This window comes from Rhopilema esculentum, chromosome 15 (assembly GCF_057945365.1).
Source record: "Rhopilema esculentum isolate cy_ngs chromosome 15, ASM5794536v1, whole genome shotgun sequence".
NCBI classification, from domain to species: Eukaryota; Metazoa; Cnidaria; class Scyphozoa; order Rhizostomeae; family Rhizostomatidae; genus Rhopilema; species Rhopilema esculentum.
The window spans coordinates 8,995,524-9,102,103 of NC_142829.1; the positions used below are offsets into that span (position 1 = coordinate 8,995,524).

General features: G+C 35.7%; 3 protein-coding genes and 1 long non-coding RNA gene across 10 annotated transcripts; 1 reads left to right on the top strand and 3 right to left on the bottom strand.

Annotated features, from left to right (window-relative positions):
* Window positions 1-550: 550 nt before the first annotated feature.
* On the top strand, window positions 551-3,472 carry LOC135685543 (5-hydroxytryptamine receptor 1B-like). The gene has a single exon (XM_065201521.2). The coding sequence runs from the start codon at window positions 1,884-1,886 to the stop codon at window positions 2,766-2,768; it is 885 nt and encodes a 294-aa protein (XP_065057593.2). The 5' UTR covers window positions 551-1,883; the 3' UTR covers window positions 2,769-3,472.
* Window positions 3,473-7,287: 3,815 nt separating this feature from the next.
* LOC135685345 (uncharacterized) lies at window positions 7,288-8,469 on the bottom strand. The gene is made up of 3 exons (XR_010515980.2): window positions 8,167-8,469; window positions 7,685-7,742; window positions 7,288-7,346 (listed from the first exon to the last, which is right to left on the bottom strand). It is a non-coding gene; the product is annotated as an uncharacterized LOC135685345 (long non-coding RNA).
* A 4,434-nt stretch (window positions 8,470-12,903) lies between these two features.
* LOC135685810 (unconventional myosin-IXb) lies at window positions 12,904-74,313 on the bottom strand. Of its 4 annotated transcripts, none has more exons than XM_065201885.2 (46): window positions 74,114-74,313; window positions 69,963-70,909; window positions 68,967-69,061; window positions 66,322-66,384; window positions 64,870-64,969; window positions 62,795-62,895; window positions 60,738-60,792; window positions 59,425-59,496; window positions 58,456-58,545; window positions 57,629-57,697; window positions 55,355-55,405; window positions 54,764-54,898; window positions 53,914-54,035; window positions 52,920-53,061; window positions 51,882-52,068; window positions 50,953-50,990; window positions 50,787-50,812; window positions 49,900-49,983; window positions 49,249-49,269; window positions 47,524-47,542; window positions 46,065-46,184; window positions 45,482-45,562; window positions 44,356-44,466; window positions 24,948-25,070; window positions 23,840-23,989; window positions 23,062-23,225; window positions 22,804-22,851; window positions 21,798-22,148; window positions 20,999-21,180; window positions 20,290-20,772; window positions 20,048-20,154; window positions 19,237-19,353; window positions 18,624-18,775; window positions 18,438-18,468; window positions 18,175-18,234; window positions 17,590-17,689; window positions 17,234-17,322; window positions 16,919-17,009; window positions 16,637-16,717; window positions 16,273-16,401; window positions 15,807-15,912; window positions 15,397-15,528; window positions 15,122-15,239; window positions 14,884-14,954; window positions 14,616-14,758; window positions 12,904-14,476 (listed from the first exon to the last, which is right to left on the bottom strand). In XM_065201885.2, the coding sequence occupies exons 2-46, from the start codon at window positions 70,824-70,826 to the stop codon at window positions 14,319-14,321; spliced, it is 5,832 nt and encodes a 1,943-aa protein (XP_065057957.2). In that variant the 5' UTR covers window positions 70,827-70,909; window positions 74,114-74,313; the 3' UTR covers window positions 12,904-14,318. The 4 variants fall into 4 exon arrangements, with proteins under 4 accessions (XP_065057957.2, XP_065057956.2, XP_065057958.2 ...); XM_065201884.2 differs by having other exon boundaries at window positions 73,956-74,312; XM_065201886.2 differs by lacking the exon at window positions 49,249-49,269 and having other exon boundaries at window positions 73,956-74,313.
* A 1,005-nt stretch (window positions 74,314-75,318) lies between these two features.
* LOC135685607 (uncharacterized) lies at window positions 75,319-92,123 on the bottom strand. 4 transcript variants are annotated; one of them, XM_089112863.1, is made up of 10 exons: window positions 91,965-92,123; window positions 91,599-91,796; window positions 90,801-90,851; window positions 89,420-89,470; window positions 87,690-87,737; window positions 84,234-84,290; window positions 82,768-83,347; window positions 82,082-82,181; window positions 79,758-79,996; window positions 75,319-76,614 (listed from the first exon to the last, which is right to left on the bottom strand). In XM_089112863.1, the coding sequence occupies exons 1-10, from the start codon at window positions 92,040-92,042 to the stop codon at window positions 75,758-75,760; spliced, it is 2,259 nt and encodes a 752-aa protein (XP_088968989.1). In that variant the 5' UTR covers window positions 92,043-92,123; the 3' UTR covers window positions 75,319-75,757. The 4 variants fall into 4 exon arrangements, with proteins under 4 accessions (XP_088968989.1, XP_088968988.1, XP_088968991.1 ...); XM_089112862.1 differs by having other exon boundaries at window positions 84,234-84,302; XM_089112865.1 differs by lacking the exon at window positions 90,801-90,851.
* Between the last annotated feature and the right edge of the window lie 14,457 nt (window positions 92,124-106,580).

The window sequence follows — 106,580 nt, forward strand, 5'->3', positions numbered from 1 at the left end:
CTCTATTTTGCTTAGTGTACTAAACGCAAACTGCTTTCGTATTTGCAAACTTTGTGACGTCACGGATAACGCTCGCTTTGTCACGATCGAAAACCTGAAAATGGGATATTCAACCTAGATTTTTAGACGGTTCCGCAAGAAAAAATCACCTCAACATTTATCATTGAAATCAGCAAATTTTGCTCATTAAATGTGTGCCATTATATAAACTTGTCAAATTTCTGTTCATAGGCACTTTAAAAAAGGAAGGGGCCACATCTGTAAATATTGCTCTTTTCTTTGCTACAGCATGTTGACTGTTTCCACTGTTTAAACCTTTTTTGGGGGGAGTGGCAGCATTGTAATGTAACTGTTATCTCACCCCTCTTATTCCTCATAACCCCCATTGTAACAAAAGACTAGCTAACAATATTTACTTCAGGATTTTGGCTCAACATAATTTTTGTTATATTTACAGATTATTTAATATGAAAATTTGGATTAATTTTTATCTTTTATCTAGCGAAAAATTCGTGACCCCCTGTCCCCTGTAATGCGGGCGGTACGACAAATGAATTTTCTTCAGTAACCCTAAAAAGACCGAAAATCGAAAGGCTCAAAGATTTGCTAAGATCCGGTTGCATAAACTTGCAAGCTTAAGTAGTCCAAGCATTATCGTTTGGTGTCTCCAATCTCACAGTAAAAAGGTAAATCTTACAAAAAGCTCTTACTGGCCCTTCTGCGGCAATCCTCTCTGACCATGACAAACCAGTTTATATCCAGAAATTAAATGGTCTTTTTAAATCTGCCAAATTTTATGATCTCTTTATTTCTACGCAATACTTGAAAGTTTTCAGTTACAGAAACTTGCAAAACTTTTTGAGCTAGAGTTATAATTCTGTGACGCATTGCAATGCAAGATTTCGAAAAGCCATGCTGCCATCTGCCACTTATGGTGACTGTTGATTGACTGACTGATTGATTGATTGATTGATTGATTGATTGATTGATTGATTGATTGATTGATTGATTGATTGATTGATTGATTGACTGACTGATTGATTGATTGATTGACTGATTGATTGATTGATAAGATAAATGCTTCTGTGAATTCACACTGCACTGTCATCCCGCACCTGTCACCAAATATCAGTGGTGAGGAACATGTGCCTAGGCCCTAAGGCTTTAGCTGCAAAATATTATACCTTAATGCAAAAAACCAATATAAAATGCAAAAAACACTTTGCCAGGATTCACCCAACGCGATAAAGCAGCAAATAATAAAAAAGATGAATGCTAACATGTTACACTCACTTTTTTGTTAATAAAATAGCTTAAAGTCTCAATTTAAACTGTCCAAGCAATCTTGGCAGGTGACAGCGGTGTCTACAGCGAAATTCAATAGTTTCCACTTTTTGCAGGAACATCTTCGGAAGTAGCTCGCAATTTCTACTGGCTTTGCAAAGTGTCATGGTCTGAATTTCAAGAATCATAATATAAAAAGCAGATGTTTAGTTGATTCAATAACAGCGATCAAAAACTGAGAGAGACGTCTATTCTCAATTCTCACGTGCCCAGTTGCTTGATAACGAATAAACCATCGTCTCTGTGTGCCATAGCTTTGGTTTTTTACGTTCAGCAAATCACTTTTTCTCAAAGACTTTTTTGAACGACCAGCATAGATTGGGCGTGTCATCTAGAAAAGGCAAATGTAAATAATTTTGCAGCCTTATAACAAAAACCAGAGTTTAAGCAGGTAACTGTCTGTTGACTGCTGAGTAGATCCGTTTAGAATGATGCATCGCTCAGACGTCTCAAACATGAGAGGCATTTCTTATCATTTTTCTCTCGCTGCCATCACAAAGCATTAATGAAAGCGGCATCCAGCGACGGCTGTATAGAAGATGTGCTCACATTTGAAACTGCAATTAGACAAGACCTCCAAAGACAACGTTATTGCACTGCTTGTACTGGACGTTGTTCCGGGGATTTTGACAGTCATTGGAAACCTGCTCTTCTTGACAACTCTTATAAAAACAACATCGCTTCACAAACCGTCCAATGTTATCATTGCTGGACTGTGCGTGAGTGATTTGCTAGTTGGTTTCGTAGTCAGGCCTCTTTATGCATCATTTCTATATTTGCTTTTAAAGGGCAAAGAACATGAAACTTTAAAGTTTGCTTTCAACAAGGCACTGTTCTTTTGCGCTGGCCTGTCGTTTTGCTTTGCAACACTTCTCAGCCTAGAAAGATACGTAGCTGTTTGTAACCCATTCACATACAGACGGAAAGTTACTTTCAAAAGGCAGTTGTACACAACTATATTTCTTGGATTCATATGGCTAGTCTATGCATCACTCAATATGTACCCGCCGATTTCTGTAAGTGCCCTTTATAACATCATGACCATTTGCTGTTTGATCGTCTGTGTTTTAGTGGTACTTCTTACGTATTTTGAAATTTACTGCCAAATCTCAAATCAACGGAAGCAACGAGCAGCCCTTGGAATAACCAGCATCAACAAAGCTGTTCGACAAAGACGGGAAAGATCAACAACTTTCATGATTGGAATGGTATTGGCTTGCTTCCTGCTCTGTTACACCCCATTGCTTGTAATGTTGGGGTACTTTGCTCAAAAAGAGAACTCCTGCTGGAACGACGATGTAAATTTTCAGTTTAGCCTGTGGGTGAACTTTCTTCTGCTTACTAATAGCTGCATAAATCCTATAATCTACTGTACGAAAAGTTCAGATATACGCCGAGCTGCAACAAACTTGATTTTTCGATAGAAAGATACTAATACGAGAAATGATTTGTGGTCGTAACCTGCAAAGCAGAAGAAATTTCAACAAAGACATATTTATTGCAATATTGGCCAAAAGAATCGCAAAAGATCAGATTATCACAAGTCATAGCCTTTCATTGCTGCTGGATTCATTTTAGGCCTGTTAGGGACCCTGCTAGCATGTTTTGTGGGTATAACTTTTGACAGTACGAGGAGCAAGCTCCAGGAATAATGATTTTAAAATGAAGCAGTAGAGCTTTAAGAAATTCCTGAAAATCTTCAATTTTTTCTGATTAGATTTGTTTTGAAATCGTTATTTTAAGAAACATATTTTGAGAAAAATAGTAGAAACTACTCGGAATACTTTCATGTTGATAAGATTTTCCAACACATGCAAAATAAAAAGTGTTATTCATTACTGGTTTCTGCAATGCAATGAAATAACATGTTTAATCAAGTTTCTAACTTACGATTAGATCTGGAAATTGATTTGTTAGAGTAAATAATATAATGATATATTTGCAGAATAAAGCAAATTGCCTCAATATTAAGGGCTGTTTCATTCAAAGGTGTTCACTATTTGATGACAGGTGTTAAAATTGTTTTTATTGCCAATTTTACGGAAATGCTCTTGAAGATTTAGGATATAGACAATAAAGGAACTAATATTTGCATGAACCTTAGATTAGTATTTTTTACCAATAGGACGTGCTACAATACTTTTGATGTGCACCTGGATATAAGTTTACTGCTTATGGACATTACCCGACGTTTATAGTCTGACGAGTGTTGGACGAAAACTACTTTCGTATTATATGTTTCCGCTCTGTGCTATTATCATATTTTTATTAAGTACTTCCTATAGTCCTATCAAGCCTGGTTTCCATATCGTCGTGAGCAACGGGGACGTGTACCAGCAGAGCTCGGCGATGCTGCTGGGACGCTTACGATGATATAGTTTCCATATCGTCATAAGCGACGGGGACGTGTCCCAGTCATATCGTCGGAGAGCTGTATTTTCGCGCGCTTTTGACCATTCGGGCAAACAATCATGGTAGCTGTACACACAGTTATTCAAAATGATCCCCAACTGTATCAATATGTAGCTGATCCCCAACTAACTTCCATGCATTCTGCTTCATTCGTTGATCCTTGTAATCTTTGCTTCTTTTGCTATATATGCACGGAAAGTTTTGAATAACTTCCATCAATTGCTCGTCGCTAGTGGAGCTTCGAGTAGCCATTTTGCTAGAGTCTCCAATGCACTATTATCAATCTCGAAGTGAATAATTGAGCTAGCCCGACGTCGCCGATCACAAGTGTGTGGTTTCCATTTGGAAAACTCTCCCCCCATCGACGGGGACACGACGGCGATGCATCGTGATGTTCTCAAAAGTTGAACATAGTTCAACATTTTTTATCTCTACGGGGACGTCGGAGACATCACTATAAAACACGTTTCCATATCATCGTAAGCGTCCAAGCAGCATCGCCGATCCTCTGCTGGGACACGTCCCCGTCGCTTACGACCATATGGAAACCAGGCTTTAAAAGGACTATAGATATGAATACACCGCATTAAAAACAGTCCTAACATTTTTGATCAGCACAGCTACCCAGTTTTTAGTGCGAATTTGCTTCGAAAATCGGCAATTGCTTGCATAGGAAATTTAAGAAGGCTGTTCAAAAAAGAAAAGTCCCGATGCTTAAAAAGAGCAACGCCCACTAATAACTCAAAGACCAATTGCAAGAATAGTGGGAAGAGTCTTTACTGGAAAATTAACAGGTAGGGCAAGATGTATAAATCTTCCCACAAAAATCAAGTTAGCCTTTTCTTCTAAAACGTTGAACAAAATAAAACAACATCAGTACTGAAAAAAACAGGAGAAAAAGTCTCATTGATTACTCAAAGTGTCATAAATCCTACTATCAACATATATTCTGGTTTTCTCCTCTAAAAAAGGCATTTATAATCAAGGTGATTATCTAAAGAAACTATTTAAATTGAATAAATAACCGAGCTTGTTTGACGACCATTTTCGTTTGACATCATTTAAGAACGCAAATTTCCAATTTAGAATTGCTTTTAAATCAAACTACCGGTATTAATGGAAGGAACATTGAAATTTCATTTTTATTAACAACAAGCTAAAGTTAATTTTTGCTTTTCAATTGAACAGCTTATTGACGCTAAGAGGCCGGCAATTTTTTCCTTAAAATTTAACTTTGAATCAGATTCATCTTAAACACATAGGTTAATGACTAAGAGACCGACAACTGTGACGCAGTTTGGCCTGATAAAAGTGTAATTTTTTGCTAGCAATCAACATGGTATAGAAATGGAAAAAATTTTAATAGAACGATAGAGTAGCTCATGATATCATTCGAGATTCTTGTGAAAATTTACTCAAAAGAACAGATAACAATTTGTGATAAAAGGAAGCTTTTGGAAGAAGATTTTCCTTTCAAGATTTTCCTAGATTTCCTGTTTCAGTCATGGCATGGAAAACTTTTGCATAAGAACAATGAATTGTAGGAAGGGCAAAAGTTAAAGATAGGTCAGTTGTAAGAGATAATATTTCTTAGACCTGTTTGGTATACTTGAGTTGAAACTTGCGCTCCGAGAAAGAATGAAAAAATTGGCGGAGCACATTTTGGGTACTTCTTTGATGACGAATGCACTCCACAGTTAAGAGAAATCGTTACTTAGTGTTGTTAAAAGACTTATAGTACAGGGAGTATAATACCTGATGTAGATCATTTTGATATTCGTTTCGATAAATTTTAGGATCTCGTTTGATATTCGGTCTTCTAGGGTCAAAAAATTGCCCCAAGGTTATTAAGATTGATATCTTCTTCCTTACGTTGCTTTGTTACGTATATTCATTGATATCAATCTCTTTGCTATGAAATTTAGCTTCTAAAACCAAACTGCTCATTCATGGTCTCATAAAGTCATTATTTTTTTATATGTCATAAACATGAAGCTGATCTTATTGCAATATCTTCTCAACATTTTTGAATTCCAACAAAAAGTTTTTAGACAGAAGAGGATAGATCAGAAACATTGAGAGAGTTTTGAAGTAATATACAAACCTATAGTGTTAATCATGTGATGAACAAGTTCCATATTATCATATTCTCATTATCATTATCATAAAATACAGGATAATAGCAGATCAATTAAAAACTTAGTTTTACTTTTCAAAAAAGATAAATTACATCTTTATTTCCTATTTCATCATGTAAAAAAACTAATAGATCCAAACTGAAGCAAATTTTTCCTCGTAAATGTTCCTCTTAACTTAACATTATGATGTTAAAGTAATGTTACACATTGAAAGAGAGATAATTTCTACTGAAATGGTATTGTTAGTATCTCATCACTTTACGGTGTGAACTTAATATACATTGATACGAAATTAACAATGAATTAGAAACTTTACTTTGAACTAAACGAGTTTCCTTTTAAATTTTGATTCTGATAGCAATAATCATGTTTGTTATTTTTTTATCATCAACGATAATAAGCATGTTTGCAAGTTGATATCACCAATGACAGTTACATCGAATTGTATCACCATATATTATATACCATAAAAACTGACAAATATACGAGAATTTTAATCAAAAACCATCGATTTTTAGCCTTAACTCATTATAGCAAAGAAGCTTTAACGTCGTGCTTGAAATTGCGTTATTCTGTTGAAGGCTAGGTGACAAAGGGGTAACTTAATGGCAAAAAGGTATCCTGAAATATCATCACTGAGCCCAGTAAATGCAGCTCTTGCGTGTAATCACTGCTTCCCTTTCTAAACGACTGACTTTTTAGCTGTTTCTGAAAGTTGAGTGGGATCAGTAATGTAGTTTTTCAATTTTTTTTGTCATCCTAGAGATTAATTTATTGTAGAAGATTTATTGTAAAAACACAAGCATCGCCTACAAAATGTTAATATTTGGGTATACCACTCCTTCAGTCGATAAAACAGGAGTCGTGGCTCTACTTTTGTAGAGAGTCACTGTATATCATTAAAGCAACATGTCATTCACTGTAGAAATATGAAGTGCCTATTATGCTACAGAAGCATCTACACTGGGCAAGCAGTAGGTCGTAAGTGTCTTTGCAAACTGCCGTAGCGACCTGGGTCTCTATCTTGAGGCAGAAATCGTACAGGATTGAAATACCTAGTTCTTCTCGGTTTCTCCTGTTTTGGTAGAGATCTTATCTTCAGCGTCAACATCATAATCATCATCTTCAGAATCAGAGTCTGCATCTGAGACGAATTCTAATGTGGCTTGTACAGGAAAATCACGAAGAAGCTTTTCACCTTCAGAGTACATATAATCGTACGTCTTCTTTGGCCAAATAAGTCTGCAAATAAGATAATTCACTTTATTGATTCATCCGAAACCATTTACAAAGATTTGAAATAAATGCGAATTTGAAGTGGTAATTTATTAACTCTTTCTGGCAATGACAAACTCTTTTCTAAACTGAAATGACTTACTTTACAGGGTGTATAAACTGTGGAACAGACTGGACTGCCAGTGAATTAGTTTCGATTTGATTCCATTGACACTCCTATGGTTAGAGAGAAACTTTGTAAAAAGCAAGCAATAACTTTTTTTATTTCCATATAATAAGTAAAGGTGATCTGCCTTACAATTAAGTTAATTGGTATAGCTATGTTCGTACTTCCAGTAACAAATGCTAACACTCATAAGTACAGTTTTGAAGTAAGTGTTTTAGCAGCTGAAAATTTAAACGTAGAGGCCATATTGTCTATAAGATGAATATCACAATGATTTAGCTATTACATCAAAATGTAAACTATCTTCTACTTTATTCAAAATTGTTGTTTATATTTCACTTTGCTAAAAAAGTATCATTGCTTTAGAAAAGCAAGTCTTTGAACCAACCTTGTTGTCATGTCTCTTTTTTTCATCGTATGGTCTACATCTCCATGCAGAACTGTTGCTAAGGTAGAAGAACGCATTGAAAATGGTATCGTGTACCCCAAAATACGAATATAATCTAATGGGTCGGGCTTTGAGGATCTTAAAAAGACATTGCCAAAGCATTGCATATAATTTGTAAGTGGTAGGAGAGTGCAAGGGACTTTTGCATGATGACATAGGATTGCTAAATTGTGTTCTTCTCTACTTTGTACAATAACAGCTTGTTGCAAAAATACACGAGAACTTGACGCAGAAAAGCGTTTTTTAAATTTGTTAACTACTAAGTCGTATCACAATATTTCAGTTTGTAATTATTTGAATTTTTTGTAAGATATAATTCTGCTTTTAAATTGAAAGGAAAGAGATTATCAGTTTGTGCCAGGTTAATCGCTTAAGCAATATTACAGAATTTTAGTCAGTAAGAATCGAGGTGAGATACATACTGATTTCTTGGAATTCTTCTGCTGCTATCCCCGTACTTGTCATGTTGCCGATATCGTGTTTGGTACGAGCGTTTGTAGCACAGTTTTTCTATGCACTCACAACAGAAGCAGCTCTATCAGAAAAAACATGTTGATAGTTACAAAAGTGCTATATTTTAGACAATACTTTTCTAAATGTTTAGTTAATTTTCGTTGAAATTCATGCCAATGTCTATTATAAGACTTTCAGATTATCAAGAGCGTTATATTATGCACCAGGGACATAAAACGTAGATGAAAATATCGATGTGGGGACCTCAAAGAAGAAAACACAAGTTTCAGTGTTGAAGAAGAAAGATATATTATTCGAAGAATAAGCCATTTTCAACAGAAAATATTATTATCTATCTGATTATGCAATGTCAATGTCATTTTAATTGAAAAGCGGCTCGTGACGAGTTACCTAAATTGCTCAGATCAGGTACGCCGGAGAGGAGAGTGTCGGGGGGGGGGGGCAACAGCCCCTCTTGCCCTTTGAAAGGAGGCAAATATACCCTTTTCATGTAGTGCCCATAACATTAGCCTTTTGTAATTACCAAAGAGGATCATATTTATTTCTGACTGTAGATCCCTATTCATGACAAAATTTCTCAAAAGTTTCAAAATTATTACTGATACCTACGGAAAATAAAAAAAATGACAGTTACAAAAGATTTAGTAGAAGCTAGAAGCCTTTTTTATAATGCCTGCCCCCCCCCCCTTGCCCCGTGTGATGCATGATACAGTAGCCATCTAAAAATTTCTTAAGAATTTGATTTCGTACTGCGCAAGCGCCAATGAAGTATGGCCAATCAGACTTGACTTGAACTTTGTCTTAAACATCGTTATATCCCCAACAAAATCAGGAAATGTAACTGAAATATTCAACGTAAAAAAAATTGAATGGTTTTAAAGTAAATAAAACGTTGTGAAAGGGTTTTTCAATTTATTGAGGGGTGATCCCTATACATTTTTAGGCCGAATATGTGTGAAATGCACTAACAATTGCAAAACTAATTAACTGATATAAAAATTTTCAATTTCTGCCTTTCGACCCAAAAGCAATACCCGGATAAGTAAAGGGGCTGCATTTGAGGATGTATTTATCATATGATGGTATAAAATACATTGCAAAATTGAATTCCAATAAAATTGTTGTTCCAAAGCCAAGTGCATCACAAAATGGTTCTTGCCTTTGAAGTTGGAAGAAAGAATAGTGTTTTACCTTTGCGAATTTATAGGCATCCATCTTTCGACTTTAGTGTTGATAGACTGACTTCTAAACAGATCATATAAACCACCAAGAGGTTTGGTTGATGAAAAAGTTTTTCTCTGTATCCACGAGTTAATTTATCCTACCAAAAACTTTGTTTGCGAAGGCTGAGCTGAGCTAGGTTGATTTGTACTTTCTAGCTCTGAAGGAACTCAACCGTTTATATAGGAGGTGTTCTTTGTTCGCAGAATGTACAAGATAGTGTTAATAATAAAGAAAAGATACGTGTGAAAACAGAATGAGTAGTTTGTACTTTATGTTGTTACCGGTCGTCCAAGGTGTGAAAGTGGCGACCGTATTTGAAATTGTACTTCAGCCTATCAGGTGCTACACGGTGCTTTTGAAGTTGGTCATCGTCACCTCTACAGGTGTGTCAAAAATGGAGGCCACTGAAAGTTGTGCTTTTCTGTCAAAGCATACAAATACAGACTTAAAAAACATTTGTTCAGGATATAAAAACCAATAGCTTTCGCAATAACAACCTTGCAATAATTATCTTTAGATATGGGGTCTGTCCAAAGGTTTAATTGGGGTTACTTTTATGAAATTGGAGGATGTATAGAATTTGAATAAAGTTTTAGTATATGGTGCATAGAATAGTAATAGATTTGATTTAGACGGTACAGCAAAGCGTAAAAGAGATTTTTCAGAATTTTTCAAGATTAAACAAAGAACGTCTTTGCTCCAATGCAGTTTGGGAAAGCCTTAGAGTAGACGAGGACCATCGAACAAAAAAGACCTTGAAATTGCTTAGTTCAAGCTGCTTTCAACCATCGGACAACAAACAAGATCATCGGGTTTTTTTTTCATCTTGCGATTGTGTTTTTACAAAGGTACTTAACAGATCCCCTAGTGCTCTCTCCTCTAGGCCTCTAGTCTACGCGGGTCTCAAAAACTCAATTGACGATTTTCACTGTTACCTTTTTCATTAAAACTTGTTTGCCGTTAATGTTGATGGTTCTGGTATTTTTTTGCAATCTTACAACATAATAAAAGAGATGCACATCCCTTGAATGATTTTCTTACAAATTCCTTGCACACAATATGTCAATACCTAATTTACTGTATACTCTTGATCATTACATCATTTTTTCATTATAAAATCATTTCTTCTACTCATATTGTCATTTTCTTGAGCGGAAAACTTTGAAAAAGCATAATATCCAAACATTTCATGGACAAATCAACAATTGCCATAATTTTACCCTAGCTGTTTTCTTTTCCTTCTCTTCCTTCATGCAAAAGGCACTATCTATTTAGAAAAATTTAGTCATTAGAATTCAAAATCACATTTTGTTAGCTTTCTTTTTGAAACATGCAGTAACAAAGCCAGTCTGAATTAACGACTGCATTAAGGTTAATTAATTTCCATTATCCCGGTTACCAAGCATTGTATTACTGGTGATAAATAAATGCATCTATTGTTCACATTACTTCTCAGCTTGCAATTGTCGTCTAATTTGAAGTGAAAACTCCCTACAACAGTTGCCATGTAAATAATTCCAGTTGCTATGCGACAAGTTTTAGTGTCAACTTGTCCCCAAGAATCTTCACAACATATCATTGATTCATTCTTTGTGGATAGAATTTTTTTTAGAAAGAGAAGAACTGTTCTCAAGTGGTGACCATTGTCCATTCAATTAACAATGTTGCAGGCTTTAATTTTCTAACGCAATACTTTGAGACTTGATTCTGTAAATAAAACAAATTTGTAAACCGCTTCAAATTATTACAAAAATGTTCTCGGTATCCATCCTGTCAAGCAGGCCACTGTTTCTAAATTAGTCGGAGAGGGCTAGACGAAATCATCGGAAAGGCTTCTATCTCGCCATCACTGACAAACTTGCATTGGAAAGATTCTCTTTTGAATCATTTTTTCCTTGGATTCACTAGCTGTTTTAGCTTTCCTTTACTTCGAGTCTTTTTTCTGCAGCATTTGTTTTACTTGACCTTCTTTAGGCGTGTACTGTCCAACACCAGTTAATATGGTTGCGTAGAGCTTTCCCATTATCTCCACAGCCTCAGTGCCAAAAATTTGGACAAAAAAACGAACAAGATTCTACCATAATACACTAGACTCTAATAATCCTACAAAGTAATGCAGTTTATTTAAGCACATTCCAACCGCGCTTACGAAATATCAAGAACGAGATGTGAAGTCTGACGAATCGAATGACTATCTAAAAAACATTTGCAAAGAGGCTCTTAAATACTGAACTTCATAACACAATATGCCTTTTAATGACGCCATAACACATATTTTGCTAACATTGCACACTTTTATTAAAACTAATAGTGCCAGAAACGGGATGACTTTACACTTAACAGTTAAAGAAACAAACTCCATACCATATAAAGACTATGGCGGAATACAATGTATTAACTTTTGCTAGTACTTTCTCAGCTTGCAATTCTGTTCCCTGTTGCTTGCAGTTGCTACGCGACAAGAAGTGGTGTCAACTTGTGGCCGTGATTGCTCTGTAACATAATTAGTATACTAAGGTTGGGGTGAAACTTTTTACGGCACTATGCCTCGATGAGTTTTGGTGACCACTTCAATCCTAGTTGGGTGAATTATACAATAGGCCATTGTTACATGCTCTAATCGATACCTAAGCTTTCGTTCCTGAATTCTAACGAACAGCATAACTTAAATATAACTTGACAATACTATGACGGGACAAAATGCTCTTGAAGTTTCAACACTTTGAACAACTTCAGGTTCAACCCAGACTAGACGAAAAATCTTGGTGTCTGATAAGCAGCACGTTTATGTTGATAATATTTAACTGTAAAGCAATGTCTGCTTGTTTGTACATAGAACACAATTTTGACTTCAGAGCTCAAATTTGATCACGATGATAAAAAAAGATGCTTAAGGGAAAACATTGGCATTCACATCCAAAGCCAATTACAGAATCTGTCTTCTGTAAGTTCGTGGAAGGCCAAGATTGCACGATAGTTCCTTTGCAGGCCTTGCTTTACGTAGATCAGAACTTTGAAAAAAGAAATGACATCAACAATTGTCTGGATGTAGTGAGAACTTAACACCACCAGAACCAGCGAAAGTCTTGTACTTGGCCAGGAAAAATACTCCATGAGAACAGTTTTTCTTCATCTAACACATGTCCACTTGTTTCTTTTAGCTACATTTTTAATGTGTAACATTTTTTTCCTATTTCAGAAAAAATATCCAGATTCCACAATGTTGACAAAATGCACAGAAAATGTTTGAATGCAGGCCTGGGTGTGCAGGATCGATGTTATTGGGAGGTGCTGGAGGAGGAGGATGGGCTGTGACCGAGACGTATAATCGTGTAAAAGTTTTTTACAGGAATGCAGCACGTGACGCCATACACGGGGCTATGACGTCAGCTGGGCTGGGGGTATAGTAGGATATCATATATTTTTGTCTGAGAATTATAAACAGAGATATCATACAGGCATACTAAACCACTTCATTAACAAAGAACCTTTAAAATTAAACGTAAATTTAAGAGAACATTAAATCTAATTATATGGTTATTACCATTATTTACATTGACAAAAACTTTTTACACCGTCTGACGATTAAACAACAATTCAGTAACAAAATAAATGACATGATTTGCTAGCTGATTTCAACCCAGTTCTAAGAAGCTCATTACGGGATACATATTTTCAATACAATCTCTAATCTAAAAATATCATCCCAACGCTATAAAATTATGACCGATTTGGAGGGAGAACTAATGTTTCTACTAGAGTTCCTAGATAAATAAATAATCAAAAAGTTTTCGTAAGGAATACTCATATTACGAACACAAGTTCTATGCTTCTTTAGCAACCAATTTAAGGTATTTTACGAAACTCCGGGTATATACCCTTATCCAGCCTACTGCAACTTTTCGCAAGCTCCAATCACGTTTTTCACCTCTTATACAGGGAGAGCCTTCCACTTGGCATGAAGAAAATTGCCTTTGACATTACGAAAACAGTAAGGAATTTTCCTTGGCCACAAAGGCATATAGAATATAAATATGTAGTTTTATGACACGTATCGAAAATTGAAGCATAAGCTAGTAGCAGTTTTAATTCGTGTAAAGAATGGAGAGGGAGATGTGTTAGGAAATAAGGTTGTTGAATAGTGGATACAAAAAGTCAACAAAACCCCCTTATCAAGGCTGATAAATTAATTATTGCTTACTTTAAAATTTTCTCCTGTGCATATTTTTATTAAATCTAATCGAATGCCATTTCTAAGTCCTATTTTGTGTTAAAATACGCGGCGTTAGCACCCACGGTAAGAGTAAATCACAGTATAAAATCACAACGATGTGCATAGGATGAAACTGAGGCCATTGCCTAGACAACAAGTGATATGGCGCATGTAACTACAAAAAAGGGACCTACGATGCTAAAACAAGGGATTGTGTATGCAGCAATTTTAGGCAAAACTCTCTTGTATAGGCCGAAATGTTGATTTATGTGCTGTTTTGTTTTTCTAAAAATTATTATTGCTCGTATCTTAATTATCGATTTGCGGACGAAACCATTTCAGAGTCTTACTCTTACAACATTCATGAGATTCGACATAATTCTTGACTAGAAATTTGCAAAATTAATCATTTTGAAAATTTAAAAAAGTTTGGCTCAATTTTCAGATTTTCCTACGATATAGGTCAAGAGTTATGCCAAATATAACCCTTTCTAAGTACGAAAATACTTTGAAAATTCTAACCAATTCACTGCATCAAATTCAGTCCAGCATCACTCTATTTGCTCCGTCGACCCACTACCATTCTACCTCTATAGATAAGTAGTGAAATCACAGAACAAGACGAATAATTAACACTTTATACTAATGATGTTGTTTAAAATGTTACAATGGTATATCACCAAGTTCTCCTGACAAATCTTCGAAAGAGGAATCAGGCGATAGAGTATCATTTCTGGGCGCTAGTTCGTTTGCTCTTTTTCTCATTGCAGGGCTTTTTCGTCGCTTTCCAGGCGGAGGGTTCTGCAGTGGAGTTGTCGTGACTGAAAAAAACAACATTGTTTTGAAAAAACCAGTTTAGGCCTAGTCAATATCCAATCAAAAACTAATTTTCTCAGTATGAATATCCTATAGTCACAGTAAAGGAGATCGCTTTTATAAACAAAATACAGGAAAACCTACCTGATACTTCGAAAGAGATTGACATTGGGTCATCATTATCTGTCAATCCATCATCAGACGTTATGCCGTCATCCGAATCGATCCTCAGATCTCCACGTGAATCTATTCGCTCCAAGTTGGGAAGGTTTTCTGTCAGTCGCTCTCTGCAAAGAAAATGGATTTCTTTGAGCTATTTGTAGGCATCAGGCACTGCTGGAAAATTCTGAACCTGAAAACGGCCGGCATAACCGGACTTTTTAAAAGATATTTTTTTAAAGAGGATGCATACCTCTCCTTGTCCATCTTTTCAATCTGCTCTTTCAAAATTTCTCTACGATTTTCTCCAGAGTCATTGTTGGTCTGAAAGAAAGCAAGTAAGAATTCAGTGGGCCTTGTAAGGCAGAATCTTTAACCACCCGTAAAACAGTTGCAACAGCCGAAGTACGAATCAAACTGGCAGCCAGGATATTTGCTATCATTCAATAAACTGACAACTTTCAACAAAGCCTATGGAAAAAGGAACACACCTCTTGAAAGCTGCTCAAAGCGGATTCTGATGTCAGCTTTCCATGCTCCAGAGCTTCAATATCGGCCAACGTGCGACGGATATTTGCTACTTTTCTTGAGATTAGAATTTCCAAGCATCTACAACAAAGCATATTGAGCAATCCTTAGAACTGGGATGTAAAAAGTGGCGGGCTGTTTGCATTTCCAGGCTACAAATTCTAAACAAACTGCAATCTCTAGGTTTTACGGTTTTTAAAGCCAAACAAGACTGTAGCTGCAACGTAAAATGTCTTACCTAGTTTGTAGCGGAAGTTGTCGCAGGGCATCCATAGGATCCACGTTTTCGCTTGATCGCATGATACAGGGGGCCCAGATGATGGATAGTCCATTTGGTGACATTTTGTTCGATTCTTCTAACATTGCAACTCTAAGAAAGCAAATTCAACGTCATAAAGGGGTGCAATACCTATGTAACTTTCAACCTAGGAATCTTCGTATTCTAGTGCACACTGTCAAAAAGATAAGCAAAAGAAAGAGGCCTTTGGTACTGCAAAACTTCAAAATAGAATGGTAAAACTGAAGTATGGCACCTCAAGGTGATAAGAACACTAGAGTATGTTCAATGGTTCCATATCTTTTTAATAATATAAAGGTATTTTAATGACAAAGAATCTAAAAACAAACAGGTGAAAATAAAGAACATACTGTGCGAGATGGAAAATGAGCCTTGTTATGAGGTCCTGGTTCGGCTTTGGAAACCTGAAGATGACGTCACAAAGGCGTGTCTGGATTTCTGTTTCACTTGGAAGTTCTGATTATGATGAAAAAAATACAACTGGTTACCAGCAGACAGTAGAATATGTTTTCGAAATTAAATTTGACTATTTTTTTAATAAACGAGAATAGCATTTTTAACTTATCAACTGATTCAGCTTTTATTGATTCTTTAATATTGATAATAATGTAAGAGGAAGTTCCTTTCATAGGTTAACTAGAAAGAAAAATTGTCCAACTTCAAGGATCCAATTTCAAAGATGCCAACAATTGCTGAAACAAATGAAGTCCAAGCTCAAGAAAGTCAAGAAAGGTTTTAGTGTTTGACTGAAATTAATGAGGTCCTTTTTGCCCCTGCAACAAAGATCGTCAGTTGAGTTATGTGAGAATATCTTACCTGTTGCTCTAATGAAGTCATCATAGAATTCACTGGGTACGAGCGGTTCAGCCAGCTGACGGAAGAAAAGCTTCAGAACAGATGCAATCACATGTACCCGGTATTGATCAAAATTAACGGTTGAGTAATCTGAAAGGTAATTGATAAAATGATCAGTTAAGACGTTGATTTCATTAAGAGATACACCACTGGTATCATATACAATTTTCATAATAGAAGGATTTTTATGAACTATATAGAAGAGAGGATTCGAAACTTGAGAAGCGCTGACCATGAACGTTATGATTAAAGGGAAAACAAGCCATTGATATATTTGTTATCTGGGCAGGTTGTAAATAATGAGGATAAATTGTGACTGGCTTACCTGGAGGTGAGATAGCGTTCTTTAGTGACTTGACATGTGTTTGGAGGCCAGGTTTTCGGTAAATTCCTTCAGTATATAAACCTTGAAAAAATATCTTCAGTCAGCTATGATTTGTAAGAAGGAGTTCTTATTTAAAATAATGCATTTAACAACATGCCCGTGAAATTCAGTTTTGATCAGGAGTTGAAGTTTCGAGCACTGCTTTAAGACTCTTCTGGACACAAATAATAGGGGAATTCATCAAAATATCTGCTTCAAATGACTATAAATCATTCTCCTTACCGTTTTTCTCAATTTCTTGCATCAAATCTTCTACAGCTTTTGGAATTGGGTTTTCATCCCCGGAAATTTCCGACAGTTTGGCACCAAAAATCTAGTAAATAATAAAACATTGTGGGTGAAATGGCAGTCTGATTAAGCTTTTAAGAAAAATAAAGAAGAGAAAAAGGTTCCCAATTTACATGAATCTTTCTACGACTTGGGAACATCAGAAATATATATAACAATATTGGCAAATGAGGCAACTATAGAAAAGCGTTTTTCACATAAAAAATGAAACGTCCCTATTTCTGAAGTCAGTTAGGAAACAACACTTACCGATTTTGGGACACCATTATCTGGTGATTTACCACGACAAGGAGTGTTGTATCTGCTCGAGCACTTTTTGTGGCAAGTGAACTTGCAACCTTGAATTGGAACAGAGAAGAGGATGAGTGGGGTTATGAGAAGCGTTTGCAATAATTACATACTAGGCAAAGAAACTGGCAGCTCAAGCAAGCAAATGAGGAGGAAGAGGAATAAAAAATACTGAATGTTAATATTATGGTGAAGCCAAAATTTAACGCATCAGCAATATATAATAAATGCTGTCTAGGTGTACTCCTATAGCTTTGTGTACGAGTGTGAAGAAAGATAAGAACGTCAGCTTAATAATCGAAGCAAAAAGTATCTACCTTGACACACAAGTCCTCTGTCCCAAATATAAGAGTTGCAGTATTCACAGAACGTAACGATGCTGAAGCTGGCCAAATAGTATTTGTGGCCGTTGAGGATCTTAATGGAGAGAACAGAAAATATTTAATTTCGCTGGATGTGAAATTTATAAAAGAGCACCCTATAGAGACAGTGAGGATGGGAACATCTGAGGTTACTAACAATGACAATGTCCTGATATCAACTGCTCCTGTTGAAGATCACTGCAGGTCCCAAAGTAAACCTGTAAATTATAACCAACCTAGAACGGGTTTTACCAGTACATAACGTCACAAAAACGCCTAGCGTGGTCACAATGGGATTGTGCCAAAGTACACACAATGCTCAAAGTTACTTTCTTCAAATCATTTATATATTATATTGATGAGTAACTTTTGAAGTGTTGTCAGGACCAGATGACGGCAAGTCTATTCCTGCCAGGAATGGCATAAAACGTTGCATTTTTTCTTGTTTATATCTATTTTCAAAAGCACTATAAAAAGGCTTTACCATGCTGTTATGCTCAGAATTATCAATACCTAATGAAAAGCTTAAACAAAACTTACTGTAAACTCTTCATGATGATGCTTTGCGTGCTTCTTTCCTCCTCCAGTTCGACGCCAAGTCTAAGTTATCAAAATTATTAAAGTTAATGAACGAGCAGAAAAACCTGTAAAATTAAATTATCTAGAATTGGCACTAAGAGCAGGTTCAAAGTCGCTTAAACAGCTATCAATTAGCAGGTAGAAGTTTACAACGAGTAGTTAACAATAAACTACGACAAAATGCAGCGAATAAAATTAGAATCAAGATGAAATTTTACACTCACCTTGTCTTTTTTACTTGAATTTGCACTGGAACTAGAAAAAACACAAATTACTTAAACTACAGCAAGCCAAAAACAGTAATACTATTAAAGTAATTAATCTTTCACATGAAAATAAGCAAAGACTGGGATAGTAGGTTGGTAAAAAACTGAATAACTGAATTAACAAAAGAAATAACTGAGGCTTACTTGTGCTTCACAAAATCATCCACAATGCTCCCAAATAGGTTCATGCCAAGGTCCTTTGGCAGTTTCTCTTTCGATTTCTCGGCTTCAAGCTCAAGGACATTTGCAAACGAGGCTGACATTTCCTCGTACCGAAGGTGAATGGTTTGATCTCTCTGCAACAAACGGAAGTATTTCAATCGAGAATCAAGCGACGTATTTAAAAATATTAATCACATACTACATATTGGAAGAATGCATCACTGGTTTGATGGCTTAGATCCAAACAGAACTGTTTCGAAAGAAAAGCACATGTGTTGCCTTCACTTAAAAGAAAGTTTATAGCTCGAAATGTAGCTGTTATTATTATGATTATTATTATTATTATTATTAGAAGAAGTTCAGGGTATTGGTTGGAACCACTCCTCTTCCCGTTAAGCTACAGCGTTGACAACATGTCCTTAGCTCGATTATACAATGCACTTGCCCATGACAGTTAACGAAATTGTATGTTTATCAATCGCTTAGCTATGGTCACATAATTTGTACATAGAGTTCCTGCATTAATTTGAGAAAAAATAGCTGTGTGAACTCTAGCTCCGAATCATGTCTATGCAAAAGGAGTTGGTCAACTCACATTTTTAACGACTGCATAGGTTTTAAGAAGATTGGAGTGGAACTGGCTTAAAGCCTTTTTGAACATGACAACAGCTACGGTGTCATCTCCCTTGTGCATAGGATCCATATCGGCTATCTAGAAACAAAGAAGAACCATTTTCAAAATACAAGGAATATCACCAATTCCACTGCTGACACAGTTATTACAAATTACAAAAGTGTGTTTGGTTCAGGAAGTTGCCATAGCAACGGGAATACAATTAAGAGGGCTCGATTTAATTGCAGCATTCTCAAGTTAGTTATAATTTCCTTCCATGGCAACAATAAACTCGAGTTTGCTTTTCTCTTACTTTACAGTACAAATAATACCAAAGCAACAAAAATACATATAACAAAGAGAATTGATGATTGTTTTTGGATGTTTTTTATACACTCTCTAGTACAAAAATGTATCAAAAGATTGCATAAGAACCAGTATGTTATATTGTTCAGCTTCTTCCTTTAATCATGCAGTGTCAGTTTGGTGTGAAATGCTAAGATATTTAAAAACTGATTTTTTCACAACAAATACTGAAGCCTTCATGAAATCGTCAATGAACCAAAATTTAAAGTGGAGATTGTTGATATGTTGGATAGATATGAGCTAATCGACCATTGAGTGGTTGAAAGTGTGATACCAACAGTTCTTTCGGTTATTTTCATATCGTGTCTTGTTCCCTTAAGCAATACAAAGACGTTTTTTATGTTACTGAATGATGCCCACTGCAAAGGAATTATAGTTTATATTACATATCAATGAATTTACAGCTATCCACAAGAAGCACACATACCCTTTTGAAGAGAAAATCGTTGAATGCTTTCAAATCAGCATCACCATCGACCACAAACTCTTTGGTTGGTTTCCATTCTTTGCCACCGGAGGACATGGGACTTTGTGCTATAGCAAAGTAAACAGAAAGAAATAATCATAAATTATTATCTATCAATACTTTTTTCTATTAATAAAATACATAGGACTACAAAATCAACCCGTCATTGAGTGTTCTTGATGACAATCACATATTCAACTTACTTCTTGGCTTCGGTTGTGTGCCCCGCTTAATAGTCTTGTTTCTGTTGGTCAGATTTCGTACCATTTTCAGCAAAGAGCTTTTATTCTCGTTTACAGGTAGTGAATCTTTATAGTCCGGCCTCTCTGATACCGAATCACGGGGTGGCACAATGGCAAAACCAACAGATGTCACTGGGCCTAACGAAGACTTTGCTGTAATTGTCTGTTTCTCCCGGAAAAACGACCGTCTACGCTCCACATTTGACTTCACAGCTTCTTTGTTGGCACGATCACGTGAACGTTTTTTTCCTAAGGATGAGTTTGAGCCAGTCGATTCAGTGGACATTGTTCTTTCCTTCGTTGGAAGTTCATCAATTTCGTCGTAAATTCCACTTGATCTTGGTGATGGAGAGACAAACCCATCACCAGTGATAACGTTTAACTTTTCTTGTACATCCATTAAACTTTCATATAGATGAGAGTCTCGAGCAAAGCCCAAATTTCCTGCAATTAAAAATGAAAATATCGGTAAAATAGTCCGCTTGTTTGTCATATAATCCTGCAAGTATATGCTGAACAGAGAAAGAGCATTATGATAAAAACAGCTTTAAAGTTTCCGTGAAAATCCAGATTTTGAGACTGGAGAATTTCATAACGGGAAAAAAATTGACTAAATGGTGTAAGCTACCTCTTTAGTTTCCACCTTTAGCATCATAAATGCTCAACTAACCTGTAGACAAAGCTTTATTTTTCAATGCAACCGGTTCAGGTATTTCTAAATTCCGGATATCGTTTCTCGTTTCGATTGACGGCAGGCTACCGGCCCTGTTTTTGGTTTCTTCTCGTTCCTCTTTGCTAACCTTTGCCAGCTCTTCTTCTCTCTTCTCTTGAGCTTTTTCTTCCGCCTTTTTCCTGCAATAATCAAGCAAATGGTTAAAAGAACTTTCTAGGTGAAGTAGCAGAGCTTGTTTCAATACAAATGAGTCAGCCATGGAGCTTACGAAAAATTAATCTTTTATAAGAGCCCAACTCTTGGCAAAGTAGTTCTTCAATCAACAGTGATACAAAACCCAAATACATAACTTGCTTACGAGTCTTATAGCAATGCATAAATGTTTAAGAAAGAGCTAAACAATGCTTTTTATTAAACTTATCACCAAACTCAGGTTTACCTGTGTTTATTCGAGATTATTAAAGCTCAGTTCGTGTTTATTCAATCAAATAAGGTTTTTTTAATTTTTTACTGCAATTCAGCTTTATGATACCCCCAGTTTTACCATTAAAACATCTACCATTTTATCTAAAATTCAACTCTTAAGGCAAACTGACAAACAGATCAAATTTGTAACTTAATATTTCATGGAAACAAAACTTTAATTTTTTAAAACAAATTTGAAAAAAGATTCACTGGAAGGAAAAGGAAAGTTGTGACTTGAACTCAAATCATTATCAAGGCAAAAATATGAGCTTGAATTTTGGTTTAGTTTTTAAGCGTAAAGGCGAAACAATCAGGATATGACCAATCTTACTTCTTGAAGATTTTTCTCTTTTTAGCGACTTCGTTCCAGAGTCGAAAGGAGTCATTCTTTACGATATCCATTCGCCTTCTCCGATTAATTTCGGCCTGACTTCGTAACGAGCTGCTTCGCATTATATCGACAGTTTTAGGACAAAGCTTTGATTTGTCATTACTGATTCGAAACGAATCGCTTCGAAACGAGCTGTTTCGCTTGACGTACTTCGAGCTAAAAGAGCTATGCCGAACGACATCAACGATGACTTTGAATTTCTTTCTCCTCCGCGTCAGGAGAGGGCATGTGCAGTGTAAACAAGAGGCCTTACTTGAATGCCATGTTGAATCGAAGGATGTGTCACTCTGACTGTAACATTCAAGTTTATAAGTGAATTTACGAGTTAGTTTATAATAAGTATGTACTTAGATTGACTTAGAATCAGTTTTACATGTTTACAATTCATTTATCAATTACTTTAAAAGTACATGTCAACATAGCAATGTTTATAGATCATTTGCACTTAAAAATTATATTAATTGCTTTTTAATTGTTTCTTAATATGTTAAACTACTAAAGATTAACAATCTTTAATCTTACAAAAAATTGACAATTTTAAACCACTTCATTTTCTTGTGCAATACTGTTCAGTTGTTGTCAAATATTTGCCCGTTAACAAGGAATAATCCTGACAAGGCTCATCAAAATTCTTTTGGTTAGGCATCAATTTATCACATTAAATTTAGTTTACATTTGCATTCAGATTGGTACTTTAATAAAAACATTCTTAACAGCTTTTTGATAAGCTTTAAATTATCCATTAACCTATAACCTTTAGTAAACAATACTCGATTAGGCCACACTTCAACTAGTGCTCCTTCTAAGTGATCTCGTGCATCTTGTCATTGCTTGTCTTAAGCATGCGAACGGACAAATAGCACCAATATAGAATTATAATACATTACAACATGTGCAGGAATAAATTACAAGCAATGATAGCTTTGCATACAGTTTTAAAACAAACCTTGTCTCCTCCTTGGACCTGCTTATCTCTTTCTCCAAACTTTTGAACCTTAAGAAACATTGAAATTCAAGTAAAAAACCATCTAACAAGCACGGGAAATTATAAAGCGATCCTGATCCACAAGCGAATCAAGATTTGACATTCCTTGGTGCTAAGATGAAGAAATATCTAAACAATGAACTTTTAACTGCAGAGGAAAAGACGAGCAGGACGGAAAGGAATTGAGGAGTCAACGAAATGACATCTTGTGTGACCTACTTCTTTCGTGCCAGATATCCCCTCCAGTTTGCCTGAATTGTTTTGATGCTTCGCATCTTTCTCGTTCCCAAGTACGCCAGCCATGCTTCTTCGATGCGTTTGACAGCTAGCCTTCTTTGCAGGGCCAGTAGCTTTTTGCTGACAACATAGGAACGCCACTTGGCCTACACAGAAAAGACAAAGTGGTAAAAATAGAAAACTGGGGATTACAATAAGCGAATTACACAAACTTACACGCCAATGTGACAAAATCAGGAGGAATGTCCGTAAACTATTTCTCATAATGGTTTCGTATTCACATTATACATGTTCCCCTTAAGTATTTGTAAATAAAATCAGAGGAAAACTATTGCTACCTTGATGCCTTGTTACATGCGTTTTGCTATTTGTTTAAAGAACTGTGATAAGAACATTAGAAATTATCTGTGGTAGAGAATCATAAGTACTGGTTGGCTGTATGACGTCATAGTCACGGGTTCCTGTTTGTCAAAGTGTTTACAGGAAGCTACTTCGAGTGAATTCCTCAAGTGTTCGTGAAATAGCGAGAAAACAAACTAGAGGGTGTTTCATATTACAGGGAATTCGCCAAATACTTGAAGACATCCGAAAACAAACATATTTGTTAAGGGTTAGAAGACGATTCATTTCTCTTATCACGAAAGTTTCTTGCATGGAAGTAAAGTATAGGGAAAATTGCAACAAAGTCCTTTCCTTTCGTACTGTACACTTTGCTGGCACGAAAGAAACTTCATGCAAAAACACATGATAATAAACGTACCTGAATTGTAATGGCTGCTTTCTTAATCTGTAAAAATCTCTTTCTATCCAGTTTTGCCCGAACCCATCGTTGAATAGTTCTTGCAGCATGGTCCAGTTTGCTTTGTAGCTTTTCACGGAGAATTTTGTACTGGCTCTCCCTCATAAAAACCTAAGAGCAGAGAAAATGATAAGCCTATTGATTGAGAGAGAAAAAAGGAGGCTAGACCAGGGGTGAGCATACGTCAGTGCTCTGCAACCAAGGCGAAGCATTAAGAGCAGAGTTTTAATAAGAGTTTGTACAGAATTTAGAAACAATTGAACAAGGGAAATTCTCTAAGCTAATGTATTTAAAAGATAGAGGCGTTATTCATTTATTGTAAAAAATCCTGTTAATGACCTTGTATGATATTAGCAGTCGTTTTGATGCACTAATTCAAGACTGCTCTCGGCTACATACACAGCTATTTTCGATGAGAATGTGCAAAAAACAAGATGATATCCAAGTCCTCTGATGAATTCAGAATATGGTCGGGGAAAATCGAGTGCCAACTTCGCGGCCTAACTGATAATCAGTTGGAGGGCTATTTGTTAGATTAAACTTATCAATCAAATCATGACGAAAAACCATATGTTCTATTTCTGGTGTCTTCACGTTAGAAGTAAGTGAAATCATTCCAAAATTATGCGCAAATAGAGATCAAACACTTAGCCAGCAATTAGAAATCAGTATTTAGAAAGCCAAGGCCATTTTACAGCTTCTTAACACGAACAAGATCACGTGCCATCTGGTAAGAAAGTATGCAATGATCGTCTTGAGTCGGTCGATTGTGTCTAAACTCCATAAAAAAATGCTATAGAAGGGATGATACTTTTAGATAGTGCTCGTTGTGATGCAATTCTATGATTTTACAGATCTTCCTTCACGTACCAAAAAGGAAGAGATGGGCTTTCCCGACTTGAATAAAAAGCGCTCCTTGCTGATTGAAAGATGTTTTCTAACAATAAACTAAACTTTTATGCTCCCCTTACAGTCATTTCCATACCCTAGAAACACCAAAGCATATGAACAATCAAAAATCGCTATGCTACAGTTTAAAACAACATATCATAAAAATCGTCTAGGTTACCTTGTTTTTGCCCACTTGGTAGTGATTTGGGTCCAAACCAAGACTTTGGAGGCAAAGGGGCACTTCATCGTTTGAAGTAAGATCCCCTTTTGGAAGGAGGTTTCGATACTGCTTTACAAAATCCTGCAAAAAAGGAAAGGGTAGTTGGTAACCAATGAAAACGAGTCCTCGGAGATTGCTTCCACTTGCGATGTACGAAACTCTCTCTCATGCTTAAATAAAATTAAATAGAAAAGATCCAAAACACAATTCCGAGAATGATTTCTTACAATGTTTGGTATCCCACTCATTGAATTATGATTTGGTTAGAAACGTTTCAAAATGCAAGATTTGCAGTTTTACACACAATCATTTATCTTGGAAAACCATAAGATGTTTGTATTTTTGTATTTTTTGTATTGCATTCTATTGCATAATATTGCATTGCATTGTATTGTATTTTATTGCATTGTATTGTGTTATATTGTGTTCAAATTTCCATGACAAATTACAAGATTACAAATTTATATAATTACAAAATTAAAGAAATTACAAAAATGACAAAATTGTGCAATTAGAAAGACAAAGAAAAAATGAGCTTGATAAGTTCTGCAAATATCAAACGGGAAGCAGACACAGGAGACTCGATGGTTGACAAGATTTTAGATACGCCTTTAGAACTCATCCTTAATTGCTTTTTACTTATTTTCCAACATTTTCTAAACAATTTTTGTGAATACAAAATTGATGTTTAGAGAAGGCTGCTGCTACACTGAAGTTTGAAGAGATGAATTTGACGAAAGAAGCGTATCTGATTAAAGGCAATCTGTCACGACGTTGATTGATTATAAGAACAAAGGGATTTTTTATTGTTTCCAGTCCCCCGTTAATTTATCGCATTGTAAAAAATATGGCGGAGCGCTGGAATCGTTTTTAGGCAATTGTTCCAGCTTTTGTTCTCGTTAACCAATCCACAACGAGACAGATTGCCTTTAATCCCAGAGTCATCTTTTGTCGAGTCTGAAACATTTCTATCATCAGGTTTATAAAAGAGGTAATGAATAAGAGGCGGTATCAAAATATTGGTCCATGCGTCAGCTTCGAACTCTGACCGATCGCTTAGGGGATCCTAACCCATTTAAATCGAGAAAAATGATCTTTTCTCATTCGGGGAGAAATAAAAACAGTTCAGGAATAGCGATGACGTAGATGTGGAGATGTGGTCATAGAAAATTTGAATAGACGTCGCGAAAGAAGGATTAATTCAAGTATCTTGATGAAGGGTAATACACTCGATCTATGTTTAAACATTTTGCTTTCTGCAATGCACGCACTCATGCTTGCACAAACTATTCAAACTATGAAACCAATCTCGATATGAGTTTGACATAGTGCCATAATAATACAATCATCGAAAGTTCTTGAGAAATGTTTATTAGTTCGCTGAAGAATGTAAATGGCAAAGCCTTGTCCCATTTTAGAACACGACTCTATTGCTACATAGTTCCACCATAGAGCTGTCTTTGATCACCTTGGCAATAACAAGCGAAACAAGTAACAGTGACAAGAGAGACATGTTTAAGAATTTGGAAACTTTTCAACTACTTTCATTTGTTTACTTTTCAATTAAGAATTACTATATTGCTCTCCATTCAAACAAACTTAATGTAAAAATGTTTGCTTTTCGGATCACTTTGATTTAAAAATGGCTGCATACCAAATGGCGTATTTCTGGTACCTATCTTAAAAGTCAACTTTTGAGTGTGCCAACCTAGGGTTATATTCAGGGTTTGTACGCGACAGGGTGACGCATGCGCTTTGGTCAGAGGCGCAAGTTATCGGGCTGTAGAAGGTCCCCTAAATTATCAAAAGAGGCGAAACCAATTTTCTAAAATAGGCTCTCTCACTCCTTAAAGCAGTTTTTCTCTTGCCATCAGTGATTTTGAAACGTCTAATTGTTAGCATTGAAAGTTAGAGCCACTAGAGGTCATATTTCGTCAAAAATATTTGTTATTTGTAGCCCTAGTCTTGGCTTAAACTTCAAATTTGAAAACAGCAAAACAACATTGTTTGGATACAGAAACTCCTACTTTGCTAGGATACAAAAGACCCAAGCTTTTGCCCCGTTCGGAAAGTTGGAACTGGGATCTTGAAAGAAACTTGCAGAACCCTAGTTAAGTTTATGATGAAAAACAAGTTCTTACTAGACAAGAACCAAATTTATCACGATTCAGAGGCTAATAGTTTTAGCACTTAGCAAGCATTTCATTGACTTGTACCAAAGCCTACGGAATCATTTCTGGGAAACTAACCAGAAAGAGATCTGGGCACTAGTAGGGGCGGAAACACGTCAAAGTGGCGAGACATTCAAAGTGGAAAGAGTCTGGATCCTACATAATGAGATTGGTGGTATCCAAACGAATAACACCACTTTCATTTACAGCAACTTTTGGATATCATGTATAAACATATTTTTGACTAAAAACAGTTCTGTTAATTTTGTACAGAAAAATATCATGTTTTCAATCAAAAGCACAATTTGATTGCTTACTTTCTCTGATTGGAAATTGAAATGTCGATTAATCAATTGAAGTATATTCATGTTATTAGTTTCAGCTGTGATATTAATTTCCAATTAGTTTCACAATAGTCCTTAAGTTACATTAAATAATGTTTTACAGCACAGTATCGACAAGTATCTTCGATTCGTCTCTGATAAGAGAAACATATGTTTATGGAAACGATAAATTGGCTTATAGCTAAATACACGCCATCTTTAAAAGTTAAGTGATGTCATCCAGTTTCTGGTAGGACATTGTAGTATTTCACTTTTTTGGTAGGATCAACCAGCTCAAGTAATATATTGAAGAAATTTTCAATTTAAGTTAAATTTTTAATTTAAGTTGAATTCTGAAAGTTTGAAGCTTCCAAAGATCTTCTTAAAGACTCATTGCTAACAATAGGCCTTTGCGAGCGTGGCGACGGTCCAAACAATGGCAGTAAACTTCTACGGATTAACCAAAATTGATTTCAGACAGTCTAAAAATGCATTATGGGATGCTTGCATAGCGCAATGGTTCATTGTTAGCAATGAGTCTTTGAAAGATGGCCACCATCAAACAGTTTCGTGGCGAGTTGCGTCAGCAAAGAAAGAACACAGCGCATGCGTTATTCAAGATGCCAATCAAAGTTCGGCAGTGAGGACAGCATTTTAGGCGAGTGTCTCTCCTGCAGGGCTCTCACTTTTAAAGAATTTTTCTTCAACCAAGAAATTTCTGATACTTTTAAGGAGTGGAGTCTCCTGTCGCGAAGTATAACTGCAACGACGAATTCTAAGCTGCGCTCTTTAAAACTACGCTGTTTGGTTCAATAATTGACACAAATACAAATGACTATCCCCAAACAGAACAACGCCATACATCTTCCACATCACCCTTTCTTTTTAACATAAACAAGGAAGGATATCGTCAATAAATTTACACAGCTTGACCAAGCAGAGTTCAACAACTTTAATGTAGTAAACTTTATACGTTGTAGCGAAATCTTAATATGCTGTTGGTTTAAAAGCCGATTGCAGAGAGAAAGATGTTTTCAAAGGTAAAAGGGTAGGAAATTCACAGTACGGTTCACGACAGACACAATTACGACAAGACAATTTAATTTCATTAAATAAAACGTTGTGAAATTTAGATGGACAATTCTCAGGTTCATGATTTCCAGTCAAAAGTGCAGATGCGGCCGGGAACTGCACAAACAGGAGGTTTATGATGTAAAAGTGAATATAAAATTTGTGACATCGGCCGGTGTCAGAAAACAAGTCATAAGTAAGACTTTGGAATGCATTTGTTTAATCGTTGTTTCTCTTTTTTCTTGGTAAAGGCTCTGATAATAACGTTCCGAGGTTGGTTGCTAAATAGCTTTAAGTTTGAAGCTCAAAGCCAAGGAGAGGAAAGTAAACGATTATTAAAATCAACAATTAAAAGAATATCTACCATTAAAAGAAAAGTGATTTGACACCATTAATAAGATAGTGCCAACACAGATTGAAAACAACCACTGAATAATCCAAAGTTTACTTCAGCCTAAGGCAAGATGTCTCCCATAACTCATGAATCTAAAGCATCCTAAAACAAGACACCTAGCTACTGCAACGAAATAATTCACCAAAGATTGCATAACAGAGAGCTACAGATTGAATCTGCAAAAGAGATTTGCATATTAAGAGATACCACAAGTTCTTTAAGAGACATCATGAATTCTTTCGCTTCTTGGTGGATATAAACTTTGCAGTAGATTTTCGCTCTTCTAACGTTGTGAATATTTGCAGAATTCAATAGTATTTTCTGCTTTACCAATACCCACAAACATATGCAACTAAAATACTAAAAAGGCAACTAATAAAATCTAACCTTTCTGCCAATCTCATACAAGCTCTTGATAAGAACAACAGCAGTGCTGTAGTAATCAACCCTTGTTGTGCCAGCCCAAGCAATCACCATTGTTGAGGGATGCACAGATGAAAAACGTATTTAACTTAGCACTGACCAAAAACACGAGACTTAACCAAAATAAGCCTGCTGGTGATGACCTCTTACCCTTCCTGTGATGTGAACGTCTTGCAAAAGATACGATTGACTGCTGAAGTCTGCTACGGTAGCCACCATCTACATCGATTCACCATAAACTGAGGCGCATGCACGAGCAGCTCTCTATTTATGTGCCAGAAATCGAAAGCGCAAACAAATCCCTTTGAATTCACAGAATTCTTCTGGAAACACCACTCGGCCAAGGTGATAAAACATGGAACAAAAAATGGCACGGAAAAGCCTGGTTTGACGTCAGCAAGCGCTGGAGAAAAGCGATATAGCAGACATGAAAGAAGTATCATGTGATCTTCTGGTGGCACGTAATGACTTGCAAATCGCCAACGATTTGTCTTCTGAGTGGTTGAGGGAAAACAAGGCGTCAGACTATACACATCTATAGTATCTACAGAAAGGGGAAGCTGCAATTTCATGCTCTGTGCGTAGTTTGCCTCAGCTTAAAAAATCTTCAAATTTTTGGTACGGTACAGTTTGCAACCAAATTCTTCGATAATGTTACTTTGTCATTGGAGCAAATTACATATTCTAAGGAAAGAGCTTTAAAAAATCAGACGTAGCTTGATAAAAAGAAACATAGCTTGAAGTTATTTCGTGGCTTGTAACCCCCTAAAAAGAGCAAGCTTTATAGTGAGATGTAGTGGAACGAGAAGACCTCGATACACTCCTAGTAGCAAGGAGAGGAGAACCTTCTTGACATCTGGCATTTGAGGGCAAAAAATTGATACTTCTGCCGATATTTTAGACTGCATTGTTGAATTCTTGCTTACATAATGGTTAAAGGGAAGAAAACAATTATTCGAAGACAATTATATGACACGAGAGGTCAAAAAAGAAAAGAAATCAGAAAAGATTAATGTCAGAAATGTGAGAGGAGCACTAAAAATGGGCAACAAGCGATTACGTGGTTAAAAATATCCTAGCAGCTTTTTTGAAACCTTACTACAAGTTTTGCGGAATGGGTAGAACAATAAAAACAAGATGGGGACTGAACAGCACTTTTAACACGTGTTTTTGCTAAACGTAAAAGATGTTTGAAGCAACATTCGAGTGCGTGGGGATTCGTTCTAAGAACACGGGACCGTATTCTAACCAAAGATGTTTCTGGCTGCGTCGTGTCTCGAAATCGACATGCTAGAGTACACATAATTTGAAGAGAAGATAATAAGGCTATGCAAGATCAGAATAATTCTGAGTAAAACGAAAACATTTTTCATGATGTTTAGTACAGAACTGTTTGGAGGATGGGAATGTCGAGTTTAGCAGTAGTACAATAAGGCGAGGGTGCCACGCGGAAGAAGAAGGATGAGTTGCTGACGTAAAATGAACAAGCAAAGGGCCTTTGTCGAAACTATTTTGTTCTTCTCACTGTTGCCATGATACTTTCTAACATTTCTTAACAAAATGCGTATGGATAACAAACAAATTTTGCTAGCTTGGTAGTAAAAGGGCCTTTTCCAAACATTATTGACTAAAAAGGCATACAAATTTGCAGATGGATTTGTAGTTTTGAATTCCAGAAACGTTTGGAAATTTTTTTCTGAAACATTGATAACCACGTTATAGACTATTTCTGACTATTTCTGAAACATTCATGAACAAACTAATATATTACAGTTTTAGTATTTAATTGAATACAGAATACCATCGATAATACAAGCCCGTCTCAGAAAGGGTCACGTTTTAAAAATGGAACAGTGATTTAGCGAAAAATCTAATGTCCCAAAATTAATGTTGGTTTTAGCATAAAATCAGCGCACTTGTCATAAAATCAGGGGCCTCATTTTCACTTTAAAACTTGCATCTGTTCCAATAAATTTCTCACTTTCTTTTGAGTTGGTAAATACAACTCAAGGCACTATATTGAGGCTCATTTTAACCAATCATAAATTTAACAATTCAACAACTGAATACTTAAATGTACAAAATACTTCCTTTTATTTTATGAAGAAGCTGCACTAGCAAGAGATAACTGGCAGGTTTTTAATGAAATGTCATTTTGTGACGAGCTGGTACACATTCAAAACAAAAATCATTAATTTTTTGAGATTTTTAAGCGCGTTGTCACTTTAAACAAACAGTAGGTCTCCATTAACGATATCCTCAAGTTTCCACCAGTTTAAGGTGACAACTCAATTCAAGTTACTTTTCATTATTAAAGCGGTCTGATTGAAAATAGCAACCACTAGTCCATTGGTTTGATTGCATTGTATCCAGTGGTAGGCCACTTCTGGCACAAAAGTACAACCAAATACATACTCGAATTATGGAGAAATAAATGCTTGAAATGCAATCACATATCGCACAGATGATCAGTATATGTACAAATTATAAAATATATAAATATAATAAGCCATAACAATTCATCTTATATACTGAAAAAAGATCAATGGATTATATCTTTATCAAATACACCTAATTGTCATAAGAAACCGCCTGTAAAAAGACCCATAAGATTTCAAAATAAAGAAACCGAGTACTAGTCACCCTCAACCCACAACCATTTTGCTTTCTTAAAACTTAAGATTTGCTATTTTTTCTTTCCTTTCTTTTAAAAGGTGTTTGTTAATCACTGATTTATAAAGTTATAAAAGTTAATAAGTGGTTGTGAATCTTGGAACCTTTCTTTTACTAGAACAGTTGTTAACGCTTTTTTCTCTTAAGAGAAAAATGAGACTTAAGAGCTGTTTAAACATTGGTTTTTGTAAAAAGTTGATTATTATAAAAAATTGCAGATCAGAATACTATGATAACTTACCGGGAGAAGGGATTAATGGGAGACGAGAAGAGATTAATATATAATGAATTCAGGAAAACAAGAATTAATTTAATGAACTGCTTAAAATGACTGTTTGGGATAAAATGTATTACATCATTGTTTTCATCCAGGTCCTTGACTTGGAAATGTAAAAGGCCAAAAGATTTGAAAATACTTGTCATTCTCGCGGTTTTACAGGTAAGTTAGCCAGCTCGATTCAGAGTTGTTTCGAAAACAATTCTGATGACACTACTGATGTGGGAGACAATTATCATCCGCCCAAGTTCACCCGAACAGTTGCTTACCACCCACCATAAAAGTCATATCCATATAAGGAAGTGGCAAATAGGGAAGAAATGCGCAACCTTGACAATTGGCCTCGGTCTATAAACTTTTCAAAAATACTTTGAAACGTTTTAAATTGGATTATGCATTTAAAATGCAGTTTTGAATAAGTCACTTTTTTGTGTTAGTGATATGATATAACAGCTATTACTTTTTTCATAGGCACCAGCTACTTGGGGCTTGGGTGCTATAGCCCCCCCCCCCCAGGGAAACTTTTGGTAGGGGGCCCAGACATCATTTAGCAACTTTCCAATGCAAAAGATCTAGTGTTACTGCATTTTAAAAGAGGGAAATAAAAAAGAAGAGATTCCAGTCTAGTTTCAGCAACACAAACAATTTTCTCAGTAACACTAGATCCAAAATAAAAAGACTAATTTAGACAACAATTGTTGCGATCAATTGTGCGATTGTCATTTTGCAAAGGATATTATCCCTTTGTCTCCGAGATACCCTGGCAAAACGAAAAGTTAGCATCAAGAATTAGATCATGAATGCGAAACTTTTATAAGGGCTTTATTCTTGACTGGTTCCTTACGCTGCAAAATAGCCGTGGAGAATGCAGTGGGATCTCAAATAATTGCAGTGGAAAAATCTGCGTGTTAGAATCCGCGTGTTAGAATCGCGTGTTAGAAACCGCGTAAAATAGTGTAAAAAATAGGAACTTGAAACAGTGTACAGTTTGGATGCCAAATCTTATATTCTTTTCGCAATATACTAAAAATGGCCTGGAGAAAATGAGACCGTTATTGAACTGGCTTATGACATCTAATGGGCGAATAACGAATGCCGAGTAGGAGGTAATTCACTCTTACAAATAACCCGCATGGTTTTTACCAGAACAAAAGGATTTATAGGGATCTTCAGTTGTAACAAAATTGCCCCCTTGGTGAATGCGGCATCGTGCTATGAATATATTTCATCTGCAAGGTAGGCAAAATCTTTCGATATCTTATATATATTTTGCGTATTGATATCTTTTGCATTTAAAAAAGTTTTGAGAATGCCATTTTTTTCTGATGATCTTGTTTTGGTTGCTTTGTGCGAAGACTTTACGCTTACATCAAGTTGTAAATTTTGGCATTTTGCCTTACTTTTAACGGTATACAGTTTGCATTCCTGGCATATTATAAACAACGAAAAGGCACGCGAGAAAAACTGTTAAGTCCCTGTTTGCAATTTTTGAAATGAAGGAGAAATTCCTTAAAGTGTTGCTTACGTAACACATCATAAACATTTCCATCTGTTTTGGTCACGTGCTGAACAACGACGGCGCGTCTCCAGATTCCTTTTCAGATGATCTACTGTAGATAAACGGCTTTGCAGTAAAAACGTCTGCTAGGGTTTTGCGCGATGATACTGTATTTTGATGAAGAGCTTTATTTAGGGAGATCCCACGAGGCACTTCAGAGCAAGAATACTTTTTTTTGAACGGGAGAGGGGGTGGTTGGCGGACAATAGAAAGCAGCGGAAAAAGAAGGGAGTGAGGCGTGCTCACCTTCTTTTTTCCTGGGGTTTCAAGGCTTTTGCTTTAAGGAATGCCACATAGGTCTAGATGTTAATTCCCAAGATCTTGGTATCTAACTTTTTGGGGCAACTATCAAGGGGCCTGAGGAAATCTGCCCTCTGCCCCCCCCTCGCAGCAGGCCTATCGTTCGCACCCAAGGTCCCATCTACTTTCACCCAAGATTTTAGCCAGCTGAAATAGAAATTAAGTATGGGCATGGTTAGATATTTGGGCCATTTTGTTGTTCATTGGCGGTATGTTTCTATTTGCTAACAAGTCACGTTTTATGGTCACATGTGGACACACAATCTAAAGCAAAAGTCTTTTCATGCTTACTGAAACGTAGAAAGTGTATGAATCACCTTTCATAGGTCGGTGTACGTAATAAGACTGGCAAGTCGTTAAATGTTGAATAAACGCCAGGGGTATTTACCCAAAAGTGGTGAGTACGTAGGTACTCATTGTTGAATCTTCAGCGGCTAATACTCATTGAAGAAGTAGCAGAAAATTACTGAATTCTGCCATTAACAGTTATTTTGACCCAGGAGCTCCTTCTTAAAACCGAGAGACTGTTGCTAAGGGACATGACTATCGTTTGGTGGTGTAAGCGAAGGGTGTGGTGGTACAACAGACCATTCTCCATACTGGGATAGTTCAAAATGTGACAAGCGTTACAAAAAAAAGGGACAGTTCTTTTCAACTATTTAAAAAAAAATCTCATGTGCAGCTGTTTATTTCAAAACAATTTTGCAGTGTGTGGGGAGAGGGGCATTACGTAAATTACGTAAATGTCGTAAAGGAGAGGGGCATTACGTAAATTTAAGTAGAAGTGTAAAGAGCTGTTAGTTCTGAACTGCTGCTGGTAAAACATAACTGTTCCATGGAATACCATCCTAAACTAAACGATTCCTTTGACCCAGCAGAAAAAGAACAAGGGGTTAGAAGTCAAGGACCAGTTACCAACAGATCAATTGTTTCCTCGTTTCCTCGCCATCACAACAACATCAAAAACTAGCAAGTAATATTTGGGTGACCTGGTTGTCGGGGAGGCGAATAAGTGAAAGTGTTCTTACGAATAAGCCTTTCCCGGTCATTGAAACTTAAAGCTCATCTGCAGTGATAAATGACTTTGATGTACATACGCTATGATGCAAGAAAAAGAAAAAAGAAAGATCGAAGGCTAGATAAAAACCATACTTATGCTAATTGTTTAAAATAGAAAAGAACAAGTATCGATAAAATGATCAACAAAACTAATTCTTCTCTTATGAGCAAAAAAGAAGCAAAAATAAGCAATATCAATTCAGAATAGAAACATAACTATAACTGTGCAGGGTAGAACTGCTATGGATGTTTTAGTGCTAGGCCTAAAACTTAATCGAAACAGGAGTGATCTGGCGTATGTTTTTACAAGGCAGGGTTGCAATGTTTAGCACAAACTTATGTAACAAGGAAAGTCGATAATGCAAATTTACTATAATTGCTGTTCAACTTGCTCTTTTGCTGGTTTCAGTTCCGACTTGCATGCCTGTGCGCAATGTGAGTAAAATGATAGTAGAATTCCATGAATGGAACACGCGACCTTGGAATGTTCATTGATGAAAACTGAGAGGCTGCGCTTTAAGATGAGTTAATACGACAGTATTGGTGTTATTTGCCCGATATAGAACCGGGCGCTAAAAATAAGGAAGTTTTGTAAGTCTGTCTAATGAAAATCAAAAGTGCGATTCCTTGTTAGCAAAGTCTTTACAGAAATCAAAAGTTCTTGAAAGGGTAGACCGAAGACCATGGACTGCTTTAAGACAAATATGTGACATAGCAATGTTCATGGCATTTTGAGAATGACAAGCGGTACTCGTGAGAATGACAAACGTAACTATATGGCACGCGCTCTTATGGAGGTTGAAGAAGTTTTAGACAAAGGTAAATTGGAGCTCAAGCATAAGAGACAATGGTACAAACTACATGCCGGTGTAGGTTCAAGGAGGTAGAGAAACAATTGTTATTCGATAGTATTGACGGAGGATCAAATTAAACATTTTGAATTGCCACTCGGTGCGGCGTGACTTAAGTTCTTGCTTTGTAATTCTTTAGTGTACCATGCTTATAAAAGCTAATTTCTTAACATTAAAATATAAAGGTACTATGCCCACTGATCTATAAAAAGACTGGATCGAGCTTCCTATTGTCTTGAAACACCAAAGTTTGAAGCCCGTTCAATTCCAAAAGGAAGAGGGCCCCAAACAATAGCGGGAAGCCATTCCTCAAAACCAATATTTCAACGATATGGATACGCGAGAGCTGCAATGCTTGTGTGTGATTGCTGAAAAAGAACAAGGCCAGAGCAGCTGAAAACATTGTTAGGGGTGACAGAGAAGGACGTCTCCTCGCATGGGCTGTTCTAGGGCCCTCTTTTCGGATGGCGACACTCTGGTCATAATTAGAAGCTCGATCCAGTCTTTTTCATAGATCAGTGACTATGCCCCGACGCATTTGGCTGGCCATTTAAATTTCCTATTGGTTAGACTACACACAATAAATCAATTGTTACGTATCCAATCGGCTAATTCTCAATGTTTTTTCGATCAAAATCGCGCTGCAGGGCCTATAGTATACTCTGAACGGTTGGACATAGTGCCTTAAATGAAAACTTGTGAAAAATAAATTATAATATGTTTGGGCCTAGCTAAAAGGTAGAATTTGGGTGAAATGGGCCAAAAAACTTAAGTGTATGTTAGATTCAGGATGCAATGATTAACATATGAAGGTGAATATCGTTTCTAAAATAAGAAAAATTGCAAATTACGTTGTCACAGAACATGAAAAATGAGTTATTGCGTTTGGAAGCAAGTGCCACCCTTGCCCCTAAAATCAAAGTCTGACAATACATTTCTGATAATTTCTGAACTGCACGAATTAGTTTCGTGAAGGAACCGACTAATAACGAATTTGACCTTTTCTTCGAGATAAAGGTCTCGTGTGAAGATTGAAAACGTAAACAAAGGCCGATCGCTGACGAATTTGCTAAAGCTTTCGCTCAAGTGGAAACCAGCTTCAAGGTTCTCCAAGCGCAAGCGTGACGTGACGACGGATTTAATGATGCAGTTCCGAGATTGAGAGGGCAACGTGTTGGTCAAAGAAATCTGCATAGTTTTTGACATGATTGTCGTGTTTTGCGTATTTTTTATTCAATCCCGTAAAGTAGACATCAAACACAAACCATTTTTTCTCAAACTCAACATAATTTGACAAAACATAACTAGCATGAGCTCCGACACAGGTTGGAAAATCGAGGGCAAGGGAAAATTTTATACCCAAAACAAAAGATCTGCCATGGCTCTCGGCTCCCCTTCGTCGGAGGCCAGGGGGATTGGGTTCGAGAATGTTTAGAACAACAGTTCGCGCCAAATGGTGACGATTTTATTATAAAATATCAAAAAATTAGAGTGCAGGAATCCACGTGTATCGTCAAGTGAAATCGTTTGCTCGCTATTTTGTAAAAACCATTCATATGGATTTGCATAAACTTCATTCTGGAAAACCAGAACATTGTCTAAAATACAGTGAAGTCAACTCGAATTGATGAAATTTTCTCCTCTGCCTGGAATAAACCAGTATCAATAAAAAACGATTCTTGGTGAATTGATGAATATAATCATAGTTATGGAGATGCATTATACGAGTAGAAGTCTGAAGTGTATGGCAGATGCACGCATGTCGTCTTTGTAGTTCTGCCGCCAAAATTTGAAAATGTACCCAGAATTTACGAGAAGATTATTATCATAGAAAATCTCTGTCTACATTCCATATGTGATCAAGATAGGAGCCTGAAGTAACAAGCTTGGATCAAGGTAGTAACAAAGCTTGTGACAAAATCGGAAGTAAAATAAATTAGGTTCTGTTAGGTATCCTTATCTTTATCCTTAACAAAGATGGTAATAAGCTGGAGATGAAAGAAACGTCGAGGAATGGACCTTTAAATCTTGCTCATAATTAATATGAATTCGTCCAGTTGCATTCCACTCACAACCCTTATGTCTGGTATCTAATTGCCAACTGAGAAATTACCGGCACTGGCGTTGGGTTCTCTACCGCATTGCGTCAAGAGGGAGGACCTCGCTCAAATTCCTCGCATTTGTTGGCTAGCACTGCGTCTCAAGGTCTCCATTAAAAGCAAACCCTCAAAAATAAAATACCAATCCAATTCAAATGTATAATCTATTTCTATGGATTTAAGAAAGATTGAATAGAAGGCTGAATTGAAAACGAGCACTGAAAACAAACTAGGCGTCGATTCTATGAATGTTCTATCACAGCGTTATTTCAATCATATTCATTTGCTTCTACTTTCCATCATTCGTTAATGATCTATCTACTCAACTGATGTATACATGAATGCATACAGACTCATCATAATCAAACAAAATTTTGAACTTAATAGAGAAGTTAAGAAGGCAGTTGAAAAACCACTGCAAAGAATCGGACACTGATTTTTCTATGAAGTCCGCATCCGGGACTTGTATACAGAACAAACCTTTGAATATTTCTGAAATATTGCGTTAAGTTTCACAGAAAAAAAATCTAGTTCCCAAGCTGCAAAATCTTAAGTTGCCAAACATTGTTGATTCATTTAAATGAAAAACTAGCTCTGCCAGACAATAAATTATATGAAAATGAGTTGAAAATGAGAGCAACTTGCTATAAGCATTCCAAATTGAATATGTTTTGAAAAGTGAAGGATATTCAAAGAGACAAAACAAAAGATCAAAGCAGCTGTGAATAAGGGAGATGTCATGGATAAACCTTAAAAGAATAACTATACTAAACTAGCTTCCTGGTAAACTACTTTGAACAAAGTAAACTTCAATCGAATGACAAAGTTCGCAAATTCTCTACAGGAATTTCAAATTATCTTATTTGAAGAAGAGAGCCCAAAGGTAACACAGCAGATTTCCTCAAGGATCAATAAATTGCTGTTATCAAGAATTTTCTTAAATTAACTGGGAGGGAAGAAATGAACTGATAATTACAACAACATATAAACTTGAGCTAAATAAAGTTTTTGAATCTACGTTACTTGATACAAAATGGGAGATTTGAAAGCACACAAAGCAACCACATTTCGTATCAATCTAGCCAGCTTTAGCTAACATGTAAACCTTGGGATTTCACTAGAAACTCCTAGATATTCACTGATTAATCAAATACGCTCAGTTTTGTAACTTTCAACCAAAGTATACTCTAAAAGTCACTCAGAATGTATCACTGGTACTGACCTAGCAGTTATAGACTTCAACTGAGACATATCCAGAAAAGATAGACGATGGCGAAACTGCTAACTATGTGAAGTACATGAATAAACATGAGATGAATTTCAAGGCTAAAGTATGTGCAAGCAGACAAGGTTTTGGAACAGGACCAAATATTGTGCAAATAAGGTTAGCAGTGAGTATCAGGAGGGATTCTCTTGTTTGGCGATAAAAATATGATTCAACATATCCTCATTGCGACAATGCTTAAGTGTCTCCATAATTGGGCATCAAGACCATTTTTCGTTATTTATATCTATATCCATTGTCAATCCATCTTTCAGCAACTGCTCGACTGTCTACGAAATTTTTTTCGTGGGTTAACCAGATGAAATAAGATACAATGCCTTTGAAAGTTTTCAAATGTTATATATATATGCTTCAGACTTTGATAACGATGGTTCGTTTTCTTACGAATCAAAGATAACATTTTACTGAAGTATAAAAGTTCATTATTGGATATTCAAGTGTAAATAGCCATGTTGCATTTTTACACCTAGTCCAAAAAAGCGTTGATTAATTCCACCAGACGAGTTCCTCGATCTTAAGAAACCTTTTTCAGAAATCTTGGAAAAAGGCGGGATTGGGGTGTGGCACTTCAGTACATGCTTTCATTAGCCTTTTCCAGGGTCGGTGAGCATGTAACAGCCATGATTCTAGGCTTTTCAGTGCGAATATTTATTTTCAACTGTCTTAAGTTCCTTATTTCCAAAGACATCAAGCAATTAACTGATTTTAAAAAACTTTGAACATCTAACAAGCTGCGATACTGCTTGGCTGTTTTGTCCGCCTAAATGCCAGGTGTCGCCCTGACTGGGTAAGTCGTCTGTATGTGTGAGGACCTCTACGAAGGCTTTATGTTATTGTTCACTTTTAAATCTTTGTATGCAAATGCTATTTAAATCTCAAAACTTGAAAGAAAGTTCTTACCAGATCTTCTGAACATGAATTGTTCGAAAAGTTTTTGCTTCTAAGTGTGAGATGTTAGTTCGCTTGAAGAGAAATTAGGGGGCTACACTGGGTGCCAGAGGGTAACAGTGGTCACATACACTTTCACTGACCAACTCTTTTACGGAAGAAAACACGTTTTGAACAATTCATGTTTAGAAGATCTGGTAAGAAGTTTCTTTAAGGTTTTGAGAAAAGAATTGCATTTGTTACTTTGTCTTCGGACTGCAAGTCTATTTCGTGCCGAGCCGCGCCAACAATGCCAAAATAGCATTGGCATACGGAAGATTTGAAAGAGAACAAATACACACTTGGAAAAGCTTCAGAACATCGTCGCATGTCAAGGTCTGAGCAAAAATTGATTTGTTTCCCAATCAGCGGTATGTATGCACTTCCCAATTTTTGTTAACAAAAGAAAGATAATGTTTATTATACTTGTGTATGATGTGCAACATTTTAGCCGGACAGTTGTAGTTCTTATGCACAAAAACTGTTCTGAAACCTTTTAAGTAAAAGATATATGAGAAATAAATATTTTTAGGCATATCAAGCCCAGTCAGGCTAACTATGGCCAAATCAGGAAATTTTATTTCATGTCTCCCTTTGGCAACATCAAAAAATTCGCTTTTTATTCAAATTACCCTATCCTCCATGGGAAAAACGTGCTTGAATTTGCTATGTATGCAGATATATTTGTTCTTAAAAAACTAAACAAAGAAAACAGTAAGGAGAACATTCCAATTTTCCAATACAAAATTTCTTTCATCGATCAAGTTATTGAAAGAAAATTTTCTTCTGCCTAATAAAAATGGCGTAAGTAGACGATTTCCCGGTTTTTTTTGGTCGCTGTTTAGTCCCAATCTCTTATTTTTCACAGTAATTTGAAGAAATTATACTCATTCAGGGTGACACTACCCAAGAAGGAAAAAGCCTCAGAAGATTGGGGACAAAAACCCAGACAGCCCTTGTACTTGGGCAAAATCCTATGACTGTCCGATAAAGCCTAGTGTGTGTTCGAAGTAATGAAAAAGGAAATGCGAAACAGCAATATGAAACCAGAAATAAAAAATCATACTTTAATCTTTGAATAAACACAGAAAATCCAAGTATGTCTATCATGAGACTAGAAAATCTGCTAGGCTACGTATCTAACACAGCCGTTGCGTCTCTTAAAATTTGTTGAGTAAAACAAAATATCAAACAGCGCATTGTAAGAAGATCTTTGCAGCCAAATAATTAAAATTTGTTTATATTGAAGTTGTCAGGTTAATTTGCGAATCCCAGCAATAAAATCCAATGAACGCAAATGCAGTTTTCAGGCTGAATACCAAAGTTTTCAGGCTGAATACCAAAGTTTTCAGGCTGAATACCAAAGTTTTCAGGCTGAATACCAAAGTTTTCAGGCTGAATACCAAAGTTTTCAGGCTGAATACCAAAGTTTTCAGGCTGAATACCAAAGTTTTCAGGCTGAATACCAAAGTTTTCAGGCTGAATACCAAAGTTTTCACAGGCTCAGGTAACTTTTTAACATGAAACACGATACATATTTAAAATGAAAGCATATTGACATAAAAAGAGACGAGTCAAGCATTCTGGCCAAACTTTTCGGACTCAGGTCCTTTTATGGTAAGAAGAACCTGCATTGTTTGAAGATCAAATTAATACATTATAAAATTAAATTATAACCACTATCTTTAGCTTGATATGACGTATTTAAGCTTCAAGTGTTTTTATGCTTCTTATATCATGACGTTAATAACCTTTTGTGGAAAAGTATATTGAGAAGCCAAAGCAAAGACAGGATTAACTGAAAGATTTGAGTTTTCTTTGCTTAACCAAAAGTCTTTGCTGGGATCAAGATCATGAAATTTAAATAAAATAGATTAATCAATTATAATCACAAGGAATGCATGTTTTGAATAGAAATTTGAGGTTAATCAAATAGATTTGTCGTCTTTAAAGCAATCGGTGCCAGCTGAGAACGAACAAATCTATCCTAAGAAACAAAGACTCGGCGAAGCAATCATTCTGAAAAGATTCGAGCATTAGCGTATCATACCTGATCACTCGATCATTAAACCAATCACACTTGATCACCTAATCATCCAAACAAAACAATGAATTTTTCATTTTTCGAGTATCCATTAATCTATTAATCGTAATCTGCACCGTTTAATCGCACGAAAGATCATTTGATTTATCTAACCATTCAAATACCTAGTCACCTCACAACATGAGAGATCCTTATCCATGGCAAGGTTCAATAGTACAGCGTCAAAAAGACTGAGCTTTTGTCACACAAAATAAGCTACGTTATACCTAGCCAAAGAAGTTGATCATTTAAAAAACCAGAAAGACAACTTTGAATTGCCAAAGTATTTACCAGATAAAAGTTGAAGCATTTCAAAATGTGCCTACATATAATGGCAGTAGCATTGGCTTTTACACCGTATGGCTAATATTTTATTGGGAGAAGCCTATCATGTGCGCACAGCCAACTACAAAATATTGCCCTAACGACAGGAAAAGCATAAGCAGATTTGGAATTCTTTAATGCATGCTTTTTTCTATCGAGAACGGAATCTAACCTCTACAGATCATTTGCACCAACAACTAACCATATGAAAATATTCACACACACTTAATTATCTATCATATTTTCTATTTCTATCATAAACTTTCCCAGTGGCATTTGCTCTCTATTAAGAATAGGAAGAGCCCTTACATTCGATATCGTCAATTGACCATCTCGTTTGCAGGTCAAAGCGATAGGTAAAAATTGACAGGAGCAAGGAGATAAACTAATACCCTGTTAATATACAGAGTAACATATTTGCACACTGTTAAATACATTGATGCACGACTGTATGAAGACCCGTTTATTTTTCCTAAATACTGTAAGATGTATCGCAAACACTGTTTTGCAGTGGAAGGAATTTGTCCATTTGAGAAACACTTGAGAAACTGAGTTACGTGACTGGTTGTTTCTTTGGTTTGACATGCCTTGATAAAAGATGTAAGAGCAAGGCGAAGGCTTGCTTGCCTCCCAACAGAACACATCACACGCATGCGTAGCATTACGGCATCATCAACGTAATCCAACACGTAATCAGGTATTGCTGACTTTTGCCACTAAGTAACACGGGTATTCAATTGATAGCTCGATTTGCCTCTGATACTTATGTACACGATACCCCTTTGATCATCAACTAGGGCAATGACGCAAGAAAATTTTACTAAATACACTTGGAACGTACTTGAGGTCTTGAGTCATTGATCTTAAACTACCAGAGATAAATGTAATGATCAAAACAGTGGACCACTCTGCAGGGGTCTTGAACATTCAATGCACTCCCAAAACGATTTTATCGCTTTAAGAGCAAGATTCTGATTTTTGTAGTTACTTTTATATTCCTGATTGAGGCATCGAATTAAATAATTTGATATTCTCATATTTCTGTTGCACAATAGACATTCACTTAAAAATAAATATTCCTTGCCTTGCCAGTGTTTAAATAGCAGATCCAATACAAAAACCAAATGGCTTTCGTTTTATATATAGAAAATAAACGTTAAGATGAAGTACATTGGGGCTTGGGGCAAAGCTTCCCAAGTCACTTTGGAAGATGCGGATAATGACGTTTTAAAGGCTCCTGCGCAACCGTCATGCTTTGCGGCAGCTATTTTGAGAATCTGATTGTGTTTTGTATTTCCATGCAGTACGATAATAGGCCAGTTTTGAAAATAAAGTCGCAAAGCATGCCGGTTGCGCAAGCGCCTGTAAGCGCAAGAATCGACAAGACATGACTCGACACAAATCAGTTTGAACAGAATCCTAATTGAAATGAGGATAGAATATTCCACTAAAGAGGGCAAATTTCATGAATATTTTCGGAAAATGACTAATGAGGAAGTCATATTATCTGCACAATCTACGGCTGGAAAAAATAAAAAAAGCACTCACGTTTATAGGAAATCGACATGGATATCCGGCCTGCCTGATCTTCACAGTTTCAAGCATCCCCGTGTACCTCAATTGACGTAAGACGACTTCCTCGTTAAATTCCATCGGAGCCTGGAATTCAAAATGGCAAAAAATTTCTTCATTGGAATTTCAGCGTTGCAAAGGAGGGCATATGACAAACAGCTGTTTTAGAAGCGGAAGGGGGATGGAGCAGTTAATGTAAGTTGCCCTGACACTCTAAGTAAAACAAGGCATTTGGTTTCTAGCTCATAAAATTGTTATGATTGTGAAAATCTCGTAACCAAAGTCTCCTACAAATACTGAAGAGTAAATTAAAAGACTTGACGGAAGAAGGGCATTGCTTTACAGGCGGGGTCTTCAGGACCCATTTAATACAGTAAGGATAAAAAACTGGAGGCTTTTGCAAGCATCTTAAAATCCTCTTTTAGCCTGACATCATATTTTCATTTTAAAGGGACATTGATTATCGACCAATTTTTGTCACATGAAGAAAACTCTATTGTCAGGCATCACCCACCAAGTTTATTATCAAAATGCACCTTAAAGACAAAGAACTAATAAACTACCATCATTTTATATAGGTGTGAAATTTTAACCTACAGGTGTTCCCTTCTCCATATCTAAATAGCAGAAAATCCAGGTTTGAAAATATTTCTCCTTGGCTGACATAGTAAAGCTCAAAAACGAACCCACACGAAACCGGTTATGAGAATACTGCATTGAAAAATCAATATTTTACTGAGTCTAGCACTAATGTCAGTGCATCGTTGGTTTATGCGTATGAAACTTAAAATATTACAAAGTGATTCATGAACATACAGATGTTGCTATCCACTTGGGGCATAGGTCTCAGGACCCTTTTCGCTTAGGAAATTTGCATCAAAGGACATTCTTCACTTCTTTTGAGCTCTTTGGTTTTCAATAAATGTGCCCAACTTCATATCTTAATTGCTTATGATGAACCAAGTTCACTTGAAACGTTCAAAATCATGTTTAATTCAATTATAGTCTAAATCAATTACACAAAACGTCGCGACAACCTAGCAAACTGTAATTTCAAATGGATGTAGAAGACATGACAATAATCATGGACATAAAATCATACCTTATCTCGATTTGAACGCAGACATCGAACGAAAAATGGATGTGATTTATTCAATGTTTCCATCAGTTCAGATAAAGAGTTCTAGAAGGAAAACAAATAGAAGAGTCAAAAACAGTAATATAGCTAAACAATTTTTATGCCTCCGTGGTTTAGCTTCTACCAATATCAGAGGCGTCGAGAGAGGGGGTAAGAGGAGAATTTTCCCTATCATCGTCTTGCTGTCGAAATGTTTTGTGATTTTGTGAGATTTTGTGGGTTTTTTGGCAAGTGGTTTGAAAACGGATTAAAAATCTTATTTCATAAGAACAGATTTCAATTCTTTCTACGCAGGCCAGAAACTTTCAATTTATTTCATCAAGTGTTATTTTGAAACACAATTAACAGTTTCTAGTAAAATGACCGACAGAACACCCACTCTCCCCTAAAAAAATGAAAGGTAGCAATATATTTGGAAGGGATTGTAAGTGAATCCACACTGCCCAAGAACTCGGTTTGTGAATAGGTATTACTTTTGGGGGTATGATATCAAACGGATTCCTGAAAGACATTTTAAAGCAATGTATATAAAATGTATTTATATTACCTGAAACTGGCCAATTACTGTTGGGCACTTCATAGAACGGGTTCTGGTAGAAGTGGCGTATGTTTCTAATACATCATATGTGCTCAGCCTCTCCATGCCGTTTCTGATCTGGTGATATTTCTACGACAATAAGCAATTAACTTTGAAATATATTTCACGGTGCTAGCACATTTAGATTCTGATATGGAAGCTATTGCCTGGGAGCAAATGGGAATGATGAACAGAATAAAGTAGCGGTCATTTCTTTAGAGAGCAGCAGAGGTGCACATATACATGCCACAAGATATCTTCATCATAAACATAGGTATCTTGGGCTGGATTAACATACCGTAAATCCTCGAATTAGCCCCCTGGGGGCTTATTTATTTTTGATATTTTTGGACGGGGGCTTACTCGAGAGGGGGGCTTATACGAAGGGGGGCTTATAAAATTATTGTAGACAATAAGAAGACATTATTAAAAGACCTTGTTTATTTTTAGTAGGAATTTCTTTATGAGCATTTAATTAATTACTACCATAAGTACGAATTTGTCGTGGTTGTTCAATAAAACGCCATAGGCAATCTCAGATGGGAAAAAAAGTCAAATTGAGGGGTCCAATTCGAGAACATACGGTAGCAGTGGGGGCTTATTCAAGGAGGATTATTGGCAGTTTGTAGTTTAGAGTGGGGGCTTATTCGAGGGGAGGGCTTTTTCGAGGGGGGGGGGCCAATTCGAGGATTTACGGTATAGAGCTTGAGACTATGGCTAATAAGACGTTCGAATGTGTAGGTAATTAGAGGACAAAGCAGAAATTTGATTCTGTCGACCTTTAGCCATTTTTACATTGTTCATTGTGAACTTTCGACATCAATTTGAACAGTGACAAATCTGACTCTTCGAAAGTAAAAGAATTCCACTAGAAAGGGCTTGAGAACACGGCTAACGTGTGTGCAATGAAGAGAGAAGCTTTCAAGCTATTTGGAGGATTAAATCAAAGAAATATTGACCAGCTTAGAGTGCTGGATTCTAAGCCCGGGTGCTTGTTAAAAGTGCTTATCCTATGATGTCAACATCATGAATATCATGCGATAACAGTAGCATACAACATCTGTTTAAAATTTTGTTTAAAATCCCTTTTTGAGAAATAATCAAAAGGCTTCAATGGTATATTTACAGATTATTAAAATGATTACGTCACAATCTAAACGATATTTGAAAAAAATTCAGGGTCGAACAGGTACCAAAATAAGGTAGTTATTGAAAAGAATATTAATTGACCAATTCCGCATCTTTTCTGGTGAATTCTCTCACGACTACTGCTAACTATTACTGGCCTAAATTTGGACGGGTCAAGATCTATCCTTGATCATATAATCTTTTATTTATTCGTCTTAATCTTTGATGCGTGCTGTTGAAAGAATTGTGTTATGTAACACAATCGAGTTTCGCAACAGATTCAAAAATAACAATTGGTTACCTTTCGCTGGTGTTCACGTCTAAAAATAAAAACAATAAAAGTATAAGGGTCGCGGGCTAATTAAATGAATGTTTACTTTGAAAGCATGCAGGAAATGGAATCTTGAATATTCAGAGTAGTGTATAACTACATATTTGGTATAATCAGCTAAGACAAGGCAAAATACCAAGGTACGTGTTCAATGTCTAAACTGAATAAATCACGAAAAGTCATTACAATATCCCGTCTAGCCAAGGTTATGGTTCCCCGTGCCGCGGTTAGTAGTTCATTAAAAGTTTTGCAAATGAATGACTGTATTTCGAAATTAAAAAATATTTGCCAAATTTAGAGGTAATCTGTGAAAGTAATATGTAACCAAAGAGGTACTTTGTGAAAAGACACCTTTGTAAGAAACTCAATGCAGAAAACCACTGTTATCACGAGAGAGCAAAAACATACTTTCTCTTGAAAGAGGGGTAACAGCCCAGAGATTTGAAAAGCAGAAACACGAGGTTAAGAAATCATTTTATTTTTCTCGAGGGAATGAGGGGGGAATTTCCCAACATGAACTGCAATCATTAATCTTCCTTTGCCAGAAAGACACTAAAAGTCCCAAAACAAAACTACATGTCATGGGAAACAACCAGATGTATTGTCCAGGTTTTCGGACTGTTGTATTTCTTCATGGAAATCCATTGAATAAAGTTGGACCGGTTTAAAAACTGTGCCAAAATCTTTTTCCAGCAAATAGGTAATTAGAGCTGTGAAAAATCGACCCAACAGTAGGATGTCAAACGCCGTGTTATCAGTTTTGACAAAACAGGTTACATTCTCAAAAGCAGTGTGATTTCAAAAAAATAATATGAAGAATTGCATCCAAATAAATAAAACATAGTAGTTGAATTGTAGGGTAAAGTAACCAATGGTCACTCGGAAAATCTTACGAATCAATCCATTTCAATCATTGGCGGCACCATTCGCAGATTAACACTGTACCAAGTAAGTAGCGAGACAATCGAAACTTTCTAAAGCCCATTGCGAATATGATATTTCCAACAATATGCTTATCAAAAGTTTGACTTTTGTTGTCTTGCCAGCTCGCTCCGAGTGGAAGCAGAGTTTTTATAAAACATTTTCGGTATTACAAACATCGATGATAAGAGAATGCAAGAATCTAGCAATGTTACATAGGTGCTACAGTCTAATTTGGTTGGAAGATTCCCCCCTCCCCCTGTCTTACTATATTGCTTTCATACGGCCATTATCTTGGTCTCAGTTAGGCGAAGACAGTGACCAAATATTGGAGTGGGGAAAACCTGTTGTTTTGATAAGATGACATCACATTTTTCAATCTTTTTAGAAAAAAGACAATTGTCTTCCAAAATATTTGGGTTGATCGCCCCCTTCGCTCCCCCAGGTGTCCGCCAACCCAAATTAAATTAAATTAAAGTACTCCTCATATTTCGTCAAGAAGGCTCAGGGCTTTTGCATACATTAAAAATAGACTACATTAGTTGTGACAGATTTAGACTGCATTTAAGCAGTAAATAAAAGTTAAAGTGTGTAAATATGTTTATTTTTAAAAACTCAGACGGAAATTGATTAGGCTTTTGAAAGCCTAGGCCATAAGTCTGGCCTGACAAGATCGTTGAATGTCTTATGAGATTATGATGTTAATCAAGAATCAAGATAATCATGATCAAATTAATGATTAGGTGAATTTCGAATCAAGATCAAATCATTAACCTTAATTTTGCAGCTTCAGCCCTGAAAAGAAAACAATATGAGCATTATTTATATACGGATGTTACCAATTCACAGAACTAAGTATACCCTTTAAAGGCATTGAGTCATGATAAAATGGATTGGGTATACCCAAAGTGCCAAAATCCGCAGAGTCACGATTTTCATGACTGCGACGCTATTGGTTGACCTTAAACTGGTCACATGAACTCACCTCGTACTGATTAACAAAACAGTTTCCATCAATAATAGCAAGTTGTCAACAAAGGATGCCAATATCACATGAAACAGCAGCAATTACGTCGAAACCAAATGAGCCCCTATAGAAAAGGCCTATTTACCATGACTCAATGCCTTTAACTATTTCAAGAAAGACTAACAGAAAAAATCAACTTAAAAATTAGAATTGCTACATAACTTAGGCTTTTGATGATGAGAGCAAAAATGAGAATGCAATGACTTAAACGTAGATTGGTTTAACTAGAAAACAATTTCCTCCATCGACTAAATAAAATAAAGAAAACAATATTTAAATCTTATTTCTCCAACATTTAAGTCTGATAGCACTTAGATGGGCTTGGCTTTAAAAAATCATGCCCCTTAATATATAATAAATATTGAAGAACAGCAGCGTACAACCTCTTGAGTACTGACCTATTCAAAACTTTCGTCGCCTTTCGATAAACTTCCCTCTGCTGTTTCGATGTTTCTTTATCCAAAGGAATCCTTATTCTCTTGCTATATGGATATATATATATATTTAAAAAGACGTAGCAGAAAATTGACTGAATACCTAAAACTCAAATGAAATTAGTGAAACAAGTACAACCTAAAAATCTAGGAGTATACAGACGATGACAGGAATACTGGCAAGATGAAAATGGATCACAGGTTGCTTGTAACCAAAATTATGAAAAAATATGTTAATCAACGTTCAATAGAGGAGGACGAGCAGACAATAAATCGATAATTTCCAAGACTTAACATCCTTTCACTTTACAATCTTACAAGAGCTCTAGCACCAATAGATACAAATAAAGCCTGTGGGGACGTAGCTAGCGCGTTGTAGGGGGTGGGGCACCCCCAATTTTTAATGAGGTGCTCTGTTAATCGTAAATATTCGGACGAATCGTCTATCAGTAGGCGAAAGAGCACCTCAATTTTTCCTAATCTAAGTTTTTGTCAGTAAATTTTTCTACTGATTACCCTGTATCAAAGCCTGGAAGGTCAAGCCACGTCACTGCATGAAAAATGTTCGTCTTTGGAACAAACCAATTCGAATATACCGTGTCCTTTGCATCAATATTAGCATTATGGCCATTAAGTAAATTGTAACAAACATATAAAAGCAAAATATACTTGAACAATATAGGTATTCAGTGTTTTGACTGCATAAAATATGCTTAACTCGCATATCCACTGCATATCACTTTGTTTGACATCGGCATAATAGAATTGCTCTTTTGAAAATGACAAACACTTTTGCTAGTGCCTTTTATCAATCTAGTGCCCCAATTTTAAACACTAAGTAGAAAGCTTACCGTTCCGTGGGAGACTTTGAAACAGCCTGCAAAGAAGAAAAAAGTATTGTTCATACGACTGTCTGCAGCCCGCCGTTTCCTTAGCAAATATTTTCATGGATAAAAACACCAGAACAGTGACAAGCTGGAAATTGAGCAAAAATGCAGAAATATAAAACAAACTCACCCAGCTTGTGTTTTTATTTTGGCGTAAAAAATGTCCTCCTAAAGGGTAAAGAGTAAGAAATAATTTTCTGCCGAATCTTAAAACGTAATATTGACAGCAGGTGCTTGTCGTAAAGTGTTGCTATAAGACTAAACCCAAATTATCAGGTTTTTTTATACATATTACTGTCTGACCAACATTTGATACTCCTTCGTTGTTACTGTGTGACTGGGACTAGTTTAAGCAATGCTTTACATACTTTTAAAAGACGTTTGTCATTGCTTTGATCGTACGATACCTGCATTACGTATAAAATATGCCTCATAGCTTTTTTAACTACGGAAAGCAACGATCAGTTAGCGTGGTAATTGACATCTACTACAGTTCATCAGTCAAAAAATACTTAAACACTTTTTTGCGCACAAAATTCAGAAAAGGTAATTCACAAAAAGGGTATACATTTCCCAACATAACACCCTCGATTTTAATTCTGACGCTTGCCACTCTGAAGAATATTAGACAAAATAATTTCATATATCTCGAAATGCCTCATTGCTTTATCAAAAAAATAGCCTCATTCCAATTCACAAACATCAGAGCAATCATATCATATCAGCACCACCTTGCCATCAGTACCATACTGTCAATGCAATCATATCTTATCGTCAAATTTGGTTGGAACAACTTTTGTTTGATCAAAAATTTTCAGTCTTAGTTTTGAATATATTTACATATTTTGAACAACATAATTTGAATTGACAGTAGCTGCAAAACTTTGGTAAATCGAAATGGCTTCTACAGTAGAACCTTGATAACATTAAAAGCTGATTTACCTACGACTTTAACAACTTTTTGGCACCTTTTCTTTTAGCATTGTCATTATCAAATGGAAACTTAAAATTTTCACAATTCCAAAGAAATTCGCTCAGAAATACAAAGCATAGCAATACCGTTTCGTCTTGCCTCTCCTGCCTTTCGAAATAATGCAAGAGCGCAGATCACGTGACGTAAAATCAACCAACGGTAGACGGCCATTGGGTCGGAGCCGAGCAGCTTTCGTACGAAAAGCATTTTGCTGTTCTTCAACGACATCACGATGTCATTTCTCATTAAATCTTGATTCTTAGCTTTGAAATCCTGGAAGAAAACAACAAACACTCAAAATAGGAAATATTTCAATTGCTGTCTGCCTTCAAGGCAAGCTGATCATTGGGTCACGTGCCTGGAACTTCCTTTATGAAATCGGAGACTTGTGGACAAAACTTATAGTCCTTGATTCAAATTCGTAGTAGGAAGAGTTTTCCAAACTTCTGAAGTATTTTCCAACCGTGGCTGAAAATTGATTTGTTTCATTAATGTCCGCCTTTGTTGCTACTTTACTATTAATCAAAAGAAATCAAAATTTCACTCTACAAACATGGAAATGTGAATTATCATTGAAGAAAACTGGATTAACAGATACAATCAGGATAACAAGCAGCACCATTTTAAATGTATACCACAATCGCCTTTGGAGCGCGAGGAGCTTTGTCCTTTGTTTATGGAGAACCAATGCCTCTATCTAATCTAAATAGCTTCATATGCTAACATAACTTGAATTTTGTCCCTTCAAATATTGTTTAGACTATTCATCTGAAATATTATGACAATTAAGTGCAAAGAAACTCAAACGAATGAAAACACAATAATGCTACAACTGAAAACTACAACATCTTAATCTAGCCTTAAGCCTTGACAAAAAACAATAAAAACGTCAAAAGGAAAGTGTCAAAATAATCAGAAAATAAATAAAAAAGGAAAAAAATTAAGAAGTTGAATAAAAAGGCAATGCAGTGGTCACATGAAGCGTGGAACTCGAAGAAGCAACATGACAACACAAAAATGTTTAAGTTTTAGCTGATCAGAATTGCATATTCGGTCCTTTCATCGCAGCCTTTTATCTATATAAACCACTGATTTTAAACATAAAACTAAATGCATAAAAATACCTTTATTTTGTACTTGACGACACCAGCATAATGCACAATTCTGAAAGCCGGCTCTTTTGTAGGTGGTTTCTCATAATGACTATTAGAGGAGTGGTGCTTGTTGAATTTAGCTAGCAGACTCTCGTCAGTACCCATGCTTAAACTGTGGATAAAAGGTGGATGAACTGTTTTATTTAAGCTATTCAGGACAATATTTCAAAAATCAATTTGGTGTTGGGGGTTCTAATTGAAATATCCACTATCTGTTGATAGCTAGAGACACAAAAACACGGTTTGTTTCTTTATCCAGATACACTGCTAAATACTGGTCTGCTTGAAGTTTGATATGCAATTTTTGAATAGTGACGTTTTTGATTTACGAAGATGAATAATACATTACAGCCTTAAAGAACTTTAATGTCTACTCAAAATTCAAAGGATAACTTTCCTTAAGATGACTTTTCTTATTAACACTTAAGTTGCGTTGTACCTGACACAGAAAGTTTATTTGAGAGATATTCAGAGATTCAGAGAAATAGAAGGCTGCCCATACAGACACAGTACAGTTCAAAACTTTGTCAAACCGTATGTTAATGAGAGATATGTGAAATGTGTCATAGATGAAATGGCATTCATAATCATTTTGAGAAGAAGACAATTTTTAAAAAAACTCTTAGTTTTCAAGAAGGAGCTGATAAAATGATGAATAGTACAAAAACTTTAAAGCATTGACAACTTAAAGTGTGATTCAAACACAGTATTCTCAAATGTGTCGAATAATGTTATTATAGTGTAAGTTTACTAGAATGTTTGCATAATGCATATTCCATTTTAAAACGTAGGAAGTCACTTTCTTAAAGAAGAGCATTTATGAAATATAAAAAATGTTTAAGTTATCGCTCGATGTAGACACATTATTAACATGATTGGCAACAAACAGTGACATTTGTCAAACCACCCGAGTGTAAAAATCTCAAATAAAAACAACAAAATTCTTTTTGATGGAACATGTTACCTGCATTCCTCGTCAAGGAGGTTGATTAGGCCAACTGGTTTGCCATTAATCAGTTCAAGGCAAGATTCGTTGTCTACAAAAGCGACAGTGTCCCACAACAGGCCTTCTGACAAATACTCGTCCTATAAAACAAATTCAGGGAACAGAAAAGTATAAACTAGAATTAGAACAGGGTGTATATTGCGACAAAAAGATCCATCAAGTCAAGGGTTTTAGACAATGGTTCTAAAACTGACTAGCATTTTCATTAAAAAAATCTAAGAAATTTCTCAAGTTAAGTTAAGTTAAGTTAAGTTAAGTTAAGTTAAGTTAAGTTAAGTTAAGTTGAGTTAAGTAAGTTAAGTTAAGTTGAGTTAAGTTGAGTTAAGTAAGTTAAGTTAAGTTGAGTTCAGTTGAATTGAGTTCAGTTGTGATAAGTTGTTCTAAACTGAGCTAGTTAAGTTAAGTTGAGTTAAGTTAGGATCTTGTACTAGTAGCGTTAAAGGACACGGCTAAGCAACAATAAGGTAACATGAAGTATTGGTAGAAACAAATAATCAGTGTCTCTATTTTGCTCCTTTCCTACGAACTGGCCTTGAAACGTGTTATGAAACTATGTTCAACAGATGACTTGATTAATGACATTGTAAGGACAATTGCTTCAGGGAAATGAGTCGCTTTACAAGATTATGAAAAAACTTAGAAAAATGAAGCAAGTACAGAAATTTCCCCTCGCGAATTTCTCTTATTGCTTTAGCTTAGGAGTGAATTAATAGGGAAAAATTACTTTTTCCTTACGAGCCTTTGAAAAAAATCTTTCTAGAAGAACATTTAACGGCGAAAATTTAACAGAAGAAAATCTTCATCTTACCTGCCTAATTTTAAAAATATGTTGATTAAGGTAAAATTGTAGATTCTCGTTGGCGAAGTTGATGCAGAACTGTTCAAAACTGTTCATCTCGAAATCTTCGAAGCCGAAGATGTCAAGTACCCCAATTGAATATGCCTGGAATAAACCATTTCTGTCAAATTTCAACTTAGTTAGTCACAGCAAGGTTCAAATATTGCAGATATAGGCATATGGAATTCCAAACGGGTGATAGAAATATTTCACAATTATTTCTATGTCCACTAAGGAATATAACACAAAATTTGGAGGATGGGGACAAGAAAGGAAATACCAACATATCTAAGTACTAGAGTTGAAAACGAAAATGGGGGTGTATTCTAGCTGACGAAGCCATACAGTATAATGTATAAGTTGCGTGACTTAGATAATGGATTTATCTTGAAACAAAAAATTTGACATTATGATATGATAACGAAAATAACTCTGCTGTTCTGGTCCTAAGATTGCTCAACATTTGTTCAAAAGAATATTTTAGTTAAAAAGCGTAGATGTTTGTAGATCTTAACAAAGTGACACATCTCTTGAGGTAAAAAGTAACGAACTTCAGTATACCTTGACATCTGACATTCTTGGGTTGTGCCTTGATTTCAATGTCTGATTGATCTAGAGAGAAAATCCATACATGCATATGTGAATCTATCCAAACTCGTTCATATCGAAATGGGACTTAAACCAACATGATTCATCAGATCTTCAACAAGGTGAAAAGTTCCAAACAGCCGGACAGAAAAACCAGTTTGAGTCGATTCGTGACATAGGCTGATTTTGTCACTGCGCCGATGTCACATAAAACTTTATTTCTGCTAGCAGTGATAGAAACACAGGAAAACGGGAATACTGAATCAACATTTCTCCACCTTAGTATTTTTTCTGTTAAGTTGATTACCGCAAAAGTGAGGTTTCATTCCAGTGAGTTTAATTTAGATACTGACTGTAGTCAAACTAGGAAACATTCCAAGAAATATGAGCTCCCCTGTTATTGTGACAAACTGCTGTGGAAATTATCATATCAATGCTAAAATTGGCAACATCAACACCAAAATTAGAATTGACATGAAACAGTTCCAGCAGATCAGATTTTGCCAAGACCCTTTCAAGATTTTGACTAAACTGGATTTTAACAAGTATACACACTTTTTGAATAATAACGAGTATCAACTTGCCAAAAAATATGAACAGCGTAAGAGCATGACCAATCAGAAATTGAAGTTAGAAGAAAAAGCAATTTGTTTGTAAATTTGCTCCAATTATAACAAAACAGAGCAGATTTAATCAACTAAACAATGTCGTATAAACTGTTTTTAGTGGCTTTGCAAAGTCAGTTTATATTATATTGTCGTAAAAAATCAATATATATAAAAAACAAAACAAACATCAAAACAAATTCAATTTATGCCGTTTTTATAAAAAGAATGAAATAACACGAGCAGTCAGTGAAACAGTTTTCTTACCAAATTTCACGACTTTCTGATGGTGTAACAGTTATAGTAGAAAGAAATTCTTGTTTGTTATTTGAAATCCATGTTTGAATATTGCATGCCTTATATTACATATCTGGCATTCAATATTACAATCTTATATTACAGTTATGTTGGTAGGAATATTTCTATTGCTAACAAAAAGGTATGAAGATATGTGCATAGACGAAAGAAGAAAATAATGATTGCATGGTAAACATCAAAAGAATTGTCATATAACAATCTTGTAAAGCATTAGCAATGATTTTAAAACCAAATTAATTTGTCTTGGGTGTATGCACATCAATAAAATCTTAATATTTTTGCATAACTTTGTCGACGAGCTAAGAATAAACATTTGTACGATGCGAAAAAGAGAAATAATTTTAGCTGCCAAATCCAGTTAGATTAATGGTCACTTCAAGTTGAAAGCGGAATTTTTTGGCTTGCTGGATAAAAAAAGGCAAAATTGCGTCTTCTTTCATTGACATTTAACGATAAAGTTAATTTTTTGAAAATGTATCTTTGTTTGACAACATAGAAGAGTGACTGAAATCTTTTTATGTCAACTTTATAATATTAAAACCAGATCACAGAGGTGGGCAACGGCAATTTCAACAATGCTTTTGCGATTAAATACTTTATGAAAAGCAGTCTTTGGATACAGCTCAAATCTTATGAAAAATGAACGAAATTTGAATTTACTTTCAGAGGGCCTTAACATATACCCGTTTAGTCTCTTTAACAATATCTTAATAATATAAAGTGACTCAAAACTTCTACTTTATACACCTTAAAAAGATGCCAAGAAAACAGGAAATCCTTTAAAAGAGGATCAGACTAGCCACCTAGTCGACAGGAGTATGATTGAGGGGTGTACAACCGAAAGAAGGATATAAATCTGCAAAATGTAATTGTGTTGATTAAGGCGTTCTTAGAACTGGTGTTATTGCCTTTAATCATCATCAACAAGTGTTGATTGTTGATCTTTAATTATAGCTAGGAAACATCTTTGTATGGCACTTCAGAAGTACGGATGTATTGGAATAGCAGAAAAGAATAGCAGTTACATTTTGCTGCTTTGGCATAAAAAGCTACTTTCATCACATTTTTATCAGAATATAAAACGTTAGGTGAAGATCAGAAAGTGACGACGATTTCTACCTATTTAGTAGTGAAGTTTAACCACTCAGAGAGAAAAGAAGAACAGTGGATATGTCTGGATATAGATTAATTAATCAGTGCTCATCATTTGACGATTTCTACTCTGCTGAATATTGGGCTAGAACAGCCTTAAGTTTATAAGGAAGGTTGTTCAATTTTTCAATAGAATTTCGAACATTCAAAAAAGCTTTAAAATGAAGTGTACCTGTAAGACGATCCAGTCGAAAACAGAGCCATACAAAGCTTTTGCCATTCCGTCTCTTGTTGCAATGGCCTAAAGCATTATTGTCTGATTTAAAATCTTTGAAGTGAAACACGATAAGGATATCCAAAACTTCACAAAGTAATGCAGAATAACTTAATAAAAAAGAAAATTTCGTCCCTGGAAACATCTATATAGCCGTATAAAATCATGTCAAGTGTAGTCTTTGGCTAAGAGTAGTACGAATTCACCAGGCTTATTCAAGAGGTATTTCAGAACATTAAATGCACAGAAATTAAGAATTATTCTATAAAGAAAGGATAGAAGACCTCAAGATTTTATCGGGGTTAATGCTAAATCGTATCTTCTCTGACGGATCAACAACCACACACTGATTTATTGGCCAATAAACCACCTTCAATAACAGAACCACTGTGTTAAAATATTAGGGCTATTTCATCTTGTTACAGAAAATCAAAGGATTTTCATACAGGTTTCACTGATGTCGCAACCGGGGAGGCAACCGGGGAGGCACCCGGGGTAAATGTCCCAAAACTTTACAAAAAATTTCACTTCTTTCAGCCACTTTTTCTGAGACATGGTGCCCCTTTCTAACTGTACCCTTTCATCTTTGCGATGCTTTCGATGTTCCTGAGGATTTTTACTGTATGCATTCGCTTGAGAAACTCTGAGTCGTTGAAAGAGATTGCATGATTTTAGGAATAAGGGAAGCCTGGCGCTGTTCCAAAAACAGTATAGTTTAGGCCCAGAAGAGGAAATTTATTTTATCAAAAATTTATTTGATAAAGCTTTTATCAAAATATCATCACCTCCGCCTCTTTATATGGTCGTATCAGAACCTCTCCTCTGGTCACAGTTCTGCGAACAGTGAACACGTCAACGAGTATTTGTTTATCAACCTAGGAAAGAAAGACAACTTGCTAACCACTGTAAAAAAATATGTATAGAATACTATTTACACATTTAGTATCATGCTAACACAATCTGAAAACTGAAACACAAGTGCTTGTGAAACAATCATAAACAAACTAAGCTTAAAAATATAGTGACATAAATGTCTTAAATAAAAACAATCATTGACAAGTGGAGTCAAATCACGGCATTTTTGGGCAATCTTTAAATTTTGCAATACGAATGGATTTTTTCAAAAGCAATTAAATCATTTGAACAAATGACAATTAAGTAGGAAATCTCTTTTTAAATAACTTTATACTCGAATATGTCGGTATAAAATAAAACAAATTTTTAAGCATGTTGTGTGGAGCTTGGGCCGGGGGTTAGCCAGGAACACTAGGCATCATCATTACACATACAGTACCCGCGTGTAAGAAACCCCCTTGTGTAAGAAACAGGCCTCATTTTTTCAAAATGGGCTCATTTTACGACAAACAATTTTAGGCCTGAAGCTAAATTGTTTCTTAATTTCAAGTATAAACATTCATGCTTTTATCTGTTTATGCTTTATGGATGGTTTAGTGTGTTTTCTATTAATATGAAAAATTGATGTAGATTATGTATTATACGCTACAACCATTAACATTGAATACACGTCCGTGGATGGTTCTGCCTTGATTTGACTTGACAATACCTATTTATAAGAAACTTAGACTCTGGTGATGAAAAGTCCCTGTCGATTAGAAACTTGCTGAGGCCTCAGCCTTAAAAAGGTGGCTTTTTATATGCGGGTACATACTGTAGCAAATAGGGAAATTGACACCTCGTAGGGATCAATATCATATCTTTAACAGGAAAATTCATTAAACAAGTATTTGACGAACCTTAAGAAGACTGGATATGATATCAACCGCACCGTTATCATTAATTGTTACAGCATCTTCAGATCTCTCTTTCTGTAAAATTAAAAACATTAAGAGATGTTGGAGTGAGATTGTTACTGAAGCATGTATTTATGAAATGAAACGATAGTTTAATATCATAAAATAGGTATGAAATAACTAAGAACTACGAAAATACATTAATAAAAACACAAAAAATAGCTTTAAAAGGGAAGTGAGCAGACAGAAGAGAGAGAAAATTTAACGCCGGTTGTGTTTTTGGCATCAACAGACATATAAGAACAAAAATAATACTGTTTACTACAAGTTTCCATATCAAACTTGCAACATCAAAGTACAAAAAACTCAAAGATCAATGTATTGAAATTGTACGCTGTTATCAACGTGTGTCCTGATTCAATTAAATGGAAAAGTAAAAGCAGCAAATTCTCATTTTTTCGAAGAAGGTTTCAAACAAATTTTGAATATGTTTGGGCAAAAAAAATGGCAGTGGTTTTGTTTACTACTTCTTCTCTGATGTCATGAACAGATATTACTGCAAAACGCGTTATACAACGCTACACTGTTTGTTACCACGTGTGAGTACCGATATTTAAATTCGGGTTGCTCTAGAAAGATCTTGTTTGATTCCAATACTGTCTTGATACAAGGATAATATCATTAACTAGAAAATCGTTCCATAGGGAAAATCCCCGAAGCATACCAGCGACGAGAACAACGTGCCATACTCAAAATATGCGTCCTGTCATAAGGAGTGACGAAATGTCTTTATGTTGCGCAAATCATTAAAATAATTATCTCTTGATTATGTCAGCTAATCATATTAGACAAAATAGAGAAGAGCTGCTTAGATAATCAATAACCTTTCAACATAAGAAAGATTATTCCTTCTTCTGGATGCTGAAAAAATCTAGGTTTAGTTTGTCTAGGATGAACTGTACTTGAATAACACAAGCAGTGAGCATCGAATACAAAGCACTGACTTTGAACTTCAAGCAAATTCATTTTTCTATTTATATAAACTCTAGTTTTTGAAACAGTAACAGTTAGCACTTCTAAAGACGCATCTATTGTTAACTATTTGAATTTTCTTACAGGTTCCATAGATTAAAATCGAGGAAACAGAAGAAATAAAATAACCACGAGGTTATCGTATTTTCAGCGTGAAACCAAATCTAGTTCTACAACACCACTGCGCTTTCAAGTTATTATGAATGTTGACTTGCCAAACGCCTAAACAGAAAACTAAAAAAAATGTTAGACACGTAATGGAAGCAGTTTAAACAAAGACATACCGGGATGAACTCAACATTGCCAATCTGCAAGACGGCTGAAAGCACTGTAAATAGCCTACAACGACAAAGTCACTAGTCAATGATTAATTGCAGTTTGACTGAAAACTTTAGAAAATCGAAAGTTAAGAATTATAATGTCCGGAGAATCGCTTTAATAAAAAAAGGAGACCGCAAAAATCAATTAATGTAAAGATAGAATAATACGACAATGGAAAGCAAGAAAATTTAAGCCTATTTTCTATTTAAGGCTTGTGCCTTACTTAAAGTTAGGTCATCCAGGTGTCTTAAAAATAAATATAACCCATTTTACAAAAGCTACTTTTCTTTCTAAGGTAACGCATTTTGCCCCAATTTGGACAAATGCTGTTTGCATGAGAAATTTGCAAATCACTTCCAAAATGCTTTCAATACAATGCAAGATAGTTGCAAACCTTAATTTATAAAGTTTATATATTCCAAACATAAAAGTATAGAGAATGTTTACAAGATTCGTTGGTATGATAACCAGGTGCTGAAAAACGACTTGACAATGTAGTGGCGGTACTGTTGAAGAACTAGCTAGTGTTTTTGCTTGGCTTTGGAGAATTTGTTAATGTGACACAACGGAAAATGGCTCCATTTGCGCAGAAAATATAAGGGTTGGTAGAATTTATCTGAAACCGACCCGTTGTTTCCAATCGACTTGGGTTTCTTTTCACGGAGCAATTCTTTCTTCCGAATTGTGTACGCGATTTTCATCAAAACAACATGATTTCTTGTGACTATCATATCAAAACAATATTTCTATCCGAGGGGCGATTCACTCTTGCAAATAGCGTACAAGATTTTGCCTAAAACAAAAGGATTTCTGGGGATTTTCAGATAAAACAATGGATTTTCACAAAAGGTGTACGAGATTTTCTTAGAGTGGTTTGCCCCTCGTTTCTATCAAAGGAAAACAAAACTTTCATAGAGTGATTTGCCCCTCGGTTCTTTTGAGACTTATTTATCAATTGAATGGTAAAAATAGTTATGTATAAATATATTGATATTTGATAAAAATATAAACATATCGGAAACTATCCGCTCTGGAAGGATTATATCCAAATAAATCAGGTCTGGCCAAACAGCGGTAGCGAGTCTGTGAATAGAGCCACCGGCAATCGACTGATGCTAGCAGGAAATGCATCTAGTCGTCACAGGAACAGGGGAGGAGTTCTGTACTCATCAGGTAAAGACGAGGTCATGGAGGTCTTACTCTCCTTGCATTGTATTATCAATTTATTTCGAACAGATTCGAACAGGTAGAATACCCATGGAGTTGTTGGGATGTTTGTGTGTCAAGACTAAAAAGCTGGCCAAATCAATACAGATGTTTTAGGAAAAGAACTACTGACAGCAACTCTGTTTAATATATCTTCAAATTACATTTCATCACAAATTGTTTTCAATCGCCACAAAAAAGAACCTCTTTAAATTTACTTGACCACTCAAAAGATTGAGTCCCCCCGTTACTTCAATGGTCTGACAAAACAATAATGTTTTTTTTGTCAGTAAACTTTTATAGCGTTACCCGATCCATTTTTTAATTTTGATACTAGGGAATACAAGGGACAAAATGTTTGTGAGAATAAAGAATACCATAAGATAATGCTGATCTTTGGACGTTCGAAAATAACTACAGAACACTGTAAACATTGTCATCAATTCTTTTTTCTAGTTTTCAAATCCAAATTTTAAAAAAGACGTTCCAAGTTTGTCTTGTTTTGGCACTGTCAGGAACATGTATACTAGATTGCGTGCCATGGGGTACAATAGAATGATATAATAACCATGAATGTAAGTAAATTGTACCAGGAATAAATAATTGATTTAATGAATACCAGTGGTGTGTTATTCATTGAATCAATTACTTATTACTGGCACAATTCACTTACATTCATAGTCAGGAATATGTGACTGCCTCTGAGCTAGCAAAAATGTTAAACTAGCTTCTATAGAGAAAACATTATGATTTATCCAAAAATATAAAAATGTAAAATATTTGGTAAATAAAGTTCACAAAATGAAAGTGATACCTTTGCTGGACTTCACCACTGAATCCGATGCTTCTCATTGAATCTTGGAGTCTCAAAAAATCGTAGGATTCATCCACTCGATCAATAGTGTAACACTGGCTCTAAAAGATTAAAATAACTCAAGAGGATGCTCACACAAACTGCATATATTGGGAATATTTACAAATAGAAAAAAGCATTGTTTTCGCCTGGCTGTTGTCTATGTGCGATTTCCGTAGTTCAATTTTTAAGAATACAAGACTCCAGAAGACCTGATATCGACAGACAAACGATGCGGGGTACGTGCTAGCCAGAAGGCCTTTTTTGACTATCAGAATCCATAGATTCAGAGAGAGCCATTGCGAGCAGCCAATCAACTACCCTCGGCGCCCGAGTCTCCATTGTTTAGTCTCCATTATTTGGGCTCCAGAAATATAGTTCGGAACACCCTCCGCATCCACTCCTTTTTTGTCACCATAGCCGTTTACAATACTGTATCCCTGTATTCATGAAGCTCTAGTACCAACGGTACCAATCAACCAGCAATCCTCGAGATCTTGTTGAATTGCCAGCTTAACTTTAATCAAGACGAAAATCATTCAATGGAAATCTCCTATACAATTGGTTGAAATCCTATCCCTTATCCGAAAATCCCTGGAATTTTTTTCATGAAATCTCGTACACTGTTTGAACGAGTGAATTGTCCTTCGATTTTCAGAGCGAAATATTTTAAGGACGTCTTTGACATTATTCAGAAAAAATTGACACAAATAGTTTGTCTACATTTTATGATCAATCATGTATTTGGCTGGTGATCACAGTATTTTCATCAAGTCTGCTGTAACAACTAGTGCGTTGCATAGAAAAATATTATCATATGTCTGAGAATTCTTATCAAATCAAACAACAGAAGCATCAAACGTCTTACCCAATTAAGCCCCTACAAAATTATATGATTAATAAAAGAGCAAGTAAACTATAAAAATAGGAACTTTCATCGCAATTTGATGAACGAACGGGAATATTTTAATAATACGACACGACCCGATCTTAGCAAACAGGGATGAACCTTTACCAACATTGGCTTTAAGAAATATCAATATCAGGAATGTGGCTTAAATGAGCTCATTGTAAGCTGCTAAAATGTCTAAAAAGAAATCTCTTTGGCACCAGGTAGGCAAAGGACATAAATCACGACGATATTATTTTGAAAATGGGCTAAAAATAATGTGCAAAGATTTGATAAAAAAAGTAGAATTTCATCAACACGAGTGTGCTAATATTCTAATTAGAAAATATGACGGTAATATGAACATATTTTCCTGGATTTTCATGAAAATTATCGTTAATGAATTATGCAGTTCAACGAGAGCTATCACTATCAATGGTAGCAGATAACAATAATCTGGCTCGTTATTCAAATTCAGTCATTCTTCCAAAACTAATTTACTAAACAGTTTCAAATATACCATAGCAAAACACCACGTCCAAAAATAAAATCCATTTCAAAAAGTACCATAAAAAGTACTATATGCTACATCAATAGCTTTTAGTCTTAACGTTATCGTTCTTCCTCGAAATCATTGTTCTACCATAATGCGGTTACGATATCGTTTTTTATATTTTTAAGTTATAAAATATCATTTTTTCACCCAGTTGCGCTCTATGGTATCATGCTCCAACCAAGTACCTTTCAAAAATATTATCATTCTACCCCGTTCCAAAACAAAATTGTTTATCAAATCAAGATTTATCACAACACTTTTCTACCCAGTCGTGTCAGGTAATGTCATTGTTAAACCCAGCAACGGGCCCGTGGCTCTCTTTTCTGGGGCCTTGGCCAAATCTACCTCCTTCCCGCCTTTCAGACGGGCCTGCCCTGTAACGTTCTATCGTATCATTGTACTACCCAGTTAAGTTCTATAATAATATTTTACAATTGTAACGTTCTATCGTATCATTGTACTACCCAGTAAAGTTATATAATATTGTTTTGTAAATATAATCTTGGTTCTGTCTATTGTTCTAATTAAGGTTTGTTATTAACAAGAAGAATTTGCTGGCAAAGATGACTGAAAAGAAATCAAAACACTCACCTTGTTGAGATAAGCGTAGTCCTCCGGCTTTTGCAGATGCAGTGCCTGTCTCTCACTTGCATTCGCTCCAACAAGAAGATAGTAGAACACGTGATAATTCCTATGAGACAGGGACAAAAAAATCAGCATTCTGTTCCAAGGGAGGTGTGGCCCATCGATATTGCCCGTTATTATAGCCAACAGTTTTAACGCGATCACATTTACTTAACAGCTTGGTTGCATTCTGGTAACAAAGGATCCCTAAACATCCCTTTTAGATCTAAAGAATCTGTATGATATTTCAGAAAAAATTATACTTCAAAACTTAAGTGTTTCTAAGCAAAATGTCAGCCACTTAATATATGTAAATTACTAAAATAAATGAAATAGTTTAAATATGAATATCAAAGCCATCGTACACGGTTATGCTACTGTGCAATTACAAAAAATATAAAGATACTTGAAAAATTTGCACTTCTTGCCATCCCTGCTAGAAAAATTTCATTTAGGTAATAAATTATTAGAAAATTTTTACAAAAGGTGAAATATTTCTTGAGCTTAGCTATTGAATTTTGGTTCTTAAGATAATATTAAGATATTAATATCAATATCAAGATAGTATTAGAAAATTTTTACAAAAGATGAAATATTTCTTGAGCTTAGCTTTTGAATTTTGGTTCTTAAGATAATATTAAGATATTAATATCAATATTAAGATAATATTAGAAAATTTTTTACAAAAGATGAAATATTTCTTGGACTTAGCTTTTGAATTTTGGTTCTTAAGATAATATTAAGATATTAATATCAATATTAAGATAATATTAGAAAATTTTTACAAAAGGTGAAATATTTCTTGAGCTTAGCTTTTGAATTTTGGTTCTTAAGATAATATTAAGATATTAATATCAATATTAAAATAAAATTAGAAAGTTTTTACATTAGAAACTTATTGATAGATGGATATATTACTTGATGATAGATGATATATGGAAAAAGATCCCTTTACTGCACTTTTCTGCATTTAATTTCCATTTCCCCCTCCCTCTCTACCATCTTATCATCATTTATAGTATACTTAAAAAATTATGTTGATTATTAATAGTAATATCATGTATATTCAAAAAATATCTTATTAATGTAAACGAGGGCACATGGCTCGAAAGCTCTTCCAGAGTTATCTTCATTTGTCCTCTTCAACTTATATATTTTGACTTACTCTATTGTATTAATTCTGTATCAATGTATTAGAATATTACCTTTTGTTAAATCTTGATTAACATTGTTAAAAGTTGAGAATTTACATGAAATGAAAATGAAAATCCAAACAGATCAAGGTTGACACCAAAACTCAAAATGACAATAATAAAAAACATATCTAATTGGCAGCTCTGAACCATTTAAAGTTAACATGCAACTAAAACACTATATCCATTTCAACATTTAAATTTGTAGCCTCATTGATGATCTCACCTCTCACTATCGGCTTGAGCAACGATGCGGGATTTTTCCAGCAAATATTTCCGCAGAACAGCACTAAAATCAAGGCGGCAAGAATCATGATAATAATAATGAATATTTGCAGCTCATTTCAAAAAACTAGCCTCAATAGAAAAGGGTTACATAATTGGTTACTATGCTCTAAAACTTATAGTACAGCTATACTTAAAGTTACTTCGTTTGGGAACCATTTCTGAAATATATATTTCTTGCACAGGGTCCCTCAACACAACAAATATCAAAGCATCTTGGTTGATTAACGCATTCCGGAGATTACCAATGATTTAATTTCTGGATCATGATAGTCACGAAGAACGGAAGTACTGATACGAAAGAATGTGTAAAGTCCGTAACTAACTTTTAACAGAATAATTCCTGGCTATAATTTATATTACGTTTAAGGAACTAAAATCATGATAGGAAGTATCACGAAGTAGCTAAACGGAAACAGACTGTTACGTTCTAGCTGTCTAGCATCACATAGCTTCTTAATAAAGAGGCTACTGGAGTCACTTACGAGCGAATTCTTTTAAAAGGTGCCTTTTTAGACGAATCAAATAAGGAATAGAGGTTCTACTGAAGTGTAACTTTAAATTCCTATTGCAAACAGAGCATTTGTAGACATATTTGTAAGAGTGTTTCCTTCAAGTATGGGGTATGAAAACATGGGCTCACCCTTCCATAATTCATTCTCTCCTTGTTGGAGAGACGAGTGTTTATTTCAATTAACTATGGGTATTATTCTACACAATTTCCTGAACACATGAGAAAGTGCAGCACATGCACATGCGCATTAGGGAGAAGATCAGTGGACAAAATTTACAACACACGACGCTTCACAGCATTTAATCAACCTGTTATATATCGTAGCTACATTAAATAAACAATGGTTTCACTCTCACACTGGCTTGTTCCAATAAGAGACCCGGATGTTCTCACCACAGAATACATTATGCGATGCGACAATAACATCGGCGGTTTTAACTGCGCATGTGCATTTGATGCAAAATTTTGAAAGCCAACGGACCCTCGAACAAATGCTGCTTCGTAAACCCAAGAAATTCTAGCAAATTTCCTACACTGATATAACAAGAGTAAATTTAGATCGTTTGTCAAATTTTACGAGAAATTTTTGCAAAAGCGAGCAAGTCGAGGCAACGTAAATTTTCCACTTTTGCTCTGAAGAAGTCCCGTATGCTAAGGCGAAATACTAGCTACTTTTAATTTACTTGTGTTCGTTGTTGTTGTTCTAGGCGCGTTGTTTTGTTCCTTATTTTCTACATTTTTATCGAGTTTTCGTCGCGAGCTTTACGATCGGAGGCAGTCGAGCAGACTGCTACCGTAGCCTTTCCTTCAATCACATAAATTTTCCATATAGACCTATTGTTTATAAAAACTCTTCATACGAATTTTAAGACTAATCCGACATTTTTAGAAGAGGGGGCCACCATCCGACCACGAGCCACTAAGCAATATGCGCTTGAGATACTCAAATAGAAAAGCAACTTGAGGTTTAGGATTCAAGGACGTTTGTTCTTGTTAATAATTTTGTACATTCTTGGTGAAGCCTCTTTAATAAGCAGCATTGAAGCTTAGCTGATATCACATAAATTTTAAGCTATGTTGAAGACTGGGTCCTGAGTTGGTTATTTTATAATCTATACCATATTTAGGCTTGATTTTACAAGACCGTAAAAAGAGAGACATGAACATTGAGAATAGATGTCTCGCTTAAGCGTTAAAATGGCAATCCAGATAAACTTCGATGTGTGTAGGATGAGCAAACCTAGTTTACAATCTTATTCAAAATCCACTAACGTTCAAGGTATCCCAAACATTAACTATTGTTTACTTATTGAGGACTGGTGATGAGTCTATGATAATCCATAAAACTAAGCAAACAACAATTGGTGCCTTGGGAACGTCTTAAAATGAAACTGATTAACAACAAGGCTTTTAATATTCATTACACTGAAAATCAAAATATTTTTCTCCCAGATATAAATGCAACTTAAACAAAGCAAGCTTTCAATGCGCGATTTACAAACATAACGAACAAATTTTGCGAGTCGTTGAGTGGGATTCTGCAACAACGGGTATTCATTATGACTTGTAAACCAAACAGGAAGGGCTAATTATTCTCGCTTTCAATGCGAGGTATCCATCGTTGATTTTAATCAGTCTCATTTTTAAAGAACCAAACATTGTTGAATGTTTCTCTACAATAACACAATTGTGATCCTTTGCACTCGACTTCTTCATTGCAACAGTTTTGGGATGACAAGGAAACTGTCGCAATGTCTTCGGTTATCTTATTACATTTCTTGGGAATACGATTCAGTTATAATTTTTGAAATGTATCGTAACTTTTTCACATCAGGAATTTTAATGGATAGCACCAGAAACGACCAGAATTAGATTTAAACGACAAAAGTTTGCCTACAGTTTTCCTTTATCTGATTGGTCTGAACTAGGGTGTGTGCCGACCGTATGAACCCTTTAAAAGGTTCAAACTTACGCTCATTACACCCTTTGTTTTGGCTTCGTAAGACTTTTGATAAACCAATAAATACATTAATCTTGAAGCAAAACATTAAAAACAACACATATAAACTCACCCACAAACAACGCCGTCGGCTCGGTACGTTATTTCTGTGAATTTCCCAAACCGACTAGAATTATTGTTATGACATGTTTTTGCATTACCAAAGGCCTGTAAAAGACAAAAGAACAGTTTTAGTCCAGTTTCAGACCAGAAGGAAAGCTATGAAAAACAATGCGATCAGTACAATAGCATTGGTGTTACCAGAAAGGCAGCTCTTGAAGCCGAAGTTTTAAGGAAAGAGAATGAAGGGGAAAGATGGAAAGATTATCGAGCTGCAGGTAAAATTGGAAAGAGGGGCATGTGATATAAATTCTGCATATGATATGGTGATAATCTTCGAGATTGACAGCTATGACCCATTACTTCCTACCAGAAAAGTCATGTTTGAATCCCAAGGAAAAAACTTAACAAGAAAACTGCCAATGTATCTTTTAGATATCTTTCCCTCAGGTAAGGCTCAAACCCGATTTAAAAAAATTTAAATGAAAATGTTAGAGAACTATGTCTTCTTAAAGCTAAGGACACCAGAAACTAAATGCCTTTGCGTATTGAGTGACCAAAACCTAGACACACTTTGAAATTTGAACGCGAAATCCTTTTAAGTTATTAGCATCTGCTTATATTCAGGGCCGTCAAGAAGGGCAGCGAGAGGCGAATCGTCCCAGGGCCTGGAGGTCTAGGAGGGGCCTCATAAAAAAAATGAAATCCAACTCATAACTGGAATTAATCGAACGTTACAAAACTATGCAGAAAATAGCAAAAAATTTAACGATTGCAAAAAAACGACTGCAATATTTCGCTGAAATGTATTTTAAACCAATCTAAAGGGTGTGGTTGCGAAAATTTTCTGCTTGCTTCATCTGCTCGTTTTTCATTTTTGCTCCAAGGCCTCCGAAATCTCTCAGCATCATCTATTCAATCACATACCCCGTTGCAAAGGCTACTTGAGTTCCAAATACTGGCATAACACAGCCCTACTCTCTTGTAGTGATTGAAAACATCCACATACCTCTAAAACAGGCCCTGCAGCAAGAATGGTCCTTTCCAGAACCGTAGCTTGAGTTTTGTGACTAAGAGCAGTAAGGTGGTGCAGTACCAGCTTTGTGCTCTCCGTTTTCCCTGAACCAGATTCGCCACTTATGACAATACATTGATTTTTCCTGTCTTTAAGCATTCGATGATAGGCTATATCTGCAATAGCAAATATATGTGGGGGCAGTTCACCAAGATTTCTATGCTGGTAAGACAGAACATACTTTGGGTTGTATATTGGAAAGTACTTGAATGGGTTGATGGCGAGTAAAATTCCTCCAACATATGTGTATATTCTTCCACGCTTAAATCGTTTTTGTAGATTTTCTAATAGAATATTTTCATTTAAAACAGGCAAGTCAACAAGATCATCAATCTCCTCCTCTTCACGATAATCTGGATCAAAATTCCATTCGTCAGCACTTGTCGGCGAGCAGAGACCATCAACCCAAGTCACCTTTACATCATGTAATTTATCTCCGACAAGGTTATCTACTTTCTGCCTTAGGTAGATTCTATATTCACCAACACTTCCATCAAGCCCACGCTTAAACTGCCAGTCACGTTGCACTTTCACTGGTGATTCAAACTCTTGCAAGGTCCGACTCCTTCCACGTGACTCTTTACTATCTGGAAAACTACCAGCTTCATTATAGATTTCTACTAAATCAAACGTGTCCGGTTCCCCTAAGATTGTAAGCTTCTCTAATACCCTCTCAATGACATCAGCTGTTGTGGCTTGCTCCTGGGTCCATATGCTGGTGCAATGAACGCCCGGAACAACATCACCAGGGTACACCTTCACTATATGCTGCACCATCACTTCTTCGGGTACAGGCATCTTGAATTATAAGTCAATGAATACTTTCCAAAACAATTTCAAAATTAAAACACATCACTTTGAAACGAAGGAACTTTTCATACCTGCAAAGGAGAAAGCAAAAATTGAGTAAAAATTTCCAAGAATCTTTGATAAGTTGAGGGTTGTCATCACAAAAGGACCTATATTCATACCCTGATATACACTACGCGTACATTTATATGTAAAATTTAACACTTTGTAATAGCTATAGAAATAGCTAGTATGTAAATGCAAGAAACATGTGCCATCATAATAAAATATAATTAAGTAACTGAGGTAGTCTTTACCTCAATCGCACAACCTTAATTACATAGCGGCGTTTCTACAGGCTTTTCTACAAGCAAACATTTTCATAAATCATGTTAAGACTTTGACCTATGGAAAAATAAAATATCTCCTAACTTTAATAATAAAACAAGAAGCAGGAAACCTAAATCATACATCATTCAAGTTCAGATGTATGATCGCAAGTATCGCTTGCAAAATATATATTCATATCATCTCCATTTAAAAAGCAAACATATTTACAAATATTGTACTCTAACTTTCATCTTCTTTCATTTGACTTTTGGAGCTAGAGAACACCGGGGGCTTACTAGTTACTCAAAGACAGGTCTCTTGAAACTGATATTTGCAAAGGTAGGGTTGATGTAACACAGTTTTGAAACAATACATACTGATTAAAAAAAACTTCAACACTGACAAAGAATTAAATGTGTGACATAAATAGCAACAAAATGACCTTGGAAACAATAACCTTGAATGAACTTTTAAAGGTTTGAAAGAAAAAGGGCAAAAAGACTGGTTGCATTCTGAATCCAAAGACAATGCTTATTATTAAATAAAATCATTTTTAATAAATAAAATCATTTTGCAGGGTATTATGGTAAAAATGAAAAGGTAGTTTATAAATACCACTATTATATGACACAATTTCAATATTCACTTGCTTCTTTTATCAAAACCAAATATCAGCAAAAAACAAAACAGATTGCCACCTTGATATGAAAAATTTTTCAAAATAGGTACCTGCTTAGAGTCAATCAAACACCTCCTCATCAGTTTGTTTGCAAGGGTTAAATGAAATAAGAACTGGTTGCTTATAAATTCAGGACTCTCTTATTCTGGTCTTATAAAAAATTATATATAGCTTGAGTTTGGGAATATTTTTTAAGTAGTTTCTTATCAAATAAAAAACAAATTGAGATATTTTTGATACTTTCACATGCAGAGTGTATTTGTGATATGCTTGTTATCAGTTCATTTGTAAGTCACAAACATACAAGTGAAGCTGAGAGACAATTGATAATGACAAAAATTGCTAAACTCTGTATTTTATCAAACTCAAGCTAAAAGACTGAGAGAGATAACAAAGAAATAAAGCTAGGTCTTACTTTCTGATTTAATCACTAGCTAAAAATTTTTTTTTTAGTTTCTCCCCTTGAATGCTACAGCAATCTGTTCCAGTCTGCACATTAAAATCAAAGAAATTCCATAGAAGAATTGAACTGAAAATATGAAAAGACAGCTCAAACTGTTGGGAGTTTCAAGTAATTTTAGCAGACAAGAAACACAATTTATGTGAAAAGAGCTAAAATTCAGCCATCCCTTTGTGTCCTGCATTCACTTTCCTAATGTGTAAGGAGCAGTCATCTGTACTGGAGTAGACGGTGTTAAATCTTGTCAGGCTGAGGAAGGACATGTTTAAAGAGTGAAACTATGGACTCACTTTCTATAATGCTTTGTGACCCCATGATGGGTTCAGTGATCACATTTAATGTCACAATAGAGGATTAATTCTTAGCAAAGAAAAAGATCTGCGAAATCACACACTAAGTAACAAAAAACTAGATGCTCAACTTTGCTAAGCTTGTAAGGTTTAATTTCAAGATCTTTCTTGATAGCTTTTGGTGCCTACCATCGCCTCCTTGACCCAAAAGTTAGAAATATCTGGAAGTTTTCCTTTAAAATCAAAAGGAACACAAAATATTCAAGCCTTTGTCAAATTGAACAGTATCCCTACATCAATTGAATGCACCAGGTATCATTGCACCAGCTAAACATTAAAAATGCAATGAAAATCATGTACCATATAAAAAAGACAATTATACAGCAAGATTGAAAGCAATCTTTTTTCCAGTAGGGGTGGATAATCCTCTAAAATCCTGTTTTGCAATAAAGGGATATATTTTCTGACAAAAACCACTGCTCAATACTATTTAATGGAACTTTTATACTTTTCTGTCTTAACAAAGTTATTCCAAATCCATTATACATTTATCCAATTATATCATAAGCACATTATATATCCAGAAAGCTTGCAAAAAATAGTTTTACATGAGTTTTAATCATAGGACTGGTTCCAAAAAATTTGTATAATACTGCGTTTGGTGTTTTGCTTGTATAAAATCAATGCAAAGGATACAGATAGGTTTGAGCATAACATTAATCATATCATTGGCCAAAAAATATGTTTTCAGCCTTCAGAATTCTCCTAATAATATTTTGCTTGCAATTAGTATGCTCTTCAGACATGCAATATAATCTTTAGTCTGATATTTGTAACTACAACCAATCTCCGAGCAATAACTATGCTTAAACAATTATTTTTTATCAACAAATATCACAGGGGAATATGTCTTATTTTGATTAGAAATTTCCATGGCACTCACTAAAGATTTAAAACGATAAAAAGAGAGATTCAAAGCGAGAAAAGAAATAGGGTAATATTTAGGAAAGATATAACGGTTTATGTATGAATCTAAAGAAGCTGAAAATTGACTACTGGAGTGAAATATCAGGAATACTTTAAACGATCTCAATTTCCTCGCCTTGAGTTGAAACAAATGGTCTCGGGTAGGCCCCCGCATCTCAGTCGGCGAGTGAGATGCAAGATTATCAAATATAATGGCAAATTATTCGTATTAATTTTCATCATAAAGTTTTTGCATCGACAGTGCTATCGAATTTCACAATTCACCGTACATAAATTTCCAAGATGTTTTTATCGAAAACTTGCCAGAAAATACCTGTCCTTCGAAATAGATTTCAGCCAGGTTTTTCAACACAAACGGCTCATTGTACATTAAGTCAGTGCTTCAAACTTACCACCGATTATGAAGCCAATTTATCTTCCAACCAACTTCCGGACGAGTTGGTAAGGTTAGACTTCAGACCAGCTAAAATATTGTTGAATTTTTCTTGATAAACTTCGGACGGAAATGGCTGGTAGTAAACAGTAAATCTAATCATAGACTTCAGCTCACCCATTTCGATTCATTTTTACTCTGCTTTGTAAACGTTTTAATGTCTAGCGAATTAACTCGGTTTTCAAACAATGCCACAACATTATCAATGCAATTCTCTCCTTTTCTGCAACGATTCAATTTCAACTCTATCCGGAACTGTCAAGGGAGAAGAATCCAAGGATCTCGATTTCAAAATAGCCTCGAGTTGCAGTTCTACTGTTGATTCATTGCGCAATCCAAGTTATACGCCCTTGCCCCTGGAGTTCTCCATTTCCGAAAAATATTCTCATGCAATTTATTAAATTTAAACGGCCTATGAATGCTTTTATTTTCACTGAAAAATGGCTTTGTCTAACAAGAAGAGCTAGAAAGGATTTAACCTTTTTTAGAAATATTCTATTTTGAAAATTTGTCATTTTTTCAATTTGATCAAGTTCCTTTTAGTTTTATATAATGATTCAAATTATGCAAATGGTTAAGTTTTGTTATTTTTAGTGTATCATTACATGGTGTCATAAACAATAACTTTGAACTTTGAAGGATTTTGCTTGTGAATTCGAGCATCATTTTCAGGGTGTTATATGGCCTTTTGGAAATATCAAATTACTCTGGTTACTGGAAATATCAAATTTCCGGGATTTGTACCCGACTGATTAACTTTTGCTCTGTTACAAAAGCACTTTGTACCAAAGTTTGACCTTGACAGCTGACTCTGCGTTCTTTAAAATGGCAGTCTATGCAAACTACGTGCTGTCTTTTTCATTCGCTTCCTAGCAATGTTTCATTGCCTAGCACCTCGTACTTAATGAATTTAATGCATTTCTATTGTTGAACAATCTTCTGACTGCCTACGGATTTGGCAATGGTTTTTCACAAATTGCGGCTTCACAAATAGTGCGTCTGTAATACACTGTAATCTGGCTTTATGTGCTCACTGATTGCAACTTTAAGTTGGCATTTACACAGTTCTACGGCTAGTGGACCCTCAATAACAAACCCACCTTTAGGTAACCTCCTGAAGCTTGTAACAAGGGCAACTGTAGCAGAGTTGTAGGAATTTTTGAAAGCTCTAAAACTACTAGACATGATTTGTAGAATGCAAGAAGGCTCTTATTAGCTGCTCAAGAAACACTTGATTGGATACTGAAGATCTAAGGCTTACAAAAATTCTATATTTTGATCGGATCGGTGCTATACGGTTCTTTCACAGATTCGGCATGACATGCATGAAAACAAGGTCGTCTTTAAAACAAATTTATACTTCTCTAAGAGTACTCTTAATACAAATCTGCAAAAGTGTAAAAGCATTTCCATCAAAAAAGAAAAAAAAAACACTTTCCCGGCTATGCGCAAAAATATTGCAAAATATTACAAAAATTATCAATACTTAAACTACCAATATCTTCTACTGAGAATTAATCGCCTTGAATAATCATGATTTAATATACAACTGACAAAATTTTATTGCACTTTAAATTTTCACTATGCATCAAAGATGAATACGATATTAAAACCCTATAATTCTATTAAAGGAATATGCGCTAGCTTTCTAAATCATGTCATATGCTTATTAAAGAACATAACAGCTGCAAGTTTCGAGATGAAAACTCTTTAAATGAGATTCACTTTTCCTGTTTTAGAGTGACAGTCACTATCTCGACGTTAAATGTGCTTCAAGTTAATTTCTCCCTGAATAGTTACACGACAAATAGGGCATTTGGCTGAGCCACCTTGCCGTCTGCGAATATTTTCAATGCATAGACGACATGTATCCATATGCATACATGGCATCAAAACACAATTTTTTTCCATCTCATGGCAAATCTGACAACTGATCTTGGTTTCGGCTTTGCTTACCTTATCCTCCAACTCGCTGATCTGCTTTTTAAGACGGTCACGGTCTGCATTAGCAACATTAATTGCCGATACATTCACATCAAGCGAAGATATTCTTTTATCTACCTGGTCCTGCCGGTCCAGCAAACTGCGACACAAATCCAAGACTCCGTCAGACTGACTGACCATTTTGTCGAGCTTTGTATTGAGCATTTCCACAGTCTCATTGTTAACTGAAGTCAAAGACTTAATAAGCGAGTCATTCTTTTCAACTTCAGTGATTTCGCTGAGGCTTTTCTGTGCCTCAAACAGCATTTCCTGACAGCAACTGTTCACCAAAGAGAGTTGCTGCTTCATGAAGAACCGATTTTCGCTGGACAGAATATGAACAAGATGCTCAACAGCGTTCCAGTAGTCCACCTGATAAACAGCATCACCATCTTTCTCGGTATAAGGCGAACTTGCTTCCAATTTCGTGCATTTATCTTCATTGCTTGTTGTAGCCGGCTCAATCATCTTTTCAGCTTTTTCTATTAGTTCCTCAATACTTCGAATTTTCTTTGGTTTCACTTTGGTTTCTCCGTTGCTAGAGAGACTCCCTGAAGTCGGCAAATTTCTACTTGGGGTATCATCCGCCTCGTTGCCAGATCTGTTACAAGCAACAGTTTTATGTTTGCTGCAATCTGCAATAGAGAAAAGATCATTTCAATAATACAATCAAGAGCAAGCAAAAGACGAAATTTCAAGCGCAAAAACATTCGAAAATAGGGACAAACACTTTTTGGAAAAATTTAAGTGGCTTTAAATATCATCATTCTCCTATTTGAATCATTTGCAACAAGAAATTAAGAAAGTTCATTGCAAAGGAAAATTGAATGCATGTATGAGATAATTCAAGGAAAAAAGACTAGCATGATCAAAAAAGCACACTGTTACTGAACAGAGCAGCGCAATGCTACAAAGGTATTGCACACCATAAGTTACCTTTACTGCTAGAGCGTTCCTAAATTTTCTGATAGAAAACATGAATTCATGTAAAAATATCTAAAATTTAGAACAGGCAGTTGCAGTAAAGGTTGCGAATGAGATTCAACATAATCTTAACAAAAACCAAGCGTTGTGGTTCAAAAGGAATGGGTGTTTTCGCAAGAGAATATTAGGCTTTGCAAATGCCTAAAGTCTATGGTATATTCCTAAATGTGGGGAATCACAGTGAGGTATCACTATAAAGGCCGATTTCCATTTGACATTTTTTGTGCACGCGGGCGTAGCGCCAAATCTTAGCATGCGTAGTTAAAATCAAGTGGTCTCGATATTGCGTCCGCTGTGAGCGCCAGAAAGTTGATAGGGTCTCAACTTTTTGTGCACTTGACAGCAGCACTCAGCTACGCATGCTCAGATTTGGGCGCTACGCCCGCGCGCACAAAATATGTCAAATGGAAAGCGGCGTTAAGATTAAAACGCCTCGCGTACGAAATATAGGACCACCTTGCTACCAGGAAATGAAGAAAACATACACAGATATTTAATTTGTTTAATAGGGTTTAGGGTTTGGGTTTTGGTTTAAGTAATGATGCATAAAACCATTGCAATAAGATAGTTTTTCTGTTAGTATTTAACATGAACAATATAGTTAAAGGTAGTAAGTTAGGGATATCTTGAATACATCAAGGTATGAAGCGCATAATACTTAGTAAAAAACCAACAAAATTTGTAAATAAAGCAAATCATTGCTAATGCCTATATCTTTTAATTATACGATTAATCTTAATATTATGAATGAAATGAAAAATTACGAGTAAATAAAAGAATAGTTATCATATTCGAGATATTTGAGACACACAACCTCCAATGTTTAATTAAAGTTCTTTCATCGATTGAATGCTAGTCTTCATATAAAAGCTTTAATCAACATGCTTTTGGTAAGGGATAAACAATCTAATATCTTCATGTCGCTAAAATTATATTTGTAATGTGAAGTCAAGATATACTCAAGATCAGTTCAGTTCAGTTAATTTAATTTCTTCGACACATTTGCATATAAGGAATTTCTTTTAGGAGGGCTTTCTCAAGAAATGAGCTTTTCAAGATTAGGGCATCCTCTTACTTAGCAAAAATATCCTCTAACTTAAAAATCAATGTTTGAAAATTCGAAAATTTACTATCAAGTTTTTAATTTCCAGGATTTCTTTTGCACCTACATATCTGATAGATTTCAAACCAAACAGAAGAGTATTTTTGCGAGTCAAAAATATGTCACATCTTCATGCTTGCCTGGAATTATACTTTCGAACATGAAAAGGTGGCTTAAAATACTCATGGAATCAAAAAGAGGAGATCCTTTTTACAGATTCAGCAGCAGTTTTAGTCTAAATAGATCTTTCAGCTTGGAAAGGAAGAAACACGATGTTTTTGAACAATACACAGCTCTCACAGCTGGCTTTGCCTAAAAAGGAGCCACACATAAGACCCCCAAACAACAATTCCGTACTGGAGGAAGAAGCAAGCATAAAGTAGAAGTTTTATGGAATGTAGTAAAATTTTCATAAATTTTGTATTTTAGAAGACTTCGTAAATTTGTTATCACTCTGTTACTCGAATTAGATTAGTTTATAATTAGAATTTTTATTTTGTAATTAGAAACTATAATTATTTGTATTCGAAATAAAATAAGATTAAAAAAAAATTTTACAAGGAGATCAATTTATTTGTAGGAAGTATATGCGCAGGCTGGTAGAAACACAACTGGTTTTTGCTAACATTTTGGAGAGCCAATTTCAAAGGTACTTCCAATATAGGCTTTCGTAAATAAAAAAACTAAACATAAATTAGAAACTTAACATAAATTAACATAAGTTGTTTTATTCTTACCAAGTCTTATATTGACAGTGTAATTTTCGGACTTTCCTTGTTAATAAAAAATAATAAATTTTGCTTTCTAAACATTCGGTGCAAGCATGTTTGGATCAAACCATCTTGACATGCTTCAGCTCATTGTTTACCAACTTTTGAAGTTGGTTTTAAACTGTTGCTTCCTAATAGATGATGTATCGACATCAAAAAATAAAAAGACAATTTTGATAAAGCCTTAGAATTATCATTAATATAAATTAGAAGAAGAAGATAGCCAGGAAGAAGGAGAAGGAGTTGAGAAGAAGGACAACAGATCAGTGTGGAACATCACATGACAAAAATTTGGTTTTCGGTTTGTGATCGCAACAATGCTTCTTGTAAACTTAATGGGGTGCTAACCATTGACAGGTGCGCTCAAAGGTAAAAAGCCAAGTACACAGCTAGATCAGAATAATTTCTCAGCGTTAAAATGTCCATCATCAGATACTAAATAGAAACAAAAAATACAAAAATACTTAATACTTCTGCGAATACTTGTTTGGTGATTTCATCATATTATAGGTTTCTTTTTCAATTTATATATTGCTAATTCCCAACAGTAAAAACCATTCTTAACAAGGATGTAGTTTTTTGTCCAGAAAAAATTTGTAGCATCTTTTGTGTTAACGACTCCCTTGCTGCTAACGGAAAACGATCGTCTCATCGCCTTTTCAAGCGTCAAGATTAAACCAACTGTTTGATTACCTACACAAGGAATGATCAAACTCGTTGATACTATATGTGAATAGGTAACAGGGTAACAGGATTCCTCTCCAATAGCGAGTGGGACTATGCAAGTCAAAAAGACCATAGACAAAGGACTTATCAACAAACAAGAACTAGAAACGTTTTCAAATTACATAAGCGAAACATAATTAATGTAGAGTAAAATGTAAATGAATCCCTAAACGAATGGTAATAGAGAGAGTCTTACCATTCTCTACCTGGATTCTCCTTGATGCGATCAGGTTCCCGGAATGATAGTCGCGTAGCTCCACATTTCCATCAGCAGAAAGGTACTCAAATCCTCCCTGTTGAAGTCCCCCTGCAAAATGACCTTTAAGAACGCTACCATCGGGGTAAATCAAGTAACCAAATCCATGTGGCTTATCGACATACCAATAGCCTCTGTACTGCAAGCCTGACACTAGTTTTAAAGAACCATAGCCATGCCTTGGGGAGAGAAACTTTAATGAGTGATCGACACAAAGTAAATTTCAATACGTTGGTGTATTCGCAAACTTCTTATGCCTTACATAAAGGATACAGGTTATTGGGGCTGGGGGGTTGGGTTTATGGCATGCCTTCATCATACAGAATCTACAAACGAAGGATATTGTTAAATGAAGGCTCCACCTATGGCCCCTGAGGCCATCAGCATTCCCATGTGAAGAGCGTTAACGCGACATAGGCTCTATATTGGACCCCAGTAAGAGCCAAATATTTATTCCAAAGGCGATACAAAAAAGAGCCCAGGGGACTGCCACATCACTCTTTAGTCAGATCCACTAAAAATTTGAAAATTAAACCATATGTAAAGTTACATGTTGAGACCCAATTTATGGCGAGTTTTGAAAAAATCACACGAGAAATGGGCGCATTTGCGACAAATTATTCCAGTGGAATCAAAGGATTCACTGGAGGGGACCCATGGAAAGGAGGGCACGTGAGTGCCTAGTTACGACTGATGATAGAGAAAAAATTACAACTAAACTTCAACTATCACGAAACTACCGCTTAAACTTTACAATCCTTCAAATAATTACCTACGTCCCTACAAAGTCGGATAAAACTTCAATTCTCTGAGCGGTGTTGTGAGGTAGCAACATCTTTACATACCATTCACCCCTAGCTAAGCATTTTATTAAGCTATTCAATAGACGAAATGTATTCTAATCACAGAAACAGGCCATACATCTATATGTTTTGGCTTTTAGGCAAAGGTTACAGCGTAGTTACAGACAGCAGAGTGCCTTTGAAGTGAAAGGAATGGAACTGCAGTTTGATATGCTGTCAATGTCAGCTTCTTCGACGGGATTTCTTCCAGCAACTCATGTCGTTATTTTCTTGTAAAATTGAGTAGCTATGGATATACTATAATTCTACCCATGCTCCCAAAATATTACCGGTTAGTTTTCGCTTAAAAGATTCTTTGAAGTGGTTCAAAAAAGAAAGGCTGGATTCGATGTTTTGCGTCTTTGGTAGGGCCCATCTTCACTCGCAATTGACCGAGATAGGTTCAGTGGGCAGACTAGGCGGGAACCTAGTTGGTGAATTTTCAGAAAGGTGTGTTGCCTACGATAATTGGTGGTGTAGATTCATCACCATCATTCGTTCCGTAGCCGATTAGGCAATGGGTGCAGTCATGACAACACCTCCCTTTTCCATCCTTGACGATCCAACGCTTTCCAGCTGAACTCCGCCATACTCTTCCCCCCCCCCCCCCATCCCTTTAGGTTCGAATCGAATCCCTTTCCTCTAGCTGCATGTCCAAAGAACTTAATCTTTCTTCTTTTCACCATCTTAATGAAAACTTCTGGTTCTTGCCCTAAGATTTGAGCCACTTCTGTTGTTATCTATCCATTTGTTCTCTTCTCTTTTCAACTCACCCCCAGCAGTCTTCTTCATGCCTTCATTTCAAATGCTGTTATCCTTAGTTCGTCTTTCTTACTCAGTGTCCAAATGCATACAACAGGGTTGACACCACAACCGCTCGCATTAGCAATATCTTCTTATCAAATTTTTTGTTTTAAGTTCTCCATATATTTTCAAACCTTGCAGGCGCACTAGTGGCACTCTCTTTTCTTATTTTGACTTCAATTTTCAATTAAGATTTTTCCTCTATCCACTATCTTTCACCTGTTCTAGTTGTACGCCATCCAATGTAATGTGTACGGTGTGGATTTTCCTGATTATAACAAACGAATGCAATATCAAGGTAGAAAAAGACAGATCTCTCACTTGCTGGTTAAATTTATGCTTGCAAGTTTTGCAAGTTTGATAGATTTGCAAGTTTTGGTTGAGTAACATTCTCAGGTTAAATTCTCCAGACACATAATGTTCTGACTGATATTGGAAAAGGAAGACTCGGAATGGTTTAATCAGCCTCGGAATTACGAATCTTTGGAGCTTTCTTTATCCCTAGAAATCAATATCATCAACACTGGCAAAAAGTTCAAGCTACTGTGAACCTTCTATGTCTACCCGGGATCTGCCCCTTACTATTATGCCGTTGATGTCTGTAGATCGAAAGCATACCTGCAGTTGCTCATCCAGTAGCCTTGATAATAGCCAACACCCCCATGAATATCGAGTGAAGTATCGACGATCAGTCCAGTACCATAGCCACACCGTTTTCCTGGCAAAGAACATAGAATGAGTAGAGGGATTAAAATATCATAAATAAAATTACTAAAAACAGCTTGAAGAAGGCATCCTTAATTCATTAAAATCTTTATTATAAAATCTTTTAAGGCTGACGAACCAAAATTAACGAAATTTTCCGTACGACTTTCAAGCTGATTAACTGTACATCAATGATTCCCTGAACATGTTTCCTATATCAATCAACTGTCATTCTGTCAGGCCGTGAACATGTTGCCTGAAAGTGTATACACTGCTTCCATAACAATGCAAAAAAATTAAATATGTAAAAACAAGATAAATAATTCTATGTCCAATTTTGTAACAAGCTAATGGCTGCTTTCAATAGCCTGGGCTGAAAATGTAACAAAAAAAGGGTATTATGTTTAAAAATTAATAATCCCAAACCGAGAGTTTTTCTAAGGCCTGGGGCAAAAAGAAAGATAGGTGCCTTGATTATGTCATTAAAATTGCGACTGATGTTGTTGCTTGGAACCTTTTATAACTTATTGCGGCCCCTCTTGGGCCTTGGTCTAAGGCAATCTTCCGCTCAAAGGGCCTGTGTCTAAAGAATGACTTGCCATTTTTAAAACCGCCGATATATATCATGTTCCCATCGATGTCTGTTAATTTCCCTTGGCCATGCGGAACAACTCTGAAAACATCAACAAAGTTGAGGAATTTATCCCATACACCTATCAATGTGTCTGCTGCATAAGCTTGTGACCAGGTATCGAATTTATAAGGGTTTCTAACGTATGATAAGCCGACGTTCAAGCTCAGCTGAGCCAACATTATACTTGTGACATCCTCTTCATATAAATCCAAATTCACTTGAGGTTCCCGTGCAATGATCAGTTCATCATCCATGGGCAGCATCTCAGACTCCACTGCTGCATCGTTTGCGTCATTTTCTATATTCTCTTTCGATGGCAAATTTTTTGTTATGTCCGATTCAGGAAAGGATTCATTTGAAGAGAGAAGACTAGTGCATGATCTCAATTTCACATCACCGCTCGTTTTTAATTCTTTGTCCGAGGAGTCACATAATGATGATGCTGGTGGCCTCTGCCGAAAATCAAAACTGAGATGATCCGATGATGATGTCGCAGCGGGTAATGCAGTCGAAAAATCAAATCCTTGGCCAATTTCAGAGTGTTTCTGCGAATAATGAAAGCATCTCATTATCTTAGTCTACCACTGCTGATTTGGGACAATATGCAAAGTAACCAGCCTGCATTTACAAACATGGAATAGTTCTCCATCCCAAAACAGGGTTTGATCATGACAGAATCTAACAGATGCAGGGATGTATTCGACTTCTCTTTCGAAGAATCTCGATGGTGCAAAATGGAGCAATCAACGAAATGACGAAAATAAAGGAGAGGAGATCAAAAGTGAGAAAGGTAGGATGTTCACTCGGGAGGGGTACCTTAACATGTATGAAGGTATGGGGACGTGCCATTATTTTGGGGTACTTTTTTCTGAAAACTGCGGAAATATCGGTATCAGATTTTGAAATATGAAACATGCGGAGCTATGGGTATCCTTTGAAGAAACATCCAGAAACAATGGGTACCATTTTTGGAAAATACAGCAAAATTATTAGGAGAGAGATTTAGCATTAACAAAATGAATGTTTAGTTAGAAATGAAAGTACAAAATATGTGCAATATTGAGATTTTGGGGCAAAGAACACGCAAAATTTGTTTGATGATTTTGCTGTGCTTTAAAAATGATATTTGCTTTGCGGAATCATGCGTATAGTTTTCATCAAATTTGCGGAATTATGATTCAAATTTTTTCAGACATGTGCGGAATTATGACTTCACTTTCCTTTGGATGCTACTGTTGTGCCTAAAGGTATGATTAACGTATTATAAGGTATCGTCGCTAGATTTTAGAGAAGAATGTAAGTCCTGAGTTACAGTGGAAGGGCGACCAGGCTCACATCACATCCGAACATCATCCGCTGTTCCGCAACTGCCTACTGAGATAAAGGTGTCACCCCTTTTTTATGTAACAATGAAAAAACAGTCATATTTACTTGCAGCTGTCTGGCCTTTCCTCTGACTTCACCTCGAACAAGCTTTGGTCTTTCTGGCTTCTTCTCAACCTTGATATAGATAACATTGCCCATGAGGAAACCTCGTCTTATTTACGTACTGGATAAATTTATATTGTATCTTTCATTGTTTTTGTATTTGTTTCTTCCTAACATACGAAGGTAGTTTTTAGGAAACTGGGAAGCTTATGCTTATCGTTTTTCATTTTTTTTTGCATTTTATAATATTTATACAGGTTAAAGGTTCATAAATATATGTTTTTCAACCTGACCTGTTTAAAAGATTAAAATAAGCGCTAATAAACATGTTATAATACTAATAACAAAAGAAATTTACCAACCTAACCTAATTTACAATATTTAATAAAACTAAGGCTATAAAAAGTGAACGTAAAGATGAAATAAAAGTTGTCCCCGACTATAGTTGTTCTTTGTTGAGTCCTGTTGTGTCAGTTAACGTCTTTCTAATGGCAGTGTGTTTGTCTGTCAACATGTATTGTGACGTTCGTATTGTTCTCTTAATTACTTTCCGTCAATGTTCACTTTAGAGTTAGTCTTGCTGTTGAACGAATAAAGACAACATCAGAATAGAGTCTCTCTCGTGTTCTACTTATTCGGGGCTTAGGCCCATTGGCCTAGCCCCATCGTATCTTCACCATCCTAAGAAGAACCCGACTAACATAAAACGTTACAGAAGGTTTTCAGGGAGTGGGCCAATTTGGTAGCCCTTTCTAGACCGTTCCACAGTTTTGGACCGCGATAAGAAAAAGCCTTTTGGCCATTTATCGTTTTTAGCAGCGGTATTTTAAGATCAGTTTCTGATGAACGCAGAAACCGTTCTCTATCATCCGAACATTTTTCGAATAATTTTCTCAAGTAGTCTGGTGCAAGCAGATTTAAAGATTTGTAAGTTAGCATGGCTGCCTCCTTTCTTACAAGATTACTGATAATTGACCAGCCAAGTTTCTGCATTATCGGAGCAGCAGACGTATCGTATGGGCTGCTAGTTACAAATTTGGCAGCTCTATTTTGGATTTTTCGCAAGACATCAAGCTTTGATTCATTACAGCAGCCCCAAACGGAACAACAGTAGCTCAAATGGGGCTCAACAATTCCTCTATACATTTTGTTGAGTATGTCAGATGGAAGATATTTCTTAGAATACTTAATAAGTCCAAGGGCTCGATTAGCCTTGGTCTTGATAGTATCGATATGCTTGTCCCAGTTGAGCTTACTGTCTATCTGAACACCTAAGTCAGTGGCGGATTTAGACCGGAGCAAACGGAGCAGCTGCTCCAGTCAGAATTTTCTAAATTTATTATAGTGCCTGTTTGATATTAACTTAGCTCTGTTACTTCATAAATCATCAATTAATACTTCCTGATGCCCCCCAAACAACCCCTGTGGACTAGATAGGTGCCTTAGAGAACTGGTTTACATTTTGTCGTCTGAGTTGCTTATGTGTTGACTGTGGAGGAGATGTTCACAATTTTGCTCCATATGAAATACGTCATGGTCAAATAAACCAATCAGACCACTGGATTTTGCTCCAGTTGATGAAAATTTGCTCCAGGAAGTGCTGGTTAGCCAATCAAACTACTGAGCAACTGGAGCAAAATCCAGCTCTGCGATTGGTTTGAATCCGTTATCGGGAGCAAGTTGGAGCGCACTCTTTCGAATTGGAGCTCTCGTAACGTTCTGTGTGTAACGGGGCTTCGAAAAAAAACTGACGACAAGGATTTGAGTTTTTTGAAAGAGAGACGGCAAAACAGGTATGTTTACTAATGTTAATTATGTATGTCGTTTAAGGGAGCCCTCTTTTTGATGCTGTCGTTGTGGACGTTTATAAACCCAATGAGATAGGGGTTCATTTAGGCCTATAAGCAAGTCATGTTATTTAACAGATTACTTTCTTATCACAAAGTTATTTGGAAGTAATAATGGTACAGATCGTTTTGTCTAATCTAAAAGCGCAAAAGGTCCTTATGCCTTGGCCGCTGGGAATACTTGTGGGAATGTAGCTAGCTGTAATAAATAGAATCAAAGCTCTTGTCAGAGGCGAGGGGCAATTCACTCTTTCAGCTGACAGTTTCCCTCCAAACAAACAGATTTCTAGGGATTTTTAAAAAGAGCTATAGGGTTTCAATTGTTGATTTGCCCCTCGATCAAGAGTGTTTGTCTAAAGCACGGAGCTCTGCTCTGAATTCAGGAGTTTTATGTAATTTTAATATTATGATTTTCTTTGAATATACGAAGAGAAAGGAATTGGTATCAAACGTTGCTAATCTGGGTGGGTCGCTAATGACTGATATGATATAATCGATTTCAATACTCTATAAATTGTCTTTCAAACTGATGTTTGTCTTCCTTCATCTAAGAGATAATAAAAGCTATTCACAAATGCAGCTTGTGTTGATTGAATTCAGACCATTAGCATTTTTTAGTATTACGATTAAATAGGCGAGTTTTTGAAACTGATAAGAATGACACTTCTACCGATGAACAAACTGCTATTTCCGCGAAAAACCACCGCAAAGGAAACTTTCAAAGGCATCAATTTGATTAAAGGGCACATGTCGCTTTAGTAATCGGCTAATACAACAAAAACGTTTGGTGTGAAATTCCATTCTTTCGTGACTTGTCATTTATACGTCATGAAATTTTACTGCCGTGAAAAGATAAAAGATTCAGTTTGGTTTATTATTTTAAAATTCCGAGTTAGTTGCGTGTTTCTGTTGAGAAAGAATTCCGTCAACTAAAGTACAGTTTCAAGCAGTTTTTTAACAAAATTTTTATAACCTCTAAATTGCTACTAGCTTTATTTAAAAGTTTGTGCTAGTTAGAAATTTTATCTGAGATTCGCATGAAATTAAAGTCGTTTTCAGAGAATCTAAAGGGCGTGGTCATAAAAAATTTTTCGGGGGCTCCGCCCCCCAACCCCCTCAGGTTCTGCTCCACTCAGAATTTTCGCTAGATCCGCCCCTGTAAGTATATTGTGTTGGTGATCATTTCAATGTCCTGATCATCTATTGAAAAAGAAAAAGATCGAGAAGTGTCCTTGTCCTTCCTCTCGATGTGACCACACCTTGTCATTCCTTCGCCTGGAATTACAGAGAGCTGGCGACTCTCCTCACTCTGGGTGAAAGTTTGGTCTCGCCAGGGGCTCGAACCATGGTCCCTTAGGTCTGTAGTCAGCGCCTATAACAACTGAGCCATCCTCGCACCAAAGTATGACAACATTATGATCTATGAATAACGTTCCCAATGAAGCCAAGGAATTGAGCATGAATTAAAATTCAACTACAGCCTATCATTTCAAAAGAAATAAACTTTATTGAATCAGAAGTTTTAGTAGACAAACTGCCTAAAACTCAAACTCATTACAAGTGAAGTGATCTCCAAGGCAGAGGAAATTAATAACCAAACGAACTCGCTTACCTCCCCTTTGTTAAAAAGTGATTGTTCACCAAGTTGCAGGTGTCTTTCCTAAAGAAATAAAATATATGATTTACACTAGTCTATTTGACTTGTCACACTTCATTTCATGGGCTCCGACAAAGGTTGAAAAGTGGGGGGGGGGGGCCAAGGGAAAATTTAATACCCATAACAAAAGATTTTGAAAAAAACTCTATTGTTTTGCAAAAAAGTGGGGAGGCCAAGGCCCCCCCCCCGGCTGCGCAGTCTATTAACATTATGAGGCTTCAATTTAAAACAAATTTTCTGCCTTGCTTATTTTCTAACTTTACATCCTTATCAAACTACGCTTGAAGATCGCCTGGCCCTCGATAATGTTAGCTGTCCAATCGCTTCAGTATTTCAATTGTTTTGGTACTTTCATTTCACCAGCATTACTTCTCTGCTCGAGCATTCCTACAGTATTAAAATGGCTTCAGTTTTCAAATTATTCCGACACTCCGATTTTATTTGTATTATTATTGCTCCCGTACCCAAATTATCCCAGTTTCCTTCAGTTCCCCATCGCTTTTCTTCCGTCCTACAGTATTACTAACACTCTACGACAGGGGTATCCAACTTACTTTGGGTGGACCATAGATCCATACGGCCCAGGCGGGCCAGATAAACGAGTATGTAAATTTTAAGGAAACTTCGTATCGAATAGCAAATTGATTAATAATTACAGTTACATGAAAAGTTACATGAAAAGTTACATGAAAAATTACATGAACAGTTATATGAAAAAATTATCAATGGGAAATAATGTTTTTTTTGTTTGCGCAAATCAAATCACATCAAACTGGAAGTTGATATGCATATTTCGAGCGAATGTTTGTCTGCAATCCATAATTGTAGCTTTGACTTGTTCAGCTTCATGTAAAAAATGTTTGTTCAGAGACATATGTGCATTCAAACGAGCTAGTGATTACTGTTTCAGGTTTGGAAATCTTTCATCACAAAGCTTGTGATACAATTTCACAAGAGGCTTTACAGGATGTAGTTGTTTATGGAGACTAAAGCACTGCAGACCATATGTTTTAAATCCCTACTCTAGAACACTGACTGCTCCATTACTCCTATCAAGCAAGTATCACCAATGCTCCACTATGCTCAATATTATTACAATCAGTCCAGTATTACAACATCACTCTAGTGCGCTCATTGTTCAATTTCTCCAGCCATTCTAGCATTCCCAGTAACTGTACAAGTATTCACACTGCTTTGGTATTCCCAAAGTTTTCCCACAATTAGTGATCCTACAGTATTTCTCAGTTATTTCATTACTGAATACTATCACTCCAGTATTCCCACGTCATCCCCATTTCTTCATTATTACAAATGCTTCATTGCTCAAGTACATCTATTGCTCTATAAATAATTAGTCACTAAGCAACAATGCAAAATACAAGGGGTTTATGCAGGGGCTGCAGAAATCGAGGGGGCTTTAGCCCCTCAATAATTTTCAAAATGTACTAAAAACCATACAAAAATTCGCCTTGCTCATGGTTTTCACCATGTTTAGCACCCCAAAGTTCTTGAGCCCCCTCAATTTTAAATATGCTCTGTGGTCCTTGAGCTCATGTTCAGCTGGGGAAACTCATAGTTTCAGGTTAGCTATAAGTACGCAGGGATGTATAGGCATTCTATAAAGTAGAAATGGAACCATTTTACAACGCTGCCCTGTATGATAAACATAATCCAGTGAAATCTACCTTAAGATGCAACTTTTTCAAGCTCGGGAATTGATGTAACAGTCTTTTTTCCTAAAACCAAAGAAAATTTATTAATAATTGCATTGGGTCCATCCATTTTCAGAATCAAAATCACTAGGAAAAAATGTAAAGAGATGGGCAAGATTACCAACAAGGGGAATTTCCATTGTAAAGATGTCCAACTTCTGCCCCTTGGTATGATGTTGTGGTTTGAAAATAATACAGCAAGAGCATCATTTATGATCAGCAGCCAATAGGAAATTTTTTAAGGAAAATTGCTTGAATTCCTCCTATACATGGTTTCATTCTGTAAAAGACAAGGGGCTCTATTCTACATGAAATCCGAATGTATGGCATACTTTGGTTTGATTGAAATCATCGTGTAAAATTTAAGGTAGCTTGATTTAACAGCCCTGTATAATTTTGCACAATGTTGTACAACTGTAACTACAAGTGTGACTTTAAGTTGAGTCTTTAAGACCAGGCATCTAACCTTCTTTTAACAAATTGATTTTGAAATTTAAAAAAAATAGCAAAAAAGCTTGCTGACAATCAAACTACACACAACCTTTGTTATAATCAATCAAGTCTTGTGAGGCAGCAAATACAAACAAAACAAGCTTTCAATTGAGTTTAAAAATATGTGAAGCTAAAGCTGTTTTTGTGCGAGTGAGCCTAAGGACAAAGGGGATAATTAATCTTAACACAGCCTGCTTTCAAAAGAGCATAGTTGAAGAATTAGCAAACCAGTATCTGCTGAATAAAAATCCAGCCTTAAACCATTTGAAAATCAATTCTAGGGTCTTTGAAAAAATTAGCAAAGTAATGATAAAAACTAATCTTCCAGAGAGCTGTGTTCAGTGTCTTAGGAAGGACAAAATTATTGGTGGTGCCATTGTTTGAGAACAATATAATCCAAGGGATTCTTCATTTGAAAGAAAGGACTTCAATAGTTTTTAGGGGACAAGAGCCGCCCCCTCCAGGGAAAAAAGTAGCTTCAGCCCTGGCCACTTGTATATCTAAAACAATTCCTTCAGAATAAAAATTTAAAAAATACCAAGTTAAATTTTAATTTATATACAATTATCTAAAACTACAATCTCTGCCAAAAGTCTTTGAACACTGATGTCAGTTTCCAAGGTCAAAAGCAAGCATACCCCTCTGCGCCATGGAACAATATTCATTAACTATGAAAGGGGTTAGGATTTTATAAAGCACTTTCTTTTGTGCTTCTTTTATGATATTTCTCTAAATTATCAACATTGCTTTAATGGAAAGGGTGCAGAAGTAGCAATTTTCATTCGGAAAAGGAATGAAAGATTTAAAATGCAACGGAAATTGCCTAGTGTAGATAAATACATTTGGCAGTCATTGTAGATACCTCAAAAGATTTTTCAAACTTCACAGACCATTCATTTTCACTTTCATTATCCTTAAAAAAACACAAAGGTCAGGTAAGAAAATATCCAACGAAATTGCTAAGTAAATGTGCTTTTCAGAACTAGCAAATTTGTGTAGACTTATAAACCCAGCTTATGGTAGTTAGGAAGAATCTAGAAGATTTTTTATCTTTTCTAAAACAAATGAACCAAAATTTTAAAATGCTCATCAATAATTTGAAAATATATAACTGTAACTTAACTTTATAAGCTGCCTATAACTTAAGTTCTTTTGTTTTCATTCCCCTACTCATTGTTGCTATTCCTGAAACCTGTACATTTTTTTGAATCTGCAACCATGGTTACTTGAAATCAGTGGCAGTGTTTAGATGAAAAAGTGAGAAAGGATGTTAGTACAAAAGATGGCCCATTCACTTCTTCTAAATTTGAAAACAACTTGTTGGGTAGGAATATATAAAATGTTCTAGCTAGTTACAAACAGTAGCATTATTATAGAAAAGTAAGGCAGAAGTGCAGAAATGATGTAGAGGGTGCAACTGTAATACAAAACAAACTTGATGGATTGTAATCATAGGCATGGGGCTGGGAGGTCTGCACCCCTCCCAAATAAGTCAAAATCTGCCGCATTTGAGACTCTTTTCGGGCAGTTCTATCTCAATGGTGCAATAGTTTCCGGGCAAGATCAATTTTAAGCCCCCTAAGATCTGCTATGCCTATGTTTGCATTGGCTACACAAGTTAATTTCTCTAAACCACCACTGCCTGAAATCATAAAGATACCAAGTATTTGCGTTGTCCAGTGACGTGAACATGTCTTCTTTCACCTATATAGCAAAAAACACCAGGATATGCTGCTACTTCATCTGGGTCGAATTTAATCAAGCCATCAAGCTTTGCATTGGTGTACTTCACAGCAAAGGTGTTGCATATTACATCGCTACATAGCTTCCCATTCTCCTCTTCCAGAAAAAGATCCTCCTGCGTAAGTAAATAGTTAGATCTGTATAAATCTTTATGGCGGATAAAAAGTACAAATAAGTAATATAGTTGTATCAAAACAAAATCAATGGTAGGTAATGAAATTGCTTTTGAACCATTTAGCATTTAACTGTAAAAAATCCAATCGCTCAGATGCGAAAATTTTACCGTCCAAGGTCTGGCAATTCCTGAATCCATTGCGAGAAACGCCGTCCGACCGAGCACCGCATCCGTGGTATCTACCATTACTATGCCTTGCCACTTCCCGGAAAACTAGTCACGTGCTCCTCCCTCCTTGGGTCATTTCCTCGAGACGGACACTGATGATCAGAGGAGACAGATGATAATAGATAACAATAGCCAAAATGAGGTATCTTAAACCTCATCGTAATAATCAAAGTTGGCAGAGACAAAAGCGATAAGCTAATTATAGCCGACTATACAAAACGCATTAAAAGTTTTAATTACAAAAACTTAAATTTTAAATAAAAATTTTACACGGTTTACAACTGCAGTCAAATATTTTGATGGACTTCATATTTCTTTTTAAAACCCGCTATTGATTTGGACTCTGACTTCTCTTGGCAGATTCTACCATCATTTTTGATCAACAAAACTAATAGAGCCAATCATAAAGAAGCACCAAAACCTCAAGTACGGTGATAATATTAGCCCCTGTCCCTCTCGATTAAACAACCTCTTTAGTGTCAATGTTTTAATTAACTCTCCTCTCGAATAAACCCACCCTTTGTACCAGGGGCGGACTGGCTCCAATTTTAGGGCCCGGGCCAATTCGTCGAGAAAGTGCCCCAAAAATTAAAAATAAGTTTCAGGTATCCTAAAAGTTGTTTCACTTTTTTAAACTAGCTTAAAACGTTATTAGAATATTGCTATTAATTCTAATTAGTAACCACCAGAGATGTAGGCGTAAGTGTAAAAGATTTACAAGGGGGATCCACAATCTTTAGTCCAGGTCAGCATCATTTTCACTGGAAATTTAATTCTGATGTAGGATAAGAGCGGAAAGAAAATCATGACATTGCGGGGAAAAAATTATTGTTTTCTAGCTGGGCCTTTAAAACTTTTAAAGGGGGGCCTCAGTGATAATAAACGGCGAATGGCATTTAGAGGCTCTGGTACCCAAGGTAGGACTTAATAAAATATCTAGGTTATTCAAGAAATATTTCAGTAATTCAAGAAAATCTTGATATGTAATTTTCCAGTCAAAACATAATAGAGACTGTTGTTTTTTCGATCATTGGTTGAGCAGCCAGGTGAATTAATTTGTTTAGCAGCCGCCAAGATGTGAACATCAGTAGCATAGGCAGGGATGGTGAAACGTTAATGAAGTAGGGGAGGGGGTAAAATGTTTAGATTGTACAGGGCTTAAATAAAGGCCACCACCATGGTTAGAAATTCTGGCCGAATTCCAGAAAAAATTTAGAAATATGACGTTACAGGGATGGCAAGAAAATGCATCTAGATTTTTGCCATATTAAGTTTGACGACTTCTAATGTTCCGACATCTAATGTGAGACAAACTTATTATTGACTATTGTAATTCTGTTGAATTGTAAGCACCATCTGCAGTCTGGACCAGATGACTATATGTCCCATATTTTTTTATATGTCCTATATAAAAAAAGTTTGGCGAAAGGACGATCCTAGGCAATGCATGTAAGCTTTCATTTACAATAATTCCCCATTCCCTAATAGTTTCCAATTACCAAAAAGCCAATATCTTATTTCCAAGCTATATTTTTTAGCGACAAGCCCAGCATTTCCGAAATACATAACTTTGAACAAATTTGAATGCAATTATAAAAAATCCTGTCTTGTATATTGAAGACAGTAAATAAATGTTTTCAGTAAGAAACTTTCAAGAGTAACGAGTCTTCCTTTCTATGTTTAGATGTCAATTCATGTCTACATTTCTATGAGCGTAAAGCTTGTAATGCATCTAAGTCTTCCAGTTGTATCTCGTTTCTTTTTTCTTGTTTAGTTTACAATGAGAGACATCTAAAACTTATTCATTTTTGCAGGCCCGTAGACTACTAAACTGAAATGGGGCATGGATAGAAATATAGCTTTTTCTATATCTGATTTTTCTATTTTCTATAGCCCTTTAGCTGTTTTGATCTATACTCTCAAATCTATTTGATTATAGTAAAATAATGTACCTTCCTAGAAATTGACCCACAAAAATTGTCATGTCCTTACCACCTTAACCTTTGATTAAATGAAAACATTGAAACTGCGGGCCTGAAGGGAAAATTTATCAGATTTTGCAACTTCCAGTTATGTATCGTATTATTGCATTAGGGACAGTGAGCCCTGGTCCCAGGATTCTTCTTATCTCCATTCTTGCAAACGTGATGAGAAAACTTCAGGGGTGGGGGGGGGGGTATGTACGTTATCTATATCGTCGCATGTAAATTACATTTCTTGGGAGACAACAGTTTCAAACAGGGGAAAAGGGCGTGGTCCAAAAGGGCATTGTCCCTGACAAACCTTTAGTCTCCCCTCACTCATCCCAGGCTGAAGCCGCCACTGAGAAAAACTCAAGGCTTGAAAGCTTAAGAACAATGAACCAAACGTGTATAAACAACACAACAACGAGGTGAGGCCGATAACGTCACACCTTTCCTCCAACAAAAGACAAAGTAAGAAAGCTATACCGTAATGTAATAGGTAATTTAGAAACGGTCTTTGTAAAAATGTTGATTTCAAAGTAGAAAGTTAATGACATGCTGTGTTCTTCTCTTTTTAAAAATGGTTTCAAGATGGAAAATCTGGCAGATTGATTCTTCTACCACAAACTGGAGTTGTCTGTGGTCAGAGCGTATCTCTTAAAAACTGTTGATCCAAGTGGCTACAAGTAAGTTTTGACAAGGACGTGCAAAAGTCACAGTGTGTTAGATTCTTATGAAAAGCCAAAGAACAACAATAAAAGTGAATTTTCTCACGAGAAAAGGATTATCGATGTTATGTAACCTTTAAAAACAAAAAATGCCAAATCATCTTTATTTCGATCTTGCAAAATGCAGCTTGATAATAAAGGGGATAACCAGTAAGGCGATAAATAGACACAGTTTGAATTTCTATTTCAACATCTTTAATCCGATTGAATTGAGCGACTACTGAATTATAAGATTTATGAATTCAGTGAAAAATTCCTGTTACAAATCTAGGTGTGACAAAATCAGTTTTAAATAATTAGTAGACAGACGTCTATATTTACTAAGACTGAGTAGAGACTTACTGAGCATAAATTTGAGTTGCTTTTAAAAATACGCGTAAACTATTTGAAAACATATTGTATCTTGATCTTGTTTTAGTTTGCTAGCCATGTTTGCGATATGTTTTTTGTACAGTTGCAAATTAACTGGACACCAGGTAGGTAGCAGTCATTTTACTGTACCAGTCAAATCTTTCAGTTTGGCTCTTACTTGAGATTGGCCAAATGATCTGACTGCAGTGAAAAAACCAACTCCGATAAACTAACAATTCATTCAAACAATTTATCTTCAGGAAACCGTAAATACTTTAATCATAGCAATGTGAAATCAAGGGTTCGTTTATTTATTAATATAAATATGACAATAAATATAAATATAGTATTTTGCTTTCCTTTCGAAGATTCACGGTCATAGGAACCTGGATATAAGGGGTATATGATTGTCAGCGATTCCGCAGGCGCACATTATTTTGACGTCATGTTTTGGTTTATCGTTCAGTAAGTTGCTAAGAGATGATGTATTCGCACTAGAGTAATTAATTTTTTCACCTTTTAGGTTTTGGACGCACATCTATTGATTGTAAGGATGTATTGTAAGGATTGGCACACATTTGTAAGGATTAAACACACTACACCCATTTGTAAGATTTTGTATTTTCATTGGTCAAGTAGTGATGATCTTGTAACGGTTTTTTGTGGGAATATTTGAGTTCGGTAGTTTTAGATTGGAAATAAGTTGAAGAAAATGTTGAGTTATTCGTGTCTTCTGGTCTATATGCTCCTTTCTAGTTGTGATATGAGAGATAACGTGTGCTGTGAAAGAAAGAAAGAAAGAAAGAAAGAAAGAAAGAAAGAAAGAAAGAAAGAAAGAAAGAAAGAAAGAAAGAAAGAAAGAAAGAAAGAAAGAAAGAAAGAAAGAAAGAAAGAAAGAAAGAAAGAAAGAAAGAAAGAAAGAAAGAAAGAAAGAAAGAAAGAAAGAAAGAAAGAAAGAAAGAAAGAAAGAAAGAAAGAAAGAAAGAAAGAAAGAAAGAAAGAAAGAAAGAAAGAAAGAAAGAAAGAAAGAAAGAAAGAAAGAAAGAAAGAAAGAAAGAATTTTTATGCTACTGTTGACTTAAAGTCCTTCCTGAAACAAAAAAAGTAACAAAGAGCATTTCAGGATCAAGAAATGGTTGATTCATAGAGCAAGCTCGTTGTGTGTGTACCATTGAGAGCGTTTTTTCTTCAACATTGTAGGAAAGGTACCAATCGCGAAGTACGTTTTTGAAAAGAACATACTGTTAGCAAAGCTTAAATATGTCTGGTGTCTGGGTTAAAGATGTAGCAAAAAGTCTGGAAATACAGTTATTTGATGAGGATATAGCCACGTGCTGGTACCGATTTAACACCGTTGTCAGGGTAACAGAGGGCAAGATTGCCACACGAAACTCCAATTAAACTCTGAGGACATGTATTATAGTGGTTCCATTTTGTCCCAAGGCCAATGTATGAATTGGGAGTATAGCAATCTGGATCGTTGTTAGCGATAATGCCTACACGGGCAAAGATGACTCCGTAACTGTCTTTAACATTGATACCTTCTTTGTTGCAATAATCCTGAAGCGAACTGCCGGCCATCATCGCTTTCCAAGTACTCCTTCCGAAAGAAGTTCCAATGTACGCGTCATTTTTGAACACATTTTGCAAAGAAGACCCAGACTTTTCAATAAGCAAAAATTTGGTCGATCCTGAGTAATTCATACCAATACAAATGGAACTAAAAGCAATCGAGCTGAATGCGTTGTATTTTGCCTCTGTAGTTCTTGGGTCAGCCAAGCCACTCTCTATGTTATACGTCACACCATTAATCCAGTAGCTACTGCCAGACTTAAAAGTTTGCTAGAAAAGACGAATAACACTTGTTTTAGAAACTAAGCAAATAAGTGAAGAAATAAAAAATTCACAAAAGGGACACTTTCTGCATTAAATTTAATGACAAAAGATTGCGCTTAACTGCTGCTTTTATTCCAGTTAAGAATAAAAAAAATGTTTTGATTCATTTGAGCAATAAATTGTAAATTTAGATTTTCAATGTGATATAGCCCTGTACACGAGGTTGTCTAATGGTTAAGAGGCTTGTCAAAGAGAGGCAAAACCGCCAACAAATTTGTCTCTTTGCGCCATTTCTGTATTTTCATGTTGTGATAATTTGAATGCCAGTCCGTTGCTAAAAGCAATTTTATGTTAGAAGTAAACACTTTTCCAGCTGTAAATTAAGATTCAGAGAATAAAATAAAGCTTAAATTAGCAAAATTATAACAAAATTCCAGCATTGCCGCAAACATTCTTTTCTAACCAAATAAGTCTTTGGTACAGAAAATTGTCAAATTCTTTTTTAATATGTAAGAACCAGTGATTTCTCGTTCAAGCTAGCTGTTCTTTAGTTTTCTAAAACTTTTAAGCTGGATCATTCTTAATTCCTTTTAAATTACTACAGTGTAATAGATTAAGATACAAGACAATATTCTACTACAGAAAAATAAAGGATGTGTATATTGCAGACATTTCTAATAGCTTTAGCAAATGCCACGTCCCAGAGATCGACGGTTCATTTTTCATCAAAAAGTGTTAGAAACAAATGGACATCAGAGAGTTTGATATGAAAATAATACAATGACAACGAAATGATTAAAAGAAAAATGAGATCTGCTGGCCATATTATGAGAGGATCATCCGGGTTCTTGGCAAGGCTTGTTTTGGAAGGCATGATTAACAGAAAAAAGACAGGGAAAGACAAATAAGAACAAAGGGGGACAATGTCAAGGAATAGAGCGGGTGTGAGAGCAATGGAAGAGCTAAACGATATTTTGAGGATAGGGATATTTTGAGGGTCATTGTAGCCAACCTTCTAATAGAAGATGATGACGACGATGAAACTTGACGAGCAGAGTAGCAAAGTGATGATGTCATTTCTGATGAAGAAATTTTTCTAGAACCTATGGTATTTAAAGATATAGCCCGAAAGAACGCCATATAATACTGATATCATAATCGGTTAGATGTATTACGAATTGGCTGATATGTGGCCATATGAGCTCAGGTTATTTCTTCGTTAATTGGTCTTGTAATTTGGTCTATGTTAATAACTTTATGTACAGTGCCATTATAACATTAATACAATACCAAATTTTGAATATATCATTGATAATTCTTGTTTTATTTGCCATTGTATCAATACTTTGCCACTGTTACTGTTTCTTTGCAATTCTTTACCACTGTTTAAAGATTGTTTACAATTGGTAAGAATGAGTTAATCATGTAATCACGTATAATGAGAATTACCTTAGAGCCATCAATAGTCATTGCTAGCGTCCAGCCTCCTTGGCCACACCCACCTAGATTGCTCATGACACAGAAATGTTTACCAGATACAAGAGAATAAACATTATTGGACAAATTTGTTTTCGCTGCGTCGTAAATGTCTTTACAACTTCCATAAACTGGAAAGAAGATGATCAGTTAAATGCTGATGAAATTAATTTTCAGCTGTTGAAACATGGCTGTAGCTGGAAAATAGAAATATTCAAGAAGGAGTCTCTTTGACTTTTTGTTTAGCCTGGGAGCAAGTTCCCTCTTTGATGTTTGTTACTATAATTTTATTGTGCAATAGGCTTAGGCTTTGCTTTTTGCTTAAAGTCAAGTGAAAATAGCATGACACTCTGCCAAAGCTATTATATATTATACCCTGTTTTCTATCCACCTTTTTTCTATTTCTTGTTGTATTTTTCATACTACACACAAGTACCCCGTCCCTCCCTCATTGATGGACCTGACATTGCTGACTGGGTTCAAAAAATAAACATATGAAGTTATTTGCATTCTATCTTTGGTTAAGTGCCATCTAAACCGTAAAGAGACTAATATTCAGATGGAACAAATGTGTCATCAATGGCCAAAACGTGACATAAAGCTTTACAAATATCATGCTCTTGTTAATCAGAATTTCATCAAAAGCTTTCTTTGCTAAGAATCAGGAATTTAAAAACTTCATGTGTAATTGCTAGTGTCAAACCTTGGCTTGATAGATCCGGAGTGATTCCGACGGAAGATGAAGCAGTAGGTTGAATATTTCCATTAGAGGCAAGGCCGGGTTGAGAACCTGAAGCTGTAGTCCCTTGACTAGTGGGAGCTGTTGTGATCAAAGCGGTCGGAGTTAATCTCAACTGTCTAGTTGCCTCTGGTATACCAATGCTTCCCAATGTCTCTGATGGGTGGAGACTTATCGATGATTTCGGCGCGCTGGCTGCAAACACACAAAAGAAATTGGCAAAAGGAAACATATCTGCTGGTGAAAGTTCAGAAAGATTCAAAGGATAGAGTGTCTGTTCTTATTAGGATATTCGGGGGTATATACATACCTGACTCAGCTGAAAATGAATTTTTGACAATGGAAGAGAGCCCAGGTTTTGAGTTGCTTGGAAGTAACGTTTCTGGTAACTGATAGCCGGAGATTGAGAACAGAAGCTTTTGAGCAACAGTTATACCTGATGAAGTGACTGGCACATTCATCGCAAGAGACGACGTTATCACAATCGATCCAAGGGGCGACTCATAGACAAAAGCCCCGATAAGAGATTTCTTCATGACTTGTTGGCGATTGATTAAACCATCATCTTCGTGTGTCTCCAGTCGCTGAGGAAATTTATGTAAAAATATTATTGTTTATACATGACTTAAAGTGTTTTCACAAGCAACAGATTTTAGTAAATAGTTATCAAGATGTTGATGACAACGATTCTTTAAATTCAGATCTTTGATATTTTTTAAAACACCAGGGTTACGTACCTTAAGTTTAATCGCTTTTGACTCAGCTTCAAATGCTATCAGTGAGCATCCTTTGGCGTCCTTTGATTCTGAAAATATCTAACGTAGAATAAATTAAAACAAAAATGAGCAACTAAAAAACATCGCTACTTGGCTAATAACATTGCTAGGTGATGACATTTATCATGCCCTATATCTATAGGATATAGATGTTTTTTGTTTGATCACAGATCAAAATAACATTTGATACTGATACTTTAAGCAAATGTACCTCAGAGTAGTTGAGAGAATTGATGTTCCAATGAAGGCTATTAGTAGGCACTTTCTTTTAGGTAGAAGCCATGGCTATTACCGAAAGAATTTAGGATGGATCTAGAAAATTGACCCCTGAACTTCTGCTAATTCATATAATCCAAGTCAATCGTTGCAATATTTTATCAAAAATCCTTTTTTACCTCTTGTATACCCATTGAATTACGCCCTAAAATTCAACAAAAGGAACTAGCAACTAAGTTCTTTTATATTCCTTAAAAAAGGAGAGATCCTACTTGACACATTACTAACATATAAAATCACGCGAAACAGCAAATACTTTGTGCTTTGCTTTTCTATTTTTCATTTGTTTTCCCCAGTTCTATAATCTTCGCCCCCTTTCCCCCTCAAAAAAGAAACCTTTTGGCAGTGATTGTATGTTAAATTTAGAACTTTGTAAAATTATTTTCAAGACAAATCAAGACGTTTTTTTGTTTAGGCTAATAATTCCTATTCTGAACTGTATGAATAATACTTAAACAGGCTTTACTAAACTGAAGAACTTCAAAGCAAGCTTGGCAGAAAGATGGCTTTAAAAAGCAAATATTTAAAACATACTTGAGCTTTTCAGCGCGTCATAGAATATAAAACGTCAGATTGGCGGTTTATTAAACGTTCTCTTATTTTCATGATTGGTATATATATTGCATAGTTTGAAAAAAGTTCTATACTTTGAAGAATGACAAGCGAATAGCTCAGGTTTGTTTCATAATGTTTGCTATTTTTCAAGGGTAGAAACTAGAACTCGAGATAATACCTCACAATTTAACTGGTCAGTCGTATCACCGGTGAAAAAGTTGACTGTACCACAAGCATCTTCTCTAAGACACCGGTTGACACAATGCAGCTCGCTCGAAGCAGACAATGCAAGTTTGCTTCCGTATTGACAAATATACTTCTGACTTAGATGAAACTCTTGTAATATTGCTTCTCTTTTATATTGACAGTAGGTGCCCATGATGGTGAGCATTGCAATGAGGAGTTTTAGCTTGATATACTTCATAGCACTAGGGAAGAAATTCACAGTAAAATGAATACTGTTCTTGGAAATATCGTAAAATATATAAGAAAGTCATTTTTCTTATATGCTTAACATTAATGATAAATGTTACTGATTGTTGGAAATATACACTCTTACCAGACTGTAAAAATATTGTGGAACATTCTAGCTCACTTTTTCATATCATTCTAGTATATTCGTAGTATTGATTCAATTCTTTTTCTTGCAAAATAATTACTTCCTCTTTCTCGAACCTTCTGGAATGATATTTTTCTGTGTAGATTAATGTCTAGAACATTACAATAAACATACAAAAGAGCATTGCTGTATCAGGTTAGTAAGTTATTCATATTATTACCTCTGCGTTAATCAAACTGCGTTAGTTTAGTCTGTGAATACCTTCAACAGTGATACCTTCAGAAGATTAAATAGCAATGTACAAGACAATGTCACTCTTAGTCTAACAAGCAGCATTATGCACCTTATATGCAGACACTTGTATCATAGATTGTTAAAATTCTTACCATTTACCAGGGTTTGGCATCTTCAAAGCTTTATAGCAATGACAAGAATCTCCTTTGTGCTTTGACTAACTGTATTCGAATCATATCACAAAATTGCCAGCTAATACTCTTACTTTCTATATTTAGCGGCCTTTTCTTGGCCGTTGAACAAGGTATACCAAACATACTGTACCGAAACTATTATTTGTCATTGAGAATAGCTATTGTCCTGTATCATCATTAGACAAAAGAAGGATTCATACTGTATTGCTTCTTATCGTAGCTCAAGTATCGCTGTTAACCGATTTGATGTTACTATAATGTGACAAATTCACCCTTTGCACCTGCAGCTATCGCTTTTAAACGCGCCACTTTAAAGGTTATCAACAAGCCAAATGTTGCTGTATTGAAAGCAATTAACAACATCATTGCGTGAAAACATGTCTTTATCCAAAATGATTGCTTTATTTCACAACTTGTATGTTGAAGATTTCGAAATATGTGTTAAAACAGAGTACAGTCTAATATAAGCTTTCGAAATCAAATGGCCAAATCCGTTAGGTTAAGTCTGAATTCAATTTGGCAATTTTGTGATAAAGATGTCAATGAGTCGACTATCTCATATGTAGTCATTTAATATGTAAACATATGTAATGTAGCGTTGGAGAGAAGATCAACAGTTAAAATACAAACTCAAGTTGCTTAACAAGTTTTACAGTCTTTCTCAATAATCCCCTTTTGCGTCAACACAATCGTCGTGCAGATGTATTTGATTTATGACTTAACCGATTTCTACTGTGCCGTACAAAAGTAAACTCCCGGCGGGACCACACCTACAGACGAGTTGTAACCATGACCGTCTGGCACTTGTAGAGATGGGTCCTAATCTCTGACTATTGTTCGTTGAAAACAGCACACTTTTGCAATTTCTTCTGACATGGAACAGCAAATTGCTTCTCTTTTGTTTATTTCAAGGATTTCTAGAGGACCGAAGGGTAGAGAGAAAATAATACATTGCGAAAGACTTTCACAGCTTAAAGCTAATTGATGGGGTTTAGCAGGTGTGTTTATGAACAAAGGATCGGGCACAAGTATTAACATATTTAAAAGGGTGAAACTGGCCCCTTATATATATACCTTAATTCACTGATACTCATATGGGATTCATACCTGTCTCCTTCTCTCTGTTTGAAGTGTTTTTTACATGTATTTCTCTATTTGAAGGTCTCTACTTCATAGGAATGGGTAACTGTTATTTAGTGCAACTTAACATATTCAAAGGTGATGTCAACATAAATTTATTGATATTTGATCTATTTTTAGAAATTCCAGGAAATATTTTTAAAAGGACCCTTTGTCTAATTTCTATGTCCTAGATTTTTCATGAATTCCAGACCCTTTCTCATAGATTTTGTAGACGGTCACAGATGCAACTCTTCTATGGGAGTGGGAGTAAACCTGCCGTGAGTAAACTTTATCAATAAAACATGACAAAATATCAAGAATTAAAGACTAGACAGCTTTTCTGTTGGGCTAGCTATTATTATTGCTAAGTTATTTTTACCCAATGTGTATTCCATCCTAAATTTTTTTGGAATGTATAAATTTCAATTTTGTAAGCCAACGCTCTATATACGTTGCCTTATCTAGATCACATAAAATGCACACTAACTTTTAATTAGTATCCAGCTGTTGTATTTTCTAGAAAAATTAGTCGTAGAAATTATATTGATTCAATCGACATCTAAATGTAATTATCCCTGCTACAGTAGCATACAAATGCTTAATTAATCAGGTATCACAAAAATACTGAATTTATCAGGAATCACAAATATGCTTTGATTCTTATGTTAAAGAAACAACCAACCAATGAAGACTATATACAGGCTAAAGCATCACAACAAACGTATGGATATGGAATAAATTTAAAACGATGTTAAATCTAATACCTAAACTTTTATTCTAGCTACATACAGCTCTCTCATAATTAACTTGATTGCAGGAGACTAGGAGAACAAGACAGAATTATCATTAACTGTTATGGCTATGGGCGAATGTAGTAATGGATAAAGATTATTATTATGAATCGGGTAGAGAAGTAACATTTCATGAAAAGTAATTATATTGCAAAAGTTGTTTATGGTCTTTTTCGATGTCACCGTGAAAGCACTTAAGACTGGTAAGGTCTCTCTGCAGACTAGTCTACAGACAAACATTGCTCCCACGTTTACAAGTTTATTATGCCGCCCAATTTTCTGTTTATTTTATAAATCTGGTATCTATTCGTTAGGGCAAGATGAAATTATAGGTATATTATTGGTATTTTATCTAGGTTAGCGTATATCATAACCCTGTTTCGTTTTGCTTGTAATTGAATAGTTTTGAAAAGATTCCGGCGAGTAATGTTTATTATAGTGGACACGATGCATGAAGAAAATAAGTCTAAATTCAAACAGGTCACACAGTTCAGGATTTTGGCTTCCTTATGTTACTTGCAAATGGAATATCTACAGTTTTTGTAAATGAAGAATCTTAAGAATGCACTGATAGGTGACTTTCAAAATCTTTCTTGCTTGCTACTCGATACACTTCACGATAGTAGCTTATTTTAGGAAGAATTTACCATCAATATAGGGAAATATGCCTTAACTATCGCCGTTATTCTAGTCTAGGAGAAGGGAGTGGAAATAGTAGTGTTGCTTTTGGGTGGCATATAAAGGAAGGATTTCTTTAAAAAGAATCGTTTTATTGTTATGCTTCCATGAAATAAGAATCTTTTACAAAAATGCCATTTAATGGGTGCATATATAGTAAACCCCATAATCAGGCACTGTTTGAAAAAAGTGTACTAGAGCCTTAGAAACGTTACTCAAAAATAAGCACAAAGAATAGAAATTACTTCAAAATTTCATGACACAATATTGGATTCTAGTCGTTGTTTTGCTTGGTTCCCGATTATTACCTTCACATTATTACTCATTACAAGATTCACATAATTCAGCAGACGCCTATCCTGCTTTTCTCCTTTCTTACAAATAGAAAATTGACCCTTGGCGTCAAAAAAGTATTCTAATATTCTTCATATCACATTACTTGAATACTTTGATAAATAACTTCTAAAAAATACTGTAGATTTTACAATTCCCTTTTCTTCTTGATTAGTCATCGTCGATAAGTATTGCCTCTCTGTCAGTTGTTATTTCTGCAACAAAATGCAATGTATTTTGATATATATCACCAGTGGCGTAGCGTCCGGGTATTCAAGGTATTCAGTGAATACCCTGAGATTTCTCAGAAAAAATAATAATACGACGTATAATTGTAATAAGTAAAAAATGTTTTCGGGCTATTGATTCTGGTCAAATTCTTTACCTTCAATATTCTACATTTTGTACAAGTACAAAATATCACGGAATTCATGGTAACAATAACTCTGGGAAGCATAGAGAAGCTGGGAGATCTTTGAAGCTAATTTTGAAGATTGAGCTACCTCATGTTATATAGAGATCGGTCATGAATACGCAGTGAATACCCTAGACGGTACTTTAACCAATCAAAATGCTTCTTTCCGTGAATAATATTTGCCGTTAATCAGCTAAAACAATGGTCCTGTACACTGAGAAATATGCAGCGTACAGCCTCAAAGTTGGTTCAAAATAGTCTCGTTATGAGATCGATATAAACAGTTAATGAACGTCGGAGCGGTTGGAGTGATGGCGCTGCATCGAAAGCAGTAAACATGACTTAATTAAAAAACCATTGCAATGTCTGTATTACTGTTTCATAATCATTCTCTCATTTGACCCCTAATCTTAATCTACCAACAGCAAAGTGGAAAGAAAAGGTAGGCTGCTACATAATACTACACTGACTCAGATCTGTTCCCTTTTGAAATGCCAATTTGTTATTGCTTGCCAATCAGGGATGCTTCTGTTTGTATTTTGTGATAGAATTAAAGTAAATGTCAAAGCCCTTTTGTATTAAGCTATTAAGAGTAGGTGTTTACAGTTACTTCCTCTTCACATCAGTGCAAATGTTAGACGATTCAACAACAACTATTGGGACATATTTCGACCAGTAAAATTTTACTGGCTTTCAATGATATGTTTTGATTTGAATTACTTTTGATGAAATGGTTAGTGGTAATTTGATACAATGAATGAGTTCGAAGAGTATATTTGAAGGGTCCTTTAGCAAAGTATCGTTTTCATCATAGTAATGCCCTGACAGTGCAGTACTTGCCAACCGAACAAAAAAGAAAATTAGATAAAATGTCAATAGCTAGTCCTTTTAATCTTCCTATTATCCCCCTATTTTCATCAAGCCCCATCGAGCCACACCCTGCCCCACCCTTTTGTTTAATAGAGAATACCCAGATGAAAAAGTCACGCTACGCCACTGTATATCACACAGTATTGTCAAAAACATGTCAATTTAAATTGATAAGAAGCTTGTTTGATAAAACTAACTGCTAGTTACCTTTGAGAACAACTTTGTTTAAGACTGCTGTTGAATATGCCGATGACGATGTTTGATATTCTTGCTTTGCAGAGACAGATTTGCTTGGAGCAGTCAATTGTGTTGTAGCAGATATTTTGCCAGCTGCAGAGTTAATTAGCGATGTTGTCTTTATTTGTGCTGATGACGTTAGAAGATTGGCTGATGTTATCATAAGTTGGGCAGATGTTGCATTAAGTTGGGCTGTTGTTGCATTAAGTTTGGCTGATGTTGCATTAAGTTGAGCTGACGTTGTCGTAATTTGGACTGATGTTGCTATAGGCTGGTCTGATGTTGTTATACATTGGACTGATGTTATCATGTAAATGTCTGGTGTTGTCATAAGTCTGGCTGATTTTATCATAAGTTGGGCAGATTTTGCATTAAGTTGGGCTGATGTCGCATTAAGTTTGGCTGATGGTGTGACGAGTTGC

Coding starts and splice junctions, on each gene's coding strand:
- LOC135685543 (XM_065201521.2), top strand. CDS start 1,884: ATGTGCTCACATTTGAAACTGCAATTAGACAAGACCTCCAAAGACAAC.
- LOC135685810 (XM_065201885.2), bottom strand. CDS start 70,826: ATGCCTGTACCCGAAGAAGTGATGGTGCAGCATATAGTGAAGGTGTAC. Junction 18,469..18,623: donor GATGATTTTGTGAAGCACAA/GTAAGCCTCAGT, acceptor TGTTTTTTCTAG/TTCCAGTGCAAATTCAAGTA. Junction 14,955..15,121: donor CTTTGAGCAGCTTTCAAGAG/GTGTGTTCCTTT, acceptor GCTTTCTTTCAG/ACCAACAATGACTCTGGAGA.
- LOC135685607 (XM_089112862.1), bottom strand. CDS start 92,042: ATGGTAGATACCACGGATGCGGTGCTCGGTCGGACGGCGTTTCTCGCA. Junction 90,852..91,598: donor CTGGACAACGCAAATACTTG/GTATCTTTATGA, acceptor TGTTTTTTTAAG/GATAATGAAAGTGAAAATGA. Junction 89,471..90,800: donor AGTTTGAAAAATCTTTTGAG/GTATCTACAATG, acceptor CTTTGGTTTTAG/GAAAAAAGACTGTTACATCA.